Source organism: Copadichromis virginalis, linkage group LG14, assembly GCF_057382275.1.
Source record: "Copadichromis virginalis isolate Kocher_CV1m ecotype Utaka linkage group LG14, C_Virginalis_male_GT1.1, whole genome shotgun sequence".
Classification (NCBI taxonomy): domain Eukaryota; kingdom Metazoa; phylum Chordata; class Actinopteri; order Cichliformes; family Cichlidae; genus Copadichromis; species Copadichromis virginalis.
Genome location: NC_140631.1, coordinates 15,208,218 through 15,352,396, shown reverse-complemented (window position 1 = coordinate 15,352,396; position 144,179 = coordinate 15,208,218). Strand labels below are relative to the sequence as shown.

General features: G+C 41.8%; 2 protein-coding genes across 4 annotated transcripts; both read right to left on the bottom strand.

The window, feature by feature from the left end:
• Nucleotides 1-29,741: 29,741 nt before the first annotated feature.
• Nucleotides 29,742-66,662, bottom strand: pid1 (phosphotyrosine interaction domain containing 1). 3 transcript variants are annotated; one of them, XM_085429535.1, is made up of 3 exons: nucleotides 66,495-66,662; nucleotides 51,718-51,864; nucleotides 29,742-32,314 (listed from the first exon to the last, which is right to left on the bottom strand). In XM_085429535.1, exons 1-3 carry the CDS (start codon nucleotides 66,522-66,524, stop codon nucleotides 31,814-31,816), a joined length of 678 nt encoding a protein of 225 aa, XP_085285661.1. In that variant the 5' UTR covers nucleotides 66,525-66,662; the 3' UTR covers nucleotides 29,742-31,813. The 3 variants fall into 3 exon arrangements, with proteins under 3 accessions (XP_085285661.1, XP_085285663.1, XP_085285662.1); XM_085429537.1 differs by lacking the exon at nucleotides 66,495-66,662 and adding an exon at nucleotides 64,042-64,476; XM_085429536.1 differs by lacking the exon at nucleotides 66,495-66,662 and adding an exon at nucleotides 62,586-62,772.
• Nucleotides 66,663-70,631: 3,969 nt separating this feature from the next.
• Nucleotides 70,632-143,979, bottom strand: dner (delta/notch-like EGF repeat containing). Its single transcript, XM_085429534.1, has 13 exons — nucleotides 143,359-143,979; nucleotides 103,659-104,003; nucleotides 103,474-103,571; nucleotides 97,242-97,405; nucleotides 94,146-94,294; nucleotides 93,209-93,362; nucleotides 90,618-90,731; nucleotides 81,234-81,467; nucleotides 77,086-77,208; nucleotides 76,878-76,991; nucleotides 76,577-76,708; nucleotides 72,730-72,976; nucleotides 70,632-72,013 (listed from the first exon to the last, which is right to left on the bottom strand). The coding sequence occupies exons 1-13, from the start codon at nucleotides 143,701-143,703 to the stop codon at nucleotides 71,902-71,904; spliced, it is 2,331 nt and encodes a 776-aa protein (XP_085285660.1). The 5' UTR covers nucleotides 143,704-143,979; the 3' UTR covers nucleotides 70,632-71,901.
• Nucleotides 143,980-144,179: the final 200 nt, after the last annotated feature.

Below are 144,179 nucleotides of genomic sequence, written 5' to 3'. Positions count from 1 at the left end.
CAGTAGTCAAAGCCATATACTTGTTAAATCTGAAAAAAAAGACACTCAGACATCAGAGTTTATAGTTTAAGTCTAGATAACCATCTTTACCAAGAAAACAAAGGTAATATCATATTATTTTTATGCACAGTAAGTAAGTCTGTTTGAACACAGCCACAATTTCCGCTGGATTTGAAGAGGCACTAGGCAAGCGGCATGATTGATTGCTGTTATTTCAAATGAATCATGTGAAGTGCAAAATTCATCTCTATTGAAGGAAAATTGAAGTAGAACTTATACACTGATTTTGGCAAAACAAGGGGTTTGGGTACACTAAGAAAGACAGGGTGAAAGAAAGAAAGAAAAGAAGAAATACCCACGTGAAGTAAAAGAAAAAGTGCAACGGAGAAAGAAAGCAAAGATTTTACAGAAAGTGGGAGGGTGAAAGACACTGAGAGGTAAACAGTGTAACGGAGAGTCTTTGAAAGGAATTGGAAAGAAAAAGTGAATAACAAAGAGAGAAAGGTCATAGCAATAATTGGGACCATTCATCATGGGACAGTTTTAGGAGTAGGTGCCATCCATCCATCCAGTGGCTGTTGATAAGACTGTCTGGAGGGAGACCAGTCACCAAACAGCTTCTGTCCATTTCTGCTGCATAAAACTTCAAAAAAATGAAAGCTGGTGGTCTGCAGTGTTAAATTCAGCAGATAGAAATGTTTCAATCGGGGTGCGGTCCAGTCATTTTTTAAAAGGTAAAAATTAATTAAGCATCAACTTTTATTGTCGACCTTTATCAGCAGCCAACCTGCAGAGGAAGGCTGTAAAGAAGAAAGAAAAAAGATGAAAAACAAACAGATTTTGTGAACTAACATTAAATCATACGTGTGATCTCTCTTTCCTTTTCTCGTACAACTTCAAGGCACCAGGAGTTTTGCTTTGAAGATGGAAAGAGTGAAGAGAAAACGGAACAGGGAAAAAACACACAAGGTGACAGAAAAAATACCAAAAAGTAATTTCTGTAGGCAGCACATGACGGTCTGTTTTAATCTCTGTTTTAATCTCTGTTTTAATCTGCTCTTCCAATTTCACTTGTTAAACATTGGAGGGAGTGTGGCTGTGCTTGCCTTTCTGTAAACGTCACAGGAGGCCAATAAGTCATAAATTTATGGCTTAAATCATTAAACAAGGTTATTTTTAAAGTGCATTATCATATCATCTTAGTAAATGCTTACTTATTGCTACACACAACAAGTGCTTAGGAAATCTGTTCATGGTGTTTCTCTCTGTGTCTTTCTAACCATCATATGTTAGTCAACACCATAAAGTACTGAGAAAACATATTTGCTGTTGTCCCGATTTCCCGATCCTGATCATTTCAAGACATTTCTGCATAGAATTGCATGTTGCCAGTTATTGCAAATGCTTGACTGCAATTATTTGCAAGGGTGGTCCAACCAGTTCTTTTCCAAACCTCTGTGAATACAGAAGGCATTATTATTGGGGTAGCTTTTAAGTAGCCTGACAATTTCCCTCAGCGTGAGAGAACAGCAACAGGTGATTTACTGCAAACTGATAAAAAAGGTCATGTAAAAGCTGCTGATGATATCACACAATAGATGTTACAACCCACTGTACACTTAAAAAAAACATACTTAGGGTGTTGTATTAGGTAAAATATACTATGATGAAAGTGTCTTGCAGAAATGTACTGAAATTATAACATAGCTGCATTACTATTTACTATTTCTGTATTAAGTAAACAGAACAGTACAGACACACAAATCCTCTGTGCTCTCTCACTCATACACTAACAGGCGTTGCCAGTTCACCATACGGTGGTGTTTGACCTTGGCGATAGCTCTGAGTGAGTTCATGCATGTCTATTTGAGGTCTCCAGCACGCAATGATGTGCAACAGCCCTGAGGAAACTGAGGTAGTAATGGGATCATGGTGGATATCGTATTAGAAAACTATATATAGTCGATCTTCAAAGACATACATAGCCAGTGGACCTAAATCTCCTTTAAAAAAACCACATGAGAAATATTTAGGAGGATTTTACACAACAATATATATCGATTTATTTTTTTTCCAGTATTCTGTAACCATTGTGAGCTGTCCTCGGACCTTGTGGGGGTCCTCTTGACCTTGCTGTCAGTGCTCCCGGTGGGTCTTCAGTTCGCAGGCTTTTTCACAGCAAGCCCTCGCTGGTCTCAGCGTAGAGCCCAACAAATAAAGTTTTATATCATCAGCTTAGACAAACCACTGATGTGCACGGCAGGGCGGGCCGGACAGGCCCTGCTGTTTTTGTCCTTTTAGCTTCTTTTTATACTCAAACGTGGAGTGACATCGCTGCAAGTGACAAACAGATGTGCCCACTCAGATTATTGCTTTTTAAAGTTTGCACAGACAGAAATGCAGTCTTATTTTCAAGAACTTAAAGAAATAATTAAAACTAATCAAACTTAAAAAGCAAAGCTGAGATGATACTTATGAATCAAACCAGGAAGACTCAACAACACAGTGTGCTCAGTGTTTAAACTTGGTTTTACTAAGAGCCATACGAGGAAATTGAAACTGCATTATATATGTATATGTGTATAAGCTATTTAGTGCACAGTTTGGTCCACATAAACCTGTCCAGCAGTCAGTGAAAAACCCGCTCAGTCTTTACGTCAAGTGAAATATTAAATTCTGATTATCCGGTTGTTAAGCAATGACATAGTGTGGTACAGGGAGGCCCAATCACAGTGAGCCAAGGCTTAATTTGACATCGTCTGGCAAGATGGGACATTTCTTAGAACCAAATAAATCCTGAGGTAAAAGTCATTAATTTTTATTCTTCTTCTTGGACATGTTTCTACAGGTCTTACCTACTCTGTTTCACAGGCTTAAACATGACAAGTCACTCGATTTATAGGAAGTTTGATTAAAAGAAAAGAAAGGTAAAAGGTCTTTGATCATGTAGTTCACTCATACTTTACAGGCTACATAAAAAAGCCTAACACAGAAACAGTAAAATTGCCATTAGAGATCCATCGTTTTGAGATTCGCCACAGAGAAACAGTTTGCCGGGGTTGCTAACCTCTTTTTCACTTTATCAGCTTTTTAAATATGGATCCAAACATCAAACTGCCCATTTTGTTTTCTCAAAAATAAATCACTGCAAACAGATACACAGGCCTCCCTTTCTGCTCGGTAAAGACATGGGTTCCCTCAGCTCCCTCTCTGAGGAGATCGTCTGCCTTCAACATCAGTTTTCTTTCTTGTTACATTGCTAGCTTGCAGGTGCTAAGTATGTGTGCTCCTCTGTTTAGCTTGCAGATCGCAGCTACAGCTGGGCAGCCAAAGTTTGTTAAGAACCTAAAGGTGGCAGACTTCATGCCTTTTGGGTGCTCTACAATTTTTCATGTAGCCACCTCCACCCCTTTGGCATGGATTAACATTTTAGCTGGATGAACTTAATGAGTTGACATTATCAGGTTTTTCAGTTGTTTAGAACAGTTGTTTGGATTGGTTGTCACAGAAATGTATCCTTAGTAATTAAGAAAAAACATATTTTATTTTATTCACTGTAAATAAGAATAAATAACAGATTTTACGATCACTGCCCAAACATGCTGCTCTGACTTTGTGAGAGAAACCTGCTGAGATGTGTATATTCATAAAAGCATTTTATCTGGAGAAATTAATGAATGATCATCTGCAGCAAACCCTTTAGAGAGATTTGCTCAAGCTTAGTACACATAGTAGGAGATGATGTGGCATTTCTTGCTTTAAACAATTTTGAATTAAACCAAAAAAATGACAACACATGGCCTGCGATATGACACAGATAGAAGGAATGTCCAATGAGCTCATACTTTATATGAAATGCAGCGCATCTGTATCACTGCAGAAGCAGTTTACGTGCAATCAGCTATCTGGCTGACGACCTGCCCCTCAGCTCAGTTTAGTGACAAAAACAAGTGTTGACAATATGTTGCTAAAATTATAATCGTTCTAACTCTGTGTCGTTTAAAATGAAAGATGGATTTCTCTATGCAGATTACTTACCACCAGCAACCACTACAACAAACACTATAGAGAAATATGACGAATACATTAACGAGGTGTTCTGACTGTATTTATGTTCAGTGCCTTCATGGGTAACAGATCTGAAGAAAAAGCATGAGGAAGAAATACTTTTTCAACTGCTCACTAAGGCAAATACCTAATCTGCCAGTCACATGACAGGAAGTCAGTGCATTTAGCACATAGGCACGCTAAAGATGACCTGCTAAAGCTCAAACGGAGCATCGGAGGTAGGAAGAAAGGTGGTTTAAGTGAGTGTGGCATGGTTGATGGCACCAGATGGGCTGGTCTGAGTATTTCAGCAGCTGCTGATCTACTGGGATTTTCCCTCACAGCCATTTCTAGGCTTGCTGAATGAAAATGATTTGCTGATATGAAAGGTCTGAGACTGCTTTAAGCTGATAAGAAGGCATCAGTAACTCATCTGCAATGTTAGATCAATAAAATATTCATAATGTTTTCCTTGTGTGTATAGTTTTTTCTTGTGTCACATCAAGAGTAAAGTTACTAAAAACTTCATGTATAATACAGTTTGGCATGGGAAGGTGCACACACAACTTTATTATGGCTCTCCCTTAGTTACAAGTCAATGTATTAAAAAAGCCCAATTTGGCTAGAGCAATATTATGTACATTTTTAAGTAACAATACATATCTAATATGAAATCACAGTTTTAACTCGGCAATCACTCTTTAAAAAGTAACTTTACCAGGTTTGTTGAAGGAGAAAGAAACCATCTCAAGAGGAGATGAAAAAATTTTCCACCTCCTTAAAAGTTAAGTTAAAGCTCTGTTATACCTAAAGGAAGTGTGACCTTATTTAACTCCCTTAAATCAAGCTTTTCTGCACATTCTCGCCTCATGGTTTAGAGTTTTTGCTGAATCCTCACCGGCGGTGTGACTGCAGACTTTTCTTATGCGTGTGGAGTTTGACAAAATGCGGAAAGACTGAGTACCTGGGGCTGTGAGTGTGAACTCACAAACAGTAATCAGTTGTGATTGTTGGTAGCGAGTCAACAGGAGGGGTTGGTGGTGGCGATGGAGGGGTGATGAGGGTGACGGAGCAAGCTCGTTAAAAAGTGAGTAATTTAGTATTTATTTATTTATTGTCATTGTCAAGAACAATGAAATTGCGTTTGGGGCTTCCATACAACCCAAAAAAAAGAAGAAAATAATAAATACCCCTTAAAACCCAAGTGTACATATTTAACCCAGTGTGACTCCAATGCAATAAGACAATCCTTAGCAATAATGTTCGTAGAAATTCAGACAAAGACCTGAGAAACATGACAAAATACAACAATGCAACCCATTCAATATTATTGTACTGTGAGATATGATATCAGATATGATAGTTATCTATTTAAGAAAGAGGCGGGGGGGGGGGGGGGGGGCAGGAGGGGGAAGAGAATAAAGATATGATGCACCAATGCAGACCAGTTCATTGCTATTAAGAAGTTGGATATGGTTATTGTCCGTGAGAGGGGGGCAGAGAGTTCAGGAGCCTCACAGCCTGTGGATACAGGCTGTTGGCCAGTCTGGATGTTCTGGCCTGTATAGACCTGTACCTTCTCCCTGAGGGCAGCAGATGGAAAAGGTGGCGCGCAGGGTGATGTTGGTCCCGCAGGATACTGTGCACCCTCCTCAGACAGCGAGTGGGGAAGATATTACTGATCTCTGGCAGACTTGTTCCAATAATTCTGCCAGCTTCTTTCACCACCCGCTGGAGTGCTTGCTGATCGGCCTTGGTGCAGCTGGGGAACCACACTAGAAATCCATACGTCAGAACGCTGCTGATGGCACAGTTGTAGAAGTTCAACATCAGAGATCTGGGAATGTGTGCGCTCCGCAGTCTCCTCAGGTAGTAGAGGCGCTGTTGGGCCTTCCGTACAACTGAGGTGATATGGTTGCCCCAGGACAGGTCCTCGGTCACAGTTACCCCCAAGAATTTAAAACTGCTCACCCTCTCCACCGCCTCACTGCCAATGAAGAGAGGCAGATGGTTGTTATGACCCCTCTTCCGGAAATCTACAATGATCTCCTTGGTCTTTTTGGTGTTTAAGACCAAGTTATTGTCGTGGCACCATGACTCTAGTTGTTGCACCTCTGTCCTATAGTTTGTCTCATCATTGTTGGATATAAGTCCGAGCACTGTAGTGTCATCTGCAAACTTAACAATGAGATTGGACGCGCAGGAGGAAATACAGTCATGGGTGAAGAGAGTGTATAGCAGAGGGCTCAGAACACACCCCTGAGGGGCACCGGTGTTGACCACAAGGGTGGAAGAGGTGTTCTTACCCACTCTGACACTCTGTCTACGGTTAGTGAGGAAGTCCACAATCCAGTTGCACAGAGAGGAGTTAAGTCCCAGTTGGTGGAGTTTGGGACGGAGTTTGTATGGCCGGATGGTATTAAAAGCCGAGCTGTAGTCTACAAAGAGGAGCCGTGCATAGGTGTTCCTGTGTTCCAAGTGCTTCAGTAATGTGTGCAGCACTGTGGCGATCGCATCCTCGGTTGACCGGTTCTCCCTGTATGCAAACTGGTGCGAGTCCAGGGATGGTGGAAAAGCAGCTCTGATGTGTTTAATGACCAGTCTCTCCAGGCATTTGGCGGGAATGGGGGTGAGTGCCACAGGTCTGAAATCGTTCAGACATGTGACATTTGACTGTTTTGGGATGGGAACGATGGTTGCTGCTTTGAAACAGGATGGTACCAGTGAACAGGACAACGAGGTGTTATATATAGAGGTGAAGACGTCCGCCAGGTCCGCAGCACAGTCTTTTAGCACCCGGCCCAGCACTCCATCTGGCCCGGCCGCCTTCCTGGTGTTAATGCTCCGGAACACACGCCTCAGCTCATGAGTGCTCAGGACCGGAGCAGGGTCGGTTGAGGGGAGAGGGGACAGGACAGGGTCGGTGTTCTCCCTGTCAAAACGGGCATAAAAGAGATTTAGATCCTCAGCCAGAGTAGAACTGTCGGCTGAGGGTGATGGTGTTCTTCTTTTGTAGTCCGTGATAGCCCTGATGCCCTCCCAGACCTGCCTTGGGTTTGTGTTGTTCTCAAACCTGGCCTCGATACGCCTCCTGTGCTGCTGCTTGGCAGTCTTGATGCCTCTTCTCAGGTTGGCCCTGGCAGCACTGTATGCCTCCTGGTCCCCGGATTTGAAAGCGCTCAAGAAATGCCCTCAAGAAATGCTTCATTCAGAATTGGACTTCATTAACCCTTCACTTACCTTCTCCTTGTGGCCCTGCACCTCCCTGTGCCCACTGAACTCTCACCCTCTCCCAAACCCTTGTGGATGACTTCCCTCTTGGAAGGCTAACCAGAGCACTCAACTGGAAAATTAATGGCTTTTCATGTGGTGTATTCGCCATGGTCGGCATCCTTAGAGGGCATAGACAGTGCAAAGATTGCACTTTTATATTGCTTGGACCATATCACCATGCATAATGTTTACATTTTACAACTTTATGGGAGAAAAAATAATTGTTCATAAGACATTTATCTGGAATGACTTTGCCGGCGTTTCTTTTTCTTCTCTATATACCCCAGGCATGAAATCAACCAGCTACTATCATCACATGAAAATATCCTTATTAATTATGTTCTGTGAACACTTACTCATGCTCTTACCTAAAGTAGCTTCATGCTCTTTTGATCTTTCAGCATATCGCCACCTTTTCGCTAAGCCTACCAATCTTGTGATTATAAGCCTGTGGCTATGCATGATTTCTCTCTGGTATATCATCGCAAATGAGTGAGTGACCCCTAACACCAAGACACCAAAGACTGGAGGCAAATCAGACAATACAAAGTCTGACTTTCTCAAGATAGCACGTCTTCGCTCAAGTATGCATTTGGATTTGTGCAAGTGAAGGACAGAGACGAAGAGCAGAAGGGTTTTATTGTTTTTTTGATTGTTTGTTTTTTTTAGCTCAAAAACGAAGACATGCCTCACATCCCATCCATTCTTCTGTTTCTTACTCTTATCAGGGCTGCATAGGGCACAGACTATAAGCCTGGCTTCTGGTGCAGTAGCATTAGTAAGAAGTCAATGCACCAAACCACTTAGTATTAGAAACAAACAGAGAGCTGTTTCTTCATCCATGAATAAAAGTGCATGTGAGGACGGTGACAGCCTGAGGAACCATTAGATAAAATAATCGCCTCCCTATTTCCATTTGCATTTAAGTGCAATCATCGGTGCATTCATTTGCATGCATATACTGATTTTAAACTTATGTTGGTAAGTGTTATTTCTGATTTCTTCCACATAAATTCACCTTTATCCAGATACCTAATCCGTTCAGCAGCTGCCTCACGCTCTGAAGTGTTTCACGGATCACTAAATCGCAGGTACTTTTTACTAATCTGATCAAATGACACCATGTGGTTATTATTAATTCATTAAAGTTATGAAAGTTCAGATCAACACTAAGGTTACGTTCTTACTTCAGGTCCAGGTTTATAGGTGATGTCCATTGTTATTTGGGGCTCAAAGGTCATATGCGCATGCACGAAGAAGTCTAAATTTAAAAGAGATCAAATCAAATGTACATCAAAATGAGTTACAAAATATCACAGGTCACAAAAAGACATCAGTATTAATGATCATACGTGGGCAATGTTGTAAATGCATGTGCATCTTAGTGTGTCCGCTTCCCATTGCTTTGAACTCATTCATCGAGATTAGGACCCTAAAATTCAAATCACTTTGTGATTGAGTCCAGGTAAAGTGAAAAGCATAGTTCAGTGATCTTTTATCCAGTAAGGATCCGCAGGAGAGAAGAGATTTTTGGGTTCTTCTTGTTGTTTAATCCGCACGCGTCCTTATCGTGCACGATAAGGACACGTGCGGATTAAACAACAAGAAGAACCCAAAAATTGTGATTGATGATGAAACACAGGTGAAGACAATCAACACAAGTGAGACTAATGAGGGTGGGTTGGAAAATCAAAAAGGACTGAAATGAAAGAAAACTAACCTTCAAAGTAAACTATGAAGTAATCAAAAGAAAAATAATTAAAACTGAAAAAAAATAATCCTAAACGTTATGACAGAGTCATACATGCGTCAAGAACAGACTGCAGGAATACATTTATGTTTTTAAAGATCATTACAGTACATTATTGTGTAATGACAATAAATCTTTTTTATGTATTTATAATTAATGTTTTGTGTGAATTTCTTTGATGTGAGTGATCAAAACGAGCAAAGGGAAAAAATAATTGCAAAAGATGAGCATGAAATGAAAAATATATTTGCATTTCAGCTGAGACGCCAACCCTCTTGTATAAAAAAAAAAACTCATCAAACGGTGAACATTCACATGTGATGTTTCAGTATCTTAGAGCTGAATTTGGAAGACGAGGAAGAAGAAGAGGTCGACCGTAAAAGCTCTGAGAGTGAGAAACGGCACAGCCTGTACGGTCATTCCCACGTGTTGAACAAAATAGATTCATATTAGCAGACAATGCCAACTGAATGTCACACTGACACAGAGGTCGAGTTGTAGACTAAGACTTTTTCCCTCTCTGTTTCACTTTAGATGACCATCATAAAGCCATCAGTTACACTAGAACATTATGAGTAGTCAGACAATGACTAGAATATTTCCGAGGGAGATCAGAGATGTAGATAAGCATACAGAGGCTGACATCTGAATCAAAATTAAAGAGTAGCTTTGTAGAAATCACTTGGCAGACTGCACATAGACAAAAATGATGTCTGACATTCACAAAGGAACCCACAGAAATCTTTGTGCTCATGTTTATGCTGGTCAACAAGCATTTTGTTACTGGGATTCTTTCACCTTTACTATAACAAGTTTTACTTGTTAACGTCAAATCTAAAAAAAAACCCATTTTCATCTATGCCCCTTTTTAAATATGATGTCTCAAGTATTGGACAACTAGGATGTCTGGATAGGAACAGCAATGCTTTTCAACATTTATGAAATAAGTTTGGTCTCCAGAAAAGTGAAGCCAAAATAAAGGAAGGTGTTTTTGTTCAACAGGAAACTGAAGCCGACTGATGGGAACCATTCATGCAGGTTGTTCAGAATATTCTTGGCAATTACAAAGATGCTGAGGTTGTGGATAACCTGCTGGAAGCATATCAGCTAATGAGTGCCAGAATTTTACTGAAGATGCACTTTTTGCATTCTTACATTGATTTTTTTCTGGGTGAGGAATGAGGAAATGTTTTATCAAGATATAAAAATGTTGCAAATGAAAAAGAAAATTCATTTGAGCATTATGGGTGTTTACCTTTGGTTCTTGCAAAAAGAGCTGGATGTGTGGAACAATTGCAAAAGCAAATGACTTGAAGATTTTTGAGCACACTAACCTTGTTTTATTTTTAGCTAAATTAACAGAAATATGCTTTAACATGTTCTGGTTGTCTGTCCCTGTGTGTTGGCCCTGCGACAGACTGGCGACCTGTCCAGGGTGTATCCCACCTCTCGCCCTATGACAGCTGGGATAGGCTCCAGCTCCCCCACGACCCTGAAAAGGATAAGCGGAAGCGAATGGATGGATGGATGGATAGGATGGATGTTTCTGGTATCACCTTCTGGTTTGTCAACAGAATAAACACATTAAAACAATTTTGCTGGGAACCAGTTGAAATTCCAGACATTGTGTTGATAGAATGATATTCTACAGTCTCAACACATCGCTGATGTTGACCTTGAAAACCTGATGTGCAAGTTTAAATCTGTTTTCATCTGTGTAGAAAACTAGATAAATGGCTGGTCTGAAGTCCCCAGGGGAAAACAAAAAATATTTTTTCTTGACCAGTCATGTTACTGTTACATGTAAGAATCAATGACAGCAGAAAACATTATAGTCATAATGAATCAGGGTATTGAGAAGCCTCAACAGTTTGAGCAATTCTGTTTGAGAAGATCTGTGTCCTATGTTAAGCTATGTTAAGCTGCGGCTAACAGAGAAAAGAGTATTAATATGAATGAATTCAGATGCATGGACTAATCTTTATTAGGCTGGTTATGCTAAAGGGCTACTAATTTACGTTGTGCTGTGGTTACAGATACAGTAACTGGCTTGCAATATCCACTGATTTGATACTTTGCTAAAGATATGCTAACTAGCTGAGCAGTTTAGCCTGAATTTGACATTGTTTGCTAACCTAAGCTAATAGTTAGCTTTTTTCAATGGATGCATGCTTGCGCCACTTAGTGAAAAATCAACATGTTACATATATGTTTCTTTCCTGCTTCTCTCCGTAACATTCACCCCTGATGTATGTGTGCCTGAATGACAAAAAGACGAGTAAAAGTGTTTTATATACGGTATTTATTCAAGACTGGTGAAGGTAAAAACATACTTCACTTGGAAACCGATGGACTGTGAGCATCCTCTAATGACTATGAAGATCGCTGGCCTGATTTAAACCCGTGTAGTATATCCACCTGTGTGCAGCATTAAGCCGTAATTTACCCTGCTAATGAAAAGGATTGGTTTCCTACGGCTTGTTAGGTTTACACTGTCCTTTTTGACAAAGCAAATGCAGAGCCTGCGCACAGGAAGAAACTCATTTCACACCGTGTTTCCATTTTCACGCATGAACATAAACCAGCGGATCAGTAGTGACACTGCTTCCTTTGGACCTCACAGCTCACTGAGAGTAATCTTCATTCTGTAAACAGACCATTTGTACTCTACAGTATTGTGGATTGAATCATTCTGACAGCAAAACATCAGATAAACTTTTTTTCTGTGCAGGCTGTTGTCCTTCAGACACTGAGAATACCAACATCAGAGAGTTTCTTCGACCCAGGCAGCTAAACAATTGCATCTCCATCTTTCTGTAAAACAGTACCGTCACCATTCAAACACTAAAAAAATCCCGCTTTGACGTCTGAACCACCTGGCCTTGTTGTTTGCTATCCCGAGGCCCGTAGTGAACGTTGAGGGTCAGCAGGGAAATGTCAGAGCACTGATGGAGAATTGTGATGTATTCACAGAAAGGTCAGGAGTAGGGTGGGAAGGAAACCGGGATTATCAAACAAGCACAGAGAGACTGAAGGATGGAGATTGCCTGTCAACCAAAGCAAATCGAAGTGGGGAAAACCACAGATTTTCTAGTTAAAGGTTATGCGATTATATTTACAGCCTGTCCATATTTCAACCTGTGAAACCACTGTACAAACAACACATATTGGCATGTGTACATTTGGACTGACATGGTTAGACCCTAAATATTCTTTCATTTTGAGTATTTGCTAAGATTGATTGTTTTTATGACAAATTAAAGGAACAGTCAACAAAAATTGATCCGTTTTAAATACTTGTACGACTAAGGTTGCAGAGGGTGCTGGAGCCTGTTTCAGCTGACTTTGGTGGGGTACACCCAGGACAGGTTGCCAGTCTATCACAGCCTAACAAAGAGAGACAGATAACTATTCACATCAAGTCTTTGAACCGAGGAAACCGAGCACCACACAGACTCTGCACAAAAGGAGCCCAGGCGCGATTGGACAACAAACCTTTTTGCTTAAACTGCTGAGGCCTGTTATTGTCTGCTCCCCTAAAGCAGCTTCCGTGCTTATTTTTTTCATGAACCGAGCCAGCTGTGACACCAGGAGACAAGCCCAAAGACAACATCTCATTAAACAGTCATTTGTATGTAACCTTAAGAGGACATGTCACATCTTTTAAAGGACACTCACTTTCAGGTCATGAGTCTAATACGTCAATACAAATATGTGCTGGTCCATGAAATGTGAGTAGAAAGTGTGAAATTGTGTGTTTTGGGATGTGTGTTAGTGTTAATACATGCAGTTAACACAGAGTTCTGACCTAGTTTGAGGTATGTGGTGGTGTCAAAGCGGGTCAAGGAACAGCATCTACCATTACCGCCTTAACCAGTATCACCATGTTGGTGTGGCTAACATGCATTTTTATTGTTTGGGGGAAACTGCTTGGAGAAACTGGCAAATTTCTATAATGCAATGAGTATCTATTGATTCTAAAATCATTCCCAGTTTTAGAAACCTTGATTCTTTGCAGCTTAACTCAGTCCTGGATCTGGAGCCCTGTGGAGCGATGTGACACATTGACAGGCAAATCTAGATAATGTAGAGGGAGGCCGTCTAAAATTACAGAACACAATGGAAGGGACAATAGAAATGCACACACACACACACACACACACACACACACACACACACACACACACACATATATATACATATGTATATATGAAAAAAGTGAATAAAGACAGCTGTTAATATGTTTGTTCACAACAGAAAAAGAAGCTCCCCTCACCCCCTCAGTGACATGTGGTTAAAACCTCTTGGACATTTGAGAGCGACCTGTTAAAGTTCTTTAAAAAAAATCAGGGGCATTTGGGAATTTAAACTCTCAGGCAAATGCCATGATCTTTGTTTTTATTAATCACTGTGCAGCAGAGATGGGCAGTAACGTGTTACAAGTAACGCGTTACTGTAATCCGATTACTTTTTTCAAGTAACAAGTAAAGTAAGGGATTACTATTGCAACAAAAGTAATTAGACTACTGTTACTTTCTCGTAAGCACGCTGCGTTACTGCATTACTAAACCGTGATTTTGTTTGTGAGTGTCTCATGAAAAATGACGTAAGTGCGTGTGGCGTTCGTGGTAACAGACGTGTGCAGATCATCAATGGATAATATGACGAGTGCGGGAGAGAGTACGACCATGTAGCGTTTAAAGCCTGAAAGTACTGACCTTACTTTGAGTTTGATTCTGTAAAAAGTGACAAAAACATTAGCATCCACTGTACACTGCATGGGAAGAAAACTAATATTTACAGCAAAAAAAAACCCCTAAACTTCTGATCAAGTACCGAGCACGCTGCCACAGGTATGTGAAATTCACAGAGATCCCCCCACCGACATCACCGCGGAGGTTCACCTCCACTGGCCCCACTCCTGCTAAACAGCGGAAAATAGATTTAAAAACGATAGTGCCGCTGAGTCTTTGATTTTATTTATTTTCTGCTGTGTTTTACTTGCATCTATTTGAAAGCGTGAGTGTAAACACAAAATATATTCTATATGCTGGAATAAATAAATAAAATATGTATAAATGTTAAACAAATTTCTTCAGGTCAAAGACTGTTGCATATAATTAAATTTTTGCTTGATGCATAAAGTTAAAAGATTAACAAAAGCTTCAAGAAGAGACTTTTTCAGTTGATTACATTTTATATGATGGATTATGCAGAAAAAGTAGAATTGGGCTGAAAGCTCGATTGCTTTATTACCTATTCAGGTTGTGTATCATGTTTTTTGAAAAAGTAACTAAGTAACTAATTACTTTTCAAAATAAGTAATCAGTTAAGTAAACAGATTACTTTTTTTGGAGAAGTAATCAGTAATTAGTTACTAATTAATTTTTCAAGTAATTTGATCAACACTGCTGTGCAGTGATGTAATGCAGATTTTAGCTCTGTAACTGTGGAGGAACCCTCCTAAGCAAACATTGCTGAGCATGTTTCTAATCTTAGTGTCAGAGCAAGTCTATACCAGAGAGTCTGAAGGTTTGTGATGACCACAGTCTGGGGCTTTATGGCTATAAAGCTTATCGATCTGCTCAAGTAGGCAAAGGTGGACCAGAGAAATGTGGTCCATGTAACAACCTCTCTTCTTCTCTCAGAAGAAGAGAGGTTGTTACATGGTGGGTCTCATGAACAGAAGGCCAACTATTCAGTTGGCCTTCTGTTCGTCAACTATTCAGTTGACTTTCTGTTCGTGAGTTGGTGTAGAAGTCAATACCCAGAAAAAGATGTGTGATTCATTATATGTTGCTTCAGGAAGAAAAAATAATTGCCAGTATAGACTTAACCTGATCGATGAGAGGTTAAAACTCATCACATGCAATTGTAAGGCTATACAATCATAATAGATATTTTTCTAGTCTATTTAACACATCTATCCAGAGGTGATGTTTAATAGGATGACTGTTACTATGCAGGAAATTGGTACGTAGCTCAAATGTCTCACATTTTCAAAACCTCCAGTTCAGTTTGTTTAAAGGACTTTTGCAGCACTGTCTCATCAGCAGAGGTAGGGAGTAACGAAGTACTCCCTTAGTTACTGTAGTTAAGTAGAATTTTCTGGTATTTGTACTTTACTTGAGTATTTCTTTTTCTTTCTGTAGTTCACAGGAAGGGAAAAGAAAGACAGCCATCTTCACTCAGCAATAGAGAAGGATGTAGGAAGAAAGGTTAGATTTAACGGTAAGGATTGCACAGTGACGCTTGATAAACTGCAAATTTAAATTTTACACGTGATGTCATCATTTTAATCACATATTGGATTTGTATGCGATGTGTTTTGATAAATTATGTATTTTCATTTTGTGAAATGTCCTGCAAAAAACTAAGATACACAAACTTGTGTTGATCAAATGTTGCATGAAAATGTGGGTAGTTTTGTCGAGGATAAACAGGTTAGTTTGCATGGGATGAATTCACAGTAAGGCGTTGTGTTGGACTAGTGCACAGCAGCTGCAGTGCTTATGGTCAGATTTAGGTTACATCTAAGGTAGCAGAGATGAATTTGCAATTAAGATGATGATGCTTAGATTCATTCACTGAATGCCAACTTACTGTCTAGTGTAAAGACAGTTTAAACAGCATAGTGTCAGTGTAGGGGATGGACATCAGTCAGGACAGCTGTGAAACATCTGCTGACATCCTATTGAATTCAGTCATCAAATCCACAAAGAGCAACCTAAATCAGCTGATCACATCATGTAGAGTAAGAAAATCTACCGAAGTTCACATTAGAAATGATTGTGAGTTGTGATTCTCATGATCATTTCTAATGTGTGTGTTTTCAAACACGGGAAAGGTTATTTGCCGATAGTGTACATCTATTGTTCCGTTTAAAGTAAGAATCCAAACCTACGGATACTGTGAGCCAGATGGATTGCAGTAACGTGAGCCTCTATTCACCTACTGGGTTTTTTTTTAGGCTTTTCAAAGGCTGAAGCTTTTCAGCTTACACACAGCATCTGTCTGCGAGTAAATCCTGTGTGTGTTTTTTCTTCTTCTTTTTTCCTTGCTTTTTTGAGTCATTTAAGTGTGAATGTTCAAAATGTTCGCCTTTTAAACAAGATCACCTGTGAAGAACTTTTGCCACCTGGGGATCTGATGCAAAATTAAAGGTAATATTTTTAGGCTTCATAATAGCTCACTAATACAGTGCCAAACAGCTTAATTTCTCTATTTCTAAAGATAATTGATTAACTGGTAATAACAAAAAACAGAATTCAGTGTTGCACTTCAATGCACTTATACAAGATTTAAACAACTTCACATTTAAATGCAGTTTAGTACTAAATAAAAATTTGCATGCCTAAGATTGAAACCTTATGGTCTATCAGCTACAGCAAAGAGCAGGGACCAGACTGTGAATGACCAGAGGGAGGATCCCAAGGTTTAAAATTCAGGCTGCGTCTTATTTCAGTAGCACAGCGCGAGCCTCTCCACTCATCTAGATAGGTTGACCTGCGACCTTTTCGGTCCCCGTGCAGTGAAGAGAGGAGATGGGGTGATTATCTCCAATGAAGTGTGCTGACAAGATGATGAGCAACATTATTACATCTGACATTGCTCGGTTGCTCAGCAGCATGTTCTGACAGCAGATGTCCTGCACCTCATTAGCAGAGGCGTTAGTACACGTTTTGTTGTCCTCAAGCGTATTCGGGACACCCTCTGAGGAGCCGAAATTCCCACAGAGGATTTTGTGTGGCCACGATCGCATGTTCACAATTTGAAGATGAAGTAAAGCTCTGAAGGTAGTCCAACAAATAACAGCTATAGTGAATAAGAACGGTAAAAAGTGCTCATCAGTGTTATGGTTACCATCAGCTCTGAATCTGTGCAGCACCTTATATTCTCACTGCTCCTGAGACCTCTGAGCCGTCATCGTAATTGAAAATGACAAGTTAGTCACTCAGATAATTAGATTTCAGCCGCAACACTGGCAATAAGAAACATGAAGGAGAACCCTCCAGTATTGGTAATCAGTTATTTTCTCAAGTGTCCAATTACAGAATAATAACTTCACCAAAAACTAATGTCTACGAAGATAACCAGTGTTTCCTGACAATAAAAGCAACTCCTAAGGGAAAACATCATCAAGTCTTTTAGTGATTATAATCAATCTCGTTCATCTTCTTCTTTCAGGTGCTCTTTTTGTGTGCCACTCCAGTGGATCATCATACCTCTAGCGTCCTCCTCTGTCACTACAACCCTCTGCATTTCCTCCTTCACTATCCTGTACATGTCCAAATCATCTCAGTCTTCCATCTGAAACTGATCAACCTGAGCTGTCCCTCTAATGCATTCATTTCTAATCCTGTCCATTGTGCTCACTCCCAATGACTAATAATGACATCTGCAACTCTACTGCCACCTCCTTTTGTGTCACTGCCACTGCCTCCTAATCATACATCGTAGCAGGTCTTTCCTTTCAAGCTTGCTGCTATCCTTCTGTTTCAAATCACCCCTAACACTCATCTCCACCCACTGGAGATAGACTCTCTTGTGCATCGTTGCTTGGGGTGGTTGACGCTCCGTTCTTATCTGCTTAAACCCTGATCTCAGTACAAATCACAGTGTCATGCCGCAAACATCATAGTCCACATAGACTCCTGCCTGGCTTCATTTGTCAGCCTGTTTATCACCATCGTAAACAAGAAAAGGTTTAGAGCTCATCCCTGATGTAATCCCCCTCCCACCTTGAATTCATCTACCATTTCTGTCACTGTCCTCATTCGTGTCCTGCACCATCTTCACTGACACTCCTGACGCCGCGCTTCTGGCGGAAGAGTTTGTTTTAACCCAAATCGTGGTCTCCTGCTCCAACTGGCCTGCACAAGGTACACCAGGTGGTGGTGCCGAAGGAGTACCGATCTCGGGTTCTGAGCCTTGCACACAATGCCAGCTCGGCTCGGCATCTTGGCATCAATAAGACATATCAGCGCGTGCTGCGCCATTTTTTTTTTGGCCTGGGCTTAAAGCTGATGTGGCAAAACATTGTCGCTCGTGTCACACATGTCAAATGGTGGGAAAACCGAACAAGCCGATTCTGCCTGCGCCCCTCCAACCTATCCTGGTGATTGGGGAGCCCTTTGAGCGTGTGTTGTTGGACTGTGTGGGCCCCTTACCGAAGACGAAATCTGGCCATCAGTATATATTGACAGTAATGTGTGCCGCTACTCGTTTCCCTGAGGCGTTTCCATTGCGTACTGTGAAGACCAAAGGCATAGTGAAAGCTCTTACGAAGTTCTTTTCCACTTTCGGGTTGCCCAGGGTAATACGAACTGATCAGGGCACGAATTTCATGTCAAAGATATTCACGCAGCTATTAAAGGAGCTGCGAGTTGAGATCAGACATCTAGTCCGTATCATCCTGAGTCGCAAGGGGCTCTGGAGAGGTTTCACCAGACATTGAAGTCTATGTTGTCAAAGTATTGTCTCGGGACTGGTAAGGAGTGGGATGAGGGGCTTCCCTTATTGTTGTTTGCCGTTTGAGTAGCCAAGCAGGAATCCCTCGGTTTCTGCCCAGCTGATCTCGTTCTTGGACACATGGTACGCGGGCCGTTGCAATTGCTTAAGGAGAAATGGTTGTCCGAATCGCATCGGGTGGAGCATAATGTGTTGGATTATCTGTGTGCTTTTAAGGAATGTCTCTCTTGTGTATGTCAGTTGGCCCGCGACCACTTGAGGCGAGCCCAGGGCGGCATGAAAGCACGGTTTGACAAGAAATCTGTGGTTCGGACTTTTGCCCCAGGGGAGAAGGTGCTGGTTCTGCTCCCGGTGACTGGGTCTAACCTTCGAGCTCGATTTTCTGGTCCTTATGAGGTTGATCGGAAAATCAGCGATACTAACTACGTCGTTAAAACGCCTGATCGGAAGCTGAGTACCACCCACAAGACAATGTTTTGATGGAGAAAAGTGGCTGTATGCCGGGGGCTCGGTTGAGGAATTCCGAGATGTTGGCAACTTTGGAGTCCTCTGTCTCTCATTTGCCACTCTCTACTCGCAGGGATGTCCTAGGGTTAGTGACAGCTCATCAACCTTTGTTTTCTGAACACCCTAGTCAAATATCTGTGCTGTGTCACGACATCACGGTGGAAACTGACAGGCCGATAAAACAGCACGCTTATCGTGTAAAACCCACAAAGCGAAGCTTGATGCAGCAAGAAGTTGGATATCTTATTGAGCATGGTCTTGCCATTCCCAGTCGTAGCGCGTGGAGCTCGCCTTGTATTCTGGTACCAAAAGCGGACAATACGCCCCGCTTCTGCAGAGATTTCCGGAAAATGAATGCGGTTACGAAACCGGACTCATTTCCGCTCTCGCGGATGGAAGATTGCCTCGATCGTGTTGGTTCTGCTCAGTATGTTACAAAGCTGGACCTATTGAAGGGGTACTGGCAGGTTCCATTAACACCTAGAGCTTCGGAGATCTCTGCGTTCGTAACGCCCGATCACTTCCTCCAATACACAGTGATGCCTTTCGGGTTACGTAATGCGCCCGCAACGTTTCAACGCCTTATGCAGCAGGTGCTGTGTGGAGTGCCTAGGTGCGAGGCATACTTGGATGACGTAGTCATCTATTCTTCCTCGTGGCCTGAAAATCTGGCAACACTTTCTGAGGTGTTTGGGCGGTTCAACAATGCCTCCCTCACGCTCAACCTTTCTAAATGTGAGTTTGGGAAGGCTACTATTACCTATTTGGGCAAGCAAGTGGGACAAGGGCAGGTGCGACCCATGACCGCAAAAGTTCAGGCCGTGGTGGACTTTCCGGTGCCACAAACTCGGCGCGCGTTGCGTCGGTTTTCTTGGCATGGCCAGGTTCTATCGGGGGTTCTGTAAAAACAGCTGTGGTAAGCCCTCTAACCGACCTCGTTAGCCCCTCAAAGCCTTTTGTGTGGTCTGCTGCATGTCAAACAGCGTTCAGGTCGATCAAGGTGTTGTTGTGTACTTGCAGCTCCTGATTTCGCTCGCCTCTTCGAGTTGGAAGTGGACGCTAGCGCGTCTGGTGCAGGGGCTGTCTTGCTGCAAGAGAGCAAGCAGGGGATCGATCATCCTGTTTGCTACTTCTCTAAGAAGTTTCATAAACATCAACGCTATTACAGCACTAGCTTCACCAACTCTTTTTTTTCTGTAGATCTATGTTATGGCTCATAGGCTTTATGCCTCTGACCATCACCTTTCCAGTCTTCATCCTCTTCATAGCTGCCTTCTCTTCTTCCTTAATAATCCTTTTACTTCCTAATTCACTAACTGTCTCACTGGGAAATAATAATAATGATGATAATAATAAATAATGATGATTTGGGTTTTAGTTGCTTTTAAGCTTTTCAGCTTTCTGGTATGGTGCATGTCTTGCAGTGGCACACATATAGAACAGAACAGTTTCTTTGTTTTTTACTGTCATTGACCACTTTAGATGCCTGCTGTGAAAAATGGCTATTCTTGGCTAGTCCTTTTTGTCCTCCATGGAAATATTTGCATTCTTTATGTTTTCTCGCTTGTATTCTTTCCTTTAATTTGTCAACTGTCACTATGCTCTGCTACTGGAAAACATATTCTCAGGGGGTTAGATGAAATAGTTTGGCAGAGTTAATGATATGATCTTGTTAGTAGCTGAGAATAGACATAGACGCAGTATTATCTTACTTTAAGTCGTTATAAAAAAATATGATTGGTAGGGGAAGGAAGCTGCTGGGAGCTTACTTCCTGGAAACTGAGGTTACAATTCACAGAGGAGAACTGGAGATTGAAAAATGTTGCCTGGTTTGATGAGTCTCGATTTCTACATTCAGATGGTAGGATCAGAATTTGGAGTGAACAACTTGGACACATTTTGTCTTTTATCAACGGTTCATGTTCCTGGTGATGGTAGTGTAATGGCACAGGGGATGTTTTCTTTGCACACTTTCGGACTCTTAGTATCAACTCGTTTAAACACCACAACCTACCTGTGTATTGTTGCTGGCCACGTCCTTCCCTTTGTTGTGTGCCCATCTACTGACGGCCACTTCCAAGCAGGTTAACACACCATGTCACAAAGCTCAAATCATCTCAAACTGGTTTCTTGAACGTGACACTGAGTTCACCGTACTCAAATGAACTCAGCTCGACCGTCACCAGATCTCAATCCAACAGAGCACCTTTGGGATGTGGTGCAATGGACAATTCACCATGAATGTGCAGCCGACAAATTTGCAGCAAGTGTGTGACACTGTCACGTCAATATGGACTGAAAGGAGGAATGTTTCCAGCACCTTTTTGAATCTATGCCATGAAGAATTAAGGCAGTTCTGAAGGCAGAAAAAGAGGGTCCAACCCAGTACGGGGTATACCTAATAAAGTGGCAGGTGTGTGTATTTTAATACAGTCATCAGTTATTTCTAATAAGATGTGTCTAGTCTTGTGAACGTAGTGCAGACAAGCATAGGCAGATATAACGGATAAAAAGATGCAAAATAAAACTTCTCTGACATTTTTTGCATTTTTTACCAGCATATATCAAAGAGCTTTTAAATTATGACACAGGAGCAGACCACCCTAATACTAAATACAGTGCCTAATAAAGTGGCCCGTGAGTGTATTTTAAAAAAAGGCTTATATCACAAAAAAGGAGTATCATTTTAAAAAAAAAAGTTCTATGCAAAGTTTGCTGTCTTCTGCTATTTTGGTTCCAATCTGTGTCACATTCATCATATTCCAAGGTTAACCACTATCTGCTGCTCACTACCCTTCGAGCAGATTGCCAGTTTAATCCAGATGAAAATATTTTGTTAGCATCCGCAGCTAAAAGAAACTCAAACATTCTGTGTAATAAAAGCTTTGGCGTACGAAATGTAATCACAGCAATTTCAAACAGTTGGCAGCTGAGGCAGAACCAGACTGGCAGGAATTTGTAAACCCTTTTTCCTCTGTACTGATAAAAAGAACCTGACAGTTTTCAAAGAGTATTTTGTTTGCTTCTATCAGATTTCCATGATTTCTGTTGCACATATGGTGAGGTTATATTTTCATTTTCAGTTATTGTGATAGTAGCCAACTCTAAGACCACATCAGCTAGGACATACACGCATATAATACAAGAGAAAATCTGAGTTTCTCATTGTGAACTTAGTTATTTGTTTTAATTAACAGGCTGAGCAATTCAAAGCATTTTAAAGATGTTCTTCAGGAAGAGAAAATCTCTTTTGGGGGAGATTTTCTTTGCCTTTGCTTCGGCTCATTTAGGTGAAGGTTGGCAACCAAGGTTAGAATCTTCTTGATTATTTGCTTTATAACTAATAACGATACATAAAGGATATCATAAAGCTATGTTATCTGGCTGGTGGTGAGGACAGCTCTACTCTAAGCTTGCCTGTCTTTGTCACACACTGTTTAGAAGTCTTGGCTTAAGGGGACAAATCCTTTCCACACAAACACAACATCAGATGAAATAAGGCGGCGCTGTGAGATCTGTCCTGTGTTCTGAAGATGATCTCTAAGATCCATCTTCACAACACCCTGCAGATCCTCTGGCTTCAGGATTACCCGAGACACACATTTAGCTGCTGTTAAGGGGTCGGCAGAGGCTGGATTTGAATCCTGAGGCACGATGCTAGGACAGAAATTCTCTGCAAGTGAGTGGTTGTTGGTCAGATGTGGTTGTTTGCTGAATTCTGGACTGAATACAGGATCATCTGTGGCCACATGACCTGTTACCATGATATGTCTTCAATGCTCAGTGATCTCGTCTTGACGCTCATCTCAAAGGTTCTGAGGTGCGGGGAGGGCAGCAAAGGTGAAAGGCTATTCAACCAGAAGACATCGTGACATTTTCAATAAAGAGACCCTGCAGTGACTGAGAAGAGGGAGAATAGCTCACATATCCTTTTGGCACCTCTAACATTTAGATTAATTTGAGGAGGCTGCCTTGAGGCTGCATTGAGGCGTTATATAAATAAAATTGAATTGAATTGAATTGCTGTTGAAATGGACTGTGTTTGTCTTGCTTCGGTCATATCCGGATATTTGCTGATGCCAAATTTAATGCTGTTCACACCGTTTCCCGTCTTACAGCCTCAGCAAGTTACAGTTATGTTGGGAAATTTTTGGACATTGTTATACCCAGTAAAAAGGTTAGGGTTACACATTATAAATAATTTTATTTGAGTATTGTGAGTGTGTGTGTGTGTGTGTTGTCTTCTATGTCTGGAACATGTGGACATCACCAAATAACACCTTTCTTTGCCAGACCTCCACTGCAGCTGTTCTCAGGTATTCCTTGCTCCAGTTAGTTTTTTCCCGTATGCTCCTTTGGGTTGGAGGTGACTGAGAGAGCCTTTTGCTGAATATTCCACCTCTACCTTCAAAGAGTCCTGCACTGCTTTCAAGGTGTCCTGCGGTTCTTTGTCCAGCTGTACTGAAGAGCACTCGCATTAAACTTTCCTGCATTTGGCTTTCAGGAACTGTACTAAACTGGTTCAAAACATACGTAGAAAACAGGAAATACTTTGTATCAATAGGTAACTTCACATCTGAGCAGACAAGTATCACATGTGGAGTTCCCCAAGGTTCCATCTTGGGACCCCTTCTGTTTAACATCTACATGCTCCCACTGGCACAGATTATAAACAACAACAAAATAAACTATCACAGCTATGCAGATGACACACAAATATATATCACAATGTCACCAGGAGACCGAGGCCCTGTACAGGCTCTTGGTAAATGCATTGAGGAAATCAATGACTGGTTGTGCCACAATTTTCTCCAGCTAAACAAAAACAAAACTGAGGTAATAGTCTTTGGCGCCAAAGAAAAACGATTACAGGTCACCAGAGAACTTCAATCTATACATCTAAAAACCACAAACCAGGCGAGAAATTTGGGTGTAGTGATGGATGCAGACCTAAACTTAGAAAAACACATTAAGACAATAACAAAGTCAGCTTACTATCACCTCAAGAATATATCAAGGATAAAAGATCTGATGTCTCAACAGGACCTGGAAAAACTAGTCCATGCATTCATCTTTAGTAGGCTTGATTACTGTAACAGCATCTTTACAGGTCTACCTAAAAAATCAGTCAGACAACTACAGCTCATTCAGAACTCTGCTGCTCGAGTCCTCACTAAGACCAAAAAAGTGGACCACATCAGTCCAGCTCTGAGGTCCTTACACTGGCTGCCTGTCCGTCAGAGGATAGACTTTAAAGTTCTGATGCTGGCCTATAAAGCTCTGAATGGTTTAGGACCAAAATACATCAATGACCTCCTGACCCAGTATGAACCATCCAGATCCCTCAGGTCATCTGGATCCGGTCTTTTATCAGTTCCCAGAGTCAGAACCAGACACGGAGAAGCTGCATTCAGCTTTTATGCTCCTTATATCTGGAACAAACTCCCAGAAAGCCTCAGATCAGCTGAAACACTCAGTTTATTTAAATCCAGGTTGAAGACTCACCTGTTCTCAGCTGCATTTGAATAAAGCACCAAATCCACACTTTAAGCTTAAATTTCAAAACTTACATTTAACTACTGATTTTATCTACTGTTCTGATTTTATCTGTTTTGATTTTATATACTGTTGTTTGTTTGTTTGTTTGTTAACTAGTTAGTTAGTTTATTTGCTTGTTTTATTCAATTTTAAATCATGCTTTTTATTTGTTCTTGTTTCTAATGTCTCTGTAAAGCACTTTGAATCACCTTGTTGTTGAATTGTGCTATACAAATAAACTTGCCTTGCCTTGCCTTGCCTAAAGTTGAGCACTCAGAATTCATCCTGCTGCTTCTGGCTCCAACATGTCTTGCAAATTATGTTATGTGCTTCAGAGCTTTATCCTTACTTAAAGTAATACTCAAACAGATTTATGTTTGTGTCATTCATCTGGAGTGGGGTTTTCTTCTGTGACCGCTTCAATTTTCATAGACTTGGAGAGTTGGCAGGATGTTCTGAAGAGGTCCTTGAGATTTTTCATGTTGTTGTGCATTTTGTTTTTTGTTTAGAATGTACCAAACTATTGATTTATAATATATTTTTTAGAGAATTTGTTTGGTTTTTGCAGTCTGACCCACAGTTAGAGCACTTTTGTTAGCATGTTGTGGGTTCAGAGCAAGAGCTTCCAAATTCAAATGCCAGGAATATCTGCCTAAGCAAATAAAATTTGCTTTGTTATAAGCAAATAACAAAGAACTGGCCCACATATTTTCATAAAATAGCTGTTGAGTCATCGATCCAATCACCTTTCACTCTGTTTAAAAATTAAAGAGCGAGAGGTGTGGAAGGACTTTGTGGTGTACCTTTAGTGCTCCTGCTTCAAACAACCTGCAAGTCTGTGACTTGCTTTCAAAGGCTGAGCTATGACGACACCAAGTGGACAAAGTTGTTAACACCAGCTGGATACAGTATTTGTGGTTTGGTATAGGCTCAGTTAACATAGCTGCAAAGAGGGAAGTTTTTCTCTTCCTTTTAAAGCATTGATATATTTGCGTCATTGGCCTCATTTACAAGACTGATGCATATGTTGTTTATTTGGTGAGCTGTTTGGTTCAGACAGAGTTGGATTGCCCAAACTCCTCCCACAACATCTGGGTGCAACATGCCTAGCCAGATGAGCCATCTCGACTCCTGTCACCTATTCATCGTTTTTCTTCCCCCCCCTTCCCCCTACTGTCCTCACGCATTCTTTTCCACTTTCTATGCTCTCATTTGTGTCTCCTTACCCCTTCTTTCCTTTTACTACCTCTGGCTTAGAACAGTCCAAATCTGTTTTTGTCTGAAGTTATAAGGAAAGAAATCATAAAGCAGAAGCATGTTTTCTGAACATGGGCTAAGTTACAGATTTATGTAAAAAACTAGTGTTGAAACTGTTTGGGGAATGAAAAGAAAGAAAAGAGTGTGAGATAACTTTACTCAGAGATGGACAACGATAAGAGAAAGACAGGAGAAGATAAGAAGACGAGAGGTTGCTTTCAAAGGTAAGGGCTGCTCGTGGCATTTGATAAACTGGAACTTTATATTATATGTGTTATTCAAAGGTTGCATGAAAACACCCGGCGGTTTAGTGCTTGATTAACAGGTTAGCTTGCAGTAATGTGGTTAATTTAAGTAAAGAACAGTGTTTCGGACTGCTGCAGAGCAGCTGTGGCGTTCATGGTCAGTTATGATGTTTAGATCTATTCGACCTTTATACCAAAGGAATAACCGTCTAGTGTAGAGACAGTATAAACAGTATACTGTCAGTGAAGGGAATAGAATTTAGCCAGATAGCGCATGAGACATGTGCTTGCATCTCGTTGTGTATAACTACAAAGAGCAGTACAGCTCAGAGCAGCAGCGCTTAGCATAGATCAGCCGATCAGAGTTCCTATGTACTAATATTATTTTATTATTACATTAATATAGCACCAGGTTCAGTTAGCTTTGCACAAAAATAGCTAAGAGATGCATACTTCAAAGACCTAACTTCTTACTTTGCGTGCACGCCAGACTTTCTCACTTTTACTCGAGTAAAGAAGATGAGTCCGTACTTCAACTTTTACCATAGTATTTTTAACACAAGTATTTGTGCTTCTACTTAAGTAAAGAATGTCTGCACTTTTGTTATCTCTGCTGGTAGACAAACCTTTGGTCTCTGCTTTAAATGACAGTATAGCTTTCCCTTGTTTCCAACTGTGTGTGCTGAGCTACATTAAGGCTGCTTACACTGCCAATCTTACTCCAGAAATCAAGCAAGCACAACACCTACCATTAAATCACAGCCACATCTTGCCAGACACGTGGTTGCTGTCCAATCACAGTTCTCTGCTGTGTCAGAGGTTTGAACGCTGGAATATCTTACATGTTACCTAAAACAGGCCGCTTGTCCTGTTCAGAAAACTATAAATCTTGGGCAAGTGCCTTTGCAAGCGTACTTCTATGAAACCTCTACATAACAGTAGGTATGTAACGGCCTGCAATAATAAGAAAAACAGTACACGGTGGGATTTTACAGACAGAGCCACTGACATTCCTTCGGGATCTGTTTTAGCTTATTGTTCTTTCAGAGCTTTATCCCTTGTTCCTGAGAAACCAGCTACCCCTGGATCTTAGTCCAGACATTTCCCCGAGGGATTCAGGGCAGCATCTCATTTGTATGTGACTTACGTGTATTACAGCAGCAATAGCAACAGCAATGTGTGCTGAATCCTCTGGGTTTAGGTTAAGAGAGAGTTTGGAGTCTTAGCTTGTGACAGACAGGCGCAGGCACCCCCTCTTCATTCCAGTCCACATTTCATTATGACAGGAATCTTAAATCACATGAAGACTTCAGGGACTATCCAACAGGAGGGATGCGTGGTAGTGGGGGGGGGGGGATCTGGATATGATCAGAGGAAATGCTTTGTATGTCTGAAAGAAATAATTCACGCTCAGGTCTGGGGGATACATTACTCAGTACTTTAGTTTTGCTTTTTTAAACTAGTCTTGCGATTTGTAGCATTGTCATGGTTTCTTTTCCAGATCTAATATTTTCCTGATAATTTCCCAGTAGTTTTCACTGAAGTTTCCTGGAACAGCTATGTGGGTTTTTTTTTTTTTTATTTATTGGTGCTACAGAAAAACAGAGACACACTAATTCAGTTAAGTCCACTATAGTCCAAAAGAAGATCATCATTTCCATACACTAATTAGTTTTTTTCTGGGACTTCTATGACCTTCCATGTGGGAGAGCAGCTGCAAGACAGCATGCATGGGAGCAGCACGGCTTGAGACGGGTTGCAAAGCAGCCTGCAAGATGTGTGGCAACTGTAGAAGCTAAAGCAAAGCATGAAGGTGGTAATGGTGCATGATTAGGAAAACACAGTTTTAGTTTTGCTTGTGTAAAATTGAACCTAAACATGTCCGCTCTTTTCTTTTGGCTCCTACAGGAAATGTATTCCTACTCTCACCACAGATGGTTTTTAAATTCTAAAAAGGTTTTAAAATTCTTTCACCATATTTAACCACTCAAGGTTTTGCGTCTCATGCAATGAAAAGTGTGCCTTATAAAGTCGAGCCAGAGGCCGAAAGAATGTGCACAGTTCCACTTCACACATACACGTTACACACATGTGTTTACTGTACTGCACCACACAATCTCTCTCTCTCTCTAAGAGGCCCAGGCCCCCTGTTTGGGTGGCAGCAGCCGAGAGAATAAGCAAAGTAAGGCGGAGATAGAGGAATCTGATCAGAAGCCAGATTGGCTCCCTTCCCCAGCCGGACCTCAAGCGTGTAGGACCTTGGCGGGTGGATAGACAGGCGGTTCTGGGACTCGGAGAAGGAAGAGCGGCCAGCTGGAGTGGTAACAGTGTGGTATTGTGAGCTGACTGACTGACTGACGCCTGAGAGGAGCAGAAGAGCAAGCTGCCGGGGTGGCCTCTTTCTGGGCCTCACAGGGCCCCAGCGCACTGATGCACTGCTCGAAGTGGGCCAGTCAGACACAAGAGCACAGTCAAGAGCAATTGGGTGGGTGTGTGCTCAGCACAGATCGAAGACAAAGAAGCATCCAAACAGGGACGCTTGTGTACAGTGAGCTGGAAGAGAAGAGGGGCAGAAGGCTTTGTTGACACTGTTCTAAAACTTCCATTAAAGCGATGATTATCAGCATTGTGGGTGAATTATTGCACGATTGCAGCTGATGCTGCAAAACTCAGTTTATTAACAGAGGAAAACAGCAACAAAACCATAGCTTAGATTTGGAGATAAAGACTGTGCATTTATTTCCCCTTAAAATGCACCACTGTTTTGTTTTTAAATGAGGCTGTGATTTTCATGGCAAGAACAATCTGTTTCTCTGTAACCAAAATGAAAGAAATGATTATCATCAAGGGGAGTTTATCAGAAGAGCAAAAGGCCTGTTTGAACAAAAAACCTTCAGAGCAGAAGCAATCGCTCTGCCTGCCAGAGGGAGGCAGTGTTCACATTGCACATGCTTTTACATTCTTCACAGCATCCATTTTCCATCCAATTCTTTGCAGCTTTTAAGACGCAAAATGATCGCCTGCCACGGAAGCTGAGAGCAAGCAGTTATCTTGTTATTGATGTGGGCGCTTTGTAGAGAAAAGGGAGCTGCCACATTCTGCCAGAGAGGACAGCAACACAAGACAATAAAAGGGAAGATCTGAGGAAGTCTGAGGAATGTGAAGAATGGGGAGAGTAAAAAAACCTCCTCAGAGGATGGACAAGGCTGTGGCTGTGTCACACTTAAACCTGAAACACACCATAAAGCTATTTTTAGGAGTATGTTTAGAGCATTGTGGGAGATGCTGGAATTGCTCAGCACATTATGCACCACAAAAGAGATTTTTATACATTTTAGGTTTCAGGAAAAAACCCAATCAAGCGTGGAAACATTGCACATATGGAGGATAAGCAGACACTTGAGGTTATGGTGTACATCTGTCCTGGCACCTCGTCAGAACATCATCTGGTTACCCATTCTGTTTGCTCTGAAACTGAGCATGCCTTGTATTTATCCTCCCACATGCGGCCTCAGCGGGGAATCCATCAGGTTAAAATACAGCAGAGTCTGGAGAACAAAAAAACGTCTTTTAGCTGAGATCTGGGCGAAAGGGGGGAACACACGAGACAGAAGTGAAAACTGAGAGAACAGACCACACTGTCGTACGCTCGGTCTTGGTAAATACTTTATATGCAATTATTTTTGATTTTTGCAAACACTGTATAGAAAACACTTACGGTAACATTTTTTTAAACATTTAAAGCGCGTCTGAGTTTCCAGACAGACATGGCACAGTATAATCTACAGCTTTAGAAACGCTCTCTCCTGTTCTCGTCCTCTGGCCTTGTCCATACTCAGCACTCCCCCAAACACATAAAATCTCTTCCTCACACACACACACACACACACACGCGTGCACACACACACATACTCACAGCCACCACTATCAGGCTCTCCACTTATTATTCACAGTAAGCTTTATAATACTGTTTCTGTATTGTATGATGGTTCTCAACATTTTTTCTTTATTACTTAAAATAGCTATCGACATTTATACTGTAATATTTGGGAAGTGATACATTTGTATTTACATAAGCTTATCAGGCAAGAATCAAATACAACATGTGTGTAACATTTGTATAGCTTTACACAAGTTTGAATATTCTGCTGGAGTCGCTGACTGAAGACCATTTCTAACCGATGGTTTCCAGTCTGTTCAGGACAGTTCAGTTAGAAAAGAAGAAAGAGTTTGGGGTTTTTTTTCCTCCTCCACAACGGTGCCTCAGTCACTCGGAGGGATGACACAGAGCACACAGAGACAGCTGGTCACTGGCCGACTGCCTGCGGGGCCAGAGCAGCACCCCCCCTTAGAGCTGTCTGAGAGCACGAGGAGATTACGGGAGACTGGACGTGACTGGAGATGCTGTGAGGTGCTCACAGTATGTCGGACTCATACATTCAGCAGAGGCCAGGAGGTGTAAGTCGTTATATCTCGAATGGCTGTGATTTAGGGGGTCTTACAACCTCAGTGTGACTGGCACATTTAATCACTCGCTCTTATCTTTTTGATTGGTACAAGACGGAGTTGAGTAAACTTGGCAAATGGTCGTAGTACGACGCCTGATTTTAAAAGCAGATGCTCTCTTCACTTCTAGCTAATCGTACAATACGAATTGTACTTCCTCGTCTCTTACCTTTTCTTTTTCATGCACACACACACAGTTGCAAGCACTCGCATGTACACCCCATATACACAAAGTACAGAATTGGGAATTACACCGACAAAGAGTAGGATAAAACCTTGTGAGCAGACACGCGGCCACGCATACACACTGGGACCTGGGTAAGAGACCAAACTTATGTGAGAGGAAAGTGAGGCACATAATGTGACAGGCAAAAGAGAGCCTGAATTTTGGTATACTTAAAACAGAAGTCGGATGTGGGTGGTTAAGGTGTCTCGGACGGGGCTGGGCTTTCACTCCAGTGAGAACTTCTAAAAGACATTTCGCACCTATGTTCTCCCAGGTGCCGTACGCGTACTCTGAATCTTTTTTAAGAGACAGAGGCAGTAGCTCTATCGTCTAAATGAATCAACAGCTATGCTCTGTGAATAATATTCAGGGTTCGGACTAAGGTACGATAGCAAAGATATGAGCAGTGCGTAAAGGCCTAGCTTTACTTTCACGTTCTTGTTTGCTTTTGCCAAGGCTGAAGGCATTACGTTCCACATAATCAAACATTTCAAGAATGTATGTGCTCCAACAGTCTTATATAAACTCTGAGTTGGGACCAGACATCTTTCTGCTGAGTCCCTACATGGCAAGAGTGGCAGTAGATTATTCTGACCTGGTGCTAGGAGAACATGGACTTAACTTTGTTTTCTTTGTTTCCTTGATCTAAAGGTTAAGGAACGATAGGCGCTGACAGGGGTTGCAAATGGAAACGTTGAGAGATTCAACTGAGAATAGCTACAAAGGTGCCTGTTTGCTGAGTATTTACTCAAAATGGGGCAGCACTTTGCTATTCCTCTATGTAAATATTGTTTCGTAACTTCCTTTACGATAGTTAAAAGCTACTTCACTGTCTTGGGTGCATTGGTTCATATGGTCAGTTCATTTTATTTCATATAGATAACAGAAAAATAGCAAGGGAGAATGAGAGAGAGAAGGTAATCTGTCCATCCTTCCAGTCAGCCCTCACTTTGTTAGGATGGGGATCTTGTGTTTATTGTATTGTGTTTTAGTTCAACCATCGTCTGGGGTAGAGTCTTCGGGGGTGGACGAGTCCTCCGCAAAGTCGTCCGTTGACCCGCTCTTGTGGATGCGGCCGTCGCTACGCATGCTGTGGAAAGTCTTGCGGAAAGCCTCCATCATCGAGTGCGCCAGCTTCTTGGCCTCCAGCTTGCTCTCGCACTCCACAGCGTGGCAGTCCATCTGGAAGGACAGGTCGTCGTTGATCTCCCGGTAGATCCAGGCAAATATGTTGGGTTTGACGCTGTGGTCAGCTGTGCAGTAGGCGATGCGCGCCACCTGGTAGGTGTCCATGGTTACTGATGCCTCTCCGCGATCGTCCATGTGGTGAAGACGCACCTGAAAGGGCCGGATCTCCAGCAGAGAGCCGCTAGCCGGACAAGTGCCCTGCTGCTGAGCCAGGGCGCGATGCTCCACCAGACCGACCACCGCCGACTCTGTGCAGCCAGACAGGAACTGCGTCCCAGAGATTGTCACCTTGCCCAGATAGGTCACCTGTAGCAAACAAGATACATAAATCTACAGTGAGACTCTTTTTTTAATTTACAATGCAATGCTTAACAAATCTACATATGAAATTGGTTACTAATGAACCGCTGTGCTTTAATCTTTAGTTAAACATAAAAGGTGTAAACTAAGCAACAGTGGGACAAGGTTGGATCCTTGAGGAACACCACAAATAAGTGGGCATAGGATAATCTTTTTTCATGTTATAATTACATCATATTTCAGCATCTATAAAAGAGCATCCACCCATTCAGCTCATGTAAACGTCTGCAAGTCACTGCTGAGTCACTCTGTAACTGAATGTGATCTGAATGATCACAGCAAAACGAGCCTTCGTCGTCGTCGTCAAACTAATCACTGTGAAAGTCTATCACTGTGAGTGATAGACTGTGGAGATGGAGAGAGATAAGGTGGGAGACGTAAGAAGCGAACAAAGCTGGAGTTTTTTGGGGGGAGTGTGGCCAGTTCAAGAGCAGCCCAGAAATAATGGCTGACTTGTGCACTTCTCTACATGCTGTTCTTTATGGCTTTACAAAAATACACAGAGGAGATGCCTGCTATGAGTCAAACACTCAAAGAGTTTTCCCCCCTGCCTGTTTATTCGGGGGCAGGGGAATACTCTGAACCCTTTAAGAGTTCGCTGAGGCTGGCTTGCATGCAGTGCATATTTAAAATATAGCTCCAGATAGCATGTGAGCAACAATAAAAGCAAATTCTAAAGGAGAGGAAAGTGTATCAATCATATCAACATTTATGAATTTATGAATTGTGATGTGTGTTGAATGTGAACATTTCTGGCACAATGCACGACACTCGAATGTCAAACTAGACAGTGATCTTGATAAAACTATTCCCAAAGAAATTCCAGCCAAATATCCATCCTCACATCTATTCTGATAACAAAAACGTCATCCAACAGATATCCATGCCAGACTGACAAAAAACACAGAAAATGACACAAAGCAGAGGCCCGGGCCATGGTTTATTTAATCATATAATTTAACTGCTTCCATTTTGTTTAGTCTGGACCAGTCGAGTCTACCTGCGCTGGTTCACTGCTACATTTTTGACTGCATGGGACTCTTCAGTGTAAGCGTTGAGGATAGACAGGCCAAGCTTAGGGCAATTACCATAAAGCTGGAAAACTGAAAAGCTGGACCTGGACCAAAAAGCTTGGGGGACACGATTATGAAATTAATGTATCATTAATTGAGCCCAAACGATACAGGAGTTTTCGACTGATACCGATATCTGGTGATCAAAAAGGTCAGATATGGATATATATTCAACACAAAACACATTTTAGGTGCCGTTATTTAACTTTTTCGAGTCTGTCCAACTCCACTCAGATCAGCTGGTTTTTTGTGGCAATCCAAACACTGTTGCCAGCAAGGAAGTTGCAGATTGCCCTCTGGTGGACTAAGTATGCAACTTCAACAATTATAACATGCTTGAAGGGTGTTTCTCCAGTCTCCTCTTTCCTTTTTAAATATACATTTAGTGGATTTTATAAAGGCCAATGCCACGAGACCCTTTTGTTTTGTTTAATTCATGTATAAACAGAAATGTAGTAATTACAACAGGGAGTTGTAGTTGATGTGTTTATAGTAGCCTTAGATCTGTACTGAAAATGCTTGTTCAACATTCAGACTCATTTTGTGACTTTGATTCACTGCCATATGAAACATTCCTGACCAGAAAAATTAAGTTTCAGTGGTTGAACATTATTCTTGATTCATTTCTGAATTCTCAGAATTCAAAAATGTGAAATTTAAAGTATTATTTGCTTTAGTGGTCTAAAAAATGTGTACACATAGATGTAGGAGTACAATAGTACCATTCTTTTAATCTTGTAAAAAGTTTAAAACAGTAAAGCACAGAAAAGGCATCTCAGATTTTTTTAAAGACAGAATTCAACATGACGCTGCAAACCGGACCGACAGTGTTTAGAATATTTTGCCAGTATAAGGTAGAGATGGACCGATCCGAAATTACGTATCGGTATCGGTCCGATACTGACCTAAATTACTGGATCGGATATCGGAGAAAAATAAAAAATGTAATCCGATCCATTAAATATCACGAAAGCACCTCACAAAACTTGCAACACGCCGTAACTCACCTCAGAACGTTAGCACGTCGGAGCAGTATGCATCACGTGATAGAGCGGCTGTGGCATGCGGGACCTGTCGGTGGTCTGGATAGCATGTGGAGCTTCGCTAGCAACCCGGCATTTCATCTCCGACAAAGTTATCCCGAGAGAAGTAAAGCAAGTGTGTAAGTCCATCTCTGAATGTTTGTAAAGCATTCCTGCGTTAAGCTTAACAAACGACTGCCTCTTCTTGCTGCTACTTCAATCATGAAACTGCTTAACGATCAGCTGATCGGCTTTTCTGTCGCGAGTCCGTGTCTCTAGTTTGCTTTTGGCCCACTTTGCACCAGAAAGAGGAAACCAGCGGCTGAACAACAGCAGCACGTTTAAGCTCGATAAGCTGTTGTTAGAATTTATTTAATATTACTTTCTACTCGAGGATCTTTTTCTACGCAGCTGACGGCTGGTAACTGTGCAGGGGCGGATCTAGCAAAGTTTAGCCAGGGGGGCCGATAGGGCATTAACAGGGAAAAGGGGGCACAAAGACATACTTTTCTTTCTTATTCTCATTTAAAATGTCTAGCTTTTAATAAATAATTATCTGACACCCAAAGTTTTAATTTGATGCAAAATGAATAGAAGTCCATTACTGTATATAGTAACTATTAAGTCTAATATATATATATATATACCCTAGTAAGCTATAGTACTTTTTCCTTTGGGAAGGTACCATCTGTGCAGTCTGCAATTTTGTTGAAGAAAGATGTTGAATCTATTTAATATTTCTTGAAAAAGAATTGATTTCTGTGCATTTTTTTTCACACTGCATGAAATTAAGGTTGATTACGTCGATTAAGCATCATGAGGTGGCGCGTGAGGGGTGGTTCCCTATTTTTTATTTATTTTTGTTGTTGCTGGGAGTTGGAACCCTATTAGTTAGGTTGCTTAATATTTACGCTAAGTACTCTTTAAAATACCAGAATAGGGAGGATGGTGTAGGTTTAAGTTTATTAGATTGATCAGTATTGCTGAACTATGAAATATTTTTTTTTGCATACAGGTATAACAGAATAGCTTTAGTGTAGTTGTTGTTTTAAACTTGAGTATGAACTTATACAAAATGCAGCAAGATATTTAAAAAACAGTTTTGTTGATTAAAAAACACTATATCGGATTCATATCGGTATCGGCAGATATCCAAAGTTATGATATCGGTATCGGTATCGGACATAAAAAAGTGGTATCGTGCCATCTCTAGTATAAGGTGGAACGATGAATAAACTCACATAAAAGTAGGTCAAAGAATCCTCTGGAAAGCTTGTTTAAAAGTAGCATCTGTATTTGTTCCATTTATATAAACAAACTCCAGCCTCCCTCTATGGTGTAGGAGCCCTCATAATATCACGATTCCCTGATTACAGTACAACAAAATGTGGATTCCCAATTTAAAACACGGGAAGAGATCCAGGCAGCGAATGCAGCCTGGATCATGCCTGGTTTTCATTAGTGGTGGGCACTAATGTGAGACATGCAGGCTTCACACTGGATTCATCATTCAGCTGAGCACCACAGGTCTGCAGGAGCAGCCTGGAGGCTGGGTGGTTTTGATAGCCAACCGCCTCAACACCCTCTCGCAGCCAAACGGCGGTTACTCAGTCAGCCAACAGATCCAAAGACTACGCCAAGATACATCAACCATCCACAATGTGCCTTTTGTACGTCAAATAGAAATAAAGAGTCATTATGGTTACTTTTCACTGCGTCTCCCATTTTGATATTGAGTTACTTGTTTAATCTGCCGTTGTTTTTACTGATTGCTTGCTTCCTAGTTAAATGAAGGCTGGCTGCTTTGCCAGGTTGTATTCAAGGCCAAAAAAAAGACAGTTAAATGTTTTCTCTTACATCCACATGTCTGCTCCGCTGGCTCTATTCTGCTACTGTGTTTGAAAATCAGGATATAATCTAGTTGATCTGCCTTGTTCAAAAAGAGCCGCAGCAGCCTGCTATTGAAAGCAAATAAATCCATTCTCGGGATGCTTTCAGAGGGGACCAGCCAGGAGGTCAAGAGGATACAAACATGTTTGATTTTCAAAGCAAAACTTTGCTATTTAATTTTGGCAAGTCCGAGCTGGTCGTGGTAAATTTCTTAACTTTGTAGGAAAGCAGAGACTAATACTAGAGCTATACAGGTTTGTGCATGTGTGTGCAGCGCACACAGAAAGATAAGTGAGGAATGTGTGAAGTGAGGAGGTCAGCAGACTGAGCAAACATTAGTTTATTTCTTTAAAGTCCAAACCAAACATGCAGCTGAAGAGGAAACTGTTAGATTGCTCAAGAAGAAAGATGAGAGACAGCTAGAAATAGAATAAAATATTGCTCAATGAGGCAGTGTTCATGTGAAGAAAAAGAGGAAAATAGACGAGTAAAACTCTGGAAGTGCATGATTTTCTGGTTTGCGGTGCATGAATCACCCATTTCATCTGCACTGGTATTTTTTTCCTGAGACAACACTGAGCCCATTTACACCTGGTTTTAAAAATGTGCTCTCTAGGTGATAAATGTGCATCTACTGTTTGAACTCCAGACAAACTAAATGTGAAACTAAATCTGGAGATTATTATTAGGCTTGGCTGCTGATTAAAGGCAGCACAGATCCAGCTTTTATATTATTAGGTTATATTTTAATATGTGAACAAAGAACTGAGCCATCGTTTCTTCAGTGTCAAAGCTACCCAGCAATACATGTGAGTGCATCCAGTGGTACACAGGAAACACGAACTGTTAATAATACATTTGGGGAACTTAATTTTCCAAAATGCATATCCGGTATAAAATAACATCCACATTGTTGCTAGGATACTATGAAAGTGACCAATCGAAAGAGGACCAGTTCCTCTTCTGGTTTCTTCCCTATTAAAGTGTAGATTTTAACTTTGAAAGCAGTTATTCTGCAAGTGTCAGCAATCACTGCAGGTGAAATGATTTCAGGTCAAGTGTCTTGAGGAGAGAAAATGGAAATAAAAACAGCACAGACATACAGTGGGGCAAAAAAGTATTTAGTCAGCCACCGATTGTGCAAGTTCCCCCACCTAAGATGATGACAGAGGTCAGTAATTTGCACCAGAGGTACACTTCAACTGTGAGAGACAGAATGTGAAAAAAAAATCCATGAATTCACATGGTAGGATTTGTAAAGAATTTATACGTAAATTAGGGTGGAAAATAAGTATTTGGTCACCTCAAACAAGGAAAATCTCTGGCTCTCACAGACCTGTAACGTCTTCTGTAAGAAGCTTTTCTGTCCCCCACTCGTTACCTGTATGAATGGCACCTGTTTGAACTCATCATCTGTATAAAAGACACCTGTCCACAGCCTCAAACAGTCAGACTCCAAACTCCGCCATGGCCAAGACCAAAGAGCTTTCGAAGGACACCAGGAAAAGTATTGTAGACCTGCACCAGACTGGGAAGAGTGAATCTACAATAGGCAAGCAGCTTGGTGTGAAAAAATCAACTGTGGGAGCAATCATCAGAAAATGGAAGACATACAAGACCACTGATAATCTCCCTCGATCTGGGGCTCCATGCAAGATCTCATCCTGTAGGGTCAAAATGATCATGAGAACGGTGAGCAAAGATCCCAGAACCACACGGGGGGACCTGGTGAATGACCTGCAGAGAGCTGGGACCAAAGTAACAAAGGTCACCATCAGTAACACACTACAACGGCAGGGAATCAAATCCCACAGTGCCAGACGTGTTCCGCTGCTGAAGCCAGTGCATGTCCAGGCCCGTCTGAAGTTTGCCAGAGAGCACATGGATGATACAGCAGAGGATTGGGAGAATGTCATGTGGTCAGATGAAACCAAAGTAGAACTTTTGGTATAAACTCAACTCGTCGTGTTTGGAGGAAGAAGAATACTGAGTTGCATCCCAAGAACACCATACCTACTGTGAAGCATGGGGGTGGAAACATCATGCTATGGGGCTGTTTTTCTGCCAAGGGGACAGGACGACTGATCCGTGTTAAGGACAGAATGAATGGGGCCATGTATCGTGAGATTTTGAGCCAAAACCTCCTTCCATCAGTGAGAACTTTGAAGATGAAACGAGGCTGGGTCTTCCAACATGACAATGATCCAAAACACACCGCCCGGGCAACAAAGGCGTGGCTCCGTAAGAAGCATTTGAAAGTCCTGGAGTGGCCTAGCCAGTCTCCAGACCTCAACCCCATAGAAAATCTGTGGCGGGAGTTGAAAGTCCGTGTTGCTCGGCGACAGCCCCAAAACATCACTGCTCTCGAGAAGATCTGCATGGAGGAATGGGCCAAAATACCAGCTACTGTGTGTGCAAACCTGGTAAAGACCTATAGTAAACGTTTGACCTCTGTTATTGCCAACAAAGGTTATGTTACAAAGTATTGAGTTGTATTTTTGTTATTGACCAAATACTTATTTTCCACCCTGATTTACGAATAAATTCTTTACAAATCCTACCATGTGGATTCATGGATTTTTTTTTCACATTCTGTCTCTCACAGTTGACGTGTACCTCTGGTGCAAATTACTGACCTCTGTCATCATTTTAGGTGGGGGAACTTGCACAATCGGTGGCTGACTAAATACTTTTTTGCCCCACTGTATACACTTACTGACACACATACTTTATTGTGTACGCCTTGCTAGTATCAGGTTGGACCAATTTTGCCTTCAGAACTGCGTCAATTCTTCGTGGCGCAGAATTGAAACGTGGGCGGAAACATTCCTCCGAGATTTTGGACCATATTGATATGATACACAATCACACAATTCCTGCAGATTTGTCGGCCACATCCCAAAAGTGCTCTGCTCAGATCTGGTGACTGTGGAGGCCATGTGAGTACAGAAGAAGAAACCTGCTTTAGATGATTTACATGAACTTTGTGGCGGTTTACCCCGCTGGAAGCAAAACATGGGCACACTGTGGTTTAAATGATGCACATTTAGCACTAAGTGGGGCACAAAGTGTGTCAAGATCATTACACCACCATCCTGAAACCCAGAGAACAGTAAGGCACTGGATGTTTTCTGTTTTTCAGATCATTCTCTGTAAACCCCATAGATTGCTGTGTGGGAAAATCCCAGTAGATCAGCAGTTTGCGAAATACTCCGACCAGCCCAGGGCATCAACAACCGTGCTTCTTTCCTCATTCTGATGCTCAGTTTTAGCTTCAATGTCGTCTTGACCGTGCCTACATGTGCATTGAGTTGGTGCCATGTGATTCAATGATTAGACAACAAGCAACTGATCATGTATGTCGCTAAAGTGTATACAGCATCTTATAAGCGATGTGATAGTGTGAGTTCTGTTCATTTTGTGGTAATGATTCACTCAGAGTCCAATGTTTCCAAAAGCCATGGTATTGGGTCAATTTAATTGCTTTTAGGATAAAACCAGGAAGTTGTTGAGAGCTCTGCCTACTATATTTTTTAATAGAAAATAGAAAAACAAAACAACGTGGATATGAGGAATTAAGATTTTTGATAGAGAAGCTGTTGCAGTTCCTTCTTGAATCTATTCCTATTTTTTAGAAATATTGTCAAAGTATTAAACCAAACACCCTGATGTTTAAAAAAAACATTTGTTTTGCTCTTTAAATTAGTTTTTTCTTTTTTAAATTAAATTGAAAAGGGCAGAAAAAGACGTGACTGATCACATTAAAATTGAAAGCACGCATTCTTTCCCAACATTTGACACCAGCTAAATGACTGACACTTTAAAGCAGCAGTGTTTAGATGGCTCTGCACACAATCTGTGTCTGGAATCCAGCTGAAGAGGCACGAGAGGTTAGTGGTTGACTTTTTACAGCCATAGTGTGTGTGTGTGTGTGTGTGTGTGTGTGTGTGTGTGTGTGTGTGTGTGTGTGTGTGTGATTCAGGTTGGACTCGGTCTCAGCACAGGTTATGAGAACCTTCAAGATCTCCAAGCCAAACGTGGATGCTCGCCACAGGGCTCTGTCAGAGTTTGTGCAGTGAATGAAGCAAACCATTGAGGCTGTAGCTATCTCCACATCAGGTTCTTGATAAAACTGCTACATCAATCCATAAATCCCAGACAGCAACACGTGTGCTGTGCTCTAACCTGGCAGTCTGGCTACGTCCTGGCAACCTTGTTTCAACTTTCCATGAGTTTCTCCTTCATTCCTCCACTCGTATCTTTTCCCCTCCACTCTGTCCTCTCTCTTTCACCTGTTTCTTCAGCGAACTCCTTCACCCGCTTCCCCTCTACTATTCTGCACTTCTTCAAAGCCTCGCCGTTATTTCTATCCCGCCAGAGTGGAAATGCTGATTGCATGTGAAGCAATATGGAGACAGAAATGAGGATCAGTTACAGGAACAAAGGCCTTGGGGGCTGCAAAGAAAGGATGTTGTAAAGATAAATAAAGCAAATGTGGACAGAAAAAACAGAGAGTGAGGGGAACGGCAAGGTTTAGAAAACAAGCTTATGTGAAACTGAAATTTAAACTATCTGCTGGAATTCTGGTGTAGACAAAAGCATACCTGCTTTGTCAACGAGACACAAAAACAAAAAGAAGCAGTGGGAATGTTTGAGATTGTGACAGAGAGGGGAGGGAGCGTGGTTAAACATTTGCATGTGTGCCGACATGTGGCTGCTATTACCAACTCTGGTTTAACCCATTGTCCTTTTCTATTCTCTCACTCTCCATTTCTCTTACTGTACACTGCGAGAATCTCAAATGCCTTCTGCCACCTGCAAGACTGCAAGAGCCCCAGTCGTTGCTTTGCACAGTTTCATACCATTTATGTTAGCGCAGAGGGTTCGAGTTCCTGTTGCGGTATTCTCCTGAACCATAGGTGGCGCCACTGAGACAAAATCTTGCACATCAGTGCAAAACCAAAAACAAAGAAATCGCAGATTTTTTTTATTCTTTTCCCCAGAAAGTCTCCCTCTGCAAAATAGCTGAATCTCAGTGCTTCTGTTGTTATCATTCAAGGTGCAACGTGCGAGGTCATAAAAATCTAAATCGAGAGGTGCACAGCAACAACTTGCACCAGCAGATATGATGTCACTTTTATAGTCCAGCTTTGTTCGAAGAATGGTGAGGATAATGGCAGCACCGATGGGCTTCATGATCATCTGAGGCAGTTGGAGTGTTCGTTGGCTAGTTTCTGGTAGCACTGCTAGCTTGGCTGCTTCTAGTGTAAAAAAAAAACTCGAGGTAGAATCCACATTAGGTCAAAGAGTTAAATTAGACTGACACCACTCAGACGTCTGTAGTTTATGCTTGAAGCTCCTGCCACCAGATGGGTAACTTTGAATGACTCAAACACTGAAAACAGGAGAACAGCTAGCTTTGCTCAAATGCGCACATGGGGGTGTCCAAATTCATAGGCTGCATCCTCCTGAGGACCCGGCCTTTGCGGTCTACATGGGCCGGGTCCTCCACAGGCCGGGTAGGCCAGAAGTGAGCAGCTGTGACATTGGACAGTCTAGCCTTCAGATTTGTCTCACCAGCTGTCTTGGTGGAGTTTAATAAACTCAGCCGTCTGCTCCTTGCTATGTAAAATATAACAGGACACTGGCGTAAATTCTCGATCATCTCACACTTCTGTGTATTCAGCTGTAATCTCACCCAAACCGATTTACTCACGAACAAATAACACACTGAAAAAAGCCAAACAATAACATTTTTAAGTTATCTAAGTGACTTATATATGATGTTTAACTTGAGTAGCAAAAGACCACGGGGGGTTTGCCGGGAGTTTGCTGTTCTCGTCCCGGCTAGCTATCGAGCTGGTGGGTAACAGACAATGTTGGAGCGCTTTTGCAAATATGTTATATCTTGATAAACCGGGCAGATATTTGAAGTTTACACAGCTACATTCTCGCCTGAAAGTACGTTAAAAGTTTATTTTGCGACCTGGAAAGAGTAAGTAAATGGTAAAAATGGCCTGTATTTGTATAGCGCTTTACTTAGTCCCCATGGACCCCAAAGCGCTTTACACTAAATTCAGTCATTCACCCATTCACACCGACATTCACACACTAGTGATGGCAAGCTACATTGCAGCCACAGCTGCCCTGGGACGCACTGACAGAGGCGAGGCTGCCGGACACTGGCGTCACCGGGCCCTCTGACCACCACCAGTAGGCAACGGGTGAAGTGTCTTGCCCAAGGACACAACGACCGAGACTGTCGGAGCTCAAACCAGCAACCTTCCGATTACAAGACGAACTGCCAACTCTTGAGCCATGATCTCCCCGTAAGTAGCTGCTGCCATTGTTGGAAACTGGACATGGCTGGGCCATGCTATGAATTCTGGGATATGGTGGGCCACAAAGGATATACCCGACCCATCCTTCAAATCTGGGGAAAAGGAGCACATTTGTCGGCTGCATTTGGAGGAGTCTACAAATTTGGACAGCCTTCATCACGTTGCTGTGACGTAATCGGACTACAAATGCGGCCTCAGGAGGATGCAGCCTATGAATTTGGACACCCCCATTTAGCTTGTAAGCTAGGTGTTAAACTGACAAAAGAAAAAGAGCTAAAATGGTACAGCAAAAAATTCTAGTAAGAAACATAAGGTCAGTCCTAACCAATACTGCATTTCATTTGCCTTGGAAGTCAGAGCTAGCACGCTGAGCACATTCCAGTAAAGTCAGACTTGTTTTGATCGATAGCAAGTTTGACCCATTCATGAATCTCTAGCAAACTAGCACAATAGCTGTTTTTTTGTTTTTCAGTTGAGCTGATTCGAGATAACAATCGACCAATGTTATCTCAGAATGGTGACGAATGAGATGAGACCCCGTCTTCAGAGTATTTGAATTTATTTAATATCAAAAGTTGGTACTCCTGTATTCATAAAGCATCATCACACAAAAAAATTTGCAGTGGTTATTTGCTGTATCAATACAGTATATTGTTACAATTTTTGCTGTTGTACTACTGCTTATGTCCACTATCGCCAGCCTGGACTGTTACGCAGGAGTTGATGGGGCTTTTCTAGCTGGATGTCTGACTTGAGGGAACATTCCAGTTGAAAAATTCCAACAGGAAACTCGGAAGTTCTGACTTGAAACGGAATACATCATAATAAGCCAATCGCTGTTCTTTCCAGAACTTTATAAAAAAAAACGTCTGAGACTCCTCTGCTTCTAGTGTTGACTTCTTCTCCTCCCATACCAGCGCTGATGTGGAGGTTTTGTCCAAGTGGTGCCACCTATCACTGAGGACAACACTCACGCCCTCAGAGTTCACTGGAGAGATGTCCTCCACAGTCACCAGATATCAGTCCAACAGAGCACCTTTGGGATGTGGTGGAACGGGTGATTCTCATCAATGGAGCGAAATTTCTGAGGACTGGTTGAGGTAGACTTAATAAATCGGAAAATGAGCATAAAAACTGTAGGTGTTACCCTATTGTGTTTACAACACTACAAAGGACTCAGCATCTCTTACTAATTAAAATCATAGAGCACTGCGGAGAACATGCATGCAAACACATTAAATCGTGTAGCACGGCACCACAAACTGTTTCTGACATTTCCCATTTTGAATGAATCAGTGGATCCAAGCACAACAATGCAATGAAAGCCACAACTGTGGTAGGGTAAAGAACAAACAGACATGCAAAGACAGAAAAGAGAAGTTTATTAATAACAGCTGAGTGAATGCAAAAAAGGGTAGAAGAAAGCAGGGGACACACAGAGGGGGACTGAAAAAACATCCGCAGCCCAGCAAGTGAGCCGGTGGGAAGAGACGGGAACATCCTGTCTGCGCCTGTCTATCTCAGTGTGAGTCGTTATTCGTGTGTAAGCACACACGCATGTCTGTGTGGATGAAAGGTGTAGAGCTAGTGCCGCTGGAGCCACAGCCGGTTCGGCCTTCACTAGAGAAAGGATCTAAAAGGATGAAAAGAGAAGAGCGGGTAGTATGAGAGAAAGATGAGGGAGGACTCGATAAAGAGATACCTGTCCCTACAGACGTTCCCTTTGGGACCATGGAGGAAGAAAGAGGAAGGAGCTGAGAGGACAAGGAAGCGAGTTTGAGACCAGAACACAGACGCGGTTGTTGAGAGTAGCTGTTTGGTCTTGATGGATCAGCTTTGGGAACAGACTGTGATGTGAAGGCAGGTCAGGAGCACTTCTGGAGCTTGTCATTTCTGCATTTAAGCCACCTTCTCAGAAACCGGTCCAAGGGCAAACAGGTGGTGCAGACTAAACACACAGTCCCCCCACCAACCCAGCTGGTTGTAGTTTGCTCCATCCAAATGTTACAATCTTTTCCAAATGATAAAAGATAGAATATCGGCACGAAAATGTAATTGTTTTTGTTCACGCCACAATCACCGGCTATCTGGAAACATTTCAGATTTGTTTCTGGCGGTGGTGTTTGAATGTTGGCTGCCAAGAGTTAGCAAAATACCTGCTATTATCTATGGATGAAAGAAAACTAGCAGGTAATTTGAAAAAGAACTGCAGAAAAAACAACACTTGTGAAGGGAAAATGTCCCGAACCAACATAAAGTGTAAGTCTAATCTTTACTTGAGAGATGGAATGCCATTGTTCCCGAAAGCATTCCTTCTTTCAAAGGTTCAGGTTTGTCCTTTCATTTGTTTTCATCAGCAGTCATACATTGGTTTGCATTTAAGGGAAATAATATCAGTTACACACTGTTGTCAAATATTCAGTACTGTACTGGCCCAAAATATTTACATCAGTATGATAAAGATATTTACTGACACCAAAGTCGTACTGTATATCCTTTAGCTTTGCACAACTATGCAACTGTTGACAGTAGAAGGTGTCTCCCTCTGTAAAGCCTCTGTGTCTCCAACAAGACTGGGAATCCACTGCTTGCGAATTCAGCATTCCTGAAGTGGTTGTTAAAATTCCTCTAAATGTATTGAATCAGCACAGTCCAGCTGGCTGTGCTAGTCACGGCACGCGAAGATGGATCAGCTTCTTTTTTTTATCCCGATTCAAAGCGCTGTGTGTTTTTTGCTTGTTTGTGTTGGGAGATGATGTGGTATGTATCAGCCCAAAAAAAAAAGGAAAAAAAAGAAATTACTCTGACTGGTTCAGTGCCAAGACAGAAGCCCTTTGGTGTAAATGAAAGGAGCTTTTTCATTCACTCTCACTTACGTACAGCCTACTGCAGCACAAGACTCTCGATAGTCCAAAGATGGAGCAAGGTGGAACTTATCTAAACTGTACGCATATACTTCTCACCATTCAACTATGTACAACTACACTGACAATAGTACTCGCAAAAAAGTCATTACCTGACACATGAATAACCCGTTTCCTCCTCAAATAATGAATGATGATGATGAAGCTGTAACACTTGTATTGGATCAGTACTCAGTAGCTGTATGCATTGAAAACCAAGGGTGTAGTATTGTATGCAAATGACAAAAGCTCCCTCCCTGCTTTCATTAAATGACTATCAAGTGGGTGACACAGGGAAACAAATAAAATAAAACATGGCCACAGACAGGATTTGGTCGCGATGCTAGCAGAGGTAACACGCCTGAATAACTTAACTCCTCTGTCCCAATTCTTTACTAACTTCTGCTCACATAAAAATAATCGACAAGCAGAATATTCTTTATTCTGCTTGTCTATATTTCTTTATTTATTTAAAATAAAGAAATATACAGGGTTTATCAAAAAGCACAATCTGATTTCAAAGCGCTTTCACTGGTAACGATCGAAACATATATGGTTACAAAGCGGCAATTCGTGAGTTATTTGCCGGTGTGTAGCATAAGAATAGCAGTAATTCCAGACGTGGTAACAAAAGTACAGGGTTAGTTATGACTATAGTTATAACTATGGACATGTGCCATGCGTCATCACAGTTTTAACTTCCTGGATCTGGCTGTCACGTGTGTGACACAGGTAACTGATCCTTTATAGGCTGGGGTTGAAATGGGAAAAACTGGCAGGTGTTCCAATGGGTCCTTGTACAAATCACTGTTGTTTTGGGGGGTTTTTCCACACAGTGGACCAGCGTGTCCGTTGTACTCCACGTTTTCACCTCGGAGAGTGAACCAGACTTTAATGCACTGGTTAGCCCAAATACAGACTAGCTTTCTCTCACTGAACAACAATAAAGAACTTAAAAGTAATTAAACTAGTAGCAAAACAGCACTTTCTCTAAATTGAAAGATCTTTGAAACTTGGCAAATACACACACACATTTAGTTAATAGTTGTTTTAGGTAATGTTCATTAAATGGTGATAAAATGTTGGCACCTTCTCATTTCATTGCCAAATTATACCATCTACTGTCACCACTAGCAGTTTATAAAGACATGGACTTGAGTGAATTCAGCTTATTCTCTACAACAGTTCCAGTTTCTCGGTGGTCAGAGTAAAGCTAAATTTTAAACAGAAGCATGAATACTGCTCTCATCAACATCTCTTGTCCTTTCAGTGAGGTCTGAAAACCAATCGCTGAATTTTAAAACGAGGATGTTTGCACATCAGTGATTCTGATGCTTCGAGCTACGAACACACAAATACACATAAATGCCAGAAACGCTGATACAAATCTGCTGGCACATTCCACAGCGCAGGCAGCTGGAAGCACCAGTCGTCTCAACTGCATGGTAAAAACGATTTAAATGTCATCACTGCATGTTCTGTTCTGGGAGGAGGAGTGACAGCGCATCCAGCGCACAATCTGACATCAGAATATCAAGTATGGAGACAGACAAAAAGGCTCTCTGCCTAACAGATTAGATAAAGGCATGGTAGGACCAGCCTGCATTGCACGGGCTGCTGACGTGAATGACGTCAGTGACAGAGGGGAATTATGACTAGCAGAAGTAGCTGATAACATAGCATAGTGATGTCAATACAGAGCAATGTTACGGTGTTACAGCGAGCCTGAATGCCCCGTGCCTTTTGGTGCACTACAGAAGCAAATCCAAAACATCTCATTTCTGCACTTTTCCCCCAACAAATGAAATATAATATGGTACGTTGCAAACCTTAGATATATTGTTAGCAGGATTTTGTTGCCTTTGGACAGACAGGCTAACATAAGCTGAATGAATTTGCTCGTTGATATAGTGTTCAATTTCCCAGAGGTTCCCAGATTCATTTTTTTCCTGCTCTGCTCTTCTTGTCTTCAGGACAAATATAATTTAAAGCAGTGAATGATGGGTAATTAGCCTTCATTTGACATTCACGTTAACACTTATACAGACTGCACACTGTCTGTCTCACTGCTGGGCTGTTAAATACGTAAGGTGGGTCTGAATTGGAGACTTGTGCGCTCGTGCCTCATAGCCACATCCAAAATCCCACTTTTTCTAAAAGCCAGTTTGACTCCTCGGTAGGGCTGAACGATATATCGCATTTGCGATAATATCGCGACATGATCAAGTGCAATTTTCTAACCGCAAAGGCTGCGATATTACTCTGGACATGTCCAAATTCATGGGCTGCATCCTCCTGAGGCCGCATTTGTAGACCGATTACGTCACAGCGACGCGCCGAAGGCTGTCCAAATTACTACCATATCCCAGAATTCATAGCGCGGCCCAGCCAAACTCCAGTTTCCAACAATGGCGGCCGCTACTAAGTTTTAAAATTACTCATACTAATCTTTCTGGGTCACAAAATAAACTTTTAACATATTTTCAGGCGAGAAAGTAGTTGTGTAAACATCAAATATCTGCTCGGTTTATCAAGATATCCCATATTTGCAAAAGTGCTTCGACGTTTTCAGGGGCGTCTGCTACCCACCAGCTCGACAGCTAGCCGGGAGCTCGAGGGTTACTGATGCGGCCGAGAACGGCACAACTCCCGGCACATCATTTTCAGATCACCGCGGAGTTTCGCTGCTCGGGTTAAACGTAATATATAAGTCACTTAGACAACCTAAAAATGTTATTGTTGGGCTTTTTTCAGTGTTTTGTTTGTTCGTGAGTAAATCGGTTTGGCTGAGATTAAAGTTATTAGATTAGATAAAATAAAACTTTATTAATCCCCCGGGTGGGTTCCTCCTTGGTTTTCACACAGCTGACTAAACGTCAAACAGAAAACTTATTAAACAGAAGTATGAGACAGTCGAGAATTTACGCCAGTGTCTGGTTATATTTTAGATAGCAAGAAGCAGACGGCCGAGTTTATTAAACTCCACCGAGACAGCGGTGACGCTAATCAGAACTAGACCGTCCAATTTCACGCCTTTAAACTTTAAAGGCGTGTTTGTGTGTGTGTTTATACAATTGCTATTATGTTTGCACTTTATGTGTAATGTTACTGACTGCAGAGATCAGTAAGATGTGTGTATTTTTTATTTATTAGTTTTATTTATTTAATATTATTTTTTAATTGAATGACTGTCTAGTAGTTCACAGATGTCGAAAAACTGAGTGTGGTAAAGCCACTGATTTTGTTTATGTATATTTCTGCAATCTGCACATTGTACTGACTTTCATTTTAATGTTTACACCAGGGTTCCTTGTCAGCACTTTATGCTCAGATGTTTGTAAGCTAAAAATAAACTATTGTGTATGTTCAAATATACTGTTGTGATTGAAGAAGTTAAATAAAAATGTCAGTCATCAATTCATGCATCACCTCATGTCATCATAACAGAGGTCTGTCTTCCAGGAAAGAACAGTTTAAAATTAATGTAATATAGTATTGGCCATACTATACGATGTATTGCTTGTCTTTGTTTAATAATACAGAAGACAAAGACCTTAAAAAATAATCGCATATCGCATCGCAATCGCAATATTGGGGCAAAAAAATCACAATTAGATTATTTTCCATAATCGTTCAGCCCTACTCCTCGGGGTCCCGGCCAGGCAACTCTCAAAAGCTACTTTCTACTCTTAGGTGAAGAGAACAAATTAAGTTCAAACACAACAAAATTATATTGTTTTTTTAAGCGGACTCCAGAGTAATTTCACAATTGCCATGAAGTGTGGTGATGAAGCTGGCATGGCTGCAAAGTACATTGCACACGTTGTCAGTGGATGTGAAGTGGAGCGCTTTGACAGCGGCGGGGAAAGCGGGGCAATGAGAGGTGGCCTTTCATGCTCGCTAGCTGCTAGCTTTGGCAGAGGAACAGCAGTCCTCAGCCAGCCTTCCTGCCTGTCTGTCTGTAAATTGGGTGCACGGCCGGAGAATGTGAGAGGAGAGAGTGAGGGTGAAATAAGACGTTCACGGAAGGCAACGTAAAACACTCCGTGGGGATAATAAATGCTATAATATTCTGCAGGAAGGATGGCAAGGAATCCAAAAAGCAGAGGTGGGCTGACAGATATGCAGACAGGCAGGTAGTGACTCAGACAGGAAGTTACGGAAGCCAACAGATGCAGGCAGCGAGGCAGACTCACATCTGAAGAAGTCTCAGACAGACAGATGAAGGAAATTATTTATGTGTGTATGTACTGGTAATTACAAACAATAAGTGAGTGGAAATTAACTGTAACACGCGAAACACCAGTATCCTGATGACTCAGTAACTTGTGACACTGCATTTGTCACAACAACCCTCTGCATGTCTTCTTCACTACATCCGTGAATCTTCTCTGAGGTCTTCCTCTTTTCCTCCTGCCTTTATCCAACATATCCACTGTCCTTCCTCTGCACATGTCCCAGCAATCTCAGCCTTGCTTCTCTAACTTTGTGTCCAAAACTGTCCAACCTGATCTGTCCCTCTGATGTACTCATTTGTAATTCCATCCATAGCGTTTACTCCCAATGAAAATCTGCGTCTTCAATTCTGCCATCTCCAGCTCTGCCTCCGGCCTTTTGTAAAGCACCACCACTGTCACAAAGAGGGTGCCACCCTCAAAACTTCCTTATGACTGATTTGGTTTCTAGCAATTTGCCATGTTCACCTGTAGTTTGCACTGAAGTTGCCAATTTGTTTGCAAACAATTGCTAACTAGCCACCAAGCAGTAACTTGAAACTTGAAAAGTTGAATGCAATCTAGACCAACATATTCAAAAGGAGTTTGCAGACACAACAGCATGTTTTTAATTCAAAATGCAGCTAACTGCAGCAAGCTGTAGGCAAACAAAGTAACTGTAAGAAGGGTTTTGGTCCAGCCCCTTCTTTGCTGCCAATTTCACCAAGCAACAGCTAGCAACCGCTTGGCAACCAGCTCGATAATATTTTTACCAAGCAACCGGTGGTTACCAGAGAGCCCCAGTCATGCATGACTGGATACTGGATAAAAGTTATGTAAATTCCACAGCATTAGGTTTGATTTTATTAACTTCCTAGCATATGATGTTGAGTCACATAAGAGGCCTTCTCCCACCTGTACCTCAATATGAGCCAGTGGAAACGCTGCTGGGTAACTTGTGTCTCTTCTAGCTAGACCAAACTGCTCTGCTCTGCCAGCAAAGGTCCTCTTACTGACTTTCACTTCAACTTCTGGAGCTTTTGGGAAGTGCCAAAGAGGACTCAGCACTTTTGGCCCTCGTAGCTGCTTTTGAGATGTTTTTCTCCCCACAGACGTATATGCATTTAGTACGAGTGCATCTGCATGAGTCTGCGTGTGTTCATGTTCGCTGTTCTGTACGCTGATCCAACAAATACAAATACCAACAAGAGCTGGGACTGTGTGTTCCACGTCGGTTGTTTTTGGCAGGAATGTTCTTTAATGTCAGCTGCCAGATACGAAAGGTTTGTTTTAGTTTAGCGAAGTTAGAAAAACCTCCGTTTCCAACATGCTTGTTAATGACACAGCATTAGAGACCAAAAACAACATCAGACATGCAAAATAAAACCCTAATGCCCCACCACCACTTGAAGTTGCCTTCCGCGATGATTTCAGTTTATTTGTTAGGCTTACAGTGCTGCGGCACAAGGGAGGCAAATACACAAAGACACAGTTAGTGGGTTAGAAGTGTTGTGTGTAATAACAGAGCCTGGCTGCTATTTTAATCTGTAGCCCTGTTTGCTTTCTGTTTTCAGGACAGAGAAAAGAGAATATGGGCTGTGAGTTGGATCACAGTTAGAAACCCTACATCTAACACTTAGTAGAGCCGGGAGGGGGGGGACACATTCATGCCAGGACGCACGTATGTGTGTGCCCACACAGACATTCAATATTTCTCAAGTATGTGGCTCAGACAGGAAAGTTAAAACTTTAAAAACTCTGTGCTGGGAAATCCACGGTGCAAGTTAATTAAACTTGTGACCAAAAAGAAAAGGAAAAACATTTGGATTAAGGCTCTAATAATGCTATTACAGATTTAGTGTTCAGGACTGGATTTGAGGATTATTAGGTTCATGTGACCCCCTACCTTGTATCCAGCGTGGGTCCTGCTCTTTGCATGCGGTGTGGTAGAGCAGAGCTCAATGGCCTCGGGCTCGTGGAAGATCACCGTGGGCAGCGGCTCCTTTCTCAGCGTCAGCACATTCAGCTTGGTCTTCAGCATGGTCTGAAAGTGCTGATGGAGAAAGAAAGATATATACACAGTGTGCTTTAGGCAAATATGCAATCTGTACCAAACAGCAAAAAGCTAATTATGGCTGTGGTTCAGCATTAAGTTTCCTTGTCAACACTGCTGTATGAAGAAAAAACAACCCCCAGAAACTTCAGCATTTTGTGTGCAGACGTGTACCTCATGTCCTGCAAAGGAAAGTATGGAACAGGCTCAAGGGGTCAAAGGACTTTCAAGGCTTTTATATTTACACAGGAGCCCACTCCAACTGATAGAAAACACATCTCGGTGGTGAAAAGGGAAGATGAAGGCTCGAAGTGAGATGGCTGTGAGAGATTTAGTCTGCTCCGAGAGGAATGTGAGGAGCAGACGAAGGAAGCCCTGCCCTCTCTGTCCCCGTCAAAACAAGAGGGGCTGCCTGCTCTCATACTACAGTGCACGGCAAGTGTTTCCTGAAGCCGTGCAGAACCACACGGCCTGTCTGGCCATGTGCAGCGTGCCTGTTAGAATTTCTGGTATTTTTAGACACCATCAAAACAAAATTGAGCAGCTAATTAAATCACGATTTTCTGAACTAAGGGGAAAACAGCACACCTGCTGGGCAACGGTGTCTGCAGCCTGACCTCAATTATTTTTCTGGCTCCATCAATCGGTGAATTAAGGCCTGAAAATGACATTTCTTGCCAAATCCATATTAGCAGGCTTCATATAAATCGATCTTGTCAGGGACTAACAAGGTAGCTTTTTGCGATAAACAGTTATACACAACTTAAACGAAACTGCTAGCTACAAACTGCTAGCATGTTCATCCACTGCATTGAAACATTTTACCTTCACGATCTGTAAAGAAAACAGCTAAAGCATTGGTAAAATGAGTAAAACCTCTTTAATCTTTAATGCTTATTTTGTAAAATCTCATTGAATTGGGAGAATTAGTGGAAAAGTTCACTTTTTCGAGACATGACTTTGCTGTTACCTCTGTTGTTGGTGGATGATTTCGAAAATTGCATTAAGTGTTTTCCTGCGTAGCGGTGTTAAGGTTGTGATATCCCTGCTAAGGACTGCTAACTACACGCGAGAAGGGCTCATTAGCTAATTAGCTAATTAGGGGTAATTAGCTCAGATTGGCTAGTTAGTTTGTTTCATAATTAAAATTTACCTCTGTTCTAAGTTTGCATAACCTGCCATCGACCGCCTGGGTTGCTGTAGAGAAGGATCAATTGGTGCACTGCCATACTCTACGCTTTGGTAACAGTTTTAACAAACTAAGTGGCTCTGCAGTGGATCCTATTAGAAAAACTATCCATTACTTTGCAAAAACTATGTATAGAAGATTGACTGTGATTCCAGAGACAGATCCTGCATTTCCTACACTAGAAATCCCAACCACCATGGCAGCAGCTGATGAAAATCATAATCAACAGGTCGGACACTGGAATTCAGTATGTGGGGACCCTGAATGTCTGCACTTGATTTACAGCAATACGTCCATGAATAAAACATTTCTCAGAATCGTGACTGTTTCGTCACAGTCGAGCGGTACTTCAGAATTTCATTTAATCTCAAATCTTCTAGGTTACACAATACAATCGATGCTATTGTGAGCGCACCACCAAAAACAAACTGGAGTTTCTTGTTAAGTACAGATCACTTTAACAAATGCTCTCCAATACTTTGTCTTGCATTCAGTGGCGCTGAAAGCTGTTTTCCACGTTGGACTGCATGAAAGCCATTTTCTCCTGCAACAGATGGTCAACATTTTCAAGCGATGAAAACAGCCGATGCTGCCAATACGATCTATCATCAATCTTCACTGTTGCCTTTATAAGGCCAAGCAGAACATCCTGAATCAACGTTTGAATTTAAACACTGCTTCGCTATCTGATTGTTAGTGTTTATGGTTATATTAACACTTTCCCGCCTGAGTGGGTCTTCTGCTGCCATCGTTTTAAGGGTTTTAAAATATATCTGTCTGTGACTTGTTATAGCATTCTGTTATGAAACGCCTAATCCTGTGCTGACACCCTACAGTGTAACCCCCAACCTCTAACTCACCGTAGTGGACCTTCATGCTGAGAAAAGGAATAATAAAGAGAAGGAAGCGGCAGGCGGGACGGGGGTAAGGAGAAAGATATGGCGTGGAGATGAAGGAGAAGAAGAATGGTGGAGTTGTGAAAGTAAAGCCACATGTGTGTAAACGCTCGCTGACCTCCGCGTCAGCACTTTACTGCTTCCTGACGGTGACTTGCATTCCTGTGGTTGGCCTCCGTACGGAGTGAGATGAGGGGGTGCCATGACTCCTGCACCCCCCACCAAGTGCACAAGGCTTAAGCAGGTATATAAAAGAAGCGAAAAAAACAAAAAAACTTTGCTTTATACATGTACGTACATGTTTTATACTTATCAGTTCACAGCGAGGTGCTTCGTACTACTGGAGGAAATGGGAAAGCTTTTTTTCCTCCATTACTTTTCCACATGCGGCGGGCTGCTTGTGGAGCAATGCTGGAATTCTATTCACAATATTTTCACAGTATCTTAATGTTTTTGTTATTTCTCAAGTCCCAACTGTCTCCTCATCAAGTTATTGATTCTATTTCTGACTTTAACTTGGAGCCACAAAAGTGTTCGGCCTCCAGCGCCAGACAGTGTGGGCACAGTCAGTTGTGAGTTGGGATAAGGCGAGGATCCTGTAAACACTTGAGCAATCACCAAAGTGCCTGACCTCCATACTTAGTGTTTAAATGTTTGGCTTCAGCAAAAGCCTCCACATGCTGAATATCGATCTGGTTTTTTTCCACCCTAAATGAATTTTAGCAGGCTCCTAATATACTAGCGATGCTCTGCCATCGGGATAGTTCTAATTTAAGCATTTAGTGATAATCAGTATATTGCTGCAAGTCGCCAAAGACCCCAAAAGAATAGTTACGATACCCTGTGCCATCATTCAAGACACTTGGATAAATGTCCAGCTTGAGTCTGCCTTGTTTCTAACATTCACTCCAAAGGTTTGTTCTGGAGTATACAGGAGCCATAACTTCTAAAACTTCAAAAATACTAGTTAATGCAACTACACAGCAACTTTACCGCTTCTTATTTCGTCGTTTCGGGAGAAGAAACACATTTGTACTTGTCATTGTGCTACGATGTGCCATATGATGAAGATGGCGTGACAGCCCGGTATGAAACTTGTTAGCAGAGTGCATCCCCGGAGCACCAGATTTAAAGCATTAATGTTAAATGAAAGCATGCACATAAATTTATAAAGGATTTGGAAGAAATCCCTAAAGCACAAGATTTATCATATGATGGATAACTTCAGGTTTTCAGTTGGCATTTCTAGTTCATGACTTATTAAATGCTCGTTCTAATCATGGGGTGTATCTGGGATGATCAGGAAGAGGAGTACAGAAGTCTGGTGAGGAACTTTGTCGCATGGAGTCACACAAACCACCTGCAACTCAACACCTCAAAGACTAAGGAACTGGTTGTGGACTTCGGGAGGTCCAGAGAAGGTCCACTGCCGGTTCAGATAGAGGGGGAGGAGGTAGAGGTGGTCAACAAGTACAAGTACCTCGGGCTGTGGGTGGACAATAAACTGGACTGGTCATGCAACACAGAGCACCTGTATAAAAAAGCCCAAAGCCGACTGTACTTCCTCAGGAGGCTGAGGTCTTTTAACATCTGCAGGAAGCTCCTGAGGATGTTTTACCAGTCAGTGGTTGCTGGAGTACTTTTCTATGCTGTGGTGTGCTGGGGGAGCAGCACAGCAAAGAAGGACTCATCCAGGCTGGAAAAACTGATCAGGAAGGCTAGCTCTGTGGTCGGCATGAAGCTGGACACTCTGGTGACAGTGGCAGAGAAAAGGACACTAAAGAAACTGATGGACATTATGGACAATGCCAGGCATCCTCTGCACACGGCCATTAACAACCAGAAGAGTCTGTTCAGTGACAGGTTGCTTCTCCCCAAGACAAGAACTAACAGACTTAAAAACTCCTTTGTCCCACACGCCATCAGACTGTTTAACTCCTCTCTGGAGGGGAGAGGGAGGGGAAACAGGAGGACAAAGGAGGGGGGAACAACTAAGCTGTAGTGCCTCTTCACCTCACTGTGCAATACCTTTTGTTCAATACTTTTGTAAATAGTCAACAGTGCAATAGACCTCAATACTCGAAATGTGCAATTCATTCACTTGTATTTTTATTTTTTATTCCTATTGATTCTATTTATCCCCTTCGTATATTTTATTTATATTGTCTCTGTATTTATGTGTGTGTGTGTGTGTGTGTGTGTGTGTGTGTGTGTGTGTGTGTGTGTGTGTGTGTGTGTGTGTGTGTGTATGTATACATATGTGTATGTATATATATATATATATATAAAATATTCTGTAACTCTGAAACTTCTGTCGGTGCTGTGCTTTTTGGAAATCGAATTTCCCAGAGGAACCCACCCGAGGGATTAATAAAGTTCTATCTAATCTAATCTAATCTAATCTAATCGTTAATCTTGTGAAATGATTTGGTCTTTTGCACGCAAGTTGTGATATTTGCCTTCATGGCTGGAAATGTTCACATTTAGCGTTATTACTTTAATGCTAAAAGCAACAATAAGTAGTTGATGGCGAGCAATGCATCCGCTCATTTACACTCACAAAAAGAGAGTGTTAGTTTTTATACTATCAGAGTGTGAGCAATATACTCACCAGCCACTTTGTTAGATACACCTGTTCAACTAATATCTAATTTCCATGTGGCAGCAACTCAATGTATTTAGGCCTGTAGACATAATCAAGATGACCTGCTCAAGTTCAAAATGAGCATCAGAATGGGAAAGAAAGGTGATTTAAGTGACTTGAACGTGGCGTGGTTGTTGGTACCAAACAGGCTGATGATCTACTGAGATTTCCCCACACAAGCATCTTTAGGGTTGACGGAGAATAGTCCAGAAAAGCGAAAACAACCAAAGAGCAGCAGTTCTCTGGATGAAAATGCCTCGTTGATGCCAAAGGTCAGAGCAGAATGGCCAGACCTGCAATTAGTAACTCTAATAACAACTCACTACGGTAAAGATGTGCAGAAAAGTATCCCTGAACACATAGCACATCCAACTTTGACGCAGATGAGCTATAGCAGCAGAGGACCATACTGGGCGCCACTGCTGTCGGGTAAGAACAGGAAACTGACGAGACAATCTTGGTGAGTCAGTGTGAACTGCCAACAATTAACATAGGCTCACCTATGAGAACTGAGAAGATTGGAAAAATGTTGTCTAGTCTGATGAGTCTCGATTTATGCTGTGACATTCGGATGGTAGGGTCAGAATTTGGCATAAACATAATGAAAGCATGGGTGAATCCTGCCCTGTGTGGGGGATATTTTCTTGGCACACTGTGGGCCCTTAGTGCCACTGAGCACTATTTCACACTGTACTCAGATGGCCTACACATTCACCAGGTCTCCATCTAATTGAGCACCTTTGGGATGTGTGAACAGGAGATTCACATCATGGATGTGTCGCCAACAAAACTGCACAACTGTGTGATGCTCTCATGTCAATATGACCAAAATCTCTAAGGAATGTCTCCAGCACCTTCTTGAATCAATGGCACTGAAGGCAGTTCTGAAGGTAAAAGTGGGTCCTACCTGGTACTAGAGTTGACTGGCTCTGAGGATCTTGCCCTGCTTTCTTTCAGTGATCTAATCAGATTGTGGAATAGTCAAATGGTTGACACAACAGAATCCGTCCCATCAAATTATGTTACATGTGACTTTCTAAAAAACACCAATTTAACATTCCTACAGTTCACCTAGAAATTGTTCTGAAGGCAAAAGTAGGTCCAACCTAGTACTAGCAAGGTGTACCTAATGAAGTGTCTTGTGAGAATGTATTCATGGTCATTTAGAGACTGTTTACATGATTATTATTATGTCAGTTTGTGAGTTTTTGTAGTATTTTTCCCTATTACAAAATCACGCTGTTCTGCTGTGGACCTCTCCTGTGAATAGTTTTGAATGACACTAAAATTAATCTTGAATATTAAGATCTGGATCTTAGTCAAACTGACCCAGTGCAGCCAATATATTCTGAATGACTGCTCTCCAACAACGACTCTGATTACTGCTGGAAATCACAAGTGCTATCTAGACAAGTGCTAATTTCTTAAAGAGTCTCTAATACTAAATGATTTGGAATTGTGCATTTAAAATATGCAAATGTAAGACATCACTTGAACAATCACAACCACAAGACATTAAGTCACAGGGAGTTTTGGGGAGTGCAGTTTGCCTCCCACAGTGATGAGTTTAACAGATCACAGATGGTAAGTTCAACTTTTGGCCCTCTGAGGGAGCATTCTTAGAGAAAAGAGGCTCTCAGGTCAATATCATGGTGAGTCACTGCATAACAGGGTGAAAACAGGCACTTGGGCACACCCACTGAGACGCATAAAGTCAGGGTTACGGGGATGGGATTATGACAAAAGTTTACGAAACAGCTGGAAATAATGTTAAGCCCTGCAGACAGATGTCCTTGTCCAAAAAGCACTGATAAAAATCCACCTAACCCCCCAGATACACAAATGGCTACTGGCTCATCCCAAGAAATCAACCGAGACTGGTTAGTTATGTTAAGTATGGTTAGAAGTCTTGTAACACAAGACCTCAAGATAATACGAGTCAACAACATCAGTCTGTGTCATACGCATCGGCATCCACAAACACAGACACACATGTGGAGAGCCTGAAGAAAAAAAGGAGCGCAGACAGCAGTGCGCCAGCTGCTCAACATGTGTGTGGCGCTGATAAAGAACAAGAGAGGAGGCCATCATTGTTTGTTAAACTGTTCTGTTGCAGAACTTTTATTTTTTTAAAGCGAATACACAGCTCCGCATGTGATCATTAAGCCTGACACGATCCAGAATTAGAAACACTTCTGGCCATGAACCAATTAGGAAAGCACCATCAAACTGTAGGAAACTGGAAAGATAAGCAAGGGTCGCACTGATGTCTGGTCCTCGTATACTAGGTGACAAAGCTTGATGTACAAATAGATAGTATTTAGTATAACCTAAAAATGAATTACAAGTATGTTAGCAGCAACAAAAGCACATGCTCTTATTCGCCACAAAATCTTTGAAAATCCCATTTATGATGTTTATTTATTTCTTAACTTTGATCATTTACATCTACGATTGCTTGCTGTCACATCATTTTTTAATTATTTTTTTTACCCGTAACCTATGACCGGTGCACAGTAAGAAACACTGGCAGGAACATGTATTTTGTCTGCCAGTTATTGTTGCCAAAGTCGACCTTAATTTGTTCCTAACCATAAGAGTTTTTTTCAAATTGTAGCTGTATTTTTAAGATGTTGTACTTGTAAACAGACAAAAACATCACTGTGGCTTTTTAAGGAGGCTAAAGTTAAGTTTGTGGCCTCTGTATTTATAGGGAGAACCTGTATTAACTGTGCATCTGTCCTACAGTCCTAATGTAACTAACCAAGGTAACTATTAATAATCCAAACATTCAAAATTATAGCACTCAACTTATGAAATTTAAAAAATCATGATAAAGGAAAGGCATGCTAGGTAATGCTAGCTAGCCATTTAGCATTAACAGCAAAGCTGTTAGCTATGCTTCTTACTGGTCTGGTTAATGATGAAATATAAAAAATAAAATATAATGCATTAATATTTATTAAATCATCCAATATGAATGAAATCCATATGTATCCAGTGTGTAAGAACTAAAACCTTCACCTTGAACAGATGTTAAGGACCTTTTCTTGGGCGATCGTGGCTCAAGAGTTGGGAGTTCGCCTTATAATCGGAAGGTTGCCGGTTCGAGCCCCGGCTTGGACAGTCTCGGTCGTTGTGTCCTTGGGCGAGACACTTCACCCATTGCCTACTGGTGGTGGTCAGAGGGCCCGGTGGCGCCAGTGTCCGGCAGCCTCGCCTCTGTCAGTGCGCCCCAGGGTGGCTGTGGCTACAATGTAGCTTGCCATCACCAGTGTGTGAATGTGTGCGTGGATGACTGGATATGTAAAGCGCTTTGGGGTCCTTAGGGACTAGTAAAGCGCTATATAAATACAGACCATTTACCATTTTCTGACAACATTTACTGTGTCATATCCTCAGTTTCACCTCAACGAGTGATCTGAAGCTGGAACTGGGACATTTAAACCATGTATTCAGACTGAATACACTCACCGGTAACAGTCCTCTTGCTAACATTCACTTTTAATCATTAACCAACATTCATATTTGAGAAAAAAAGAACTACAACGCTTACGTGTGTGTTCCGTGCTGCTAGCATAACATACGTGGAGCAATGACAGATGAACTACGAGCTAGATTTCTCGTGTTTCCACCTTTACAAGCCAAAGACTTGTTGCATTTGTGGCAATGAGCACTGTCAGCACTGACTCTAACAAAGTAGAACCACACTTCGGAGCATTTAATTCTCGACACCATCTTCACAAAGCCCAGCGAGAACTTTATTTTGGATAAGGAATATCAAAAAAATCATGAAATCTGGTCAGATAAAATGTGAGAAATTGACCTTTAAGTACCAATAATAAATCGTATTTCTTAATCCTACCAATTTTACTGGGTTTCAGTACCTAGTCCTACTCTACGTATATCGACCGGGAGCCAGGTGAGGCAAAAACAGCGTGTTCTCAAGACTAACAGGTGCTTTTCCTGATGACAGAATCATTTATGACACAAAGTTTGAAAGAAAACATCCAAATAGAGATTCAAAACACCTTTACAACTTTTCCAGCAGGAACTATCCTCTATGCTATCCCTGATTTGGCTCTTGGCACTTTCTTGTCTCTCTCTTTCATTCTTTCTTTTCATCACGAAAGACATAGAAAGACCTTCACCTACACAGTAACAGTAACACAGTAACTTCGACTACCACAGTAACATGAAACCCCCCAAAAACTATATTCCATACAGAAATATTTTGTCAGTGTGAGACAAAAACCTATATAAATGTCTTTCTCTTGTGAGCAGACAGGAAATGAGCTAAAGTCGCACATTAAATGAATTTGCTCCCAAAACAGGCTCAGCCAATTAAGCGAGTCTTTCACAAACACTTAAACCTTGCGGCTTATACCTTAAGCAACTCTTGAGTTGGAAACCACCTCCATCCAACCCCTGTTTGTCCCTCAGACACCTTTTATACACACAAACACATCCTTCCCAGTAAACCTATGAAAGGACAATGCTGTGGTCTACAGGTAGGCCAGCATGTGGCGGTTACTTCCTAAAGCCAAACGTAGGATGCGTTTCTCCAGTTCCTGGATGGTAATAATTCAAAAAACTGTCTCTCTGTGTGTTTACAGCATCCTCCACTGATCCTGGGGCAGTTTATGAGAGGAAATTTGCCCGAATGAGCTCAACCTCGAGTAGACTGTGGGAGGTCTGCACATGGACGAAAACCTGTTTTTCTCAATCACGATTGGAGCGCCGAGGCGTGTAGGAGGGAGAAAGTCAGTGATCGGAAGGTTGCGATTGGTCTGTTACTTCTGTAGGAGGAAGTGGGCATTATAGCACTCTAACCTCAAGGCCTGAAGGAGACTCTCTGGCTGGCAGTAAAAACATCAACGACCGTTTGACATAAACAGCGAACCCACTGCGACATCTTAAAGAGTCTAGAGCCAGAGGACATAAACGGGACGTGCTAATGATAAAAAACACTCCTCGCTGCCAAGAATATCTGCATGGTGCGTTGTTCGGCTACAGGTCAACCATCACGGGCACTAACTGCCTTTTGATAAGTCACAATAGCCGTTACAGAGCTGTATATTACATGTATGCACTACATCTTTGGCTCATGCAAGCTAAAGCTAATAAGCAGACTCAGACACTGCTGACCCAATGCTTTTTATTTATTTCTTTAAAGCAATACGTAGGGATGCACTTGATTATCATCAGTTCACTTTCTCATTATTTTTTTTAATAAAATTCTAAAACATAGTAACAGATACATGTAACAGAAATTCAGCAGATCATTAACAATGAGATTGTTTCAAAAACACTTGCTAACTTGACAAGTTTAATGACATCAAGAAATTCATCCAGAATTTTTTCACCTCTATCGCTGTGGAGCTTATATAAAATACATATTTATTGTCTTGGTTTAACATCATTTCAAGGCCTAATCCTATGGAGATCTACTTCCAGGTGAAACGAGACATAGAAAGTAAAAGAAAGGCCAGAAATGACAACTTGGCAGGGGAGCACTTCTACTGTAGCCAGGGGGTAGAGAGGGAGCCGGGGAGAGAAAAGCAATAGCTCACATTCACACCCACAGCCAAGTGAGAATCACCAGAACACCCTAACAGAGGTTTTATTCCACTGTGATAAATCCACAACACAGGCACATTGTAACAGCACAGCCTTCTGACTCCCTCCACCGTAACCTGCCATGCACCCCCCGGAAATGTAGCTACACACCGCCATCGACACAGCCCCCACAGGCATAAATTCCCACATCGGCCACTTGGATAAACTACAACTTAGGCTCAACCTAAATTCATTGCCAAAGTATAAATTACCGTTAATATGTATGTCTTTGGACTGTGGGACGAAGCCAAATTACACAGAGAGAACCCACACAGGCTCAGGGAGAATATAGACAGAACTTTACAAAGAAGGGCCCGGCTACGCATTTAACATCCCTGTGCTGTTAAAATGACTTGCTAAATGTAAAGGTTACCTGTTCTCACATGATGTCAGGTCTGTATGCCTGTGTAACTGGGCGCTTTAGCAATAATTTTCCCTGGTTCTGCCATCAACCTCCAGCAATCAGTCGCAACCAGCCACAGACTGGTCTCTAGGCCTGTGTGACTAGGTCCTTGATTGGGCCCTACACTGTCACCATGACGGTCACATATCTAAAATGGTAGACAAGTTAATGTCAGGTGGTTAAAGTGATCATGTATGTGCAAAACTTCAATAAACAGCTAAGCGGAGCTAATAAAGCTAATGACATTTTTTAACGGGAGCAACAGCAAAAAATAGAAGGTGAATGAAATGGTAAGCTAGCATTTATGGTTGTTTTAAGCAGTTAGCCAAACATGGCTAACAAGTGCTAAGCTAAAAGTAAATTACTGTTAAAAACAGCCCAGATCCCATTAACACAACTTCAAATTAAACTAAAAACAGGCACGCCACCTGAAATATGTTGGGAACTACTAATCTAGTCTGTTAGCATTCAAACAGACAAAAATATGAGTAAAAGTAAAGAAACATTAAACACCGTGCGACAAATGCACTTTGACCAGTACAAAGTATTCAACTGAAATGGATTTAAAATCTTTAAACAAAAGAAATCACAAATAGGTGAAATGTGCACACTGAGGAAATGTCTGCTGGATAACAAAATGGTTTTGGGTATTATGGGGAATTTTTGGGCAGTCTCCTTGTGCCATCAACTATAACTTAACTGTGGCTACAAAGCAACCTCAGACAAAGAGACAGAAATGCAGAGAATGACTCTGACTCTTTTTGACCTCAGTCTGTTGCACTGTCAGGTCAACATCTTTGCGTCTGGTCAGCCCTGTTTGTCAGAGTCGCACACGCTGAAGTTTGAAAGCGTCAAAAAGTTGAAACCGTGGCTAAAGAAAGAGCTGCTGACAGCGGAAAACAGCGTGTCTGGAAGGCTTAGGGATTTTCACAAAGGAAGCATGCTGCTGTGCATGTGTACAGCCTTGTAACCTGCCTCCTAAGCTGCATGTGAGCGTACATCCACACGCATAGCTGTTCCCAGCCCACTGCATATTGTGCAATCTGTCGGTGAACCAACATGGCCTCTGGCTGGGGAGGAAGGGCCCGTCGAAAATGACCGAGGGATGTGGTCAGCGAGGGGTAGAAAGGGCAAACAGAGAGAAAAACAGGGAGGCATGATGCAGCATCAGCACACAGCGTGGCAACACGACCCCGTATCTCTTCAACCACACGCATAAACGCATCTCTTTTTCTCCCTTTTCCTCTTCTCGACTGGGCGCAAGACGTAAAAAAAAAAAAAATGCAGCAAGACATCAGACGTTGCTATGGCAACAGAGGACGGCACAAGTGCGAATAATATGGACAGATGTGAATAACAAAAACAACAAAACAGGACATAATAAGCGACGGTAAATCAGCTAAGAGAGACATTAAACTGTACAAACCCCACCATGCCCGACTCAAAAGCGCTGAAGGATACCAGCCTACAGGATGGTGTTGCTATGGTAACAAAGCAGGCAATGGGTGGGTATTTGCTATCGTTCAGTAACCACTTTTTGGTGTATGGGTCATTCATTATTTTTTTATATCTTTTTTTTTTTATTAATATACACAGCAAGGTTTCTGCTATTTAGCATAAGGAGAGAACAGCCTGGCTGCTGTCCTCAACAAGAGTCTCCTCATAAAGTCATCAACTGAAACGTGGAGCGTTTGATAGTTTTCAGACATGCCTTACTCTTTTATCAGCATCCAGCCACAGCTGGTTTCCAGGCGGTAAACTGATGTGGACTAAGCCCAGGTTATCAAAGTTAAGATTTCCTTAATTACACCTGTTCCCTGAAGCAGTTCAGTATTACATCCCTGGATTCTACATTTCCCAGAAAACAAGGCTCGGTTAGCTGGCATGAGGCCTCTGTACTTGCCTACAGCACAGCCACTTTCACAATAAAAGGCTCCAAGTTGGATTTATCTGATTTTCCATTTCCCATTTGTAATTACAGTTCCTACATAGGAACTACATAACCCTGGGGGTCTGGCTCAGTAACATCAGCTCAAAAACGGTGCAGTGGGAGCTTCGTGGCATGGGTTTCCAAGGCCAAGCAGTTTCTGCAGGTGTAACCTGTTGATGAAACCAGTACTTTTGACCATATAGTAGACGTGGAGAGTTTTAGCCCTAGAACACTTTATAATGCTATCACTAACATCGAGTATATTTTACCTGATATAATATAACTGATAAAACACACTTCCCAACACAACAACAATACACTGCAAATTGAAGTGCTCTTCTTTTTATTTCCCCCTATACAACATCTCATAAAATGACTGGGGATCTTGTGAGCCTTATCCAATCCCCCCCTACCCCCATGAGCAAGCACTTGGAGACAGTGGGAGGAAAGAACTCCCTTTTAACAGGAAGAAACTGGAACCAGGCTCAGGGAGGAGTGGCCATCTGCCGGGGGTGAGGGGAAAGAGGAGTGAGCAGAGAGAGGAAGACTGGACAAAAGACACACTAGAGGAGAGCGAACTAGAGTTTAATGATTGCTAATGATTAAATGCAAAGTGGTGTATAAACAAACATGGACTGAAAAGAGACAAGAGAAGAAGAAATGCATAACTACGGGAGGATTCACGGTCAAAAAGGAGAGCTTTAAGCCTAAAGGGTGTCTGTCCCATGAATCCAAACTGAGGAGGGGCCCACTCTACTCTATAAACCAGGAGTAGGCCAGCAGTTTGAGAAATTAATGAACAAAATAACTTGACCTAAAAGGATTACAACCTGCTGGTTGTAATCTGGGCTGTTGATGTGGCCGTTTTTTTGTTTTTTTTTCCTCTTTTCACTGCGTTTGGCAGGGACCTGAATGATGATTCACTTGCTGCAACACTACCAAAACGTACTGGAGCAACCAGCCATGGAAAGTATGAGATTGACTTTACGACACTTGTTGAGCATGACCACATCTGAGTTTATCCGAAAGCGACAGCGCAGTGTGCTCAGCGAGCCCGGATCAATAGCAGTTTATAAACCGCGTCCTGCTGCAGCCTGTTTGGATCACCTAGAGGGCAGATGTGTGTTAAGGGGATAATTTACAGCGCCCACATCTGACTCCCTACAAACACCGGAACTCTCGGTTTTAATACTTTGTGATTCCATCTTCTTGACGCCTGGGCAGGAGAGGGGATTGTGCAAGTTCACTTGGCAGGCAGTCCACAGGCACACATCTGGAGAACATTACGTCTGCAGGAGACGTGAAACCAGGGTCGGTGCACGACTTACCCGTGGATATCACACTACGTGTCATTAACCACGTCGCTTTTTTTTTTACACCCTAACAGATCACGGGATGCTTTCAGACAGAGGGTAAGCATCCTGATGTGGCAGCATGAACGGAAAAAAGTGACAACAGCAGGAGGATGAGGAGGCCTGCGCTCAATGAAGGTGGATTTTGGATCGAGCTGGCCTCTGGGCCAACGTGTGGATATTTCAAACACAGCTGCAAAGTGCGTGTCTGTGACTTTATACGGAGGGGGTAAAAAAAGGCTCTCCAGCGGTGGGTTTGCACAGGAATGCAGTGGAGACACAAATTGTTGCACGCTGCTCCCCCCTCCTCTTCCCAGCCACCCCACTGGCTTGCGTAACGTGAAACGTAGCAGCGAAAGGTAACCACACAGAGACAGGGGCAGAAAAATGCTCGCTTTAACGCTCGTCTCTGTCATTTTCTGAAGTCTGCTGGCACCCCGGTGAAGCGTCACGGCGCACAGGGAACATCTGTAACGGAGCGTTTCTGCCTGGGCTGCAGACACACACGCACACGGCACCAGCACGGCGGGTCTCGGTAGCTGCTGTGAGCCGTTTATTTCTGCCACCCCACCGACCATAAGCCGCTCACATCCTTACCTGCAGTCGCTCCGACGCAGGTTGCCACATGTTCGCAGAATCAGAGGTTCTCCGTCTCTTACTACAGCTTGTTCTCCTCCCGTAGTCCGGCTCACATCTGTTCGCCTTCACTGCTTGCCTCTCCGTCCTCCTTCTCTCTGGACTGGTCGATAATGAAGGATAGGTTGCTCCGCCTGGCTGTAGTTAACGCAGTGGCCACCAGGTGGAGGTACCTGCTATCCACGATGGGGCGCTTCGTGCTGCTTTCAAGTGCGGTGGGAAATCGAGGATCGATACGGTTAAGCTGATGCTTTGAATCTGCAGCCTGATTCTTAGGGGGACTTTTTGTTGGTTTAATCTGAGAGTATAAATGCTGCTTTAGCTAGTTTTTTTGTTTGTTTCTTTCTTTTATACACATTTTAACACTTCTCACTTTGTAATTTCCTTTGAAAAATCCATCACCTTAAATATTAATATTGCACATATCAGATTATACACTATTCGTCCCTGAATTCTCCTCTTCCATTTGGAGCATCTTCCAGTTTATTAATCTGGTTTCATGCAAGGTTATTGTAGTTAACTAAAATGAAACTATAAATTAAAACTAAATAAACTAAAATAACTCTAATAAAATTAAAATTAAAACTAGACTTTTGTGAGGAAAAGATAACCGAATACATTTTGTGAACTTGGAAAACTAAAATAAAAATATGGAAGAAACGCCCTTTAGCACCTGTTAGTTTATTTACATTTACATAACATTTATTACAGCTTACCTGACGAGGCATTGATGGATGTGTTTATTGAGACAAGACTGTGACTTACTGTAACTGCTTTCAAAAAGATGTATGTTTTATTGTAATACTTGTATTATCCTAAATCTCGCTTCTGACATATTCCCTTCTTACAGTAATAATTAAAAAGACTGAAACTAATAAAAATTCAATCAAAACTAAACATTTCTAGGCAATAAAAGCTAAACTGACTAAACTGACTCTGGAACTATAATCACTCTGGTTTCCTGATCTCCAGGTCCATTTTCTTTGGTTGATTGTGCAACATCAAGGTTCTTCTTGGAGATCCCGTCACTGCAGGCCTCAGTGAAGTAAATTCTATACTCCCAAAGTCCTGCATTTCCCATTTCCACATACATCCTTTTTCCAAGGCCCTATTTTTTCCACCCAGCTCTGTGAAGCAACACGAACATCAAAAGGCGCCCATAATGAAATTTAGCCTCATTACAAAAATGAATTAAAGGCCCTCGAAGATTAGTCATCTGGACCAAAACAGCCAGAAGTGGAAGAATGCAGTCAAATCAAAAGAAACGTTATGTAAACCCAACAAAAAAAGCATTATTTCAGCGGCTAGCAGCAATGAAAACGTGGTTAGTTTAAGTCTTCCGGTCTCATAAATCCCAAGTTGAACAAAGGCAGCTAAGGACAAAGAATGTTATGCTGCCCACACATTTTGATCTCCTTAAGCGCCTAAAAAACAAAGGCTGACTGTATCGGCTCAGAATGACCTTGTTACTCTACGAGCTCAGTCTGGAAGAGATATTCGTGAAAAACATCATCTGTTATTTTCTCGAAAATTGATCAATTCATTTTACTGCCGCCAAAAGTTGGATAATTTTTAATCTGCTGTCGTGTTAAAATGAAACTTTTAGCAGTAGACGGCGCCATGTGAAACAGCCTGACCCTCCAAACCGCTCAAAGGGCAGAGGTCAACCTCACAAAGTCTCGGAAACAGACTGCAGGAAAAGACAAGAGCCAGCAATCGCATCTGGTCCTCCTGCAATGTGTGTGTGTATGTGGGTCGACACACATAATCTACGTAGGTGTGAGGAACGACATGACTCCGCAGTCGCAGTCTGTATTTAGAGATGTTTACACGGGGAAACATCTGGATAAAGCCTGAGGTCACTGAGGGTGTTCGCATTACCAACACTCCATAAAAGGTCTGTCGCACGGCTTACGGTTCAGTGTGGTGGGTATGACCTTGGGAACAGAAAAACAGATGCTGTAAATAGCTAGAATCCACGTTTTCAGAAAACAGTTTAATCGCTGTAGCTCCATGTGTCCGCCCATCATAGCTGGATTATTAGCAGAACAGCAGCAGCATCGCTCGCTCAGTAATCACACTTCAAAATTCTGATGCTGCCACCTTTTTTTATGTTGTGTTTGGGCGAGATGCAAACTGATGAACTGGAGGTGCTCTGTTAAAAAACATAAACAAAGTCCTTTTTGTACGTATAGAACGCTATTTGGTAGAAAACCATGTTCGTGTTTCTCAGTATTGTTTTGGTATGAGTTCTAAAGCGCCTCAGGCCTCAGGTACAGCACTGGTACTAGTAGCACAACACTTTTTCAATCTGATAATAAATCTTTACACTGCCTGTAGAAAAGGGCACAGTACCATTACTGCTGCTACAGCTGTGACAAATGAGCTCATAGGTTCATAGGTGCCCTGGACAGAAGACAGCATTACACTTCCTCGTCGGTGGATCTGTTTAAGGCGTTTTGATTCACTTGATCGTGATTTACAGGTGAGCAAACTTATTATCGCTGGATTTGATCCTAAGGCTGACTGGTTTCAAAATCAAACTCAGGATGTTTGTGTAGACGGCCCAAAATCTCTCTCCCTCTTTAATGAGAAGTGTCGTGCAGAGTTCCCTTTTCGAAACCTATGATACTGTGCAAATATCTCGAGCCAGTGCTTATTTCTTGATATTTTGCTTCCAAGGATCCAGACTTTCTATTAATGTTTCAATGTTGTCTTGAACAAAAGTTCTCCAAGTTTTTCTTTGAGGTTGTATGATTTTTAAAAAACAATTTTAACTGTTTGTTTGGTGTACTTGCACTAAACTGTGACCTATGAATCATTCAAACATTTAAAAAAGGCACCTAGCTCAAGTGATCAACCAGCATTGCGTTTACACATAACAAAAAACTTTGTTACTAGTACCCTGTTTCTTACCCCATCATTTAACCGAATCTATTTTTAAAAATGCCAGAAATATTACAGTTTTGACATTCATTAATTTGTATTCTCGCACCAACAAGATGGTTCCCGATGAGTTATCAGGTAAAAACTTGGTATATCTCAGCGTGGATGCAAAAAAAAGAGGAAACTGGGTGAGTGAAGGACAAAAGTAGAAGTGGCAGGCCTAAAATTTTTACATTTGATGGAATTATGAATGCAGACAAGTACCATCAGATTTTGAGCCACCATGCAATACCATCTGGAAAGCATTTGATCGGCAACATCTTCATTTTTCAGTATGACAGTGATAGTAAAACACACTGCAAATTCAGTAAAAGCATACCTGGGTAGAAAAACCACACAGCAGAACTCTATCGGTTGATCTGATATCCTCGTGTTGGTGTTGTTCCCAGATCATCATACTAAATGTTGTTCCAGGATCAACATTGCAAGTGACCAATCAGAATGTTGTGACGTCATACTTTTGCGACTTCGGGAAAAACCGGCGTAAAACAAAAAACTGTACTAAAGCTGCGTGAAACCGCCTCTGTCCGCCGATCAACGGACCCTGACCCTAACCCTAACCGTAACCCTTTAATAAACAGTAAGCAGAATTGATATTGTCCTTGCAACATTGGAATTTCATAAATGCACGAATGGCTTGGCGCGCAAAAGAATAACGTCACAACAATGTGATTGGTCACTTGCAATGTTGAACCTGGAACAACATTTTCATGATGGTCTGGGAACAACACCAACACGAGGATATCAGATTATCCAAACTCTATCAGTCATGGACTGGCCTCCCCTCAATTGAGATCATGTGAGATCATGTTGACTGAGAACAAAACAAAAGACAGTCGGCATCCGAAGAAGAGCTTTGAATGTCCGTTAAGAAGCCTGGAGAACTATTCCTGAAGACTACTTACTGAGAAAGGTCAGGCTTGCACATGTTTTAATAAATCGCTGCACATAATTCCCATTTTTTTGTTATATTTCTTTCATTTTCAGTATTGCTTGAGTTTTCATGGCCAGGCCTCCTTTAGAGAGAAGAGACTTGATCTCAGTGGGACTTCCTGGTTAAATAAAGGTCAATAAATCAAACGCTTTCAAACAAGTATCCTGCCCCAAATATGATGCATGTGGTACAGTACACATGAGACACACATAAAGAAGTCACTTATGTTCACTTGAATCTTTATTGTTTACATAATTCAACAGAGATAATAGTTTATCATGTTGCTGCGGTTTAAAACGGGAGAAAAAAATGGTAGGATTAGCTGAGCCTATTGGTAAAACATTGCTTGATCTCGAGAGGAACAACAGAGCTGCACAGACAGAAAGTTTTCCACTGGCAGAACACAGAAGCACATATATTCTGGACTAGATAACATCTCCTCCGTCTTCTCCAAACTAAAGCCAACAAGAGGCCACTCTAGCAAAGAAACTCACATCCAGAAACTAATCGATGCTGCCAACACTAGAGGTGAATTTGTACACTGGGAGGAACAGGTACACTGAGTAGAACCAACTATGTTTCTGTGCAGTGAGAAGTATACCTACCTATTATCCTAAATATCACTTAAAAACATACAGTAGGATGGTAGGGTCACAGTACTCCAGCAAACCAACTTTCTGTACTATTCAAACACCACTTAGAAACTTGCATGTAAAGAACAGGACAATATAATATAAAGGGGGGGGGAGGGGGAAAGGCTGTGACTAGTATTTTATACATTTATGTATTTTGTCTACTAACCACAAAATTCCCTAAAGAAAACATTTGGCACAATCTTGACAGAGAGAAATACAAGTGCAATGGGAAGAAAAGAACAACCAACAACTGAGTACAAAGGTTTTAAAATATTTGCAGAGAGAACATCAAATCTAACCATGCACAAAGTAAGGCAACCTACAGCAGATTCTTTCATGTTTTTTTAATATAGAAAAAGATACAGTGACAAGTGCACCTATTTCTACAACACCTGTAAGGACTGTTGTCAGCGCTGTCTGCTAAGTTTACGCTTAGAAATGTGGGCTCCCGGGATGCTGGCCCCACCTGCAGACAGACAGTCTGGTGCAGACTAAAGTCATCACTCTATTGTACAGCAGAGATTACTGGTAGTGTTGCCTGTCATCATTAATAACTTAAGTGATGCAAAGAATGCTCTTACGCTACAATAAAGCCTTATTGTGAACTTGGACAGGAAAATAGATGTATCAAATTCCAGATTTGCTCTTTTTAATCTACAGTCTATGTTTTGCATTATTTTCTTTTTCCACTTTACATTCAGTTTTCTTTTGCTCTTATTTTAGATTTGTACTGGCATTATGTATATGTGCGTGTGTGTGTGTGTGTGTGTGTGTGTGTGTGTGTGTGTGTGTGTGTGTGTGTGTGTGTGTGTGTGTGTGTGTACAGCCTGTAATGGTGAAACGCAGTCGTGTTTTACAAATCCTTTGTCTTGATGAGGGTAACCAGTGGCTTGTCATCAGGACTGTAGTCTTCATAGGCGATGGGAGTGGCGTCATACATCGCAGGTCTGGACTTTTTCCCAAATCTAATTTAAAAAAAGCCGAATGTTTATCAAATATTGCAGCGTAAGAAGGTGTTTTGAGAGAATGACAAGTGCTTTTAAAGCTGGAGGAGATAATAACCCAGAAAAAGTACCAAAAAAAGTACAAAACATCCTGACTACCCACCCTACTTTAAAGAGTTAGTTAATTATTGTTCAAGAAAGACAAACAAAAGACAGATAATACTGAAAAATGTTTTTAAAAAGCACAAGTGGAAGAATCCAAGATGCTCTAGCTTTAATTAAAAAATCCCAAAAGTTGACTCGGTGCTGTCTTCAGTTAGACTCTGCCTGCCTGTTAAATGTCACTGTGTCCTAAACTGAACATGCACAGTGTGCAGAGCAGAATTTCAGATTAAGTGCTGCCACAGAGCTGCTGGTGACCGGTAAAATGGCTTTGACAGATCACTCCTGACCTTGGCAGCAGCAATCGAGAAAAACTGTTATGACTGAAGGTTACCGTACCCGTTTCTTCTGGATTCTGAGATATACAAACACGGCGACAACGCATCAAAAAGTTGTGTTAATTAAAAAGAATATTTCTGAGTTAACTTGGTCAATTTTGGATTTCTAAAAAAAAGGGGGGGCAGCGTGGGTGGATGGTAAAACTAACATCCAAGAAATGTTAAATGCAAAGCACTCATAAAAACAGCTCATTAATCACAGCAACTGAACGCTGACACACAAATCCTGTCACTGACCTGGCATGGCGGATGGAGGCGATGGCGTTGCTGAACTCGCTGTCAATGCTGCGGCAGTTGTAGAACTCCTGGTAGGCGTGGCGGGAGGAACCTTGATACTCGATGCGGCTGATGCGGCAGATGCCCACAATGAGGATGATGAGCATGAGCACGAAGGCCACGCACAGAGCTCCAATTATGATATAGAGGGAGTGGCGGGGCATGTTGGTCAAGGTGTCCTCAGTGTGTGCAGGCTTCCACTGCAGGTCTAACACACACACACCCACACACACACACACAGGGATAGATCTTTGTGTTATATTATTCATGCATAAGATTCAACCTCTCAAAAAAAAATTTATTTTCAGAAATGCAGGTAAAGCTGTAACAGTGCATCTTAATCTCAGAATAATGTGATTTACTATTCCTTTCAGGGTTGCTATAAACATGAAATTTGTAAGTTGAAAGATAACAGCCTTAATTATATTTTAGCATTAAAAACCTGGTTTAACCATTACAGAAACACACAAGAAATGGTAAAAAAATATATATAAATCTGTTACTGTAAATTTGTGTGTGTGTATAAGTTAATAAAGATCAGTCACAAATTGAATTTTTTAAACTGTTTAACCTTCACTGAATCAGAAAAATACAACTCTTGAGATAAAATCTCTTTTGCAAGCGTGTCTTAACGACCATGTTCTGCTCATGTGCCATTCACTCCCCAGGAAAAACACTGAAATATCAAAAGGTTTTTTGATATGATTGCTCACGTAGATATGTACCTGCACAAGCAGGGAAAATGCTTTTTCATTTGTAGTAAACATGGGAGGAAATGTGGGAGGAAATGGAGCTCAAACCACTGAAGAAAACATGTTTCTGCTCGCCAGAGGTGAGTGAGTGGAGTCATATGAGGTCAGGTTTAGCATACTGTCACTGCAGACTCTGCACATTACCACTGCTGGAGTCTCAAGTTTGCCCTCACTTGCCTGGAGAGTTGCCCCAAGAGTTGGCTGTCTTGCCTGACAGAGTAAGCCACTTCTGGAGCTCAACACTGAATTAGCCCAGCAGTGAAGTTACAGCAGTGCAAACTGTGCATCGTGTCGTCAGTAGAATTTGTGTGTAGTCAGAAGTTTGTGTTGCATCCAAATCTGCTGGCAGGCATCTTTTTTTAATTCTGCCAAACACGTTTCATGTAAACTGTATGCAATGATTTCTATGTTTCTATGAACTTAGTGTCTTCAATAATATTAATATTAATATGTCCCTGTGTGTTGGCCCTGCGACAGACTGGCGACCTGTCCAGGGTGTACCCCGCCTCTCGCCCTATGACAGCTGGGATTGGCTCCAGCGCCCCCCGCGACCCTGAGAAGGATAAGCGGTAGCGAATGGATGGATGGATGGATAATAACTCATATTCCAGTGATGAAATGATGATGACCATGTGAAGTTTGCCTTTTCTTCCGCGTTTCTGTAAAATATTTCGCTCTAAATCAGAGACGTGCTAAAGTGTGCTGACCTGCATTGTGTTTTTGGGTGCATGTTTAGGCCAAAACGCTGATTAATCATTTGAAATCAAAGTTTAGGCACTCCCATCCAGTTTGCCAATATACTCTGCTGTAAATCCTGCACTGAAATATGAGGATTGTTTGTTTATTAAACCTAAAAATCAGCATGGAGTCACTGACAGAAGCGCGTCGACATACAGCCTTATGTCGTCTTGATGGATTCTCAATCATCCAGGTAAGTAATCTCCAAAAGTTGATTCTGTTCATCTGGACGTAGCATTTTGTGGGAACGCGGAGTCAAGGAGGCCATTTACATGAAAAGGGAAAGACCATCCCTGAATCGAGGAGGGGGCCTATGGGTACATCTTTCACCATCTTACAATGTTTGATTGCTGCCATTCCCCAACTCTCTGTGAATGGTACTCATGGCCACTGATCAGTGGTCATTTGATCAGTGGGTTTTGGTCAGTGGTTGTTGATCAATGGTCATGAGAATTTGCATAAATAAGATTAAGGAACTGACCTCCCCGCCCATTGTTCCTTCAGTGGGCTGGTTTCAGTCATTATGCAAATGTACTGTTTATAAGATTTGGGGAAACCTGCAGTCAGCTGAGACTGAAGAAGTCACTTGGATGAGTGACGAAACGTTTCTCCCACAAAACGCTACGTCCAGATGAACAGAATCAACTTTTGGAGATACAGCCTTATAAATTAGATTTTGATATATTTATTTCAGAAATGATTCCTAATAAGGTGTATGCTGCATCAGACAATAACACAGGTCTGCAACCAAAAAACTGCAGAGGATTTTTTGACTGTTTCTTATTTTTCCTCACTGAAACTTGGAAAAATATTCCATCACGCCAGGTTTTCTTCAAAGCTCATGTTTTTAGTTTAATTAAGTGTACAATTTCCCTTTTTTATACTGAAATCTGGTATCCTATACTTGAGTTAAAATATATCCAATAATGATTTCTTACATTAATTTCATCTTTCTTACAGCGAGACTTGAAAGAAATACAAATAGAAAATGCGAGGAATTGAGGGCGGTCAGTAGGAGGGGGAAGGTATGGTGGGTTTGGTGGTGTGAGGAGCTCAGATGATCATGTCCCAACAGCTTTATTTTGGTCATCGTGAAAGGTAAGGAATCTAAGAAAAATTATGCACAGTTAATTGTAATAAAACACTGATTTTCTTCATCGCTGTTTCTGTTCCAGGGGTCAGAGATGTTCTACAGGACAAGAGTATCTTCACCAACAAGTTTGGAGGTTCTGCAGGAGCTGTTTTGATCTGGGAGCTTGAATTCAAAAGAGCCTCCTTCTTCTTGCGATGATAAATTCTTCTGCGTGAATGTTGCTGGTGAGAGTGAACAGCAGGGAGAAGCAGAGCTGTGTGACTGCAGCCTTCCTGCTCAGAGGTCTCCTCGTGAGTGTCATACAAACACTGATGCTGCCCGTGAGCTTCCTGTTTGTAGTTGGAGGAGGAAGGTCACTTCTTTATCACGTCATCGGGGAAAACTTTGAAGCATTTGGCTCATTATCAAGCAGCATATCTGCTTCTACACAGGTTAAAGAGCGGACACATTCTGATTTAAGAGTTTGCTGCATGGGTCCAGGGGTGTCAAACATGCGGTCTGTGTCCATGCACTTTGGCACAATAGATGGCTTTGCAAGGCAGATTGTATCTATGGTTTTTCAGCAGAATTTTCTGCTATTCTGACAGAGGTGATGCCAGCATTACCACGTAGATGTGAAAATATACGGACACCGAAGAGTATCATTAGTTTTTAAAATCTTTAGAATGGTTTTTTGTTTCTTTTTTGAAGTTTTAAAAAAGATTCAAATCTCTTGTTTTATTCTCAGCCTGCCCACGTCCTGCATTTAGGTGTGAAAATCATATCACAGACGATGGTGCCCACTGAAAAGTCAATGGGTCAAAGGGTTAGTTATCAGGAACCAGGAACTACATTCAAATTTCAACCTCACAGTGGAAAGTCAGAGGACCACTAAAGACAATAAGGTTCCGCCTCTGGAACTCGTTGTGTGTGTGTGTGTGTGTGTGTGTGTGTGAGTTTGCTTGTGTCAAAATTGGGGACTTCTATCAGCTCACACACCAGTCAATTGGGGACACCTCTCCCTTTGGGGACCAAAACCACCGTCCCCAATTAGATTTACCTCTAACAACGTTCAGCATGCTCTAAAACACACGTGTGTGTGTGTGTGTGTGTGTGTGTGTGTGTGTGTGTGTGTGTGTGTGTGTGTGTGTGTGTGTGTGTGTGTGTGTGTACTAGCTGCGGCCCAATCATCATTTTATTATTTAGAATAATATCTGATGAGATATTTTCTGACAGGGTGACTTACGGATCTCGCAGCTGGGTCCCACCCACCCAGGTGGACAGTGACAGGTGAAGCCATTTGATTGGTCGATGCACGTGCCTCCGTGGTGACAAGGGTTGCTGTCGCACTCATTGACGTCGACCTCACATTTTTCCCCTGAGCAGACAGGTAAGGTGGCATTAAATGACTTTTTTAGCAATAACGTCAACAGCTCAAAGTGAGGCTGATGGATCACAGCCTGACTTCATTTTCCACGCAGCTACATTCATCTTCATCACCAGCCATAATCACAGAAACACGCAGCTGGTCGTCAGGCTGTGCTCACCCAGGTATCCAGGCGGGCAGGAACAGGAAGCATTAAGTCCCGCACTTTCACAGCGGCCTCCATTCAGGCAGCGCATCTTCAGACATGGGTCCTTGTAGATTTCACAGTGTCTGCCTGCATGCACACATACAAAAAGAGCTTTCAATAATTCACCGGGCAGCACTTTTAGCACTCTAAAACATATTCGGATACACTCACACACACATACCTTCAAACTGGGGTGTGCAGACACACTCATAGGCATTGATGAGATCCCTACAGGTGGCGTAGTTTTGGCAAGGGGCAGACAGACACTCATTGTACTCCTCCTCACAGTACAAGCCATGGTAGCCTTAACAGGACACAGATTCATACAGTTCAGAATAAAATCACAGTCTTTATGAATGATTATGTAATAACAAAGGGTTTGTGTTTATGTGAGACACAGAGACAGAAAGTGTGTATCCTTCTGCAGTGAAACACAGTAATGGTACAAATTGATTTTCCTGATTTTCTTTGCATCACTGTGAATATGCATGAAAATATTTTTTATTTAGTTTTCAGGCTCTAATATCTTTAAGACCATACATGTACATTTGAGTAGCTTCATGCTGTTCTTTCTAAAGGCCTTCAAATATGGTATGGTGGGTCACACTACAAAATTTTCCAAGCTCTCAAAGTTTTATTTTGAACTTGAGCAACACTTTAGAAATTCCATAGTAGCAGATGTTTGGATTAGAAATATTGAATGACATGTTAAGTAGATCTCTAGATACGGCTATTTCAATTCCACAGGAAACTGATCGCAAAAGGCTCGAATCCCCCACACTTCACAAAAATATGGAAATGAATAGTAGTAGAAAGCTCAAATTAGACCACTTTTTCACTCTCCTGGAATTTCTTCCATCATAGATGTTTCGTGTGCCTAAAAATTAAAAAAAAAAATATTGGCTGACGTATTGGATTTTAAAATCACTGAATATTGGTATCCTTATTGGCCTTATAAATCCCACATCAGTCGGGCTCTATTGTAACAAATTAATTTCTTCAGGGAGTAATTATGTCAAGTGATGCATTACATTTCATTATAGTAGCACGTAATGTGTAACACGTGATTTTCTTTCAGTAACGACCCCAGCACGAGTTAAAGCTGAGCAGAGGGTCCTTGTAATAGCGCCTCAAAAACAGTTCACACAGCAACAGCCTATCAAACAACCCGTAGCATTCATCTTGTGGCACTATGAAGCAATTTCCTCACGCGCCCTTCCTCGGTCACTGTTCTTGCTCTCAGTGCTCTGAGCAGATTAAAAATATTTCAACCTTTTAAGTCGCACTTGACACCAGCATTGAGACCTACTGCCATCAATGCTAGAAGCTCAACATTTTACGTGTTTACCTGACTGAACCGCACACTACAGCGTACACAATAACAACTGGACCACCGTATGTGCCTCTGTATTTCTTTACAGGGATTTATAAATTAGCCAACAGGGGTATGAGCGCATATTAAATCAATGTCAAATGACATGCAGTGCACCGTGTTTTCCATAGGATGGCAGCTGTGTACTGAGACCAGCATTAACATGGTCAGCGCATCAGAGCATCAGTGCCTCTTCAGCTGTGTGTTTTGCGCTTTTCATATAGGACGTGTGTAACTTGCACTTCGATTTTGTGGCTACAACAGATGCAGATCGAGTGTTTTCATTATCTCGTCTCCAACTTTGACTGCATCTCTCGGCTGGGTGCAAGTACTGACTGAAGCATCAACAAGCCCTCCTCGGGCTACAGCTAACGTGTGTTTGGGGAAAAGAGAGGAGAGCAATTAATGAGGAGCCCAGTTAGAACCTCCAGGGCCCTCTCTGTGAAATGTCAGTGAAATGTCAAGTGCCTTTCCAAGACTCTGCCTGCTTTCTGTGGGCTGGCAGCCTCTCATGTGAGCAGGATTACAGGAAACAGGAGGACAGATCCTTCAACATATCAGCTCCCCAGAAGCTTTCTTTCAAACAGCCAACAGGCATTTACACAACCCCACACATCCGCACACCGACACCATGGAGACGGTCACACTGCTGCATTTGTGGACTCACACACACAGACACACACACTGAAATTAAAACTTTAATGCAGACACATAAACATGCCGCAAGCAACTGACATTCTGATGATGGGGAGAAAAGATCGTTTTGGTCCAAAACACTGCAATGTGTGTGTATCTGTGTGTGTGCGCGCACATGTGTGTGTGTGTTTGTGTGTGAGTGTGATGCTTGGGATGCTAATTACAAATGACCAATTTCACCAGTCCCATTACAGAGGGAGCAGAGGCATTTGATTGGATGGCAGCATCTGTTCAGCTACAAAACACAAACACAGACGACAGACTGGGAGCCACACACACACACACGCACACACACACACACACACACACACACACACACACACACACACACACAGCTTCTCCATGGCAACCAGACAACAGAGGATAAGAGGGAAATGAGGTGCGGTAAATGTTACAGGATGATGATGAGAAAGGACAAAAGGACAAGCAGAAGAAAAGAACACGTGAAAGTAACACAACGTTATGAAAAATAGAAAAATATGCAGGTAGTGTCGCAATAATTGAAAAGAAGTGGGCGCCCGCTCTGCCTCAGAGCACAGTAAGAGCCGTTTGAATAAAAGGGAAGAACATGAAATAAGAAGGCATTATTACAAATCCAAGTCTTGCTGCTCAACATTGATACTGCTTCGTTTCAGGAATTTAAAAAAAGACACCAAAATGTAAATTTTAAAACTCTTTGTACTGAAATGTCAGGCGCTTTCACAAAAAATGACATTAACATAAGAAAACAAACATAATCTTAGCCCCTAATGCTTAATGTATCATATTTGATGCACGCATACAGTTTCTGTGAGTTTTCCACTTCTACATTATCAGTGTGATTTATATGTATTTATTAAAATAAATAAATTCCACACTACATTTTTAAGCAATAAATATGCTGCAAAAATGAATGTGGCAAATATAATAGGAATTAAAAGTCATATATTCAAATTCATATTAAATTAATGAAAAGTTCCATTGTCACAAAATACAATTTTCTGGCGATTATTTCAGGGTTTAGACTTTAAAGGGTCAAAGCGGACCATTTGCTCTTCCTTATTTTGTGGCAGACATATTTTGTTACAACAATGGATTCTAATATTAAAAGGGCTAAAATCTCAAATATTGAGGTCAGCGTGTGTACAGGTGGAAATCTCCAGACTACTTAAACTCTTGTTTTCAACCGTTTTATCTTGACTCAGTGTGAATCACACAGAGGTGATATAGTTAAAATGGTCGTCTCAGATACAGAAGCCCCACCTACCTGCTGTTTAAACCTTTTATTTGTGAGGGGCAGCCAATCAGAATAAAGTAAACTTAAAGGAAGAAGAGCTAAAACAGCGTGTTTCAGACAGAGCGACGAGCTGCTCCTATCAGTTTAGGTCTGTGAATCACATATACGGAGCAGGAAATCAGCTCCAAATAGATCCACTTTAAGCTCTAATTGCTTTCTGCCATTCTTCCAAAGAGACAGGAACTAGATTAGCCGTGTGAAAGGAGCGTGAATGGGAGCATAAAATATGACACTGAGATGGTTACTCCTCTGTACATTTGACTGACAGCGTGTATAAACAGTGAGAAGCAGGGGCAAAGTGTCAAATTATGTTGATGGGCCAATGGGAAAGTCATCATTTTCTCCATCCTAGCAAGGTAATTGCAAGACAATAGATAATGACAAGTCATCATTCCACTCAATTGATTTAATCAGTGAGGCCTCAGCACCAGCAGCGCCGTGCTATCGTCTAAAAAAAACACTCATCGTTGGGGCAGATGACATTTAAACACACCTGAGTCTAAGCCAGGACTACAAGTCACCATCCTTTTACTTATTACAAAGTTTAATGTGCTGGTGGTAAATCCAGATACAGAGTGGAGATTGATCAAAGTAAGGATTCAACGGTTTCATGAAGGCTCTTAAAATGTGAATTTCTCAGTGACATCAGTCAAAATCTCATCGGTCCAGGAACTCAGTGGACATGTAGTTTTATTTAAAAATAAAAAGTCCAGCTTCACTCTACTCCCCACTCTACTCTCAGAGGTTTCAGGCTTTTAAGTAAACAGAGTTTCAACTTTTCTACTTGTATGAATCAGCCTATTATATTTCTGGTGCAGTTTAATTCAGCCTTTGTAGCCGATTTGGTTTAATTTTTAATCAGATCATTTAAAAGAATTACTTCCACTCCTCACATAACAAGTAAAACTATCTGAGGATTCATAGATGTCATAAAACTCTTTTAGTTTAAGTAGACCGAGCCCTTTTATGTTAACTATAAGCTTACCTGGCACGCAAAGACACCTGTAGCTGTTTCCCACGCTGCGGCAGACCCCGTGAGCGCAGGGGTTCAGGGCACAGAAGTCCACCAGCTGGGCGCAGGTGGGTCCTGTGAACCCTGCTGTGCAGCTACATCCAAACCCCAGGGGGCCGGGGCCCTGGGCGTAGCATGTCCCGTTATTGTGACAGGGGCTGGAGGCACACGGGTCCACCTTCTGCTCACATGTAGCACCCTGGTAACCTGTGAGAGGGCAGAGAGGGAGCAAATATCCTTAATTTGCTGGAAGGAGAGGCTTAAAGCATACAGCTGCGCTATTACTGGTAAATTGTTAGTTTTGAAGGGAAAGCTTTGGGATTCAGATGAACCTGCTTTCAACAGTGGGTGACACAGCAGGGGCTGTGTTTATGCAAGGCGGGTGTTGCAATCCAATATGTGGCATCTACTTTGGCATAAAATTGCACCCACTCAACTGCCCACTGAAGCCGCTTCTTAATGCAAATGGAACTTTGCAGAAAAATGTTAATGGGATAAAAGAAACTCCTCTACAGTTAAAGGGGATCATAAGTTTTGTTTTTATTTTCTTTGAGTGAACTTTATTGCATTTATAACCACTAACTAAAGGGATGTGCTTCAATTATTCATGCTGCATACGGTGTATTAAATATGATGACAAAGCACCAGCAACCAAAAATATGTACAGAGCAGGACAATAGGATGAAGTCAAATGCTTTCCCTAAAGCAATAAATAAATAAATAAATAAAGACATTTATCATGCAAGAAAACCACAGTAAGTAATGCAGGAGTGCATTAAACAGTCCTGGTTATATTATACTCCTGTAATGTTTTAGACTTAAAAGCATTTTTCTGACGCAGTTATTTCACTTCTTAAATTGTGCATTTGGTACGTATGGTTATATAATTTAAGTGCGCGCAGTTTAAGATTACATGCTATTATTTACTGAAAAGAAAAGTTTAGTATGCAAGAAAACACACCGGATTACTTTTTTGTCAAAAGAGGGAGTGAAGCTAAAGTCAGTCAATTTACCTTTAAAACTACACACGGAGGAAACACAAAGCCAGGTCCTGTTTATTTGCGTCACTGAATACATCATAAATTAAGAACACATTAAACATTACATATGTAGAAAAACTAGTTTGAATTATATATGTGCTTTTAATGTTTTCAAGTCTAATTCTTTTGTAACACAACTCTGTCAGTGTAAAACTATGTTTTAAATGTTTCAGTAAAAAAGATCAAACTTTTTTTAATGGCAGTGTGTCGCAGTGGTTGGAGGGATTTACGCTAGCCGTTTTCCAGTGCTAGCTTTCTGCTAAGCTAAGCTAACACTCCTCAAACAGAACAAACAAAGGGCAGTATTTGTATGATATGTGGTAGGTCTAATAGAGAAAATGCTCAGGAGAAAGTTAAACTAATTCAGACTTTATATACTCACTGGCCACTTTGTTTGGTACACTTTGCTAGTACCTGACAAGAGCCCATTGTGCCTTCAGTGTATTTTATATTGACATGACAGCCTCACACACTTGATGCTGATTTTTCGGTTGCATATCCATTATGCTAATCTCCCATTCCACCACACCCCATGGGTTGAGATCTGGTGACTGTAGAGACCATCTAAGTACAGCGAACTCATTGTCATGTTCAAGAAACCAGACTGAGATTATTTGAGCTTTCTGACATGGTGAGCTATCCTGCTGGAAGCAGCCATCAGTAGATGGGTATACTGTCGTTATAAAGGAATGGACATGGTCAGCAACAAAACTCAGGTAGGCTGTGATATTTAAACTGTGGTCAGTTGGAACGAAGGGGTCCAAACTGTGCCAAGAAAGTATCCAGCACACTATTACACCTGAACCTTTGATACAAGGCAGGATCTATGCGTTCATGTTGTGTATGTTAAATTCTGACCCTACACTTTGGGGGTTAAAGCAGAAATTAAGACTCATTATCACACCAACATTTTTCCAATGTTCTCAGCATGTGTGAACTGTAGCCTCAGTTTCCTGCTGTTAGCTGTTAGCTGGTGTGGTCTTCTGCTGGTGCAGGTCAACTGCTTCAAAGTTTGACATGATGCACATTCAAAGACACTCTTCTGCATACGCTGGTTGCAGTGATTGGTTCTTTGAGTTAATGTTGCCTTCCTATCAACTTATAGCAGTATGGCCACTCTCCTGGCCTCTGACATTTTCTCTCAGAGAAACGCTGCTAAATAGAGATTTTCTCTTTTATGTCTCTTTTTTTCTCTCGTTGTGAATTGTAAATGGTTGCGTGTGAAAATCCCAGTAGATCAGCAGTTTGAACTCCAGCAGGTTGTCTCGACCATGTCTAAATGCCTAAACACATTGAGCTGGTGCAATGTGATTTCATGATTAGGTATTTGCATTAATGACCACCTGAAAATGTGCACCTAATAAAGTGGCCAGTGAGTGTAAATTAGAATGCAATAATTTAACTGTATCTACTCAATGTGACTGAAAAAAGAAACAGCACCTGTATGCAATGATCAATACAAAACAGTTTTGATGCTGCAGAATCAGTACTCAACAGTGATGGGAATAACGGCGTTACTAACGGCGTTACTTTTTTCAGTAACGAGTAATCTAACTAATTACTATTTCTATCGTTACAACGTCGTTACCGTTACTAACAAGAAAATGTGGTGCGGTCGCACTACTATTTTTCAACAAACAGACGGTTGCAGCTGTCTTTAGCTTGCTGCACCTTATATCAGTTGCATGGAAGCAGCTGTCTATGTAAGTAATCGAGAACGCGCTCCCGCGGGCAGCAATCACTTTCTGGCAGACGATCACTTTTTGGCACAACACCTGGAGCTAAGGGGGCAAAACAATCGCATGAGTGCTGCTGTTTGACTGAGGAAGAATAAAGTAGTCGTGGTAAGCCAATCACATGACCACTTCAAGACAAAGCAGCAAGGTGATATATACCAGTTTTTAAATTGTGTTGATAAGCCTCGTAAAACCAGAGTCATGATAAAAATATATACACAGCGTTTTTTCCTCAATAGTTTCGCCACGTTTACTGTCTAAGGACAGCGCAGCAATCACTCTCTGCTTATGACCAAAAAATAATTAAAAAAAAAACAAAAAACAGCCCGTTCGTGTTTGTGGAAAAATGTCGACCAATCAAAAAATGATGTGGCGACATGACATTTGGTTGTTTAGGAAGAGGGGAAAGTTTTAGGAGTGATGGCACGAGAGAGAGAGAGAGAGAGAGAGAGAGAGAGAGAGAGAGAGAGAGAGAGAGAGAGAGAGAGAAAGAAAGACAGCAGAAAAAAAGAGAGCAAGTTTTGAGAAATTTGTGACGTTTAGCATGTTTGGAGTGTGTAGTTAATGTGTTGTCTTGTGTAGTTAGTGTGTAGTGTTGTGGATAGGTTTGTGTTGTGTGTCAGAACAATGAGGCGACTGCTGTCTCCGGGTAGAAACAGGAGTGATTTAGATCAATTGTGTTAATACAGTGTGTCAAAATGAAAACATAACTGTAAACTAAAGGATGATACGAAACAAGGCAAAGTAAATAGTTTTTAAAGGTGAAATGTAGAGGAAAGTAGTTAAAAAACTTTTTTTAAAGTAACGCAATAGTTACTTTTCAATTAATTACTTTTAGAATCTTGTAACTCAGTTACTAACTCAGTTACTTTTTTGAAGAAGTAACTAGTAAATATAATTAATTACTTTTTCAAAGTAACTTGCCCAACAGTGGTCCTCAAAGAAGCAATTCAGCATATTCAGAAAAATGTTAAATTACACCTTGAAGCCTGATTAATGGCTTGTTTTCTATAATATCCTCAGAAAGAAAGAGAGAGCAAATGGTTTGACTCAAAATGTTCTTTCATCAGTCCCTCTTCCTTAGTCAGGTCACCAAAAAAACAGTGACAGCACCTTAACGCACACCGAAATATTGTGTTGACAGGGACATCTATAATGCTACACCAGCATCTCTGAAGGGGCTGAGTCTGTTTCCGTCATGCTCCTCCGTGTTTGTATGGGGGCTCTGTCCTGTGCACATCCATGATCTCATTTGCTGATGTGCCTCACGTGTTTCTTCTTCGCCTCCTCTCATTATCTTGTGAGCCTCTGCCTCTTTCACCTATCTTCCGATTCTAAAAATAACCTCCTCCCGTCACCCCTTCTCCTCCTCCTCCTCCTCCTCCTCCGTGTTCACCTCCCATGAGAACCACCATTGTGCTGCAGAGAGCAGAAAGACACAGTCTCTACGCACATACCTTTTCTTTGTATGTCTTGGTCCTCTGATTCACAGCGTAGTAACTCCCTGTGCTGACTGCACCAGAGTGCACACTCAATTGAACTAATGAAGAGATCTCTCTGAAGCATCCATTGATCTGCAAGACTTTATTTCACCGTGTGAGCAGGACATTTATCATTCAGCAGAGCGGACAGGAGCAATCAGGAGCAGGCAGGGAAAATATCACCACAGCTCTTCTTCCCTTTGCTGCCTCCTTCTCTTTCTGCTTCATCCCTTCCTTTCTTTGGTCCTCTGACTTCTTCCAAGCCCCCTCATCTCATCTTCCTTTCCCCGTTTCTCTCATACAGTTCCAAAAGCGCCGCTGATACCGAACACACACATAAATTTAATTTCCTGATTTGCATTTGTTCCGCTGTGGTTTAATCCCCCCGCTTTCCTTCGTATTTAACATATTAGCTCCATTTAAGAACTTGAGCTTCATTTCTCTCTTTGTCTGGTTCAGCTTTTATTTTTTCGGTAACACGTACATTTATCTAAAGAGGCACAACTACACTGTGACATAGGTCCCAGCTGACAGAGAGGAGTCTGTTCGTTCCTGCTGCCAGCATTCAAACTGCCAGGAGTTAACAGTATAAATTTAGCTAGCCTGCTCACTCCTCCACCCTTCTACTTTTGGCTGGAGGCAGCCACAGTGCTGGCGTTCACACTTCACACTTTTCTGTCGGTGTGTGTAAGTGAGAAGAAGTTAATATGACGGTGGTTGTCTCTGTTGAGGATTCAGAGTGCGAAACATGGCCTACTTACACATGAAATTCAGATTAAACATGAGACCTACAGGTTTGACTTTTCCAGCACTTTGGATCAAAGTTAAATTTCCTGCATTCTTCTTCTCAAAGTCTGTCTTAAAACAAGGCTACGTCCAAACAACTAGATTTTCATTTCAAAACATTTGAAAATTTGCAATTTCTGTCCAGATAATAAATCTCCAACTGATACTAACATGCACAAAAAACAACCCAAGACATTCCCTGTAAATTAGGCATGATTGCTGTCATGATCCACAGTCTACAGGTTGTTATCTGCCAGTCAGGACTGAAGATTTGTTTTTTCTTTATGGCTATGTGACAGGGAAATGATGAAGCAGGTAGGTAAGGACACTTAGTAAGACTGGGCTGCAAACCTGGACACCTGGTTCATTGTTTATTAAACTCTCTGCTTCTGACCACACAAATTTAAACACACTAAAATATAGCAATAAAATAGGGACGATAGATTTTTTGGAAGTCACTGTTTTCAGGAGAAATTATGGTTGAGCTTCTTCCTCTTAGAAGGGAGTTTTTCTTTCACACTGTTGTCAAATGCTTGTCAATTGTTGTTTTTTTCTGTATTAATCTTTACCTACAATATAAGGTACTTTGAGGCCAGGGGCAGATCTGAGGGTGGCATGGATATCAAAACTATTACTTTACGCATATGCTTTAATCTTAAGAAAACATTCATAAAAGCAGTGGATTGTGAATTCCTTTCCTCACTGGTGACCTTGCTCCTTAGGCAGCTGTAGACTGATAATGTGTGTGAGGCCTTCTTTCAGACTGTATATGTATATGTGGTTAAAATACATTAAATACAGCATGTATACACGTTTCATATAAACATAGTCTGTAACTTTCTTATTGACTTTAACCCAAATAATTAGACATTTCAGTTACATGAATAATGTAATATTTTTTGATTTTATGTACTGTCCTAGCCTATATAATAAATAAGTGTGTAGCCCAGTAAGTTTAAAATCCAGAAAGCTACACAACGTGTTATAACTCGTGTTAGAAACACAAGTCTAACTCTTCTAACACGTCTAACGCTCTTTTTATTACAAATAATTAAAGTGTCACATGCTTAAATTTACACAAAATGTCAGAAACCTGCACTATCATGAAAACATTTTCTCCAAAAATGTAAACATCATTTTTCATGAGTTATTGGGTTATTACACACACGTTCATTCATTTCCAGACTGTAACAATCAACCACCTGTGTTGATCTGAAATGTCCCTGGTGTTGATTTAAAATGTACTCTGGCACAATCAAGGGTCGATTGCTGCTTAAAACAAAAAATAAATCTATATCAACCTGTGGCCGATGTTTTCATGTATTCAATGTTAATTGTAGCGAGGCTCAAACTCTTAATGCTAGGTTATTTTAATAAACAATGTTGTCATATGCAAAGCTAGAGTGACACTAGGAGTGGCAACAGATTATTTTTAGGTTGGGACATGCCACCCCATGCCATCACAGTAGATCCGCCCCTGCTTGCGGCAAGTATTATTGCAATTTGGTGCTATACTGAAAACTGAAAATTGCAAGTGAACCCTTATGACTTCTACATCAGAGAAAGTGCTGCAGCTGGAACTAAGTACATACTTTGTGTTATTATGAGTCGAAAAGCAGGTATAGATTGGAAAAATGTAGAGATATTTTTGATAACATGATGCTGATTGCAGTAAAAACTGTGGGTTAAAACCAATAAAAACCAGTGGATAGAGATCTCAAACACCAGTTTGGCTGTTTCTTGGCTCAAATTCTCTCTGAAAATTTGTTTTTGTCAAATGCTGCCGGTAGGAAAAACAAACAGGGATGAGAATATCTTGTTTCCCTGTGAGGCGAATCGAGCAAATCAAAATGCAGCTCATGTTGTCGTATTTGCCCTATTGATCCCAAAGCTGATGCATCTCTGATGACAGCTACTGGAGTTGTCATGCCTCCCATCCTTTTACTTATTGCTTGTGTCTGTGCAGACACTGAAAGAAAACTTATATGGGAAGAGATCCTATCTGTGCTCTAAGCAGCATTTAAAAACATGAACACGCATCCTCTGCATGTGCCAATTTGGCTGTTTAATTTTGCTTGTACTTCTTTGCCAGTGGAGAAAAATAATAAATACAGAGTGTCTAATTTATCATGGATTGCAGAGCGTTTCTGCTCTACTGGCTCCCAAAAAGAGAGAGAGAGAGAAGAAAAGCTGGAAAGCCAGTGTTATCGGTCCATTAAATGGTTGTTATCAGCTGTTATCACTGCCATTGATATTACCAGTAGGCAAACTTTTCCCCCAGCTACAAGGCGCAGTAGGCTGTTGTCAATTCATTTAACTGTGCGGTGTTCCTGCATCGACATAGGTGGAGTGTTTCCAGTTTGAAAGAGCAACTAAAATCTGTGTGAGAATGGTGGAGTTGGCAGAAATCAGATAACTTTCACCAAGGAAATGTTTGTATGGACTCTTTGCATGTAGTGCCATTCTGACTTGTTCTGTTTTTCATCTTAGTGATGCCTGCTAGAAGGTGCAAGACGGCACCAGCTGGCTGTCATAGGAAGCCAGTAACAGCCGTTTGTTGGGTTTATAACAATTTGAAACAGGTGGAATACATTTTTTTTTCCACCTCCATGAGTTGTGAATAAAAGCCTTTGATGATTTCTTACTCAGAGGTTTTACACCTGAGAATGTCAAACTCACTCACACCGTGGTCCACATACAGCCCACTTTGATCTCAAGTAAGCCAGACCAGTGAATCCCCCCGGTCTATCGGTATGAAGAAGTTTAACTGCACACTTAATCCCTAAGATATGTTGGTATTAGAAAATAAAGTGCAATTTCAGCAGTATATTTTCTGCATAACAAAGAAATGCTGTGATAGTAAAAGAATGAAGTCTGTCCCAATGACTCTTTGGGCATAAACTGTAAAAAATAAATGTATAAAATTTTGGAACAAGTTCTGGTAACTCATTGCCCAGAATGTCATTTAACTATAAAACAGATCGTTTTTGGTCATTTACAGAAATTTTTATTTTAAATACCTATAAAACAGGAAGGTAATAATATTGAATAATATGTAATAAATATAGTTAAATATTCAAAACTCATGCCGTCCTTCACTTGTTGCAAAGCTGTCGAGTGGGCTGGATCATAGTCTCTGCTGGGCCGATTTTGGCCCCTGGGCCTTATGTTTGACACAGCAGTTTAACACTGTTATTAAGGATCTCCTTCCTTAAGCCTTGAGGCAACTGTTGTTGTAGTTTGTTGCTGTATAAATACATTTGAACTGAATTCTTTGAATTGAAGTCTTCCCTAGTTTTCAAACACACTTAAAAAAAACAAAAGACATTAAAGTTTCTGACATACAGATAATAAGACATCGTGGGGTCATCTTTGAGCCCTGCAAGCACTTCTCAATTTGACCCCCACCTGCTACCTTATGAAAAGCAGAATATTTGCTCATGCAGTGTGTGAGCAGGTGTTGTAGTTCTGAATGATTACTGAGATATTGATTAATCCCTTGTTAGAAATCATGGCCTGTAATGAAACTTTGAATTCGTTTCTAAGGTTACACAACATGTGGCAACAAACTTGTCTACAAGTCAAAATTCAGATGCAGCATGAAGTTTTTTCAAACCTCTCCCTTCACAAAATCTCAGCACAGTGACTGCTTTGGCACAGTTCTTGACTGAGCTTTCACCAATATTGCTTTAATCTTAAGACAACATTCATAAAAGCAGTGGATTATGAATTCCTTTCCTCTCTGGAGACCTTGCTCCTTAGGCAGCTGTAGACTGATAATGTGTGTGAGGCCTCCTCCAGACGGAGAATGAACTGACTGCTGGGATTTATCCCTGGAACAACAAAACAATTTTCACTCAAGGCTCTCTTTATTCACATGTTGATGTCCACGGTCGGCTAATATTTTCACAGTCTGTGTACATACTGGAAACCGCAGTGTTGAGAAATGCTGTTTTGACAACTGCTTTGTGGCCACAGGTTTTAGGTCAATTGGGCTATGAAGACTAATTAAAATAGAGGAGGAGGGCTCAAATTAAGCATGTCAGTGGCACAGATACTCTCACACATGCACACGCACGCACACGCAGCGTCTATGATAACAGCTAAAAGCTGCACACACTACTGCGGCAAACGTATTTCTACAGATTTCTCTCTTTTTCCTTCTTTTTCACAAAGGCACACAAACACCATAAGCTGTGAGGTTTCTTGGCAATCTCAAGCACACAGACCACTCATTTCTGGCAGCTTCACTCATTCCTTCTGATTCACTTACGGCACACGATTGGTTCTAGCATGCGATAACGGGCTTCCTACCTTCGGGACAGTAACACCTGGGCCCGGCCAGGCTGCTGAAACAAGTGGCTCCATTCTTGCAGGGCTGGGAGACGCAGTGATCGACCAACAACTGGCAACGCTCTCCTTCATAACCTGAGAGACACGAGGTTTATGATCACACTGCTTTTGCTGGAGTTAACATTCTGTGCATTGTTATCATACAAGGATGTGATATATAAATATTTATACATCTGCAGAAGACTAAAGTGATGAATACATGGAAAAGCTGGAAATGATTTGCTTTCAATGTTAGATTGTTGGATTGCTAATTAAGTACTGTGTTATTACATTTGTGTTATTACTCTTGACCTTTTAGCTGTTTTATTCCAATACATGAAATCTCTGTTTGCCTGCAAATTGCTCCCACACAATCAGTTCAACAGCCAAAAATGGCACACAGGTACACCTTACACCCCTGAGAGTCTTTATCTACATCAGATATCATGATTATTATGTTACCAGCCTGGCAACCACCTAACAACAGGCTGTAATGCCATCTATAACATGATTTTCACTTTAGGGTAATAACTAAATAATGAATATCCACGTAACTTGAGGGATGCATGATACATTAAGATGTCATCATCTTGCCTAGCAACAACCTACCAGCTGGCTAAATTGACACATTTGTAGCTTTTGTGCACTTACAACACCTTATTAAAAAAGCCTGATATTAATTTTACTGTAATGACACCTAATGTAAACGCAATTTAGGCATGTTATATTATGATGTCATCACATTGTCTAGCAACCACCTAACAACGCCTAACTACAGCATGATCGTAGTAATATTTAATATTATTAAGAGTGGCTGCTCAGAGTTGTGCCTAATTTGGTTTCTAATTAAAGAATAATGTCAGCAAGACCACCTGAGCCACCTAGTAAAGACGGTGGTGTTTGCTGTCTGTTTCCGCTTTCTTAATTTTTTTCCAAACAGATGCTCACAGAGGGCTCGTTAGCACAACATGCTAATGAGAAGTGACTGGCAATCAGTAGTCACCTGTGACATTTACCTTCCTACCACAGGGTCTTTTTTTCCAGTTCCCGTCTCAAAATAAATCTGACAAGATCAAAAGTTCAGGCTACTCTCTGCTGCTCTTTTTATTCAGACATTTTCTTAATGAAAGAAGCTCTCACCTCCCAGCCAAGACAACACAGTCAGGTTCCAAAATATGTGAATGGGGAATCTTCTTCAAATGCAAAAGCATACTGGGACCACTACTTTTTAAATTTCTAGTTTTTATACATTACAAGAAAACATTGCATACATTTCCATTGCTATGCAGATGACACCCAGCTATATTTATCCATAAAGCCAGATGTCCTAAAGGTATAAAGGCCTGGATGAAATTTTCTGTTTCTAAATTCAAATAAAACTGAGGTTATTGTACTCGGCCCAAAAGCTCTTAGAAACATGGTGTCTAGCTGATACTTACTTTGGATTGCATTACCTTGGCCTCCAGTAACACTGTGAGGAATGTACGTCCTTTAATTTGCATTTTAAAGAAATATGTGGGTGTGCTTTTCTTTTTCCATCTCTGTCTCCAGGTGCTGCTGAAAAGCTACTTCATGCATTTATCACTCATTGGCTGGACAACTGTAATTTATTACAGCCTTCAGTTAATGCAAAATGTTGCAGCGAGAGTCCTGACAGGGTCTAAAAAGAGAGAGTCTTAATTGACTCCCTGCAAAATCCAGAATTGAATTTAAAATCCTTCTCCTCACATACAAGATCTTGAATATTCTGGCCCTATTATATCTTACAGATTTTCATAGTACCATATTGTCCAAATAAAGCACTGCACTCTCAGACTGCAGGCTTACTTGTGTAGAGTTTCTATAAGTAGAATGGGAGACGAGTATTTTGTAGCACCAGTTCCCAGTTTGGATTCGGGAGACAGACACCCTCTCTACTTTCAAAATTATCCCTAAAACTTTCCTGTTTGATAAAGCTTATAGTTAGTGCTGGATCAGGTGACCCTGAACCCTCTTGGTATGCTGCTATAGGCTCAGACTGATGCAGGACTTGATGTGATGCACTGAGCACTTCTTTCCATTTACCACCTTTATTCACCATTTGAACAGATCATTAATTTACCTTCTCCCTCCCTTTTGTCCCATCTCTCTATTTTCTCCTTTTTCTCTTTTCAGGGAGTTGTTCCTTACCAACATCCTTACCACGTGTTGCTCATTGTTTGAGCTTTCTTCAGAGTACTGTATCTTGACACTGCAATATAAAGCACCTTGAGACAAATGGTGTTGTAATTTGGCACTATATAAATAAACCTGAATTGAGATGTTCAAACAGTCTATCTCAAAAACAGCACTGAAAGTAAAACCACACGATATGGCATAAAAACACTGATAGTGTGATAGGCCACACACAAAAGGGTTAATGCTGTGAGTTTTAACCCAAAACACAATCTTTTCTTAACCTTGCAAAGTCAGCTTTGGTGAAAAAAGTGAATGAAAACAAAACAACTCAGTGAGTGAAAATCACGAGCACAAGCATCCGCCTCCAAGCAGCAATATCTGACGCTCTGGAATGAGAACAAGTTCACCACACACACCTGGTTGACAGGTGCACGTGAAGTTGCGTCCTTCACCCCCCTGCCTGATGTCAGTGCAGGTGCCGTTGTTGCGACAAGGTCGGTGGTGGCAGGCGTCATATTCCTCACAAAAAATCCCGGTGTAGCCGTCTTCGCACTCGCAGAAGAAGGTGCTCTGCAAAAAAGCGACAGCACACAGATTTCACGCGTCAAATCAGGGAGCCCTAACGGCGAAACAGCAGGAGGGAGGAAAAACTTGTGAAACAGCAATAATGAGATCGCAGATTGTGAAATAATTCAGCGACACAACAATGCAATTATGAGCAGCGGTGACACAGTTTGGTTTTCTCAGCTAACGAGGGAAAACAGAAGAAACGGCACAAAACCAGACACGGTGAGATGACCTCTCCAACACCTCCCTCTCTACACTTTCATTCACGCTTAAGAGGCACAACCAACCGCTACATCTTTTTTTGGTTCGGTACGTGAATGTTGGGGCTCAGTGGATCCATTTTTAACTATGAGCAACGGATAATTAAAACAGGCCTGCATAAATCAAAAATAGCACCGCAGTGTTTGTTCTTCCAGCTATTAAATTTCAGTGATCAAAACAGAGCACAATAATGCATCTCTGATGATGATGATAATGGGAATTCAGCTTTTTTGGAAGTTGCATGTTTTAGATGTTAGAAAGCAATAAAGAGATTGCTAAAACTAAAGCAATGAGCGTGCCCATTCAGCGGTGCTACCTTTATTTATTTCACTAATTTATGCTAGTTTGTCCCATAAAACGTGAACCTATTGGAGGGCTGTGTATAAAAAAGGCTTTAATTTGTAAAAACCCTTTGAATTAAAGCAAGGATTCTTCATTTTAGTCACATACTGACTGCTGAAAGTAGCTTCTTGTATCAGCGAGCACTGAAATGTGTTCTCGGGTGAAGAAAAGAAACGTTCTCACCTCAGAGGGTTGGGTGATGCATTTGCCTTTTCCGGAGCACTGAGGGTCACTGAAGCTGCTGCCGGGCTCCACACAGCTGCTGGCCTTCACCGTCAGGTTGAGACGGAGCGTGACCTCCGGGGCCGTGGGAGCGCCAACGCGAATCACACCTGCCACAAGAGAGTGTGTAATCTGCTCATTTATACAACAAGTACAGTAATATGTGATGGATAATTTGGATGGATAATTGGACTCGGTGGTGGAGTTTTTAACCATACAGCAGTCTGAAGATGTACTTTCTTTTTCTATTTTCAGACACGGCTCTTCATTTATAAATATCGCAACACCTTTTGGAGAGTTTTTAAAAGGATTCCTGGTCCCCAGAGGATGAATTGTTGGCAAGCCCTTCTCTTTTCTCGCCTAGCGCTCAGCTGTATTTTTAGCCTTTTAGCATGTTGAGTGAATCATCAAACATCGGCCTGCAGCAGCTGCACACAGCTTTCATTTAACAATGCTTTAGTAAAAGTACACACCGCTGCCCCAAAACTGCATAAAACTTAAGTGGTAATAAAAGAATTGATGGATTCAGTTCATTACAGTGACCAAAATAGAGACTGTGCCTCTCTGTCTTTGTCTCTCCCCATCTCTGGATCTATAAATGTAGAACATGTCGTATTATAGGTTCAATCAAAGCTGACAGCTTCGCGGGCACTCGGATAAAAATAGCTTCGTAGTGGATATCACCTGCCATTCTTTTGGAGCAACACCGGTGACGACAGCGATGATGCAAGCTCCTCGGCCAATCGGAGCCCTGATAAAACGACGCGTGTTCCTCCGTCATCCCCGACCGAACCATCGTCAGCACAATGACACTGAAAGTCGGACCTGCGCAGTCATTGCGCTTTTAAACTGCGAGGAAAGCACATGGCCACAAACATGGCACTTCCGTCCCATGTGTAGATGGGTGCCTGTGTCTTTCCTCCTGTCCCCTGATCTTGCAGGGAAACATGCAGCACGCTTAAAATCATGCGTAGATGTGAGTTTGGTTTTGTTGCAAGCATTTTTATTCAATAAATGCGATACCGCCTGCGTCTTCATCCTTCTCCCACAAATTGTCCTTCATTCACGCCTCCTTCACGCCCCTTTATCCTTTCCTCTAATCCCTTTCTTTGTTGTCTCCTTTCCTCCCTTGCTCCCTCCTTATCTAACTCTTCTTTCTCCTTCTTCCATCCTTCCTCATCCTCTCTTCTCTCTGATTTAACTCCCCAGTGTCATTGCCACCGCCACCGTGTCCTTCTCTTTCTCCCTCCCTCCGTCTCTCTCCGGTGAAGCTGCCACCGAGTTACCAGACGTGTCAAGGTCAGCAGCCAGGAAGAGTAGCGAAACAGCATCAGGTATGTAGAGCACACGCAGGGGTCAGCCAGCCCTTCAGTCAAAGGAGCGAGGCTCCAATTAACCCCCGGCGGCACCCGCTGCAGCTCACGCCATGGTTTTTTGGCACCACTCTGTGAATACTCAAAAACTGCCCGTGTGAAGCTCGGTATTAAAACACAGATGGAATATCAGCATAAATGTCTGTTCGGTATGCAAATAAAACATTCTGACTCACATATGCAAATGTTATGTTATTTTCCCCCGATGACACTGAAGAATAAACGTCGCAATTACAACTTATTTAAATTCATTAATCCTCTGATGTTTTTGGCTCGGCTGTAAATGATCTATTTGGAGCTTCTTGACAATGTTTCAAATTCAGCTTTTCTGTGGTTGTTGGATGAACTGCCATACACATTAAATAATTAAAAAAAACACACGATTCTCTGTAAATATGTATCTAGTTTTAATAAAGTTATGGCTGGTTTGGAGTCATCGAGGGACTATCTATTTATATTTCCCACAATTTTTTTATAGATCATCCTCAAACTTCACAACAATACACCAAGCCTTGGGGGACACGAGTACCTAGGTGGGCTAAACATTTGACCTTGGCCTTCATTCTCAGGCAGCAAGGTCAAAGTCGACCTTGAAAACGAAATTCCAGAAACCATATCAAGTAATGTATCATATGACAGGGCACGGAGACCGCTGTACAACACACTCGAATCTTAAAATCTTTACAGCCTATAGAAGCTAAAGGTTTCAACTAATTCTGCTGCAATCATATCGGCAAAGTTAATAAAATAGGCAGTTTTAGTATGTAGTGCTTCGAGGTTAAGGGTCAAGGGCCAGAGTCACACGAATTAGGGAAAAATCTTAGTTTCTATTGGATCATCTCCAAACTTTGAACCAATATATTAGTCACTAGGGGGGCATTGAGCTCTTTAACTTTATATTTTGACATTAATTAATTTGCTACACTAGATTTTTATATTACCAATGCTGACATCACAGATTTGATATAGGCCCTGTCCTTCAGGAGGAGTTGAGCTCTTGTTTGTTATGTTTCTGTCATGGTTAATCCGCCAATAAGCACAAGCTCGTTAATCTATAATATCTATAATCATTGTGGTTAGAAATGTTCAAATGAAATGTTTTTACCAAAAAAAGCAGAAAAATAGTACAAGTGCGATATTATTTTTGATTAAGATGCCAAACTGCATCCGTTTACTTGCGTTCCTGAACATTTGTTTTTAGTGGTCGAGTGTTGCGCCTAATTCATTTGCAGTGTTTCTGCTCAAATTTGGATTTGAAAACATGAATTCAGTTTAATATTTGCTTAAAAAATAACAACATCATTTTCAATTTTAAAAAAGTGTTTTCTTGATTTTATGGCAGCTGGTCGAATAAATTTGTTAAGCACCGTATGCCTATATTTTCTATGCAATCTGAGCCAAACATACTCAAACCGGATTTACCAGCTTTTTTAAAGAAATTATTCATAACAAACTAAATCCTCTGTTCTTCTCAAGGCTGTTTAATTTTGATGCCTTTAAGTAAAGACAAATCCAGATTCTTGGCTTCTGTGTCCAGAAATACAGCTCAGGGCTGGTTGCCTCAAAGAGCTAAATGCTAACATGCTGATGTTTGGCACATGTCCACTATTGTAGTTTCCTGTGTTTGCATGCTAATATTTCCCAAAAGGCATTATTAAAAAGTACCAGGACACCAGAGGCTTACTCAGGAAGTAGTTCTGTCCCAGGGGAAGCAAGTGGTCTGGCACCACCAGTCCATCCGGGGTCTGCAGGAACCACATGGTGGTGCCGTTCAAAATGGACGAACGGAGGAAACCCTCTTCGTTCACTCGCCACAGCACGGGAGCTCCACTGGCATTCACCACGACCCTGTTTGGAGCAGAGACAGGAAGGGAATCAAGTATGATGAGGCTGCTTTCCCAGCTCGTGACGAACGCTTACAGCCTTCAGTGTGTAAATCATAGGTTGCACAAGAAAATTCAAGACTCAGTGCTCAAACACAATCCACGTAGTGCACGCTTTTGCTACTGTATACCTAGCGAGGGTCTAATCCATCTTGCCAGCCATGAACCTTTTTAAAATGTCAGCATGTCAGCTTGAAATATTAGACACATGAATGAATCTTCTATGTGAAGCTGCCTGCTTCTGCTAATGATTATTTTATTCAAAAGAAGAAGTTTGGTGAAATATCATCCCGTGTGCACACGTCATGGTCGACAGCAGCTCAACAGTCAGTCAGTTTTTGTACCGAAGGACATTTTGTGCGGCGTACCCGATGATTAAAGTACTGTCCTCCTGTTGGTGAGTCCAAGCTGGGATCATAGTCAGGTCTGTGAGTAATGACTGCCAGAGAGGTTGATGCTTCTTGTGGAAACACTGTGAATCTTGTGAATAGAGTTGTGAAATACAATCAGTGTTGCTGGCATCCATCATTCACACTGAGCCATTAAATAGACCCCCGGGGACACGGAGGTCTCTGCAGACCACATATTTCAAACATAAGTCACATAAAAATACCAGTGACACCAAAATGATCTCTTTGGTCTCTTATTTAGACAAACCTATTATTGAGCAATTCCAAATTAATGTCTATGCAGAGGCCAAGATCAGCAACCCAAATGATATCGATGAGACAAAGTATTATTTACAGAGCTCAGTCCATCTCTCACTGCTACCAAAGCCACAGCCAACACGGACCATGAGGGTAAATCCCGTATCTGGAGGCCTACTGTTCTGGGGATCGTGCTGCCAGCAGGATGATCTAATCCCTCTGGGCAGAGCGAGAAGAACAATGCGCGCCATGTTTCATGCCAGAGACGCCGAGCTCCACCAGCTGCTTGCTGAAGAGACAGTAAAGAGCAGAGCCAAGCCGAGCTGAGCCGAGCTGGATCACCACGCAGAGCAGAGTGAAATCTGTCACTGGGGGTTGTGAGAGGCAGCAGCTTCAATGAGCCTCCTCTTGTTTAAATGCAATTGAGAAGCCCTCTAACCCCACTCCCACATCTAATCCATCCAATATTAACAAAAACAAAAATCAATCTGATTACGCTCTCAGCTCCCGCCGTCACGTATCTGTTCTAATGAACGCTTGTTACTTATAAGAGCAGTAATTGTTATTATTACCTCTGTGTGCTTTTCATACACTCAGCCACAGATGAAACAGATTTACAGAGAAATTAGGATAAAAAAATGACAGATACAGGATGTGCCTGGCGTGACAAATAAGCACACAGGAGTGTTTGTAACAAGCTGTTTGATTCATTACTAAAACATAAAAAATCAGAGTCAACTTTGCTGGCATGAAAAAATATAAAATGGTAATAAATTATTCAGAATTAAAGACTGATATTTGTAGTGCTGTGTAAACATACTGAGCCAGCCCGTCATGGGAAATAGGTGCAGGGACTTATTATAACAAGTGTAAGTGTTCTTGGCAATACAGTATATGAGGCATAAACAGAGTTTATACAATTCTAATAAGCTCAATATTTAATAACCAGTCTGAACTCTCTTAGTCCAACTTCCTTATAAAGTAGTCTTCAGGAATAGTTCTCCAGGCTTCCTGAAGGACATCCAAAGCTCTTCTTTGGATGTTTCTGCTGTTTGTTCTGTTCTCTGTCAAGATGACCCCACACTGCTTCACTAATGTTGATGTCCGGGCTCTGGGGAGACCAATCCATGACACGCAGTGTTTCATTCAGTGTTTTTCTATCCAGGTGTGCTTTGGCAGCATGTTTGGGATCATTGTTATGAAGAAAAAGCAAATTGCTGCAAGTGATGCTACTTTTCTGTGTTTATTCTGTATTTCCATCGTTTTGACAAGATCCACAACACCACAGGCTGAAACGCAGCCCCAAACCATGACAGATGGTTGCAGACACTCACTGCTGTACCTGTCTCCTCATCTCCTCCATACATCCTTATGATTGCTCATTTGGATTCGTCGCTCCATCAGACTTCTTGTCACTGATTTTCAGTCCAATTCTTGTGTAATTTGGCATGCGTCAGTCTTTTCTCCCTGTTTCCCTTTCTTAAGAATAACTTCTTGACAGCCAATATTCCACTGAGACCATTTCTGATGAGGCTTCAGTGAACAGTAGATGATCAACTGAAGGCTCAGATGCATCTCTCGGGTCTTGTTGGTCGCTTTGCTGGATTTTTTCCTGTCTTAAGGACATGACTTTCAGATTCTGTTCATCTGCTGTAGATACCTTTTCTTTTGTCTTCCACTCTCCAGTTTCCTCAGATTTCTTAAGGATAGACGCCATACTATGCCAGGTATCCAACTAACAACTCTCACCTTACCGGTGCAAATATTTTATCTTATGCCTGTCAAACTGTGCTGTATTTGGCATTTTTTGCTGCGTGTTTTGTGACAGGCTGCTAGTAACAAAGCACTTAAAGATACAATTAAAAACTGGTTCTTTGTAGACACAAGATATACCTCGAATTAGGTGCCTTTTGGGGCTTGAATGATTCATGAGTTTTAAGTGGCTTAACACTCCTCTGAAAATGGTCAGGTACATAAAGTGGACTGAAATCTAGTAAAAAGCAGCCAATTCTACACCAGCAATAAGAAAAATGCTGCCAAAGCATACAAAACAAAACGGAAATAGAAAAAACGAAAACAGAAATAGGTCAACAACAAAAAAAAGGGGGAAGTGTTTCTGGGGAGACAATAACTCGAGGGACCAGTTGCAGGAACCCAAAACATGGTAGGCGTGTTTTATCATGACTCACATAATACTGATGACAGATTTTTAGGCTAACAGTCAGGCTAACACACTTACATCTCATCTTTTCTTTCCTCACAAAAACGATAGATCCTCCACTTCTTTTAAGTGTCTCCCAGCAAAATCCTTAGCATATTTTGGTTCCTGCAACTGGTCCATCGGGTTATTGTCTCCCCAGAAACACTTCCCTTGTGCTTTTTGAGATCTGTTTTTTCCTATTTCTGTTTTCTTTTTTCCTGTTTCCGTTGTGTTTTGTGTGCTTTCTTATTGCTGGTGTTTTCTTAAGTTGCTGTCTGTTTGGCCTCTCAGGGCCACCGTACAATGCCCAAAAAAAGACCTTCAGAAAACCTGGAAAACTATTTTTAAACATCACTAAAGACTAAGACTTTTACACAGCACTAAATTTATTATTCAAAAGAGGACAGAACTGCTTAAGTAAGCCAATTTTGCTTTTAAAAAGAAATCTGCCAGGCACACTTTGTGGTCCATAAGGATATATTGTAGGTTTGAGCTGAGGAGCGAGGGCAGGTTGGATGAATCAATACGATGGCTGTCCCACAGCGCTGCGGCAAAGAGGGGGGCTGAGCCTGGAGGTGAAGCTACGAGCAGTGACTGCAGTAATAAGATGGTGGACGGGCTGCTTGTAGCTGAAATGAGTTTTCCTTCGCTTCAGCCTGAGGCGCAACATGAGGAGTCGAGATATCCGGGGGTTTTTAAATGAAAATGTGCCCGGTGATATCTGACAGCTAGTCCTGCATTTGAATGCTCTACACTCATGCGTGTCGGGAGTGTGTAAGGCTTTGTTCGACTTCATGTTGGCATTTGTCTCATTTTTCGTGGCCAGTGAATAATTGTGACCTAGAGTGATTATTATTAATTCAAAGCGCTTGCATTAAAACAGTTCATAGTCTTGCGAGTGATACTCAGGTTCAGCGTACGCACGTCTGTTTAGAGACATGACAGCTACTCTCTCCGGCTTCTCTGGGATCTGAAGCTTCATCATCATACTATCAGCATCTCTAAATCGATGCCACTTTGGGATTGCTGCTTCATTCCTAAGTGCGGTGCGTCAGGTTTGTAAGAGTGCCCTTCACTGCCTGCATCTGGGCGTGCGTTCAGATGTCATGTGCAATTATACAGTATGAAAACAAAGCAGCAGCAGTTGATTAACTCGCAGCTCTCGGTCTGCGGTCGTGATGAGGGGCCCGAGTCGTGCCTGCAATATGTAAGGAGGTTCTACATAAAGGACCCCCAGCATTCACCTTGACCATTCCTTCAGCATAATTCACTGACCCTTATTTACTGAGCAAGAGGAAGAAAGTTTGCGAGCAAACAAGCTCCGAAAATACAGAACGCACTTTCAGTCACGTAACGCCAAAGTCTTACGTGCAAGAGCCGAGTCACGAGGGGATTCAAGTGGGAGGCAATTAGCTTAAAAATCTTTGAGCTGTGTTCGGTTTCCAAGGAAAGTTTCTGCATGCAAGTATGCAGATGAAAGGCTGCACAAAGTAGAATCTATTTTAATGTATCTTGATGTTAATTATGCGCCCGATATACCGGACAGCGTGCTTTGTTGTTCCTCTTGCTGATTAGGAGCCAAAGAGCTGAGCTAATTTTGCTGAGATGGTTTTTTAAGCTCGATTCTGGTGTTTGTGTGCTCACATAACACAGAGGTGAAAAGCTATCGCTGGCCACTTGTAGGTGAAAGTTTTCCCCACAACACTCTCTCCTGAGGGCATTTCCACATCACTGAGCTAATGCCACAAGTTCATGTCATGTTGTTCACGCGGTAATTACAAAAAGCTGAGATGGGAAATTTTCCTGGTTGTAAATGAAAGAGTTGTAAGTATCAGAAAAAACATAAAAAATTACTGCTGCTACAACTAGACTGCTAAGCACTCTGAATTATGAGGGCAGGAAAATAGCTGATTTAGGATACATACAGCTCAAACCCCTTTATCAGGAGTTTTTTTCCCATTATAGCACCACTACAAAATACTTTGACCACCTGTCCAGGGTCTACATGGCCTGTGATAGCTGGGATATGCTGAAGCCCTCCCCCACGATGGATCGAAGAAGACTAATCATTCCAAAGCACTGCACACAAACAGGTGTTTCCATCAGAGCATGCCTGAGACATTTGTCAATATTATTGGCTGACAGTGGCCTATCACAGATAGAGCACTGATATGAAACAGACTTTTTTCACAGCATAAAAAGCAAAAGACTATCCTTAGGGAACTCTGAAATTATGTCATCACATGGTTTGTTGAGCAGAGCATCTCCAGCTCCAGTGTTCGCAACACTCTCGTACTCTCATGTGTGTATTACATGCAGTGTAGTGCATGCCACAGCTGAGCAGACAGAAGCAGTGTCTTCACGATTAGTTGAAAACTAGTTTATTTAAAATCAGCGCTATTTCGTCTGTGTAGGTTCTCAGTTGTCCACGTTATGGGAGTCTAAGGAGCTTGGAAAGAAAGCACTGGACTTCTTTAAGTTTCAGGAAGATGTTTCTCATCTTAAGTTTCGTCACCTCTAAAACTGAAAGATGGAGAGTCCCAGGTCTTTAAACCATAGTGGTAATCCCTTAACAGGGTTTTGACCCACTTATACCCACTCATCACATGAACCAAGGTATGAAAAAAAGGCAGAAGGTTCAATAAACACTCCATTTTCAAAAAAATCTGAATTTTCTGGCCATTATTTTACAGCTCAGACTTTAAAGGGCTAACCTCCAAGCCCTTTAAAGTCTGGTTTACCGAAAGAAAGAAAGAAATCGTAGTCCCTGTGTTAATATTAGTCTGGAGTAATTTAGCAGCAACAACACATGATTAAAACACAATACTGGTGTCAAACTGTCTTTTTGCTATCGATGTTATTTCAGTTGGATGAATGTGTGCGTTTATTGAATTTACAGAAGCTCTCATGTACACAAACATGTTCCGGGTTCGTATTCCCAAGCAAGTTTATTTGGTCTCTGAATCTCTATTGGGAAAATTTAATTAAGCTGTCATTCTGTCTGCTGAGCAAACGGCATCTCTCGAGTAGTTAAAAGAAACCAGACAGATACAGCGGAAACAGAGCGAGATGAATAAACAAGGCCCCACAGGTAGAGCTCGCCCTGCGGGCTGTGGTTCTGGTTGATCAGAGCTTGCTCTAAGGGGACAGCAATGAGTTATAAAAGGTACTTGATGGTACTCTTACTTTACAGCCGTCTCTTCAGGCACCTCCAGAGACAGAGTCAGAGTTCCTGATGTCAGCTCACAAAGCTCAGGACTCACACAGTGCAGACCCTCGGTCACCTGAAACACACACGCATCGCCACACAGCATGAAATCTTTGTACTTTTTTTTAAATTTAAGCTCTACAGCAGCTTAAATTTATCTCACCCTGTCTGCCTCCCACGGCACTACCAGCAACCTCTGCCCAGGTTTGGGTTGCCATGGCTGCAGGGTGGGAGGAGGCGGCGTTGTGGTGGTGGGGACGGTGGTCGGTTGCGGCGGCTGAGTGGCGGCTGTGGTCGTGGAGGCGACTGGGGTGGCCAGCTCAGGAGCGGAGGGGGTGGCGGGGTCCCAGTCTGCGGCCGGCAGGTCCAGCAGGACCTGATCGCACCTCTCCCCCTCGTAGCCTTCGGCGCACTCGCAGGTGTAGGCCTGCTCCCCCTCCTCGCTGCCGTTGCGCTGGCTGCAGTTTCCATGGAGACAGGGGCTGCTGGCACAGGGGTCTGTGAAAAACTGAGATAATGGAGAAAATAAATAACCGGCAAAACATCAAGAGGAAGAAACAGAACGAAAAACACTCAGATGCTTCTCACTGCTGTCCTCACTGCCCGAGCACCTTTCGTTTTTTTCTTTCTTTGCCTCCACATCATTTTTTACATCCAAATCACAAAATGTCAACAGAGTAGTCAGCTTCTGTTTTAATGGGCTCTCGGAGCGGGCCCTTGAACGATGTGGAGGACATTTTATAAGTAGTCCAAGCTCGCACTCATCATTTCCTTTTCCCTCGGTGCTCAGCGTCTTCTTTTATTGCTCTCTGACTCAGCTTCCCTGTTTATATCCTCATCTCTGCTTTTACCTTTTATTAAATTTTGGACTCTTTGTTTCCAGTAAATTGTCGAGGGACGGCTTTTCTTCCATCCCTTCTTATGCATATATAATTTTATTCTTCCACTCTCACAGCATGGACCCACTTACACTTTGTCCCAAAATACGGTTTCCCCCTCATCGTGCAGCAAAGAGAAAAATGCACCCTGACAGCCTCCTTCATGCTGGTTTCCCCCATCAATAATTGATCATATTTGGAGAAAACACTGAGGCGTGGATGTTGAAGGTGAAAAGGGACAAAGCCGTGTTTATGAAGCTCGCTGTCTCACACTGTGTTTGGCTTTCAGAGCCTTCTCTAATCCCGCTGCCTCTTTTTCTTTTTTAAAGCAATTTCCCTGCAACATCCTCAGGTATCTGTGACTCCAGCTGTCTAATATGAATGAATGTAGATGCAGTTTTATTAAAGGCAGCTGAAAACAGAAAATCAGGGTGAACAGAGGCAGGGGAATGATGCTCACACCAAAAAAAAACCCCAAAAACCCTCAGTGCATAAAGATGTGAGCATTAAGTATGTGCGAGAAGCAGCAGAACAACAAGGCATCATTAACAGTCCACTCTCTCCGCAAGCAAGTCACAGCTCATTAGTGCTAATCTCTCTCAGGTTTTTACAAGCAATGCTTCTATCAAACTTTCCCTGCTCCGAAGCTCAGAGAGTCCCAGCAGTCCCAGCGAGCTGCTCAGCAGTGGTTGCACAGTCTGCTGCTCTTATCTGCACTCAGACGGCACCGGGGATTGAGTTTATCAACCTTTAGAGAACAGCAATGCTGCCTTATTGCAGGAAGCATTAGAGTCCGGCTCATGACCTTTTTCGTGTGTCACTCCTGATTTTTTCCCCCCCTCCATCCCAAATGTCTCCATCCAGGCTGCACGAAATGTGCTCAAGCACAGCACAACAGGACCAGACCCAATGAGGTAAAACCTGCATGACAAAAAAAATCCCTGTCGCTTATTGTGAAGACTTTCCAAGGCTGAAAGTAGAGGTAATACAATCCTGCGCTGCCTCGTCTTCTAGTATTCTAGTAGCATGAAGCACCTCAAGCTAAAGCCTCAGTATAGAGATAGTTATAGCAATGCTTCTCTGACAGGGTTGATCAAAGTGAACATTATTATCTTTATAAAGTTAAGTTCGTGTTTGAGCTTTCTTTAAAAAACTGTCAGGTTTAGATGTTTGCTACATTTGTACGACTGCGTTAGCGCCAACAGAATTTATTCAATGTTTTTTTGGTTGATAATAATCTACAGAAATATTGCAGTGAATGCCTCCAGCTCCTCAGCTGTGGAGATTTGGTCATTTTTGTCTGAAAATTTCTGATGCTGAGTAGATCATCTGGAAAACAAAAGTTCCAAATCTGTTCATTCACTTACAAAAAGACAATATACTTGATTGGATGTTCTTAGTTTTTCAAAGAAGAGAAACTAAACACACCTTGGATTCAGTACCTCGTAGTATCAATAACTTGCAGTTATCATTTCCTCTATTACTGTATCCGTCTGTCACACCATTGTGCAGGAATTTTGGCCCATTTTTCTTTACAACATTGCTTCAGTTCATTAAGTTTTTCCACAGCACTTCGATTGAGGTCTGGACTTTGGACCATTACAACACCTTGATTCTTTTGCTATTCTGCCATTTTGTTGTAGATTTGCTGCAGTGCTTGGGATCATTGTCCTATTGCATGACCCAATTTAAGCCAAGCAGACGGATGGCCTTGCATTTGACTCTAGAATATTTTGGTATACAGCAGAGTTCATAGTAGTCTCAATTGCTGCAAGGATCTCAAAACAAGACCAAATCACCACGCCTCCACCGCCGTGCTGAAAGTTGGTATGATGGTCTTTGGACTTCACCAGATGTGTCCCTGTGCATTATAACCAGACATCTCCAGTTTTATGTCATCCGTCCAAAGGATAGTCTTCCAGAAGTCTTGTGGTTCTTCAAATCCAATTTTGAAAATCTAAGTCTAAACCTTTCCAAATAAGTTATACTGATTAAGTATTTTTATAATTGTACTGTCAGAACAATTGTGGCCTGTAGAGTCTGACATGTAGCTCTTGGTTTTTTGCTGTCTCTGAGCATTTCACAGTCTGTTGTTAGGGTGAATTTACCCAGATGTCCACTCCTGGGACATCTATGGCTTCCACATTGACAAATGATGTTTCTCATGGTAGAATGATGGACTTATAACCCTTCCCAGACTGTTAAAGGGAGGTAATAGTTTGAGCATGTTGCTGATGCTTTTCCTTCTTAGCATTGTGTTTACACACACCTGAACGCTCCAGACCTGCACACCGCCAGAACATCTGCTTTCATGGAGGTGCTCACACTTGCTGCTCATCATTTACTCAAGTGCATTTGATCAGCAGCACCTGGCTGCTGCTTACACTCTTAATTCCAATGGAAGCTGTACAGGTGTAGAGCTGCAGTTGATTAATTCAATAAAAATGTCCTTAGTCTGTTTTTGTAACGTGTAAGTTAGCCTTGGAATAGATTCACAAGCATTTAAAACAGACCACCTATCTGCCTGATCAGATCTTTTACCAGGACAGGGGAGGTGTGTGCAGTAACTCTTATCACTTCAGTACGTAGATGCTGGTGACCCTGTGGGCACAGTTCTGCCCAGTATCACTCTTATCAGCTGCATATACTGAAAACAGGTTTGCAGAGTTATATCAGATTGATCATGATGTCCTGACATGCTTGGTGTTAGCTATTCGTGTTTTACGTGTCTTCCTGCATCATTTTTCTGATTGTTCTGCTCCACCAGACCGCTCATATGCCTGGGGTCTGGCTAACCATGTGAATCAATTTCTTCTAAGCAGCTGATAATAACCCACATTAGCTCCTTTATCTATATCCCCACATGCTCCAACACACAGTACAAAGAGATCCTCCGAGGCCAAATTAATTGCTTCTCAAGGTGCTGTGATCTATTTGCTAATTTGAGATAGCCGCCCTGAGGAGAAAAGATCAATACAGCTGGATGGAGGGAAACAACCACAATACTTAAGCACTGACAGCCACAATTTAACCTGGTGGAGGTGCTGGATGAGTCTGTTTTTAAAGACATGCCACACACACACATGAAGACACACTACATTGCCAACATGTTTTACTCAGTCATCCAAATCACTGAGTTCACGTGTTTCAATCACGTTGATGGCCACAGGAGTATAAAATCAGATGTCAGATGCGGTGGTATAAAGCACACCACCAGTGGACTCTAGAGCTGTGATGAATCACGCCTCTCCGTCTGGCAGTCTGACGGACGAGCCTGGGTATGGTGGTTGCCAGGAGAACAGTACTTGCCTGACTGCACTGTGCCAACTATAAGGTTTGGTGAAGGGGGGATTATGGTGAGGGGTTGTTTTTCTGGAGTTTGGCTCGGCCTCTTAGGTCCAGTAGAAGGAACTCTTAATGTTTTAGCATAACAAGACATTTTGGACGATTTCAGCTCCCGATTTTGTGGGAACAGTTTGGGGATGGTCCCTTCCTGTTCCAACGTGACTGCACACCAGTGCACAAAGCAAAGTACATAAAAACATGGATGAGGGAGTTTGGTGTGGAAGAACTTGACTGGCCTGCACAGAGTCCTGACCTCAACCTGAACACCTTTGGGATGAATTAGAGTGGAGACTATGAGCCAGGCCTTCTGATCCAACATTAGTGTCTGACCTCATACAGTGGGGCAAAAAAGTATTTAGTCAGCCACCGATTGTGCAAGTTCCCCCACCTAAAATGATGACAGAGGTCAGTAATTTGCACCAGAGGTACACTTCAACTGTGAGAGACAGAATGTGAAAAAAAAATCCATGAATCCACATGGTAGGATTTGTAAGGAATTTATTCGTAAATTAGGGTGGAAAATAAGTATTTGGTCACCTCAAACAAGGAAAATCTCTGGCTCTCACAGACCTGTAACGTTCTCTGTAAGAAGCTTTTCTGTCCCCCACTCGTTACCTGTATGAATGGCACCTGTTTGAACTCATCATCTGTATAAAAGACACCTGTCCACAGCCTCAAACAGTCAGACTCCAAACTCCGCCATGGCCAAGACCAAAGAGCTTTCGAAGGACACCAGGAAAAGTATTGTAGACCTGCACCAGACTGGGAAGAGTGAATCTACAATAGGCAAGCAGCTTGGTGTGAAAAAATCAACTGTGGGAGCAATCACCAGAAAATGGAAGACATACAAGACCACTGATAATCTCCCTCGATCTGGGGCTCCACGCAAGATCTCATCCCGTGGGGTCAAAATGATCATGAGAACGGTGAGCAAAGATCCCAGAACCACACGGGGGGACCTGGTGAATGACCTGCAGAGAGCTGGGACCAAAGTAACAAAGGTCACCATCAGTAACACACTACAACGGCAGTGAATCAAATCCCGCAGTGCCAGACGTGTTCCGCTGCTGAAGCCAGTGCATGTCCAGGCCCGTCTGAAGTTTGCCAGAGAGCACATGGATGATACAGCAGAGGATTGGGAGAATGTCATGTGGTCAGATGAAACCAAAGTAGAACTTTTTGGTATAAACTCAACTTGTCGTGTTTGGAGGAAGAAGAATACTGAGTTGCATCCCAAGAACACCATACCTACTGTGAAGCATGGGGGTGGAAACATCATGCTATGGGGCTGTTTTTCTGCCAAGGGGACAGGACGACTGATCCGTGTTAAGGACAGAATGAATGGGGCCATGTATCGTGAGATTTTGAGCCAAAACCTCCTTCCATCAGTGAGAACTTTGAGGATGAAACGAGGCTGGGTCTTCCAACATGACAATGATCCAAAACACACCGCCCGGGCAACAAAGGAGTGGCTCCGTAAGAAGCATTTGAAAGTCCTGGAGTGGCCTAGACAGTCTCCAGACCTCAACCCCGTAGAAAATCTGTGGCGGGAGTTGAAAGTCCGTGTTGCTCGGCGACAGCCCCAAAACATCACTGCTCTCGAGAAGATCTGCATGGATGAATGGGCCAAAATACCAGCTACTGTGTGTGCAAACCTGGTAAAGACCTATAGTAAACGTTTGACCTCTGTTATTGCCAACAAAGGTTATGTTACAAAGTATTGAGTTGTATTTTTCTTATTGACCAAATACTTATTTTCCACCCTGATTTACAAATAAATTCTTTACAAATCCTACCATGTGGATTCATGGATTTTTTTTTCACATTCTGTCTCTCACAGTTGAAGTGTACCTCTGGTGCAAATTACTGACCTCTGTCATCATTTTAGGTGGGGGAACTTGCACAATCGGTGGCTGACTAAATACTTTTTTGCCCCACTGTAAATGTGCTTCTGGAAGAATGGTCAAAAATTCCCATAAACACACCGAACCTCGTGGAAAGCCTTCCAAGAAGAGTTGAAGCTGTTATATCTGTATTGAGAATGGGCTGTCACTCAAGTTCATATGCATGTGAACGCAGACGAGTGAATACTTTTGGAATGTAATGCATGTTGTTCCAACCGTGGTGGGGGGGACACATTTACATGTACATACATACATTATATATTTCTGAACATTATTGTTTAATTGGAGATTCAAAGAGGTGAAAGAAAGTAAAAGCATGAGGAAAGTGAGCAAAAGTTTTACTTAAAAGTAAGCATGTCACTGCTGTGATGCATCAGTATTTGCAGAAGCTGACGCAAGTAGTTAACTAAACCTGGGAAGTATGCACGGTCTGTCTTCATGCTTTACAGTGGCAGTTTATCTGTGTATCGCCACAACTTAACATGATAATTAACAGAGGTGTGACGAGGGAGTGTTACATCGCTAACGGCTTCTTCTGACACCGTGACAAGGAAGCAAACGTTGATGCTGCGATGACTTGACGAGCTGTGTCAGTGAGCTGTAGCAGTTAGGAAGACATGAAACTGCATGTTTGTTAAAGCCGATGTCTATATTCATTGTGCTCTTTATTGGCTTTGTGTGGGCTGTGAAACATCCTCAGGAAGTAACATTTGGTAACTCTCAGTGTAAAGAATGTAGAAGTCAGCGTAGTGTATATTGAAAATATTGATACTACTTGCCATGAAAAATTAACTGTGAAGGTTGTGGAATGGGTTCTCGAACATTTCGAGTCTTTTAAGAAGCTCAGAGTGAACGGCAGAAGTGCACTTGAGCAAGAAGTTACACAATATGAAGCTACTGTACCTTTTGACCTCAGAGAGTATGAAAAGATTCAACACAGATTAATAAATGTTCCAAAGCTTTTGTTATTTCACTCTAACCAGGGGGCCGAGCTGAGTCGCTAAGTTGTTTTGCAGCTTGCTGTGTTTGAGGGCAACGGGTGTTATTTGAAAAGGTGATGCAATAAGGAAGAATCAAGCATAATAACTCAACAGCTACTCTATTACAAGTGATGCTGCAAAGTGGTTTTGGACAAAAAGTGCAAAGCTTTCAGGATTTCAACAAATTATTTTGTGCAATAATCGAGTAGTACGTAATCCTTCAAGTCAGTGTAGCAACATAGAGGCTGAACTGAGAATTGTGTTACAAACTGGCTTCTTGAACGTGACCGTGACTGCAGTGTACTCAAATGACCTCCACGGTCACCATCTTTAGGATGTGGTGGAAGGTGAAGCAGGTGTGATGTTATCATATCAGCATTGACCAAAATCTCAAACAAAAGGCGGATCCAACCTGGTACTAGCAAGGTGTACCTAATAAAGTGTCTGGCGAGTTTATAATGTGAAGTAGAATATTAGTAGACTATTAATCGCATTCAGGTTTGAGGGGAATATTTGTGCTTCCTTGTGGTTTTAATGACTCTTTTCAAGGGTTTAAGTTCAAAAATGTAATTTAACTAAACAGAGTTCAACAAGTTAATGTGAGCCTCCAATCGTAATGCCAACAACTGACTGAGTGCGCCATTTCACCATTATTATCGGCCACTTGTTGTTTAAGTGCGACTCATTCGAGTGGCTGGTGATGACAATACTGCAGGGGTTCACTTTGATGGTTCACTTTGTTCCGCGAATTACACCGAAAAAGACGACGGAAACACGTACGTGAAGAATATTATCAACGGAGCAAGTGAACCACTTATCACAAAAAGGTAAAAATAAGTTTCATTTATGTAGACTTCTCTGTACTTTATTTGTAATGTAAGATAGTAACACAGAAGCGCCTCAGTGCTGCGCCAGATAGATAGATACCGGTAGATGGATGGATGGATGGCTGGATGGATAGATGGATAGATAGATAGATAGATAGATAGATAGATAGATAGATAGATTTTTGTGTGTTTGTTTTTTGGCAGTACTGTAAGTGTGCTTCATCGGTTCTTTTGCCCAGAGTGTCCCATCATGCTGCAGAGAGATGATCTAGGGCTGCTCGATTATGGCAAAAATGATAATCACGATTATTTTCACTGAAATTGAGATCACGATTATTTGACGATATTTATTTAACCCTTTAAGACCTACTATAGAACCAAGTCCACCAGAGCTTTTTTTTTTTTTTTTTTTTTACATGCTGTAGTGCCATTTGTGGGAGCATTTCAAGTTGCTATACATCAATACAACTGTTATAGCCCATATTTTAATAATATGTATGCATTAAGTCCATAGTAATTACATAAATTGCAAAAAAGTGCAATAAACTACAAAAAAAATTGAAAATCGCTTTTGTTTTGTTTACATATATTTCTACTTGGAGAAATTTAAGAGGTTTATCCCTCAAAACTTTAAATACAATAAAGTTGCAAAAAATAGTTTCCCACCACAGGAAATTTATTTTGAGTGTCTTCATAGTTTTATTTTGGAGATACAGCAATTTTTATATACTGCAGGAAAAACAAAAAACAATCCTATGCTGCAAATTTGCAAAGAAAACAGCATGTGCATCATTTCACTGTGGGAAGTGTTACGAACAGCTGATAGGAACGGCAAAGCGTGTTTCTGGAATATTATGTTTTTGTTCCTGCAAGCGCTTTTTATGCAATTTTTGCAAAGCTATATATGGAACGAAACCGTGACCGAGGACAAGCTGATGGCATAAGATGTAAGTACAACTCCTCCGGTTTCATATGCAAAACAAATTGTTGCGCTAGCTTACGCGGTTCAAGTTCTACAGGGATTTAAAAATAGTTACGCAAAACGTAGCGTGCTGCTCTGACCGGATTTAAAGGGTTAACAATGACTTAAAAAAAATAATATAAAATGGTGTGCAACACCACTGAAGTTTTTTTTTTAAACTCTCTTTTCAACCAACGGCAGTCACTCTCCAAATAACTTCTGCTTAGCTTTCCGAGCTTCCCTCGGGTCCTCTTAATCAGCAGTCCTCAACCTTTTTTGCGCCACGGGCCGGTTTATGCCCGACAATATTTTCACGGACCGGCCTTTAAGGTGTCGTGGATAAATGAGGGAGGGGCTAATAATCGGCTCAGTCATTTTTAATGATCGTTGAAAGCCCAGATCGTAATCGTGATTAAAATTCGATTAATTGAGCAGCCCTAAGATGATCCATCTTATAATCCACTTAGTTCCTCACCTGGACTGTTTATCACCATTTTACAACCCTCAGTCAGGGTGTCAGCAGCCTCCCGTGGCCTCCATAGAGGGAGAATGGATCCAGTTTCTCTTCAGCTCTCTCTCTCATGAAAACATTTGTAGGGGTGGCTGTAGCTCAGGTGGCAGAGCAGGTCAGCCACTAATCAGAAGGTCGGTGGTTCGATCCCAGGCTGCCTCCTGGCTGCATGCCAAATATCCTTGGGCAAGATACTAACCCCATGTTTGCCTACTGGTGGTGGTCAGAGGGCCCGGTGGCGCCAGTGTCCGGCAGCCTCGCCTCTGTCAGTGCGCCCCAGGGCAGCTGTGGCTACAATGTAGCTTGCCATCGCCAGTGTGTGAATGTGTGTGTGAATGGGTGAATGACTGAATGTAGTGTGAAGCGCTTTGGGGTCCTTAGGGACTAGAAAAGCGCTATACAAATACAGGCCATTTACCATTTACAAATAGCAGAATCAGGATCTCGTTGGATACATTTGTTCTCGCTGCAATCTGATCTGAAGGAATATCAGCAGAGATTACGGCATGATGTGTCTGCACAATTCTTCTCATTTAATGTTTTACTAATGAGTGATAAAGTTAAAAATTGATGCACCTGAACTAGATCCATCTTCTTTCTTCTTTGTTTTTTGTCGAGCATTTGCTGTTAGCTGAATTTAAGGCTACAGAGAGAAAACTAGAGTGTCTTTGGCTCTTGCTTGCTCTCTCTGCATTGTGTAATCTCAGAGGATCAGTACAAATATCAGGGAATATGAGGCTGAGGAGAAAATACAACCCTGCAACATTCAGGCCGTGTACTTAGCACCGCAAACGCAAACAGAGCTTTTACGGCACTATACGCTGCAGACGGACAGCTGTGAAACACACGGCATCACCGCAGTTTGGGGAATTAAAACCAGAGCTTTGTGACTGCAACAGCCAACAAACAGTCTATAATTATATAATCAATCACACAGCAATTAGCTGGATGAACCAAATTAAACTTTCATGTAGCCAGCAGTCATTTTTATATGAAATGTGCGGTGCATAATGAGCACCCGCAAGTCAGCTAAAACAAAATATTTAATTCATGATAGTGACAAAATAATACTTGGAAATCATCCCTCAATGGACCCATTTCTCCCTGCGGTACTTTCTGAAGTCTTCTCTTCTGAGGTTTGGGCCCAAAGTGATTTTCAATGTACGCAGTACACACGGCACAAAAAAGGCCGAAATCCATGAAGCCGATACACGCTGAATCGGCCTAATCAAGTGAAAAATTCACTTCACACGACTCTTCTGGTTTGGATCCTTTGGATCCGCTGTCCAGACAGAAAGCCTCGAAATGTCTTCTTCGGTGAACTCCTGCTTTATGAGCCAAGTGACTGAGGGAATACAGCTGAGAAGCAAAAACAGACCAAATGAGGCATAAAATAAAATAAGCAAACCGAGAAACGAGGAAGCAGGAAAGCAGTTCAGACAAATATGTTATGAAGACATAGGACTTCTTGAGCCCATACTGAATACCTCTCAGGATAATGGCTTGGACACAAGAAGGAGCTTTGTTTTTGTCTTCTAATAAAAGATGGACAAGAAAGAACGAACCTCCTAATCGGAATATAGGAAAAGGAAGCATGTGGGGTCTTGCAGACAATTCAAATGTTTAAGCTCGGTTTGAGTCTTTTTAGGTATTTCTCTCGTGACGCAAAACTGCGTTAAATTCTCCTGTCCTTGGCAGAAAAGTGGTGATTTTTATTTTAACAGGCCACGTTAGCAAGAGGATCAACATCTCTGGAAGAGAGTCTAATCACTCACCCATTTTGTAACACAATAAACTGATGGAAATGCTGCCGAGAAACTGTCAAAAAAGTGAAAGACTCGATGAGTCACACTGTATATTTTGGGATCTGGGCCTTTAGCTGGTGTTAATTTCTAATCCTGTGAATAACATGTTTGCCTTGTTTTTAAGTCTATATTTGGTAAAAACTTGAAAAGAAATATAAAAATGGTGCCGTGATATTTGCTAAATAAACTCTGCTGGTGATATGAAGGCAATGTGAGGCTAGATATCCATGAAAAAAGCACACTGTGGTAAAATGCTAATATGACTAAGCACAGTAAATCCTCTGCTTTACTTTAAAAGCTAAAGAGGAAGATAAAATGTTCTAATTGTATAAAAATCTAGTCTCACTGTGTGAAAACACAAAGCAAAATATCTCTGATAAAGAGACAGAATGATGAAGATGAAAAGGCTTAAACTAGACACGTGTTTTGTAGAGTTGTAAAGACAGAATCCAGCTTAAGTTTAAGATTAAGAGTTTGACTCAGGTGCCTGTAATTGTAATTCCTGCTGAATTTTAACAATGCGAACTGATGCCTCAGTCACGCATGCCTAGAAACTGGTTGCTAAGGACTTGACAACATCTTGCAGCTAAGAAAAATTTGTATTCCCTGACTGGTTGGCTGGTGATTGTTGGACATAACTGCATGAAATCAACTGCAAACAACCGGGTGCTGCACCAAAACCCCCACTGTGATTGCTTTGGTTACTAGTGCATTGCCAGAGCTGGCTGTAGTTTGCATGGCAGACACAGACTTGTTTCTCAAGTACTTGTCAGCGAATTTCCCAACACTCATGAAACTTGAAAAGATTTAATAACGTTTGCTATCAAAGTAAAGGTTTTGCCTTACCAACATGTTTCAGAAGTGCAACTTTAACTTTGAAGGTAAACGTTCTCTGTTTCCTGTTTGCATCACACTTTTCAGTTTCACTACCACCTGGGGAGCAGTTGTATGCAGACAAGTTGGGGTCCTCCATGCAAACTATGGGAAACCGTGAAAACCTGTTAGCAACCAAAACAATCTGGTTGTTAAGTGATGACGTATGAACTTTGCTTCTGGATCCAAACTACTCTGCGTTTATTAAGGCTGTTGTGTTTTTAACATGTTTTAATGCTTTGTATCTTGTTCTATTTAATCTGAACAAGCCCCTAAAAAAGTCTGTGTCGCTGTCGGCCTCTCTGGCTTTTATTACCACTATTCGGCAGCACGTTTTAAAGCTCAGTTTTCTAAAACCTTACAATGTAACCACAGCCCAGCCCATGCAGCAGTATATTAATGACTAACCTTGTATTGTGGATGGATTATCTCAGTTGTTCTCCTGACTTAAGTTTGGTCCGTTTACAGCATCCTGCCACGCGATTACATTTGTCCCTAACCATTGGGATACCTCACTTTAACTTTTATCGAGTGGAAAAAGATTAGCGTTCATCCTCCAGCCTCACTTTGCTAATGTGGTTATATTATGCTAACCATAGCTGTGTAGCTAGCCACCACGAAACGCTATGATACACCAGCTAGCCCAACTTCAGTAACCCTACAAATCTTACTACTGTTTAGTTTTCTGTCTTCATTTATGTCTGCTATTATAACTGATAGCAAAGCTGTACGTTTTGAATTTTCAGAACTCCCTCAGTCAGAACATGCTATATCATCTTTAGATGGAAACTAGTGAGCAAACTCCCTGCTAACTTTTAACTCCGTTAAACTTCACAAATTATGTTTTCATGGATTCCTGAATGTTAAACTTAATTGTTACACCTGGTAGAGCAGCCACACTGATCATTTTATTAAAGATGAAAGAACTTAGTTTGTAACTCGCAGTGATGCTGCAGTGTTTGTTTGAGTTTGGGAACTGAAGCAGAGTTTGGACCCATAAACGGCTAATGGCATCAGACTTGGAGTCCGGATTGTAAGGAGATTTTCAGTGCAGTACCTTACACCTCTGCACGACCAGGTTCACTTATCAACACCAAGCAACCTCCAGCAACCCCTCACCCTCAAAGAGAGTGTGCTTTTTTCCCTACCAACCTAAGGCTACGTCCACACGTTTTCACGCATTGTTTTCTCTCCGTTTTGGCCTTTTGTCCACACTGACACAGCGTTTTCACTCATGGAAAACGCAGCGTTTTGAAAACGCTCTCGAAAACGCATACATTTGAAAACGGTGCTATTGCGTCGCAGTGTGGACAGCGAAAACGGAGACTTTCTAAAAGTTTGTCATGTTAGTCATGTGATGCAATCATGTGACCAATTAAACTAAGATAGCGGAGGGCATTATACAGCAGTTGTTTTGTTTGCTCTCAATTTTGACAGCCCTATTAAAGATTAATATCAGCATGTACATGCTCCAGATAGCTTTTTTCAAATTCTTTAACACTCACTCGCTTTTGCAACTTTGTTCTTTTGTGTTACTCGCAGCAACAACTCCACCTCATTGTTAGTCCATTTAAAAAACTCAGAGCTGTAACTTTCCATTCTGACTTTATTCATCTCCAAACTACATCTGGACACACTGCGCCAAAAACCAGCAGAACCCCTCCTCCCGACCTGGGTGTGAGTGGAGCCCTCTGGTGGGCCACCACATTACCACATTTTGGCGACCATCTTTCAGCATGAGTTAAAACAGTGCTATTATTAAAAAAAGATAAAAAGATCAGAAGCATCTACCATGGCAGAAGAGATTTGCACATTACATACTTCGTGTTAAATGATGTAATGTGTCAGTTTTCTCCGAGGATTCAGTTCTTCAGTTTTACACTGTCACAAATTCAAATATGAGAGTAAATCATTTCCTTTAAGACTACCTCACTGCTTAACATAACAATGTTCACCTCACATCATGCCATGCTGGCATGCCAAACACATTGGATTCTTCCCGCAGTTCATAAACTGATCAGGTCAGGTGAAACCCCAGCTATCTCCTCTTCAGTGTCAGTGTTAGTCTTTAATAAGTGTGTCTTTGTATATAAGTCATGTTATGCACTGACAAGCTGTCAAGTGTCCGACGCTGCCCTGTCTGACTAGAGTAAGAGGATACCGAAAAGTTGACGAGTGAGATTATTTTTCGGAAGAAATGACAAATTTATTCGCCACTTCTCCAAATGAAAAAGTAATCACTCCGCCACCCTTGTCCCGCCCTGTCAACAATATCAACTTAACAATATTCAAAGACGCTGTAATGCGCTGTTTTGAGCTTCTGCCTTAGGAGTTCAGCGATTTCCTGTCAGTATTCCAGGCAGACTTTATTGCTGTTATGATTTATTACACCCATCAGTCAGAAAACCACCCAGCATGAAACCCCCTCATGATCCAGCCTCATCACTTCTGCTGTCAGCACAGACACTTTTCAGATTCACACCTGGAGACTTTTTCCCCTTCCTGCGACAGTCTTGAACAGAGGCGGGGGCGGGGGAGGGGGGGTGGTGACTGGTTGGATGTTTTCATACATCAATACCCATATGTGCTTCTTGCAGTCCGTGTGAGCTTCAGAGCTCCAGCCGTAAAAACCTTCAGCTCCAGCACCTTCCTCTCTTTGGTCAGAAAGAGTATTCATCTTCATTTGCATGCACTTCCAAGAGGGTGCTGTGTTTGCCTTGTTCCGACAAGCTTTTATCTCATGAGCCATTTTAGCTATGAAGTTAAACTGAAATTAAAAATGTCAGCTGTCAGCGCTGCTATCTGTGGGATGATTGAAGAGCCTCAGACAGAGCTAAAGCAGGAACAGGTGGTGATCTCACTCACACCATGGGCAGCTTCAGCTTTTACTGTATGAGAGAAGCTAAAGGTACAGTAATATATGAGATACACATATGTCAGAGGTATGTTATCTATTTTTTCCACAATTCAGCACACCTGGTAGTTACTAATGTTGCAGATTACGTACAGTCCTGTGAAAAACAGGATTCGTTAGCTTGTGGAACCACTTTTAGCAGCAAAAACTTGAAATGATTGTTTTCTATGTCACTCTAATGTCAATGTGTCTGTCTGTCCTATGCAACATTGCTTCAGTGCATTGAGGTTTGCAGGTATTTGTTTATGCGGAGCTCTCTCAGGGTCCTGCCAAAGCACTTTAGTTGAGTTGAGGTCTAAACATTGACCGGGCCATAGCAGCACCTTGATTCTTGTTGCTGTGCTTGGGATCATTGTCCTGTTGCATGACTGAGTTTGGACCAAGCTTTAGCTGCCAGACAGATGGCCTGAGATTTGACTCCAGAATACTTCAGTACACCACCATGCATGACAGCTGGTATGTTCTCCAAATGTAGTGGTGTGCGTTAAGCCCAAACATCTCCACTTTAGTATCATCCGTCTAAAGGTTAGTGATCCAGAAGTCTTTCCGTGCTTTGTTCAGGTAAAACTTTGTGAACTTAAGCTGTGCAATCAAGTGTCCCAATTTCTGATGTCTTTCTTCTTGTGTGTTAACACTCATCTGAATTCTCAGAACCTCAAACTACCAAAACCTCTGTTTTTACAGAGGTGCACACAATTATTGATGATCAGGTGCTTAGCATCACCTGGCTGCTACTTGCTCTCTTAATTACTATGAAAGCAGTAAGGGTGTAGTTCGTTTTTAGGGAAAGCGGTTCTTAGAATGGCTGTCATAACAATTCAATAAGATGATGATATGTCAGAGTTGTTTACAGCTTGTGTCACTGTCCTCGGGTGTTTCAAAACCATTATTTTATGGTTCATTTTGAGTTGGATAACTGTACAACACAAAACTCTACAAAATTCATTCTCTGTAGCTCTGCTTTTATCTCCACCTGTTGCTTCTGTTTCCACTGTGCCTGACAAAGGAGATGAATGTGTATGAATTGTAAAGCTCCGCCCACATATGAGGTGATCCTCCCTTCATCTATCGCAGTTAGATGCAGTCAGACCCTGTAATCCTGAAACATTCACTCCCACTGTTAATGTCTTCACCCCTGACCTCAAAGTCAGAGGTGCATCCAGAGGGAGGGCACTGGGTGGCAAAAGCCCTTCCCAAAATGTGATTTCCCTATCACATATGTTGCTAACCCTTAAGTAAAGATTCCTCAAGTAAATCATTTCAGTCATACAATGCAAAACAATTTTTTGATTTTAACTTTGTTATATTTATGTGTTTGTTTGTTTATTTATTTGTTTACCAGTAGCTTCCTTACTGGTATTTAGGACTGGACTCTCACTTTGCAGCGGAAACAGCACCTGTCTCCATATATTTCCCTCAAGGACCAATGAAATTTGAACTCATCGATAAAGAGAAAGATTTTGACATGTGAAATAAACTGTTTCTGTCCAGCAGAGACGGCCTTAGTGGTTTCAGTATTCAGTTTAAAGTTGTAGATTTTATAATCATATGAGGCACTGTTCATATGAGAATATTGATTACAGGCAGGAGATAAAGTGGGATTTGGCAGGTGGGAGGACAATAAGATCAGGTGTAATGCTGCAGTGTGAGGAAAAGAGCTATTTAACACCATATTTCACACAAATATAATCCAGTGACCAGTTAAATATGGATGCAATACCTAGATACCGCAGCCACAGCTGTATCGATATCACTCCGCGAACGCATCAAAGGGATGAGAAGGAAAAAAGGAAAGAACGGAAGAAAAAGGGGAGGTAAACTGGATGTTACCGGACTGCGAGATGGCATTATTTTCCTATTAGGTATGAATCAAAAACCTAATACGGCGTCACTGGAAGCAACGCCAGGATCAACAGTAATATATCAGATTTAACTGCTGATTAATCGAAGGGCAGGAACGTCTTTCCGGCCCACATTAACCCCTGATCATAGCTGCTGTACACTTAGGTCATCGGCCCCGTGTGATGACGAGATCAAAATCCATTAGGGGACACAACCATGTTACAAACAAACATCCTGTACAGCCTCCGAAAAATAAACAATATTACTATTCACAGTAAAGCCTGGGGGAGTGTAGCACAAGAAAGATAAATTACACTCATTCAGTCACTCTTAACAGCTGTTTGTTGATACCACTAAAGCCCTTCAGTGCTCAAAATAGACATTACTCCATCTATGGGAGGCATTCAAGGGCCTGAAACTGATTTTTTTTTCTTGTTTTATATTCTAGCTATATCTGTGTATATCAGGCTGAGCCATGTGATGCATCTTAATTAGCACGCTTATTGATGAAGTGCCATCTCTAACAGGAGGAGAGAAACATGCATGGACGCAATGGATGTTCACTGAGTAAAAAAAAAGAAAAAAAAATGGCACCCTGGATTGTGCAGTCCTCGCACAATAGGCTCACAGTTTCTAAAATCATATCTGCCATAAAAACCACGTGCAACTATCTGCACTTTATACTTACCTAAGCTGATGTCCGGAGACGCAGGACACTGCCCACGTTGTGTTTTAGTGAGGGGGCTTTTTAATGTTGTCTATTTCTGCACATCAAAGCGCCTTCCATCCATCCCTCCCCTCTCCGTCAAACTTCCCCCATCACTTCCTGGCCGCCGTGGCTTCAAAGAGCAATCCTTCTTTTAAAATCTGAATCTATGAGGCCTACACAAACATGGCCGAGCACCTTGATAAATTTCAATCTCGCCTTGATGCATAACTAGATGTAAATGCAGAGGAAAGATGAGAAGGAGGAAATGCTAATGAGGTGAAACTGCCATCAACGCCCATAAATTTCCATTTCCATCACATTTTGTCTCTCTTCTATCTCTACATATCTTTGCTTGTCATACTTTTCTGGAGTTTTTTTTCCCCCTCTCTGAAATGTGTCACTCAAAAAGCAGCCCACAGCAGGACGACGCTTACTGTACTCCACCAGGCTCCCTATGCAAATGACATTAAATAACCTGCCATGATTGCCCGACATCATCCCTCAAAAAACAATTACCACTCAACTTTCCCAAAAGCCAAAATAGACAGAGTGATAGAGAGGGATTGATGCAAGAAAATGAGACCGAGAAGAGGAGGAGGAGAGGAGTAAGGAGAATATTAAGTGGAAAGAGAATGATTTAAGAGAGGAGGTGCTGCATGGCTCTATTTATACCTATCCAAGTAGAGCCGGGGCTGCAGGGGATTCAGACGTTTCTCCTTGAGGACACAGTTGTCTGTCTTCTTATGCTACCAGACAGGAACTAAAATGGATCAGGAGCTCTCGCGCTCATTGTGAAATGATCCGAAACATCTCTTGCTGCAGATGCACTGACGGCGTTTCGTTGTTTGGTGTTACGTCTCCCATGTGCAGCTTTTTCACATTACAGCGACAATCTGTCTGCTTGATAGATAAGTTCTCCGGTGAGGACACTTCGCAACGCGACAGTTGTAGTGGATGAGCTGAGACTTTAATATGAGCCCCGTGTCAGTGTTGAGACGGCACTGTTTTAAGCCACAACCAGAGCAGACGGTCTAGAAATAGTTCCTCTGTGAAAGACAGAATAAAAATGTTTTCATTTGGAGATTTCGTCTGAAAGCGAAAGCTAAATCAGTCTTGCACTGATTTTTATTTTAGGCATCTGGAAGCACATGCAGCTGTGTGTTCATGTAAACCTAGCAGCGACTGAGGATCGAGGACACGGGGTTGGGTCATGCTCAAACAGAACTAAATCGAGCGCAGGGGGAGGATGTCGGCAGAGAGAGAAAAGCCGAACATCGCTGAGAGTGAGAGAGAGCTGAGATGTGATAATCATTTAATCTGACACTGTCTCCGAGAAAGCGTTCGCAGTTTTTGTTCAAATAAGAAAGAAGAGTGAGAAAGGAGGCAGAAGTCTGAGCCTCGGCCTGAACGTTGGGTTATCTTTTTCAGAAAGGTTAAAGAATAGGCGGTTGTGACGCTCCTCCCGATGTCTGATACGACGCCGGCCCTTTTACCACATCCGCCTTTTCCAAACTTATTATGCACTCCACCTGATGTTACCATGCAGTCCTTGCATTAACACTGCTTAGTTTTGATCAGTCTTGGTGGTCTCCGCCAAAGACGTTATGTATTCGGCGGTGTTTGAATGCATGTGTGTCATTCTGTCTGTAAACATGATAGCTCAGATCATTTTGAAGGAATTCTGATAGAACCTTGTAGGGATCAATTTACCTATTTAGTGGTCAGAAATGGACAAAAACCTTATAACTTAGGAACTATATGTGCTGTGTATTGTCAAAATATACCTACTGTGCAATGTTCCCTCTAATTTTTCATGTGTCTGAGCGAACACACAAACTCCCTGAGTGATCCCTTGGACCACTGTGAGCAACAGCAGACGTGTGCACTGTGGTCACGCCAGCATAGAATCCATCCAAGTTACATGGTTAATTAAAATAATCAAATTACAGCATTTACATTTATCTTAGACTACTTTTAATTAACTGCTTTAGCCCACTTACAATGAAAATTTAAAAAAAAAAAAAAATCTTGTTCATGGCACTATTGGAAGTAAAAATAACTTGAACTCCAATTTTGAAAACAAAACTTTTTTTTTTTTTTAAATAAAGCTCTGACTTGTATTATGAGTCTGTGGTCTGGGAGAGAGTCCTGTAACTCTGTCTGCAAAATACAGTATATAATGACCAATGTTGGGCAATTAATTATATAGTTACTTCTTCAAAAAAAGTAACTGAGTTATGCAAACAACAAAGTTTTTTGCAGCTGTTTGCCTAAAAATGCAGCCAAGGCGGGTTTTTTTTTTTTTTTTAAATAAACATTTCAAACTATTTACGGAACAATCAGCTGTTCTGCATCAAATTTGATGCCACACAAATTATTTGTGCCACTCCAAAAAATAATTTCTGTCCAGGAGAACAACAGCCTGATACCTGCAGGCCTGACAGCAGGAGATGTATCACTCCTGTAACACCTGTAACATTCAGCAGTCGCCTCATTGTTTGGACGCACAACAAAACTATTGACTACACTACACACTAACTACACAAGATTTGCGTTAAACGTCACAAATCTCTCACATCTCAAAACACCGTCACTCCTAAAACTTCCCCCCTTTCCTAAACAACTAAATGCCATGTTGCCATATCATTTTTTGATTGGTCAACATGGTACATTTTTCGACCAATAGGAAAGGGTGGGGGTTTTTTGTTTTTGTTTTTGCTCACAGGCGGACAGTGCTTTCGAGCGTTTTCCTTATAAAACGCCGTTTTTACCATTTCTCCCTGCAGGAAATATAAACAATGATAGTATTCAGGAAGGAAACCAAACATTGCAGATATTTTTATCACAACTCTGGTTTTACGTGACCTATCAACACAATTTAAAAACTGGTATAAAGTCCACACTGTTTCCGTCAATTGTTCCGTCTGTCCTGCTCACATCTCCAATGGTTGTACACGTTGTCATTAACGTGGCTTCACTCCACATCAGCCACGCCGCTTTCCTAGCTAAAACACCGGTGTGGCACATAAGGACGCTGTCATAGCCTGTCAATGACGTTGATTAGCTGCGTATATATGAATGTGAATCGCATTATTGGCTGGACTATGGGATAAGGTGGCCCATACGGGAGCAGCCAGTCACTCACTGACTAACACTGCAAAACAGAATTGTTAAAGTTTTAATTTTAATTTCTATTGAGGTTAGATTTTTTTTTTGTGCGCAACGCAGATTTTCTGTGTGCAGAGACCGTGCCAGCAGTGCACGATTGCGCATGCGCGCAGCTTAGAGGGAACATTGTTACTGTGTAAAGATTAAAAATGTCAGGTTGCATGTGACCTTTGACCCCTCCTTTATAACAATACATAAAGCCTGAATAAATGCAAAATCTTCACCTTTGATCAAAAAATTCAGTCCCTTGATATTTATCAGTAAACATTTAAATGAATTTACTAAACATTACAATGAATGTGTTAATATGTCAAGTATATTCAAATGCACTTGTTTTTACTGCACTGCAAACTTCTTAAAATACAAAATACAATACGATTGCCTTAAAGTGAATAGCACCCACGCAGAGAGCTACTTTGGTGAATGTTTGCACTCTCTGCGCTTCTTGTGAGGTCGATGAGGTCGGTGATTCTTAATTGGCCGTTGGTGTGAATGTGAATGGTTGTCTGTCTTTCTCTGTTAGCCCTGTGACACACTGGTAGCCTGACCAGGGTGTATCCTTCCTCCCTGAATTAGATAAGCGAAGAAGATGATGAATGGATGGATGAAGATTCATCCATTTGAACAGGGTTTCTGGACCTCATTTTACAGAGTTCCGTTTTTTTGACTCTGGGAAAATATCTCAGGCGGACCTCTTGCTTGTCGCATGCTTGGCGTCAGAGGCAGCTTAATCCAGTGTCAGGATGTCAGAAGATGCAGGGTTTTTGAAGCTGTGCAGTCATCCATAAAGTAGTTCCTATGAAGCCTACTGTGACATTAAGATTTATAGTAGACTAAGCAAAATAAAAGCACACATCTAATGAAGAATAAAAAAGTAATAGTTCAATTTCCATATCTACTAATTAAAAACAGATTTTTAGTACGTTGTGTGATCATGCTGAAAAAGCAGTTACTCTGTTACTCTATAACAGAATGAAACAAGTGTGCATATTTATGTGATATCCTGACTTTTACTCTGTAATATGCATCACATGGCTTATAAAAGGACTGCATTTATATAGTACTTTTTTAGCAATACTTTACACCCACGTTAACTCATTTATGTCCACAGTCATGAAGTCCTTTTTATAGTAAACACAAGCACTTTTCTGCACACACGTAGCAGCAGACAGCCCATTCTACCTCCTGAGCCACAGCGTCTATCATTAGACCGATTGGACTGACAGAACCTCGCGTCTTTTCACGTCTTTCACTGAGTTAACTGAGGTGAATCAAGTTTCATTTGTAAAAATCTGTCAAATAATCGCATCGGCTCAGAGCGTAGCTCACACTGTGGTGCGACGGAAGAAAGATGGCAGTTTGCAAAGTACATTATCTATGTTCAGTGTGACTGATCGCAGTGATTGCATGTGTTGCGTCATTTCTTGTTAATTTTTCAAGCTTAGCTCTTTGATTGAACACACTGATAGACGCGGCAGAGCGGCTACCCGTCACCCGGTTCATTACACTTTAAGACATTATGCATAATGTTTGCTTTATGGCACTGGGCCCATCATTTTCCTTCCTTCCAACGTTCATCAAAAACAACAACAGACACACTTGCAGTTACATTTAGTATTCTGGCACTTGTTTACACTTCTGTATCTGACAGCAGCACCGCAGCTCAGACATCAAAGCCGGTTGTGCTGCCCCTCCAGCCCTCACAAAGATCTTGCACAATCATGTCCTGTAATTTGCGGCCCTTGTGAATCATGCGGGCTTTTGATCGACATGCTACATTATCTGATGGAGGAAGACAAAACTTGTAACGTCAGCTGACATAAATGTCTTGTTCTCCAAGTAAGAATGGCATAAAGGCAAATCTATGCATACTGTTGGCAAGTTTTATTATGAGACAAAACTGCATTTAGGCTGATGGTTCACCCACCGACATGTTTGCTCAGTATGAAAAACGACAAGCTGTCAAAGCTGCGGGCAGCTGTGGTCTGACAGCAGATGGACATGTGTGTACATCACCAGTGTTTTACCAATAACAGCGCTGGATTAGAAGCTGATACTCCCTGTTTTCTATCTCTGCAAGTTTCACCAAATCAGATACAGACTCTGCTGCACAACATTGAAAACTGTTGGATTTGAACAGAAGCCCACCTTCTGGCTTTTTAAGCTGCATATCTGTGTGACACGCTGTTTCATCACTACCGTCTGCGTAAAAAGAAAAAAAAAATTACCACCCGCTGTGACGCTCCCACTGAGTGGGAACGTTACTTATAACACTTTACAGCAAATTAGCCTAAACTGGTTTGGATGCAGTAGATTGCACCTGGAGTGAAAATGGTGAGCGATTATCAAGCTATCGACGTAAAACTCTTTGTCTCTGTCTTTTTTCAGGCCGCAGCTGTTTGAGATGGATGCCGTTCTGCGTGGTGATCTACGAGCTCGCTGTCCACTGTGACCTACATACACAGAGGGCTCCTTGCAGAACAAGATACCCACTCTGTGAAAAAAAAAAGAGAAGAAAAAGAAAGGTGACGTCTACCGCTGACATGATTAAGCGGGCGGTGGCATGAAAGCAAAGCAGATTCTGGAGCTAAATCAAAAGGCACAAGATGTCTTGCAAGCTTTTGAAAGCTGGGCAAATGATTTTTCAGGTCACATCTTATTGTTTTTAAATAGGTATGTAGCAGATGTTAAAATAGCCCAAATCCCTTGTGGTTTCGCGTGAAGCTAAAAATGGGTCTGGAGCTGGTCTTGCTGCCACTGGGAATTAGCCCCTGAAACACTGGAAGTGGAACATCCTGCTCTCATTGTCATGAAAATATGAGACCGTGAATGATCAGCGTTCCTTTCACCTGCCTCTCAGGAAGTCGGTGTAACCGCGGGGAAGCTGTTGCGCGCAGGAAATACTTCTGTAGGAAATTGGATGTTATAGAAGAGCACAAGAGGACGCATCCGTGCCTTGTGCAGATTGCTCTGTGCTCTCTTAGTGTGGCACAAATCATTTGTTACGTTGATGAATAACAGAGACCGAGCGCCGGCTCTGACATTTTCTGCACGATGTTACGTCCTCTCCACCTGTTGATCTTTTTGGCTCCCCCTCGTTGCTCTGTTGCCATAGAAACCCTCGGAGAGGAATGAGGGCACCGAAAATGAAACTGGGCCTCGTAGTAGGAGGCAACACCGGACATGTATCAGCGCTCTCCTCCCACTGGCTTTGTCAAACGCTTTTAGAAGCCACGATAATGAGATTCTGTTGGAGCAGCTCCGGACCATCTGAACACACACCTACAAAGCACGCTTGAATCATGACAGGGGGAGAGAGCAGGATGACAGGGAGGATGATCTGAAGTGACAGTACCAAATATGATTCAGGGGAGTCTGGTCTTCAGCCGGCTTTGGCTGACGTTACAAAGGAAGTGAGGAAGCCCGACTGTTCAGTTTCTACAAATAAGAACAGAGTTAAATATTTAAAAACATAGGAAGAGAGTGGCATTGTTCCTCAAAGAAAAAATCTACTGTTTCATATCGTGTTTTTTTAACTAGTACAAGTCCATGCCACAGTGTTGTTTGCTCTGTTTGTGCAGCTGATATACTTAGAAGTAAAAAAAAAAAAAGATTTAGCAACTCTGATTCCATTATTGATATCATTGGGTTCTCATTGGCTCTGCTTTGAGAGCAGCCACCATCATTAAGAATTAAGTCCTTACTCAAAAAAGTAATTATTACCCCAAAATGTTTCTTAAAAGTAATGCAGTAAGTTACTTAGAAAAAAGCAATTTATAATACTACTCGTTACATTACTTTTGCGTTGATCCATAAAATATATAAACCTTTAGGCTACAGACCCAGACATCGATACAAGTCACTATACTAAGTATGAACCATTAGGGTCTGGCTGCTGGGCTGGGGTCAGCATTTACACGACTTTAACAACATCCTGGGCTCTTGGCTAGCTTAGTATTAGCACGCTATTTAGCTAGCTTAGCCTTAGCATGCTTTCTGTGCAAGTGCTTGAAAAGACCAGAAGTTGTGTTAGCAGCAAAATGCAGTTGTTTCTGACCTGGTTGCAGTTTCTACTTTACCATTGTCCTCTTATGTGCAATAAAAGTAAAAGTAGTGTCCAGAACTACTGAACTCCTCCAGCACACAAGGTGAAATCAGTTGATTGTAGGAGTACAAGTGGAATTGACAAACGGGATCATAGACAAGCTGTCACGGCCAGGATGGCCGGTCTGTTTGCAGAGCAGACTCAAAAGCAGACACGGGAAAGAGAAAACTAAGGTATAACAAAAAGCGAGCTGTTTATTTGGCTGATAGGGGGAAGAGAAGGGGAAAAAAAACACAAAACAAAGGCAAGACGAACTGGGATAAAACTAAAATAGAAACTAAACTAAACAAGACAAAAAAAAAAAAAAAAAAACAAGACTTGAGGCAGAGAAAACAGAAACCTGAACAGAAACATGAAAAACCATGAGCCAAGACATGAAGCAATACAGATGACCTGACACTGAACAGAGGGAGACAGAGGATTTAAATACACAGAAGGGTAATGAGGGAAGTGGAAACACCTGGGGAAACACAGCTGACACGAATTAACACATCACCATAGGGAAAACAAAAGTAAACACACTGAACATGGAAATAAGACTATCAATATAAAACAGGAAACATGTTGAGACATGAACTGGCACACGAGAGACAGAGGGAGCGAGCGAGAGAGGAGGAGGGACACAGAGGAGAGAGACACAAGGGTAGCCTACATAGGCAAGGAGATAACACGTGATAAACAGCAAAAGACTCATAAACAAAGAGACGATGGACGATAACATAAACTAGACTAAACTTCAACTAAGACGAACTAATAATAACCCCAGAACAACACTATCTCATAAGTAATCAAAAATACAAAATGCTGAGAATGCCAGACAGGAATGTGAAGTCATTTTTTCATAAGAAGTATCTGAATAATGTTGGAAGAATCAGTTCAGGACATTTTTTGAAGTTTTCACATAGACACGAGGGATTCATCTGCTCCAGACATGTTGTCATTGCAGTATTCAGTTTTATGATGCTGGTAGGCAAGAGGCACAACACAAGGCCCATGTGCTGTCTGTGATGTTTAGCGGATAATCATCTGCACCGTATTCTCACATGGGTGCATTCAGACGTCACACAGGATCTCATCACACGGGGGAAGCTGGCAGGTTAAAGACCGTTTAATGTCACAGCGGAAATGTTTGCAGCTGAACGTCTTTAAACTGTCACAGGAGTCTCGTCTTATTTACTTTACGATGGATTGTGCATTTAAAAACTACGTGAGGATACACGTCCTTCTTTTGGGTTCAATAACTGTTGCAAACAAACAAGTAACAAGTTGTTCTGCTTGTTTCACTATTTCATGAAATGTTGCAAGCATACACACAAAAGGCCAGCCTGATAGGTGTGCGTAAGCACCCTGCTGATGAACAGCGATTGACTGCTGATCAGTGACGTTTGATGTGAGCAGAGCAGATGTTAGAGGCGGATGAATCAGCAGGAGACGAAGCTCCAGACTGGATCAATTCCTCCTGGCAGAGAGCTTCATCCACCAACATCCTCCTCGTCCACCCCCTACAGCTCACTGGTTACCCAACACTCGATATGAGGCTTCAAATAAACACTCAATTTATTTAGTCAGAAACTGAAAAAACACTCAGGCTCTGTAAACCATATTGTTTCTTGGTACAGGAAGAGGAACACAATACAAAACCATTTTAAAATACAAATTTTTACCAATTTATGCAAAATTAATTATGTAAAAATTGAACATTTTAATCTAAAATGTTACATTTAATGAAATCTGGTCAAATGAAATGTACTCTGCTGGTATACATTCATTTTTTACAAGGCACATTTTCCTTAATGATAATTAATCATTAAGGAAAATGTGCCTTGTAAAAAATGAAACTTTAGTTGCTTCATGTTTATTGAAGGTGAAAAATCTTTTGTGTGTGTATGTAAGCACTGATTAAACAGCAACAATCACAAATTAAATTATAGCTGCAAGCAGCGTTGAGAGGGCCCTCGCATCCCAGCGCATTGAGCCACGCCCAACACCTACGCCCAGCAGGTGGCGTTAGAGATTACCATCTGATGTAATGTCACACTGATGCATATAATGTGTGGAACCACCAGTTAAAATCCGATCTAGATCAATGAGGATTATAGCCAACGGTGCAAAGTGAGATTACATGTCGAATGATTGAAATTCGCAGTGGCACCACGGCCACGCCCTATGACGTAAACTCAAAAGCTCAGCGATTTAATATGGCCCAGGTGTGTAGTTGATCTTACCGAATAGGAATTTGATCCAATAAAATTCCTAGGAAGAGTTTGCAAAAATACAACACCTGGAAATGGCAAAATCGGCACCAAAATAATGTCACCTTCAATTCAAAATAGCAGACTTCCTTTTGTGTTTGGGTCTATGGACCACAAGACTTTTTTGTTCATTTTGCACTTTTCTGATGTAATGATGTACCTCATTACATTTTTCATTCATGTACCTCAAACAATGTGTTTGTAGGAATTCGTTTAACAACACATAGGTGAGCTTGTTTAGGCTCCCTTGCACACTAGTGCTCGGGCCCTAAGAAAGTAAAATTAAACGTATGAAAGGGTTTTCAGTGAAAAGTGATGGAAGAGGAGAAAATATGAGAAAACTATCCCCCGTGACAAGACTGTCCACGGTGTATCGCACAGTTCCATCTCCTTGTTGCTATTGTCCTATTGTTCTCAAACATAAGGCCTGGGGTCCAGAATCGCCCAGGCAATGACTCCAATCCGGCCCTCTGGATGGCTTTTGAAAATATGAAAGGAGTTCACCAAATATGAAGGAGTGCACCACTATTTGCAATCCATTTTACACAAAAAGTAATTAAGTCTACAGAAAAGTCCTAAAAAAAGGTATATTTTAATATTTTATAATTATAGCCCATACTGGGCAATAAACTAGCTTTTTCTGTAATTCTGCACATTTTTCATGTAGTTTCACTGGTTCGGGCTCACTTGCTATCAAAGTCGTCAGTATGTGGCCCACAATGTGAAATAAGTATAGCATCCCTGATTTAGGCACATTGGATCTGTTAGGATGAGGTTTTGCAGAATCGAGGTTAGAATCAGAGGTGCTGGTCAAAGTCGGAAATAGAAAATTTACAGCGTCATAAATTATAGCTTTCACAGTAACTGTTAAAATAATCAACACTTCTGTCAAACAGATTGCACAAAGTAGCTGAACACAGTAATTCTGTTATGTTTCTGTTATGTTTCACAGGTTTTATATAAATAATATGTGAAACACCTCCAAGATTAACAGCCCTGCGATCTTTGGGGGAATTTTAAAGAAAAAGTTTCTTTATCACTTTTACTGAACAAGAATCCTAAATTGATTACATATTTAGTTATGAAATATCAAAACTGTAAATTAGAGCATAAATAACAGCTTAGTCCTAAGATGTATGGTATACAGACTTGTAGTCAAGACCGCCTAAACCAAGACAAAACCAAGACCAAGACAATGTCGAGACGAAACCAAGATCGAGACCGAGACCAAAAAGTCTTTAAACTGCAGCCAGATGCTGCTTCGTTTACTGGTGTCAGGCATATTTATGTGTTATGCACTCGCACAGCCCTCCTCACCGCTGTCTACTGTCTCACTCGCGTACTGAGAGGACAGACGCACGCTCCACTTGACCGTCGCATCTCTCACCCTCTCTGTTTTTCACATAATGATATTATCCTATATCCTCGCATGTGATTGGCCACAATATGCAGGGATTGGAGCATAGCTGAGCCACTGTGTGAGAGCTGAGCAGCGAAAGGAAATTAAGTGAGGAGCCGGCTCTCGCTCAATGGGAGTCGACTCTTCTGATTCACTACAAAGCACTCTCTAAGCACGGCTCTTAGAGCTGATGCTTTTGCGCATGACACATTATCGAACGTTACGTTGTGTGTCATGGATGCTGTTGACTCCAAATCTCCCGACCACTATGTCGACCTGAGACAACGAGACCAAGACAAGACCAAGACCACGTAAAAGTGGTCTCGAGACCGGTCTCAGGACATCCAACTGTAATGGTATAACTATAGTAATAACAACCAGAAAGCATTTTCTAGGTAATTTAGAAACGGTCATGTGACCAACTGTTAAAAGTGGCTTAAACTAAAATGAGACTTTTGATACAGTCCAACCAATACAACATTCAAGCTCACAACCAATTTAGCATCACATACATTATTTTTATTAGTAGTAAGTAGTAGCAGTAATAAAAATAATATGATACTATTATTACTATAATACTATTATCAGTTGGTTACAATGATTTCAGTCTGTTTGAACACTGATTTGGATGCATGTGCTCGAGTCAGAGCTCTCCCTTCCACTACAAAAACAAGTGGAACTTCTTTATTGTCATCTGTGTACTTCCTGATGAATACATTTCTACCACAATCTCCAACAGACAGCCAAATTTTCCACAGCGCCTCTCCTATCAACTGAAAGACGGGCCCAGCTGTTAATACGAGCTAATCTCTGTGTCTAACGCCTCAGGCTGGTGACTGCGCCCCGCTCGTCTCTCTGTCGGAGGTGCTCGACTGGTCCTGAAGGGATTTTTTTTGGATTAAGCTGGCATTTATTGTCTGCAGCTGAGAGAAGACGTTCATAACACACACCAGTACACAGACACTTGCCACAGCGTGGTGGCGTGTCTCCCAGCTGGCCTCATTAAATAACATATTGTCATATAAACCTGACTGACAAGTTGTGTTTGAGAAAGAGATGGCAGGAGTCAGTTCTGCATCTGTCACTGAGTCACCATGTTTTGGAAGATAGAGGGCAACAGAGCAGAGGATGATTCACGCGCTCGCTCTGCTGCCGGTCTCTCTTCGAAGGCATTTGTATGGATCAGAACTCAGGACACGTCTCTGCAAGCCCAAACCTATAAACTACCCTAAACCATGGAGGACAAGCAGTTTTCAAATGCATCTTGCTCCTATATTGTCACTGTAAGCGTTAACTGTTTACATGTGGTTATTAACACTATCATTAAAATGTGGCCAAAGTGAGACTGAAAAACAGTCAGCGTGAAAAGGAAAATAACAAAGACGTCACAGGCAGCTGCTGCAGAAGTAAACAGGCCAGCACTCACAGTTTCATTTATAAGCTATAAATAGAGTCCAACCCAGCAAATTTATGAACAAATAACAACAAGTTAGATTAAAAAAAGATACATTTTTAACACTGGGTCTGTGTTGATGTCTGAGCCAGGAGTGCAGGGATTGAATGAACAGTGGCAGTAACACATCTAAGAACAGTTGGGACAGGGGCAGCAGAAAACTGGAAAAGCAAGTGAAACTAAAAAGAAACAGCCGGAGGAAGATTTTGAAGCTCATTAGGTTTTTTGGCAAAATAAAAGACGCGCACCAGATAAGAAGTTCCAACGCGCACATGCTCACATTTGCGTCCATATAAAAGGCACTGTTTTTGTCCGCTAGAGTGGGATTTTCTCGGCATATTCTGCACCACGTCTCTGTGCGTTCATCATTTGTTTGAAGCCAGCTCACCTCCTGCAACCGCTTTTCCGAGAATATGCTTCTTCGACATCTTCTAAACAAATGTCTGTCCTCCTCCAGAAAATCTTATGTACGCAAACACGTGTTGCAACTTCTTATCTGGTGCGCTTCTTTTATTTTGACAGTGAATGCGCACCTGCGGACGACTTCTGTGTCTTCTGTGTCTATAAAGCATAATATCATCAACAAGGTCTCAAAATCTGGAGAAATCTCTGTGCGCAATGATGAAAATCTGAGTCTGTCACAGAAATCTGTTGGTTGTTTTTCAAATATCAAAGTAATGCAGAACGATGCTGGTTAGCATGGCTAACATATGTTTTACCTTTTTTTTTTTTTTGCATCTTCCATTCATAGAGAGGACAAGAAAGAGAGATGGGCTACAGACTGGTGATTCTGTATATGGAGTTTGTATGTCCTAGTGACCACTCAAAGTAAAGTTATGGCTTTGTCTGCATGTATTTAGCTGCTAGAGGTTTTCTTTGCTGCTAGAAAGACTTCATACAGAGCTCTCCTGTCTTGTGCTTTCTCCGTGGTGGGTGGGGGCGCTGTACTGGGCTCTGTGTGTTTCTGAGATGGCCATATAAGGAAAACCCCTCCTGCTTACATCATCCAGAATCAAGAAGGAAAAAAATACAGCAGAAATCATTTATACACTTTAAAGCTGGAGTAGCTAGTAGCTTGCAAATAAAGATTTTTTAAAAAAACTCATGAAACACATACTCAAACCTTCCACACCCCTGATACAGACCCTGATTATGTTGACAGGAGCAACAACAAGACTAATCATTACAAGCGACAGTAAAATGATGGTGTCACAGTGAGGGTTATAATCGGGGGGAATTAGTGCTGAGTAAGAGCTGCACAGCCATTTTTATATTATACAGTGACTAGCGATGAAACTGGCTGCTGCTCCATTAAATATATAAATAGAAAAGAGGGCAGATGAAACGCAATAGAAAAAAAACACGAAACCACAGGGAGAATTGTAATGACTTTTCTATCCAGGACAGGAGGTGGATGTTTTGCTGCCAGGCAAAAGAAGAATTAAAGAGCAAATGACACAGACACAAAAGCCCCATTCACGATGAGCGCGCCGGGGGGTGGGCGGCTGCAGATACTCGAGTGGGCAGGGCTGTATGAAAAAGAACAAGAAAAGAAAAATGATTGAGGTTGAACAGCGGTATTATATTTTGCTTGTTGTTAGCTGACCAGTGCGGTGGATGACTTGCTTTAATAATGAATTCTGCGCTGTTCTGTAACCACCAATTGAATTATGAATAACATATTTTCTAACACTTTCAAAAATTTTAGGGGGGTATGTAAAATTTCTCCCATTTTCTCCCCATTTGGTTCTCTGTCTCTTGTGCTTTGTTGTAAGTTTTACTTCTCTTGTCATTGTCTTAATTAGTTTCAGCTGAGCTATGTTAACGCGGCGTTTCCGTTCTCCTTGATTATCTTCCTTTATCTATTTAAATCCTCAGTTTTCATCTCCTCTTTGTTGAGTCATCCTTTGTCGCTGTTGCCCTCCTTCATGTGCTTGCTCTGTTGTTTTATTTTTTGCCCCTTTTCAGATTACCTCAGTAAAAGTTTATTTTCTGTTTAAGAAATTGGTCTCAAAAGTCTCCATTTGAGCCTGCAGTCCGTACTTTATGACAGTGATTTCTGCTAAGTTAAGACTCCACTCTGCTGTGCCTCTGAGTGGGTTGTGAATGGGGGTCTTGGTTGATCACTCATGAGGAATCATAACTGGTTGGTTTGACTATAATAAAAACTTTTGGTCGTCATTCATTATTAAACTACCAGGTTACAGTAACAATATGACAAAGTGGCAAATAAATTCGAGGGTTACCTAGGCAACCAGAACCTTGACTGCCCAGCAATGTGCACCGCCCCTTTAAATTAACGTGTTACCATGCTAGTAAACCTATCATAGAGGTATTTAATCCTGATGACCCAAAACCTTACAAGCCTGCACATTTAAATTTGATGAAATGCTAAAGTGATTTTATCCAATAGAGGAGATATTTCACTCTGAACCACGTAACTGAACCTGATGGTGGCATTAAAGGAAAAGTCTTCAGGGCACGCTGAATCTTTGTGCAAATTTTAACTACAATACTTCAAACAACCTGAAAACTCACTGGTTATTGTTTTTTTGACTCAACCTCTGGATACAGCTGCCAGTATTTTGGGGCTTCGAGTGTAGATAATGAATATCCAGACAGTAATCTAATATCTGTACAAGACCTTCTGCTCAGCGCACCATTCATTGATTACAGCGTGAGTAGATTGAGGTTATGTTTTAAAATAGCTGATAAAACCATCACCAGAGAATAGGCAACAGTTCTGAGACTGTGTGCATTCTGAGCACTGACCAAACAACAGACATACAGATATCTGTCTCCAGATCATCCAGTGCAGCAGCTGTAGAGATGGTTCAATCAGCAGTGGACTTTTTGACTCAGGAGATTGAAGTCACCACCTAGAACAACACTACTACTGTCAGTCTGTCTAAAAAAAAACAAACACATTCGAAACAACCAGTGTGATTGAAATCACGGTAGCATGTGCACTTGCTTTTGAGCAGCTCATATCCACCGCATTTGTATTAGGCTTCACTAATCCTCACACCAGCGTCTCCTCGTACTCTTTCCCCAGATCAAAAGAGCAGGTGATGTGTGATATGGAAATGACCAGAGTCTTTGGCCTCAAGCCTTCCTGTTCAAAGGCGGCACATGTATGCCTCGGGACATCGACATGAACACCACCACCACCTCAGTGATAATAGCTCAAAGAAGGCTCTTTTTGCTGAAGGGTAGATATCAAATCAAAGGTATCAGTGGGGGCATAAGCAGCCTGCTAGCATCCCTTCATTCATCTGTACCTAATTAAACAAGCAGCCATGTTTCTCTTTGCTAACAGTTTATCCGCTTACTAGAATCAGAACCTATTTTTGTCTTTGTCACAAAGAGATTTTGACACATTTCCATTGCACTGCCCGCTGCTTTATTCAAGTTTAGCCTTCACTAAGGTGTAATGAGAACTGAAGGTTTTAGTAACAGCAACTTCAGCATCCATCTATTCAACACCTTTTAAGAATATGAGAAGAATCTTTCTTCCAATGAAAGAAAGAAAAACTATTTAATCAGCCTTAAAATTTGTCTTTATTCGTAATTAGAGTGAGGCAAAGAAGCTGGACATAAAACAGAAAAAGTTTTAAAAGTAACCATGGACTCCTTTAATGGGAAATTCGACTTTCAACATTGTGGCATCAGCGTGACCTGAGATCTTTACATAACGACTGGTTGGTAAAGCAAAGATTAAAGCCTTGCATCTTGTTCTGCTGATCCTTGTGCCTGGTCTGAACCTGCATTTAAGTGGTACGTGGTGTAATATCCAGTTAGAAATTCGCTGATATTACCCACCAAGAAATCTTATTTATTCAAGCAATTAGAATCGGCAGTCAGCTAACACTAAAGTAGGTTTTTCTGACCATTTCAGTCCCAGTTATGATCCTCAGTCAGGGCAGTTCATAGAGACTGATGTGATGCACAGGAATGTTAGTTCGCAGTCTTGTATGATTCAGAATCATCAGCTTTGCCATGTGGAAAATCTTCTAAACAAACAACGATTCACTGACAACCACATTCTTTACAAAATAAAGAGGATAAGCAAACTTACTGATGCACAGTATACAGCATATATAAATAGAAATGTATTCTTTATGCTTGCTGTCTTCCCGCTGACTAACAAGCCAGGGATATCAAAGAGACCAAAGGCTGGTGATGAGCTCTGAGCTCCGCTTAATTGGATGTAGCTCAGGCTGTATCTGTAGCAGCAGAGTGAATGGTCCTGGGAGACAAGAGCTGACCGCCACACACCCACACACAGACTCCCTTCTCTTCCAATTAAAAAGAGCTTCAGGACTTGGTTTTGTTTACTTTCGCAGAGTCCTGTCAGGAGAACGATCTTTTCATTGAAGAGTTGGCACATGCAGCTGGAAAAGAAAATAAACAGTCTGTCATTAGAACATTAATTTTGCTTCCTGCTCGAAACTTTTTGAATGAATTGCAGGTGACTCTCGCTGCATTTATGTTTTAAAGTCTAATAAACGTCTTCAGCCTGCTTCTGGATCTTAGAAAAATGTAGAATCCCCCCCCAAAAAGGAGACACAAATTATACTGTAAGTAATTTTAAATAGTTCATAAGTAAATTGGCTAAGCGACTAAGTGTGTATGTAAATTTTAAATAGTGTGTAATGTCAGGTATTTTACGGAAAGGAGATACAAATAATATTGTAAGTAATGTTAAGTGGTGTGTCATTCCTGTATTGGAGGGAACATTTCCAGGTCCTGTAAATGCTTTCTACTTTCAGCAGCGTGGGTTTTATTATGTAGTGGGTTAACCTCGCCTTTTTACATTATTATTATGTGTTGGTGCTGCACAATTCAGTTGTCTTCTTATACCGTCTATAAAAATGTGATAGGGATGGTTCTCCCTTTCCTACCAACCACAAACACTGCAGGGTGCCAAGTCCAACACTGTTCAACCATCAACCGGAGCTTTCAAAAAGACTGAGGAAAAATTACATTAGGGTGAATGACGAAAGACTTATTCCAGTAGAATAATTTGTAGAACAAAACAGAATTAACAACAAATCGTTCTTATTAGCTTTGAATACTTTTATTTATACTAGTAAAGTACTGTTTGTACAGTTTAGTTACTTCTTTGGACTTCTTTTGATTTTTGTTTTCTTATGTTCTCTCTAGAGGTAATATCTGAAAATAATCTGTTTGCGCATTAGAAAAGCTTCTGATTCTACATATATTTAGCTGATATTTTTCCTTCTATGAATATGGAAATGTATTTATTTTGCCTGCAACCCCACTGTGTGGATCAGAATCATCTTTATTTGGCCAAATTTGTGCACAAAAACAAGGAATGTGACCACAATTCACTATACAAACAACTATACAAACTATAAATGCAAAACAGAGTAGTATAACTGCATATGTACATATGACCTGAATGATATAACAGCGGATTATTTCACATCGTTCGTCGGAGTGACAGCTGATTATTGCATTTTTATTGCACTGACAGTAACAAGATGAGTTGTCAAGTTCGGAAACTTTGCCTTTACTTACCTGTCTTCCTCTTCCCCACTGTGCAGGTGTCAGCTCTGCTCCACGTGTCTGTTCCTTTATGACACACGGAGCAGAGCAGCAGAGAAGTGCTTTATTTGACTTGTGATATGTCTTCTAGCACAGAAAGACGCTATATGTAACAACCACATTAGTAAAATTGTTACTTATTATGTTCATACGCTGGTTTTTGAACATTTAGTAAAGGTTTTTGACCTGATGACAGACACAGACTCAGCTGTAGCCAGCATGACGTCACCTACTGACATGAGAAGGCTCGAGATGAGCATTTCCAGCCTTGTCATCTTTGTGAGTAGAGAAACTGCGGGCTCATTGGTCGATCGGAAGTCATGAGCCAATAAGTATAGCTCCTTTCTGAAATATACAACCTGGATCATGTATTTAAATTGAACCAAAATGAGTGACTGAGCCCATAAACCGACAACAATATGATCTGTAGTGACAGTAGGGAGCAGGTGGAAGACAGCCTGGAGAGGTGGAGGTATGCTCTGGAGAGAGTAGTAGAAACTAGATAGAATACAGACAGGAGGCAGAGCTGAAGGTGTTAATATTTTCACTGGGACTGACCAGGATGGACAAGATTAGAAGGTACATGGATGTAGTGAGCCAGCATAAGGAATAGGTGCAGCTTAGGGTCTCACTCATGTTTCGAGTCTTGCATGCTAAGCTAAGCTAACCTTAGCTCGAACCACTGGTTCGATCTGCCCACGAAGCCACAGATGTTAGAAAAGGGTGCAAGAAGCCTGAAGATTTCAACTATGCTTATGTAACAGCACAACAGAGAAAGCATGAGTGGGTAATGAGAGAGAATAATGATTGGCAAATCTTCCAGCTGAGATCTAAAAAGATCATCATCAAAAGACTTGAAACGCCGCTAGTTCTTCGCAGCGCTGACATGCTCATATGAGCTTGTTAAGCTGGGGCAGACCTGCCTGCTGTAGAGGCTAATAACTCATGTGCCATATATCACCTCTCTGAATAGCAGCAAATAAAAATGAATTCTGTGTTTATAATGCCAGGGCTGTAGTTTAGTCTGCAAATTCTGCTATGATCCACTGCTTTAATATGCAGTAGCTGACTGGCTTAGTAACCCATGCAGCAAGCACTCCGTGAATTTGCTTCATGACGGATGGCTGTTTGGTGCTGTAACAGCCCACTGTGTTGTAGAGCAAGCTAGCAAATCCGTCAGGGTGCACAACAGGCCCTTCAGTAATGAATAAGTGAGCGGCTGAGCAGCTAATAACTCGCAGAAAGGCCAGTGGCAGTAAATTCCATCAGGACAGCTTACAGGCCGCTATCCAGGAAAAAAAAAGGTACAGGCAAATATTAAACCCAGAGAGAAACACTTAGAGGGTTTATTTTCCCCATGTTGCCCACTGCTGTGGTTTGCATTAGTCTGCTTTGATTAGAGCAGTATACACACTGCCAGGGAGGTAAGTAACAAAGCAGGATTAGCCGCAGAACTTAAAATATGTCGCAAAATATCCCAAGGCACAACAAAGACTTAAAAGTAAGCACACTGTGCAAGTTTTGTTTCACAGATTCAGCTTTGTGAGCAGCGTCACAGGCTGGAGGTAGAATTTAGACTAAAAGAGGAGGAAAGTGTGGACTTTTCATAGCTTTCTGTCACTGTTTCTCCTTTCTTCATTCTCATTTCTTAAGCTAGGAGTAGGCGGATCGATCCAAATATCGATAGGATCGATACCAATGCTGCTACAGATATCAGATCGATACTAGCGTGACGGGATCGATATTTTGCTGTGTTTCACTCGCCTAAGTTCAGTGCGTTGCACCCGTTCATCAGAAAGTAGACAAACACCGCTCCTCTCATGCAGGCACACTTTGCTCCGCCCCCTCCTCCATGCCCTGCTGTGCACAGCAGCAACGTGTTGCAGTGAATGAGGAAGTATAGCATTGTGTAGAAGTTCTTTACAGCTGTATATTAAAACACTGGAAACAGTTCTGCGTGTACTGTGGGAACACCATCGACTTGTGCTACTGGTCATGAAAATATGTTCAGATTTGGCAGATTGATGATCATTCATCATCTCATAAATCATGACACACCGCTGTTCCCTACTTAAGCTGCCTTTAAAAGTTAAAAGCATCAGTCTCTGCATTGGTGTTGGCAATATTGGCCCTGTATGCTCGGTATTGGGTCGATACCAAAATTTGCAGTATGGCACAGCACTACCGTAGGCCACTACGTCTTCCCACCATATGACTTGTCCTCCTCCTGCTTTGCCCTGTCTCTTTTCTTCAGTCTCTCCTCCCCCTCTCTCACTCGACCATCTGCGTTTTGATGCATGCACAGAACGTGAGATGCAAACCAGCTTTGTGCTCAGCCAGTCAGGTCATTTACTAAATCTCAATTGACTGCTGCTCCAGTTTCCATGGAGAAGAAACAAGCAACAGGGGAGCACAAAAATCAATGATTCCCCACTGGGCCCGGCTCGGGTCTTGTGCCGGGCCTGAGCTGTGGCGCATAAGAGGATGTTGTTGTCCTGCACAACAAAACACTGTGCAGAGTGCTTGGGCAGTTGTGCGTTCTCCTCTTTGCATTAAATTGTCACCCCTCAGCTCGGGTGGTGTGATGACACCGGCGTCTGCGGTTCGTGTGGGCCAGAGTAACAGTTAAGCAGGCTGCAGAGGTAAAAATAAAAAATGCTTTCTATTCTGAGAGTTAAAACCAGGACAGCCAAGGAGACAGTGATCGTGTCCCTTGCTAAACACTCCACTAAATTATTTAGATCCTGCTAGCGCCTGTCTTCTATCGTACATACATGGATGCATATGCTTTGTAAGGAAGCACTCAGTATGCAAAGGTGCTAACTCTGGGGGGAGGATATGGCTGCCACCTGTTGGTGATTCTGCTGAGGTTCACCCAGTCACCTTGCTGTTTCCCCTCCGTGATGCTGCGGCAGACTCATTTATCCTCTCTGCCGCTGGCGGATGCTCTCTTTCACCCCAGCATGACTCAGAAGCCTGGCTGCCTATTGAGCCTAATGCTGCAGATGCTCAGCTACAGTTCGCTCATTTTAAGCTTCGAAATGAAGCTCGTTTAATCCAGCAGCAGACGCGATTTTTGCAAAAATCAGAAATGTGCCAAACTGAATAAAAGAACGAGGGCTTAGTCAGGAGTACAAAGGTGGAGCTGAAGTGTAGGTTAACGTCAAGGAAAAGGAAAATAGAGGAAAATTTCTGTCCTGTTCATTTAAATTCAATTCAGTTTTACTTTTACAGCCCCAAGCATAACACCAGTCACCACAAGACACTTTATATTGTAAGGTACAGAAACACTATGAGCAAGCATTTGGCGACAGTAGGAAGGAAAAACTCCCTTTAAACAGGAAGAAACCTTCAGGCAGGAGCATCTGCTTCTGTTAAAGTCTGCTAGCGAACAGCTTGTCACTCATCAAAACTGTCTTCCAGTGGAGTAAAACAACTCTTTAAATATGCCATGTTAACAAAACCTTGCTCCTGACACTTTCTCCAGTGGGCTCTCAGTTTACCTTAATAAAAGCTCTGTGCTGGTTTAAAAGACAGACGTGAGCATCTTCAGGAATATGTGAAAAAAAACGGCACTTCTCTTATTCATCACCATCCAGATGTAGTTAATGAATTCGGTGTGGCTCTGCATCCCTGGTGTTAATAAATTCACCCATACTTGAGTTTACACCCCAGTGAACATGCTCACTAGTGTGCAGCAGATAAATTCAATGTTAACTGTAACTTTGCAGTTCACATAAATAACATCAAAATAATGTTTTATAACATATAATAAACTACTTATATACGCTTCATATATGGTACAGATAAAAATACACACATTTATAGTTTTCGCTTGCATCGCACTGCTGCCGCTCTTCCCTCCTGTTGCCACAGCAACGCAGCACTCGTCTCCATGTCTCTGTGATAGCACATGCTTTGATTAAATCACCGTCGGCAAACAGCGGGGAGCACTACAACGCAGTGTACCCTCAGCCTAATCTAGTGTAAAGGCGCACGTAGAAATAACACGGACACATGATGCAGGTTTGTCATTGACGTCATCTTTGGTGAAGCCTCGATTATGATCCTAAAATAGCAGTGAAAGTTCCCACAACTGAAAACAATTAGTTATAATAACACAAGTGTGCACTAAACCAAACTAAACTACATTTTCCCACCGTGATTTTACAGAAAGTGACACAGCTGGTGCCAGTTTTCTCCACATGACCAACAAAATTGCCAAACTTGCACCGGCTACTCCTTGACCTCCACTTCCTGCTCACTAAGTATGTGAAATCTTCTCCAGCAAAAGCATCGCTTACGGGGACTGCTCACAGTCCATCGTGTGACAACACAGGTAGCAAAAGGTTAAAAAATTAAATACCTCACAGTTGCGTCCAGTGAAGCCCTGGTTACACGTACACGCGTACTCCCAGATGTCCTCTGGCCTGCCTGCCGAGGGGAGGAGGGCCAAGCAGAATCCCCCGTTGAGGCAGGGTCTGCCTTCGCAGGGGTCCGGACGAGGTGTCGCCTGGGTCGGGGTGGGCTCGGCCGGTGCCGGGGTGTCCGGGGCCAGCTGGAACGGAGAGGGGACGGCCCCGATGCTGCTGCTGTTGCTGCCGCTGGTCAGGAGCAGGACGGTGAGAAGCAGGGGGGACGTGAAGCTCCCTGCGTTCTTTGTGGGACGGCAACAAGGAACTGCCGGCACACTGAACACACTCATCCTCATCTTGATCCTCTTAGTCTGGTTTTCTTTTCTTTTCTTTGTTTAGGGGGGGGGGGGGGGTGCGGGGGAAAAGGTTGTGTGTTTCTTTTGCGCCTTTGCTCAGAGCTGCTGCTCCTGTTGACCGGGCTCAGCAGCAACTGAGAGGTATATGAGAAATGTGTGTGTGGTGTGTGTGAAAGGAGGAGAGAGCGAGAGAGGGGCGGAGGAGGAGGCAGGCTGGTTGGATGCTGAGGCTCAGCTGTGCGCGGGTAGAATGACTGAGAGGAGACTGGCTGATGGAGAGAAGGTAGGGATGCGAGAGGAGAAGGGGAGGGCTCTCTGCCTCCGAGTCACAGTGACGATGATTGCTGACGACACTCTCTCTCTCACACACACACACAAACACACACACCATCCTCCGCTACCCCCTCCTCATCATCATCACCAACTTCATGCACACTCCCTCTCCTGGCTTGCCTTCACTGTGCAGAAAAACAGTG

Coding starts and splice junctions, on each gene's coding strand:
- pid1 (XM_085429535.1), bottom strand. CDS start 66,524: ATGTGGCAACCTGCGTCGGAGCGACTGCAG. Junction 51,865..66,494: donor CTGCGTCGGAGCGACTGCAG/GTAAGGATGTGA, acceptor TTTCTCCATCAG/CACTTTCAGACCATGCTGAA. Junction 32,315..51,717: donor GGACCCACGCTGGATACAAG/GTAGGGGGTCAC, acceptor TGTTTGCTACAG/GTGACCTATCTGGGCAAGGT.
- dner (XM_085429534.1), bottom strand. CDS start 143,703: ATGAGGATGAGTGTGTTCAGTGTGCCGGCAGTTCCTTGTTGCCGTCCC. Junction 104,004..143,358: donor TCACTGGACGCAACTGTGAG/GTATTTAATTTT, acceptor CCATTATCTCAG/TTTTTCACAGACCCCTGTGC. Junction 76,709..76,877: donor CTGCCCGCCTGGATACCTGG/GTGAGCACAGCC, acceptor CTGTCTGCTCAG/GGGAAAAATGTGAGGTCGAC.